The following is a 142731-nucleotide window of genomic DNA, read 5'->3' on the forward strand; positions in this document are numbered from 1 at the left end:
GCAGATGCTAGTCTGAGCCCCAGATCAGGCCATAGAGCCATGACAGACACACGGGCACAGAGGACAAGACAGGCAACTGGTCCCTGCTATTCTACAAAGACAGTGCCCCATACGGCTAGGGTTGGGCGCTGGGAGTTCATGACCGCAAGGAAAGTACTTTAAGGTCTCCAAAATCAGCAGAGATGGGATGACAGAGTCAAAGACACAAAGAACTTGAGATAAAGATATAGGAAGGAAAGATGTTAACAGGCCTGTAAAGCGACCTAATTTAGGGCAGTGGAGAGAGGTCCCTGAGGTGTGGGGTGAAGAAAGGCCACTGCATCCAAGTACAGGCACAAAGTCTCCGGCTTTGATCGGGCTCCGCAAGCTTCCCAAGATATATGGTATCACAGCCTCTTCCCAGCTCTGTGGGGACTTAACCCTCAAAGTATTTCCCCCAACCTGGTGCAGAGGGGACTCACAAATGCAGACAGTTCTCCGCGGGTCCTAAGGCCCCATTCCCACCTCCCTCCTAGAATTAGAAAACCAGGAGAGCCCTGACCAGTTTGGCTCAGTGGATAGAGCGTCGGCCTGCAGACTCAGGGGTCCCAGGTTCAATTCTGGTCAGGGGCATGTGCCTTGGTTGTGGGCACATGCCCAGAAGGGGGTGTGCAGGAGGCAGCTGATCGATATTTCTAACTCTCTATCCCTCTCCCTTCCTCTCTGTAAAAAATCAATAAAATATTTTTTAAAGAAAAAGAAAACCAGGAGAATCAGCCGTTGACAGGGTTCATTTGTTTTATGGATTGATGGCCACTTCACTGGAGGCAGGTGACAGCCTCCAAGTCTCCCCAACTCAGTTGTCCTCTCCTGGGGCCTGGATGCCTGGGTTCCCAGGAGAGGAGCAGGGACAGGCTGGATGGGCTGATTTGCATCGCTTACTTGGGAAGCAATTATCGGAGGAGCTGTCAGCTCAGCGCAGCTCTCTCCTTGCTAATCGGATTTCACCAGAGCCTGGGGCTGGGGGGGCTGAGTAATTTGGCTTGATGCAGTGGTGGGAGATGTCGGGCCAGGAGGCCAGCCAATCTGTCTGAGTGGTGTTAGAGTTGTCCAGAGCAATTATCCTGAGCGGACCACACAGACCTCAGACAGACAGACAGCCAAGGGGTCCCCAAGTCCGGCAGCAGAAGGAAGAAAGTTACACGTTTGGCAGAGGTAGGGAGGAGTATCTCCCACAGGTTGAGCCAAATTAAGCAACTGAGAAGAGGAGTCAAGATGGGTCTGGGAGGGGGAAGAGGAGCCAAGTGGGAAGAGGATCCAAGAATCCCAGCTTCCGGCCAACCCACCACCCAGGCCCTGCCTTGCCCTGCACTCCCAGGGAACCCGCAGCAGAACAGGGACTTGACCAAGGATGGCCTCCCTTGCCCCCTGCAGTGCTCCCAGGCCACGCTTCTCTGCCCCTGGCTCTGGCTCTGTCATTTGCCTTCTCTTGTCCCTTCCTTCCCACCCACACTGCCTCACCCTGTCCCTCCCCAGGTTTTGCAGCAGACTGCCGACCCCCTCCCTGCCTCTGTCCCCCATCCCGCACCTCTCGGAAGTGTGAGAAGGATGATGACAGCAATAGCTAACCCTCATGAGTGCTTCGCCTCCATCAGACAGCACCCTGGGTGCTTGATATAGACCCTCCCATTTAACCCTCATGCTAACGCTATGAGGGACCCTCTCTTCTACCCCATTTACTGATGAGGATGCTGCTGACCGACCCTCCTGAAGGAGGGACACATCTTATTTCCTCTTTATTCAGTTTATTGGGGTGACACTGCTTAACAAAATTATACGGGTTAAGGAGGGACAGACTCATCAGATCTTTGCATCCCGAGCTACTAGGGCAGCCCTGGCATGTGATTAGTGCACACTCTGTCTGTTTGCTGAATCAAAGATCAAATGAATGATTGACCCTCTTCTCTACTTCCGGCTGATCATCAGGTAACATTCACATCCCTGGCTGGGCCTCTCAACCTTCTCACATCCTGACACACACACACACCCTTAGCCTCTCAGCTCGACCTCCCTCACACCTCTCCACACACTCTGCTCCAACACACTGGGGTCTCCTGCCTTTGCACAATGGCCCACCTTGCCCCCCTCGCCTGGAACATTCTTCCCTTCTCATCTCTGCCACTGAATCCATTCTACCCACTCGCCAAGGCCCATATCAAGTGCCATTTCCCCTCAGAAACATTCCCTGACCTTCCCTTTGCTGGTGCCTCCCTGGTGACCCTCGTCCCTAACTGTGAAGTGTCTCACTAATTGCTAAAATGCCTGGTGGCCCCTACTAGACTGTTTTAAGAGGTCAGCACTCGGTCTCCTGAGCACAGGCCCTCTGCCTTGTATCCACTAGGTGCTCAATAAATGCCTGTTGTATTGACAGCATGATATGTCCTCTATGTTTTTGTTTACCTCATTCGGAGATGCTCCTATGGCGAGTTGAAGGGAGCAGTGAACCTTCAAGGAAACCTGGAATCGGGTCTGGCCCTCACCAGCGGTGTGACTGAGGAAGATCATTGCTCTCTGAACCTTGGGCTGATCTTTTCCTTCTTCACCTGTAAGAGAGAATGCCAAGGCCCACCTCACAGAACGTGCGACACATCCTTGTCTCATCTGATCGGACCTGTCTCCCCCCCTCAATTCAGGCACGGAGCCCAGGAGTCCTGCCACTGGGCTCCCTCACGCTCACTCAGGTATGTCAGTTTCCTGATGCTCCCTTTCCCAGGGGTGGCCTCTCCCTTTCCCCGGGGGCCAGAGCCCCAGAAAAAGTCAAACCTTCAGTTCTCCCTCTTAAAAAGTCAAACCTTCATTTATTACATTGATTGCGGTGTTTATTTATTTATTACATTGATACAGGTTTCAGGTATGGATTTTTATGTTACAAGAAGAAAATATTAATAATAAAGAAACAAGGCAGTGGGCATGGAACTGGATGCAAATTGGCCCCAATTCTCAGTCCAAGAAAGAGAATGCCTGAGCTATGGACCCAGAGAAATCCTGTGCTCGTTTGCATGTCATTTGCATTATATTTACATGTGATCAATTTCATGTTCAAATGCACAATCCTCCCTCCCCAGTTTTTCTCCCCCAGGGTCCCCTCAGCTGCTGCCCCATCACTCCCCCAGCCCTTCTGCCCCCAGCCCCGCCCACAACCCTCTTTTCCCTTCTTCCCGCCAGGCTCCACAGCGCCCCCTCCCCTCCTCACTGGCAAGGGCCCACTTGCCCAAACCCAAAATAGATTCCTGGGGTCTTACCCCTAGTTCAGCAGGGACATCCTTGCCTGCCCCCTCCCGCCCTGAGCCGGGCAGGCGCAGCAGACAGCAAGCGCGCCTCTCAGCAAATCCCAGCCCCATTCAGCCTTGTGATTAATGGCGCTGCCCTCCCCATGAACCTGCCTTTAATACTGAGGAAGTTATGAAACCGCTATACATCAGCAGCTCCGGCCCCGCTGCCCCCGCCCGCCTCCTCCTCTCCTCCACCCCCCACCCTCCAGCTCCCTCTTCAAAATCTCATTTGGGCTCCTGCCGCCTGGGCCCACCCCTCCTCGGGCCTTTGCTGGGGGAGGGGGTGTCTGCCCCTGCTGCGGTCCCGGTGAGGACCCACATCTCATTTTCCCTTCCTCTCTCCCCCCTGCTCCGCCCTCTCTCCCTCCCACCCACCCCCCCACCGCTGCATCTCCGGACCCATTTAGAATTGCTGACATTTTATCTGCATTACATACATCACTCCGTCCCCAGCAGCCATCTCTCATGGATTGTCGGGGGGCGGGGTGGTCCTGAGCTTGGGAAGATGGTGGGGAAACGAGGTGGAGGTGGGGAGACAGCACTTCCTCCACACCCTTACCCCGGGCCTCTCCCAGCCACCGGGGAGGCTGCGCAGGTGGGACCCTCGGGCAGGTGCTGGCAGGAGCTGGTACCCGAGCCTTCTCATGCCCATCGCCGCCACCGCACATCAAAAGGCCTTTTCCTGTCAGGTTGCCCATCTCCCCGCGTACTCCCTCCCAGGGGGCTCCTCCACAGGAGGTTATGAAGGCGCTGCTTAGTCTCTTGTACCTGGCCTATTCTAATATTTCCCACACCTCCCTTTTGGGAAGTCCCCCTGAATGTCTAACCAGTGTGCCTCATGCTGCAGTCATTATTTTCTTCTTGCTTTGCCCTTAGAAGATTGAAATGCAGTATTGGCTCTCAAATGAATTAAATCCTTTGTTCCAATGCCTGAGCAATTCTAAATATAGTCACCTGCCCACAGTCCTGAGTCTTATCAATATGATAGGAGGCAGAGGGTGGGGCCACCCCTAAAAAGAGGAAATGGAGACTCAGATTCAGGAGGAGGAAAAACAAGAGCCTGTCGAAGATCAGGAGGTAGAGACCCATGGATACCGCAACCCCCAGGGGCAGTTTTCTCTCCCAGAGAGATGGCCAAGGCAGAGGGCAGCGACGGATAGAGAGGTCTGGACCAAAAGACAACAAACAGCAGGAGAGGGGAGGGAGCTGGGAGAGAGACAGGCAAACAAAGAGACAAACAAACAAAGAGCTAGACAGACAAAGGGACCGTCAGCCAGGGACAGGCCGACAAGCGAGAAGAAACGGACAGAGCGGCACTGGTCCTGTGCGTCCCAGGCGGGGCAGCGGGAGAAGGGCCCTGTCTGTCTCCGTCGGTCGGGGTCTCTGCTGGAATCTCAGGGTCTGGGGCTGCTGCTCACTGTGTCTGCATATCCATTTCCCGGGTATGTTTGTTCTCCATACCCTGGCCCTTCCCCGTCAGTCTCCCCGTCCGTCCCATCCCAGCTGCTCTTTCTATCTCAGGCCATCTTCCTGCCCTGCCCCTCAGGCTCCCTCTCAGGGAGATTCAGACTCTTCCTGTGGGCTTTGGGGGGTGACTACAGGAACTGGGCCAGTCCTCGGGGATGAACCGGAGGGACAGCTCCCAAGCCTGCAGAAAGGACAGGAAAGAGCAGTTGGGACTGTGTCTCCGGGGTCTCGCGAGGCTCAGCCAGTGAGGCAGGAGGAGCCCCAGCAGGGGAGGTGAGAGGACCCTCTGCCCCACCCTCCTGTGGCTCAACTTCAGACAAAACAGACCTCAAGCAGTGGGTCTAGCAGGGAGTGGCTAATTTACATGTTGTTTGCATCTCGTTTGCATGCCCCTGATTCCCAGTCAGCTCTTTCCAAGTCCAGGCTCCCTCCTAGCTCAGTCTGGCCCCTAGGGAGGTTGGGGTTGGGGGCGGGGACAGAGGGTGGGTAGGAGTGAGGTCGGTGGCCATGGGTCTTTCTCCCACACCTCCTGCCAGCATCAGTCACATCCCTGCCCTGCCATAGCCGCCTCATCTCCTGCCCTAAAGCCAGCCCCCAACGCCCCCGTGTGCCAGCTACACACTGACCTCCAGACGTGACTTTCACTGTCCTGCCTCTGACCTTTGTCCCCATGTTTCCCCCACCTCCCCCACCCCCCTCTGTTTAGCTCAATCACCATAGTTTAAGGCCAGGCACCAAGCCCTCCTCTTCCAGGAAGACCCCCTTGGTCATCCATCCCAGAATGACCATAACACTACAGTTCTCAATCCTGGAAGGCACCTCAAGAAACCACACCGTTTGTCTTACTTTGTCTTCAGGGAGATGATGCAACACTATCCCCATTTTGTAGATGAAACAACTGAGGCCCAGGGTCACTCAAGTAAGTTTCCCGGGACAGTATAGGCAACAAGACAGAGGAGGTGGGAGCCCAGGGCACTCTCCCTAATGTCCCCGGTCCTACCCTCTCCTTGTCATTCATTTGGCCAAGAGCAATGCACTGTTCTGGACCCCCTTGTCTGGCCAGTGAGCTAACCACCAGACACTGTTGTTTAGCTTTTTCTGGACTTGGATTTTAGTCTCCCACAGTTCCCTGGGCTCCGGCCACACAGAACTCCTGGCAGCTCCTGAATTCTCCTCGCCTTTTCTTAGCAGCATACATTTGCCCCTGGTGGTCCTTCTGGCAGGACTGCCTTTCTTCCCACACCGTTATGAACGGGGAATACTCCAGCTCATGCCTCAAAACCCAGCTCAACGCTCACCTCCTCGGTGAGGTCTTCCCTGATGTCCTCCCAGGCTCCCCAGCACTGTCACAAGGCTGCTGACAGCCCAGCCTCCCTCCTTCACCACAAGTCGTTCAAGGGCAAGAACCATCATGTCCTATTCAGTGCTGTCTCCGGAGCATACCTTGTTTAATTGGACCAGATCCCATTACCACCTTCCTTCCTCAACCTGGTCCATGGAACAGGGGCATCGACCTCCTGGGAAAGTCAAGAAGGAGGAGCAGAAGTTGGGGCAACATGCAAGAGAAGGCCCAGGAGAAAGGCCAGGGGGGCAGGATGTGCATTTCTTGATTTTTTAAGGAATCCCTTTTACCTAGCTTAATGCTGAATGAATGAATAAATGAATGAATGGATGAATGGAGGAAGATAGAGGAACAGAATGATGGGGAGAAGCAGGAGAAGGAAGAAAAGATGTGGGGTGAGGGGCAGAAGGGAGAAAAGTCAGAGAAGGGCAATGAAGAAAGAGGGAGGGAAGCAAAGAGAAGGAGGGAACCCAAACTTTTGATCTTCAAGCATGTCCAGCGGAGACCCAATCTTTGGGCCTTAGTAGCATTCCTGCCCCCATTTTCCTGTCTGGGAAATGGGCACATCTCCCCTTCTCCAAGAACAAGCGAGCCTGGGGAGGGGTGTGGAGGGTGGAAGCACCTGCCCTGCTCAGTGCCTTGGGGCCCATTCACACACACTGTTTCACAAAGCTCGCCTGAGAGGTAGGGGTTATTATTCCCACCCTATAGATGTAGAAACTAAGGCAGAGAGGTCTGCCATTTGCCTCCTTGAGGCGGGGTCTGACTCCAAAGCCCCTCTCTCCCCACAGCCCCAGGGCCCTCTCCGCACTGAAGACAGCCCAGAACGAGAGGCAGATGCCGTTTCACAACCCACTGGGGAAGTCGAGGGGCAGAGGGCAGAGGGGGCCAGTCACCGGCACGCCCGGTGGAGGATGTGAAGTCGTGGTGTCATCTCCCATTCCAGGAAGGACGCCCCGGCATCAGCTTAGTCTTTGCCTGGTAGGCTGATGATGTTCCAGCTAAGAATGTAATGACTTAACAGGGGCTCTGAAGAGACATTTAAATGGATGCAGAAAACTGCTCTGTCACCTCGCCCTGGCCTTCCCTCTGCCCGTGGGAGGGAGTGCTCAGGTGTTTTCCTTTGAAAAGCCCCACACAGATCTCTTCCATCTGAAGCCCAAGGATTCGGCGACATCCACGGTCCTCTGAGGCGTGGAGGTGCCCCGGGGCCGGGACCTGTGCCCAGCCCTCCTGTCTAACGCCCACGAGGGAAGGACAGGTGGCGGCTGTGGGTCACCGAGGACTCTCCCCAACTCACAGAACCAGAGCCCAGAGGAGCAGGTAACTTCCTGTGTTCAGCCTCCCTCGGATACCAAGCCCCGCAGCTCCTGTCCCTCTGTCAGGAAGTCCCTCTTCGTGTCTAGCTGACATTTCTCCTGCTGCTGCCTATCCAGTCCTCCGCTGTGATGGCAGAGCAAAGTCTGAGCTCTAAAGGCCGAGGAGAAGAAGTACTTCAGTTCAAGCCTAGGGGAAGGGGGGGAAGGGGGAGTATTCGTGCAAAAAAAAGGAAAGGAAGGAGAAGAGTGGCTCGTTCGGCCTGCTCCCTTCCCTAGAAATGGAGGGTAGACAGCTGGAAGGACTTCCCGAGAGAAGGGAGATACTCCTGGAATAGGATCCGGATAGGCAAAGGCTGCCTCCCGCTCCCGCGGCCTCCCCGCCTGGCAGAGACCCCTCCCTGGCAGCTGCAGGAGGATGGCCGGCACTTCCAGAAAAGCTGCGAGTTCTGGGGCTGCTGGGAATTCTTGCGGCTCCTGCGGAAAAGGAGAAAAACCTGGTCCCGGAGCCCCCTTGTGGCCACACGGCGGCAGGACAGGCAGCTCTGCCTCCCGCGGCCCCAGCGGTCAGAGCCTGGCCGGGGACGTAGCCCCCTGGTGCCCCACATTCAGACAGACCCAATCCGCAGCCCAGAGCTCAGCTGACCCCGTGGGCAGGGTGGGGACAGAGGCCAGAAGGGCCTGAGAAGGGGAGGAACAGTTGGAGTAGATAGCGAGGGCATGGGTGCCAGAGCAGGGACAATGGGCAAGGCCAGAGTGGCGGGGTGCCCCAGCCCATCCCTCAGCCTCAGGGGGGCCCGCCCACCCCTCCCCCGGCATCCATGCAGAGGTCAGAGGGCAGGGCGTGGCTGTGTGAAGAGGAGGAGCTGGGGGAGGAAGAGGATCCTCAGCCTCCTTTCGGGACTGCGCTCTTGGGCTGTTTGGAAGTTCTCCCAAGCATCTAGCCTCAATCCTTCCTGCTGGGATTGGAGAGGATTTCTCCCTGGAGATTACTCTGGCTTTCTGCCCCTGTTATAAGCCAAACAAATAATTCTGAAACATGAAGATAAAGAAGGAGAAGCAAAAATTGGCAAGAGATGAGAGGGAGAGAGCCAGAGCCAAGGGGCTGTCAGGTAAGACAGGTGTCAGTCAGAAACAGGCGATGTGTATAACCCGCTCTCCTCGCCACCTATGAGGAAGGAACAGGGACTAGGCACTCCCCTTGGAGGAGGGACAGGGGCAGATGACTGGGAGGACTTCCCCTACGAGGGTGAGGAGGCCATTCCCTGAGGATACGTTAGATTATTAGAAACTGGAGATGACAGGAAGAGAGAGGAAGGGAAGACGGCGGAGATAAGAAGGGAAGTGTCTTATCCACAAAGAGAGGAGAAGCCAACACAGAGAGAGTGGGGGGGAAGCCATCCACCTGAGGGGCGGGGATCTGTCACAGAAAAGATCGGTCCACACAACAGCTCTGGGCTTCAGTTTCCTGCCCACGATGGAGGTGACAGTGCCCGTCTGGGGTCTAAATGAATGCAGCTCCGTGCCTGGCACTGTCGAAAGTCAAGCACAGTGGCTTCCTCCCCATAGCAGTGGACGAGGACTTGGAGTAGGAGGCAGGAGGGACCCTAGGAGACCCTCCGGTCTTCCAGCACCACCGCCCATCACCTGGCTGTCCTTCAGAACCACGGAGGCCTAGAGAAGCGAAGCCAGGTCCTGACCCTGGAGCTCCAGGACCAGAGGGGCCCAGGAATCTGACTCTTACGCCCCCAAGTGATTCTGGGTCAGCACCTGCGAACTGCTGACTTAGCTTCCTGCTGCCATTTTCCAGGGCAGGGAAACTAGGCCCAGAGAAGCAGAGCCACCTGCCCAGGTCTCCATCTGCACACCAGCCCGCCCCTACCCCCGCCCCCATGTGCAAGCAGGGAGGGCTTCTCACTTCTCCATGTTTCCTCGGCACCCAACTCCAGGAAAGGTCTTCCCGGCCTCACCTCCCGGTTAGTTCTGAGGTGGCTGAGGCCTCCCTCCCATTCTCTGGCCCGTGTACGGACCCCTCCTCTTTCTTCACCAGGACCTGAGTTGGGCCTAAGCCTCTGATGTCCACCCCAGCCCCGAACTTATGGGAAGTGTGCAACAGGCATTTGTAGAATGAGCGACTCCGGGGGGGCAGGAACTTGCCTAGAGCCCCTGGGGAAAGGCCAGGAAGAGGGCTGCCTGCTCCTGTTCCCTCCAGTGAGAGTCCTGTAGAGAGCGGGGACCCAGATGCCTGGGCCCCAGCCCCTCCCCGCCAGCCCTCTGGGCTTCCTGGGCGAGCTGCTGGTTTCCTCATTTTCCAGGTAAGCACGTGAGGTCAGCAGACACCTTGGGAGGTCAGGCAGTGTCCGTGGCATGAAAAGACCAAAGGACATAGGTGCTCACTGCACCCCCAGTGGAAGGCCAGGAGAGAGATCAACCTAAGGCTGCTGCTGGGTACAGGGTGAGCTTCTGGGGGGCTCCAGCCAGCCTGGCTGAGACCCGCCTTCCTGCTGTAGGGCCTCTCAGACGGGCAGCCCCCCCCCCCCCCACTGTCAGCCTTGGGAGGTTCATCCACCCGCCCAAAAGTTCTCTGCAGAAGGCCAGGAGGCCCAGAGCATGGGAAGGTCAGATTGTGTGGGAGAAAGGGAGTGGAGCTGTCCATGCAAACTAGTCCGTGCCCTCCGAAGTGTCACACCTGTGACTGCACGCTGGCAGGCGGGGAACAAGGAGGAGAGAGTCAACCAGATTGGAACAGAGATGGGGTGAGATGCCAGGGCATAGAGAGTAGGCACAGCAAGAAACAAAGAAAGAAGGGGAGGAGAGAGAAACCAAGACAGACAGGATGGCTCCAAGGCAGGGAGGGCAATGGCTCCCAACCAGGACTGCATCACGCAGCCTCTTATGGGAGCCCCAGCCCTCACTGCCCAGGCCTGGCCTCCCTGGGGGTTCCTAGAGCACCCAAGGCCCTTCGGAAAGAGCCTTTGGCACCTGCCTGGAAGTCGGGAATATGGGTTCCAGTTCCACATCTGCCACAAATGTGCTCTGTGATTTTGAGATAGGACCCACCGCCACCAGAGTCCTAGTTGTCCCAGCTGGGGGCACACCAGGAGGTCCTTAAGACCTTCTGCCTGTTCTCCGTTCTCCACTCCGAGAGAGCAGGAAGCCAAGTGCTTAGAGAGGGTATCAGGCAGTGGTGGGGGGTGGAAAGAGCCTGAACTGAGAACCTGGACTCTAGGGATCCTCTTCTTTTACAGATGGGGACACTGAGGCCCAGAGAAAGCCCATGATGCCAGCACTGGAAGGAGCCACAGACCCTTCGTGTTCAAAGTATGACCTGTGCAGCAGCAGTATCGGGGACACCAGAAGTAGCTGATGGGAATGCAGTATCTCAGGCCCTGCCCAGACCTACTGGACCGGAACCTGCATTTTAACAAGATCCCCGGGGACGTAAAGCTTGAGCGCACCGGGCCAGATGGCTACGTGTATGGGTTTTACACGGAGCCTGGCTCCACTGCTTACTGAGCTTCCGCTCCCTCGTCTGCAAAGTGACGATAAAACCTATGTCACAGGCCACCCTGAGGAGCAGAGCCCATGTGGATAAGAAGTGTTTGGCACAGTGTGTGGCACGGGGTGAGCCCTCAGTAAGCCGTCAGAGTGGTTGCTGGGAAAGAGCCGCACCACTGCATGATACATTATGCTTAGTGCTTGGAGCTTCCCCGGGACAGCCTGGTTACCTGCTGGCTGTGTGATCTTGGGCAAGGCCCTTGAGCTCTCTGTGCCTCCCTTTCCTCGTGTGTAAATTAAGAAGAGTCAGAGTGCCTTCCTTGTAAGGTTGTTGAAGGTTTAAGTCATTAAGTGATCGGATCCATGTGGCAACAACCACTCTACACATGTTTCTACTGCTGTTATTATCAGAGCCCTGATCTCCAGAGACTTAGAATCTGGGGAAGAAGGCAATCTCCTCTCTGCAGCTGGGCCATGAGGAAGAGGCCAGGGCAGAGCCAGGGGAGCCAGGGGAGGGGAAGACAGGGCCACTTCCGGGGGCAGCCTCAGGGGCTGGGCACTGAGCAGGCACTTCTTGGGAAGCCCAAGCTCACGAATGGAGCAGCACCCACACGCCTAGATTGTGCTACACACAGACACGCACTCGGTAGAGCAACAAAACAGGAGCCTGGAAGCTCCGCAGCAAACTCGCTGCGCAAACCTCAACAAGCGGCTTGCCCTCTCTGGGCCTCAGCCTCCTCATGAAGAAAATCAGGCCGCTCGACAATTTCTGAGTCTCTTCTGGCTCTCACATGCACTCTGGTGGTTCTGGTACATTCTAAAACAGTCACCTGCCCTGTACATGTCACAACATGGGTCACCACAGGGCAGGACACCCCCTCACACATACAGAGACACAGGGGCAAGAGAAAGGCCCCGGGGAATCGGTGTGGCCTGACCACAGAGACACAACCACGGGCTACTCCTCCTTGTCCTTAGCGTCCTTAGCGCCTTCTCTCAGCAGGGCCAGGTGAGCTGGGGCACCCCCTCTCCTGCGCATCACAGTCCAGGCATCTGCTGCCCCCTGCTGGCTCGAAGAGGGATGGCTGCCTGGTCTGCAGAGCCAGGCCTAGGAGCCTGCTCTGGTGGCTATTCTGCATGGGCTCTGTCCTTAGACCCCTCCTCCCCCTCAGCCACTTCCCCTCCAGGATCCAGATGACGATTGTGAGAAGAAATGGGGGGAATAAGGCCCATGACTAACCCGGATTCCTCAGCAGAGAGAAGAAACAGGAATAAACAAATACACTGATATTTATTATATCAACAGACCATTAGATAGCACTTCATGTGAGCCAGGCACTGTCCTGAGTGCTTTACAAACATTACCTCATCTAGCCTTTGAGATAGGTACTAGCATGATTCCCCACCTTACAGAGGACAGGAGCAAAGCAATCCCCAAGTTACAGCCAACAGGCTCCCACGGGGGCTGTACCACCCCTCAGAGAGGAAGGGGCCGAGAGGGATCAAGTAGAGGTAGAGACACAACTACAGAAAGAGGGGGCAGGGGAGGGAAAAGAGAGAGCAGCAGGATGGCCAGGAGAGGGAGGGAGGGAGGCGGGCTCCCCTTTGACCCCCGGGGCCCAAAGATGCTATCAAGGCCAGACCCTGCCGGGAAATCCTTCCTGGATCCCTCCGCATTCCAGCCTCTGCTCCGAGGGTTTTACAGCCTGGGTGCAGCCGGACACTGTTTATGGCAGCCCCATTCTCCAGCCCTTGTCTCCAGGCCCCAAAGGCATCTGGCCAGGCGAAGGGAGGCTTGTGGGGGCAGGGGTCCCCCCCCCCCCCCCGCAGCCTCCCAACCCCTTCTTTGAACCCTGCTGGACTCCGGAAGGAGGGGGGGCGGTGGGCGCAGGGAGGCCCTCACTGAGTGTCTGGGAGGAAGAGGCAGACCCCCAGGCAGAGCCACCTCGTCATGACGACTGAATTCCACTCGGCCGGCCCCTGGCCGTGTGACCTTGGGCACAGGATTCCACATGACTGAACCTTCCCCGGTCTCGGTTTACCCTTCTGTAAAGTGAAAATAAAAGCACCTCGCGGTTATTTTGAGAAGTTGACATATCATATATAAAGTATCGGCCCCGAATGTAGCTGATAGTATTAGCTACCTTAGAGTGTGTAAATAAGGCAAAGAACTAGAGATTCCCACCCCCACCGAGTGACCCTAGAATGTTCCACTAATTCTTCCCCCAAATCACTACCTATGCTACAGGCTTCTGTTCCCCCTCTCACCAGGCACCCCAGACCCCTCAGCCTCCACACTCTTCTGCCTGGGCTTGTGTGTGTTGCCCTCTGCTGTCAGTGGGAAGAACTGCATCCTCCTCTGCCCTCTGGGGGCTAGAAATCTGAGCCTGGAAGGACAGGGCACCCAGGAAGGCGGGAGGTGTTCCTAGAATCTGGGGAAAGCTCTATGGAACCCATAAAGGGACCCAGAGCAATAGGGCCCAGGGCGGTTTGGGAGTGGGACAGGGACTGGACCACCTGTGTTCTAAGAAAAAGTTTGAGCACATGGAACTGATTGGAAGAGGACCTTGAAGAAGGCTTCCCAGCGAGGCAGAGAGGTCAGGGGAAGGGAGCTACAGGAAATAGTTACCTCCTTTCCAGCGACGCCCCAGCCTGACAAAGACGGAAAGACTGGGGACGGGTGCACACGGAGGAGGAGGAACACCTGTGATCCCCAGAGACACACGGAAGGGGGCCCCTGGGGGTGAGGGAGGGTGCCCCCACACGCCCCGAGGATGGGAAGAGGTGAATTGAGTCTGTCTTCAGGCAGAAAAAGGCTCTGGCAGGGCTAGAGCGGGTCCCCTGGAGTGTCTTCCTGAAAACGTTCAGAACCCGGCTGAAGATGAACAACTCCGGGCAGATCCCGGCCTCCTCTGCTCCCCATTCCGCTCCCCCCTCCCTCCCCACTCCCTCGGTCCCTTACAAAGACAGCAAGTCAGACAAGAGGAAGAACTGATAACCATGACCGAGATGGGCTGTATCCTCCCTGACTCTGCCTCCTGACCTCCCCAGATCTCCCCGCCTCTGCCCCCTACCCATGCCCACTGCTGAGTGATTTCATAAGCTGGCAGGTCAATCTCAGGGGCTTTAAATGCTAGACCTTTCCTCAAAATCATCGGCAACAAGTCCTAGAGCAACGTCAAGGGCTGAAGGGCTGTGGTCCCCTCTTTCTGCACCCTGAGACCCTGTAGTAGGTCTGCTCTCCCCCCTCCCCACAACCCCTTCCCTTTCCCACCAACTGCCCCCTCCGCAGCCCCCCTCCCTCAGTCAAGAATTCCAAACAAGAGGCCGGGTTCCAGGCCCCGTGTTTGTGTGTTTATCTCATGACAGGCTCTGTCTTGTCAGAAGCTGCCCCTGCGCCTGACCCCCTGCCCTGCCCCCAGGGCTCCGCTGAGAGGATACACTGAACAGGGATGCCCAGTGGACAGGCCCTGCGGAGGCCAGGCTGGGTGTGGGTGTCCATATTCTCAGGGCCTGGGCCTGGGAGGCCTCCTCCAGAAAGCCCTCCTCAGGAAGCAGGGGCCCCCTCCACCTCCCCCCCGCCCGCCACCTCAATCTCTAGGGATCCTGTGTTCAGCTTCCAGGCAAGCCCCTCCAGCCCATGTCTCCTCAACTGCAGGGCTCCGGTCCTCAGAACCAGGCCTTCCTGCCTGTGCCCCGCAGAGTGGGGTCTGGGGAAGGGCCTGCAAGAGGGCGCCAAGAGGAGAAATAAACACCAGCGCGTGAGAGAGGAACCGGAGATACCACATGAAACTGACCCCCAGCAGGTCATAAACAAAGCAGGACCTCTTGTAAATAAAGAGTGAAAGTCACTGTAAACAGACAGGGAACGGGCTGTAACAGAGGGACCAGGGTGGTCAGAATGATCACGGGACCCTCCCCCAGGGAGCAGCGAAGGGAAGGACCTGGGAGCACCTGGCCCGAGATGGGAAGGCCTGGGGACAGGGGCAACATAGGGGACAAGAGCCTGCTGCTGCTGAAGGGACACCACACAGGATATGAGTGATGGGATCTCCAGACAGCGAGACGGATGGAGGTGAGACCTACAGAGCGACTTCCTGGTGTCAAGGACAGTGTCATCTGCCATCACTTCACCTTCTCCTTTTATGCTCATACCTCCCCGCCCTCCAGCCCCACGGGACAGTGGGCGGATTCCCAAGAGTAGCCAAGGGGAAAGACTCAGAGGCTGCGGCCCACTCCAAACCCCCGAGGAGAGGAGGTCCTGAGTGGAGTGGAATGTATGGAAAAGAGGGCACCGAGGGAATCATCAGACATCCCAGCAAGACAACAATACAAAATCCTGGAGCCGGCAGGGCCCCAAATCCGAAGAGTCACGCCCATCCTTCCCTCCTTCCTCACTTTCCCCTTCCCCTCCGCCTCCTCTGGTTTCTACCTCCTCTAGTTCTCCTCTCCCGTGGCATCTGCACAGTCCCCAAGCATCAGGTCCAAAGGCAAAACTCCGAGTCAATCCCAGCATTGCTCTGACACATCAACTGATGGGTCAGACTGACATGGGGGGGAGCGGGGGGGGGGACATCTGGACATCCGGCTCTGCCTTTGTCTCTCCCCATTGGGTCCCCACTGTCTCACGCTGTACACACACACACACTCCCCAGTGAACGTTCCCTTCATTTTCCTCTCTCCTCTGTGTACATGTCTGGCCTCCACATCCTGCATCCGGCTAAACTCTGAGAGTCAGGAAGACAAGGATGAAAGTGGTGCTTGCCCTTCCAAAGGGATCAGGTGGGCCCCGTTCTGTTCCTAATCCCTAAGCATGGGGGGGGGGGGTGGAGGAGAGATGGGGCCTTCCCAAACCTGCCTAGGACCAGGAGCGGGTCCAGATGCTGCCAAACCTTGGAGCCATAACCTGCTTCACCCTGCTCCCCACCACCACCACTCAATTACTATTCATAGTGCACAGCTGGGTGATTAATGGCATGATTAATAATTACTCGGGCTAATAAAATAATTAATTAATTTGGCAAGCCATTATTTATCTGCTCATCCTCAGCCTGAAACTCTGCAACTAGGAATTTGGGAATCTCCCCTCCAGGCTCTTTCAAAAATGTGCTCATTAATGTGGGCAGGGAAGGGTGGGGGATGGGACTTCTCCATCCTGAGACCCTCGCAAGGTAGGAGAGGAGAGGAGAGGTCCTGAGGGCCTGAGGACAAGATAGGAAGGCGCTGACCAGGGAGGCCTGGGTGGGGGCTGGGGGGGAGCATAAGAGAGGGCTTGGGGGTAGCTGAGCACCCATGTTTGGGGAATTCGTGGATGTATTCTCTCTAGCCAATGATTGATTACACTATTTTCAACAAATGATCTTTATCTCACCTCTTGTCTCTCAAATTTATGATTCTGCCCCCAAGCCCCAGGCTAGACAAGCAAGGACCAGGATGGGGAGAGTTCTGGTGTGGGGGTGGGCTGACTTGGGGTGGGGGCCAAGAACCAGTGCCGGGTCTCCAGGACCCTGCAGGGAGAAGTCTCCCCTACCGTCTGTTTCTGGGCTCTCGAGAAATAAAGCTCTAACTGGAGTTAGATGTGGGTCTCCAGAACCTAGAGGTCTGCAGCACCTCCTCCTGCGGGTAGGGGAGCGAAAAGCAGGGAGAAAGAGCTGGTCCCCTGCAGTGGTCGGCAGACTCATTAGTCAACAGAGCCAAATATCAACAGTACGACGATTGAAATTTCTTTTGAGAGCCAAATTTTTTAAACTTAAACTATATAGGCAGGTACACTGTTATTAACTTAATTAGGGTACTCCTAAGGCTTAGGAAGAGCCACACTCAAGGGGCCAAAGAGCCGCATGTGGCTCGAGAGCCGCAGTTTGCCGACCACGGCCCCAGGGGGAGGGGCGGCAGAGGCCTGCCCTAGCGGAGAGCAAAGGAGAGACTGGCATGTCCAGTCAGTCTTTAAACAGGCCATGTTCCAGGCCCAGAGGCAGACACGAGAAAGTGGCTCTCCATGTCTGGGGCTAAGGTGCCAGTTGGTCAGTCATGGGACTGCCAGGATGTGCAAGGACAAATCAGAATCAGGCCTTGCCCTGAGGAACTCAAGTCCTTGTAGGGGGAAAAAACAGACTTATAAATAGTTAATGCCCTGACCTAAGTGCCACAAAATAGGCGTGTGTATACAGTCCCTGGCAGCACAGAAGCGATCCCAGAGGAAATAATCCCAGAGAGGGGACATTTGAACTGGGCCTTGAGGAATGCATAGGAGTTTGCCAAGTAAAGCCGGAACACTATGTGCAAAGACATGGAAGAGCAGGATGAGTCTGGAGAACTGTGGGTAGGGAGGCAGGGAGGCAACCTGGTGAGACAGGAGGCCACATCATAAAGGATGGAGCCTGGATCTGGACTTTTTCCTATGGGCAATGGGGAGCTACTAGAGTTTTAAGTAGGCGAGCGACCTGCGATTTAGAAAGAGACTCTGCAGAGGAGAGACAGTAGGTAGGGCGTCCAGGTAGGAGGCTGAAGCCTGAGCTGAGGATCCTGAAGGATCAAGGTTGGGCCCTGGCGGTGGCCAGAAGGCTGGGACCAGGCAGGTTGCCTTTCAGTCCTCCACTAGTGGGGACAGAGACTGCACAGGCGGCTGCTGAGATTTTCCTCACCACCCACCACCCCACCGCCCACCGCCCAGCGTGGGTGCGGAGATAGGTGGGAAACCTGGGCCTTTGACCCACCACCCTTCTGAGGGGTGGGGGGGCGGTGAACCCTACTCCACAGAACTGAGGGACAGGAAGAGTTGGAGCCAGTCCTGGCAGGAGGACTGGACGCCTGGGATCGGTCCGGCTTCCGCACGGGCGTGGTCAGAACAGACACCAGACACCGGCCCACAGAGTTGGCCACTGGGGAGGTGCCGGGCGGCGGTGCCCCAGGTGGCCAGCAGAGGGCGCGCGGAAGGCGGGCCGGCCTGGAGAGGGCCATCGCTAGGGCTGCGGCGAGGTGGCTACGCTGGCCTGGGCGCCCTCTGCTGGCCACAGTGGGGTCCCCATTCCGGGTTTCTGGAGTCCCGCAGGAAACGAAGGTCCCGCCTGGAGAATCGTACCCTAGGTCTGGCAGAGCCAGTTCTGGGGTCACCCATCGCATCCTTGGGCTCCCTCTCTAGTAGCTCTCCAGCTTTTGCTTCACCGGCCTCCGGGGATCGGGACGTGGCCCCTCCAAGAGCCTGAACATATCTGTGAGCGCACATATGCCTGCGCACGCGGGTGTCAGCGCGGCTCGAACTCCCACAGCTCAAATCTGCATAAGACAAAACGCTTTTACCTCCATTACTTCATGCCGAACAAGACACGAGAACAACCCCATTTCATAGATGAGGAAATGGAGGCTTCCAACCTGGGTCACATGGCTAGTGAATGCAAAACCTGAACCCAGGCCTCCACCACAAGGCTATATTGATGTCCCTACTGTGTGCTAATCACGCCGTGGTCCCTATTCTCAGATGAAGGGTCACCAGGGAAACTAAGCGAGCAAGCTTCCGCAAGGGTCGCGGGAAGACATTTCAGGAAGTGCCCTGGGTTCTCCAAAGTGGGGGGCTGCTGGCGACGTGCTGCGGTAGCCCATGAAGGATCTTCGAGGAGGTCTATGCCACCAGCGTGTGGTCTGGGAATCGGACGCATCCGGACACAGCTCGCCCCATCGGTTGGGCAGAGCCCTTACCCCCACCCCCCGCAAGCCCTGAGGGGGGGGGGCGGAGAGGTGGTGTCTAGGGGCCACCCAGGTGTCTGCCGGGTGGGCAGCCAGAGCAAGAGCACCTGGTCCGGGGCCGCCTACTCCTCAGACCCCGTAGGCGCTTCCGTGGAGGGAGGGCTGCCGCCTCTACCTACACTTCCGGCAACTGTCTAATCCTTAACTATATTGTCTCCCCCGCTCCCACCACCCCTGATGGGTTTCCATGGTAAGGGGGTTTCAGGTAATTCGTCCCCAGCTCCCGGGAACAACATCATCATCCCCTTACACCACCCCCTACCCCCACTCCAGATCGGACTCCAACGAGGAAGTCCTTCCTGGTGTCTGACCACCATTTTTCCTGCTGCAGCTTCAGCTAAACCTAACAAGGTCTGTTCTGTGCTCACGGGAGAAAGTGGTGGCTTTACCTTTCCTCCTTTACCTAAATCATCTCAACCCCCAGCCCCTTTCCATGCTGACATCCCATTTCCCCATCCTGACAAGACCTGCCTTTAGGGGTCCCCATCTTTCATTTCTCCCGCTTTGCAGTAAAGGTAATTCAAGATGGTCCAATTTCCCTAGTTACTACCGGACCTCTGCAGCTGTACCGACACCCAAATCCCACGCGCCTGGGCCCACGCGTGGCCTCAGTTTCCCTGGTGGAGAGTTGCACCCCCCAGTGGCGCCCTCCTTTTTGGGGGTGGGGACCCCGCTCCACCGTGTCTAGGTCATCTCGTCCTTCCCCCAGCTTCAGAACAGGACACTGCCACATGCTTTCTTCCATCTCAAAAACATTTCTTGAGCGCCTACTATGTGTCAGCTCCCAGTTCCTCTCCTCCACTCCCAGCCAGAGTGCTGCTCCCTAGGTTGAAGGAGCGGGCGGGCGATCGGGGAGTGCCGATCTCCAGTCCGGAGCTCTGGGTCCGAGAGCTGAAGGTCGTCCGCGACTGGGTGAAGCCACCGGGTAGGGCGGGTCTGGGTGCGCGGGGCCGCAGAGAGGACACTGCGCCAGGCGCCCAGCCTCCCTGCGCTGGAGCCTGACGCAGGACTTCCATTCCTAGCGCAAGGAAGACCCCTTGTGGCTGCTGTGGGAAGCGCCGGCCAGCGAAGGGATCAGAGCGGGGGAGGACAGTCCCCAGCCCAGACTCCCTTCTAGGTCCAGCCGGGGGGTAGGGACTTTCCCCCAGGGGGCTTTGCTGGCTAGCCGTGCCCAGAAATCCTTCACCCCATTCCCATACCCTCAAAACCCAACAAGAACTTCGGGAATAGAGTCTTCTCGCCAAACCACAAGGAAAAATAAAACCAACAGCAAGTGTGACTATGGTTAGACTTCTGGAAGGACTTCTTTAGAAGCGGATGGGAAGCAGGAGGACAGGTGGCAATGAAGGGGTAAGAGAAGACAGGCCTTCCGACCCTCCCCTTCCCGGGCGGTGGGGAGAGGGGATTCTCTCGGGCTGGGGCGCGCGTGGGATTATGAGACCCGGCCCTGGGGCTCCCTCCCGCTCAAGGGGCAGGACAGCAGCTCTCACCAGCAGCCGGAGCTCTGGTACAGTCGGCGCCTGGAGCCGTCCCTCTGCCTGCACCGTAGGTGGGAGCGGGGTGGGGGTGTACAGGCCCTTGGGAACAGGGAGGGGACCCCACGTTCCTCAGGATAGACTGTCATGGTCCCAAGGCGAGACCGTCGAGGCAGGAAAGACGCACCCCACACACTCCAGTCGGAACGTCTTTGGGGGAACGGAAGAGCACTAACAATGCTGCGCCCCTCCCCCACCCTTTCACACCGCTAGCGACGGATCCAAGGCCGAGGCAGCGCTGATTTGCATATATTTGCATACCCAGCTGCGCACAGCTGCATCCGGCTTTGGGCCATAAATTCGTGGCGGGCGGCTGCGGGCGCCGGGGCCACACGCTGGGTGGACGCTCTCTCCCGCGCCGCCGCGCTGGCTCGCGCCCCCCGTGCCGGCGGGTTCTCACGCCTCCCTGAGCAGCCTCCGGCGCTGCCCTGCCTGCCGGCGCTGCCCTGCCTGCCCCGCCTCCCGGGTTCGCGCCACCTTCCCGGCATCTGTCTACCTGAAACCCCACTTCCTCTTTCCTCTATCACTCTTGGGCTCCACCTGGGCAGTGTCTCAATGTATTCACCTTTCCCTGACGCCTCGGGCCTGGTTTCTGGCCGGAGTTTCCTGCCAAGACTAGTGTACCCCTTAAGGTGGCAGTCCTGCCTCCCAGGGTATCTTGCTAAAAAACATTCTCGCCCTGGCCGGTTGCTCAGTGGTTAGAGCGTCGGCTTGTGGACTGAAGGGTCGCAGGTTCGATTCCCGGTCAAGGGCGCGTGCAGGTTCCATCGCTGGCCCCGGTTGGGGGCGAGCGAGGCAACCAATCAATGTGTCTCTCTCTCCCTTCCACTCTCTAAAAAAATTTTTAAAAAAAGATCCTCGGGTGAAGATTTTTAAAAAACAAACAGGTCTAATCATGGTCAACAGCTTAAAACACTGTGGTCTTCTTAGGCATGAGAATAAAGCTTATGTTGTTTACTCCCATCAAGGAAAGCCCCTCACATCCTGCCGGCATCCTTCTTTTCTTGATCTTTTTTTTTTGTAATATATATGTATATATTTCAGAGAGGAAGGGAGAGGGAGAGAGAGATAGAAACATCAATGATAAGAGAGCATCATTGGTCAGCTGAGAGGGAGAGAGAGATAGAAACATCAATGATGAGAGAGCATCATTGGTCTTGACCAGAATGGATCGTGGGAATCAGTCCGCAGGCCGATGCTCTATCCACTGAGCCAAACCAGCTAGGGCCTTTTCTTGATCTTTAGACTTATCTCCATGCTCTATCCACTGAGCCAAACCAGCTATGGCCTTTTCTTGATCTTTAGACTTATCTCCAGCATCGTAGCCAGACCTGGGCACACCACAGCCTGTGCTTCAGTTACACAAAATTGCAGGAGATTCATTACATTCCCAAGCTCTCTCCCTCTGCCTGGCCTTTACCTGCACCTTGTTTCCACCTGGACTGTCCCTCCCGCTTGTCTGCTTGACAAACACTTTTTTTTTTTACCTGCCCTTGACCGGAATCAAACCCGGGACCCTTTGGTCCGCAGGCCGACGCTCTATCTATCCGCTGAGCCAAACCGGCTAGGACGATAAACACATTTTTTAATCAGTGCTAAAACATTCCTTCCTCTGGGGAGATCTCCTTAATTTCTCTCACCTCTGGCAATTGGTAATGATATCTATTAGCACTTACTGCACAAACGGTTGACAAGTTGCACCCACCAGATTGCGGAGTTTGCTCACTTAAGACAGGGACCATGTCTGTTGTTGTGTCCTAGTCCCCGGACACACAGTCTGGCACCAGGAGATGCTCAGAAATGATGAAAGCATGAAGGAATAAATGAAGCTGCGATTTTCCCAGGCATCTGGAAGATGACACACACAGAAGACACTCAGGGCTCTGCTGGTCCAAGCAGCCTTCACAAGGCATCTGTGACCCCGTAGGAGATCCCCCTCCTCCGTCCTTTTGGGTTCAAACTCTACTGCAGCATGACCTTGGGAAAACATGAACTTCCTCTCTCTCAGGCTGTTTCCTCAGCTGTAACATGGCAATGATACTGACTTCTTACTAGGGCCTTCACAGTGATTGAATGAAATAGTCCATGAAATGCTTACTATATGTCAAAAAGTGTGGGATTCTTTGAGGTTCCAGGCAGATGTGTGGATCCATCTTGCCCCTTCCCCCTGGAGAGGAAAGTACTTCCACTAACAATCTAAGCCAAGCAGCTTGAGAGACTGAGGTCTCCAGAGCCTCAGATTTCACCAATATGCATTCTGCAAGAACATGTGGGACAGCAAGTCACCCCTCCCTAGGGTGGAGGTCCTACTGCTTGTTCCCAGAGAATGGTTTTCACTGCTGTTCCCTCAATGGCTACCAGGGGGCAGCACAAACTCCCAAATCGCCTCCGGCTGCCTAAGGGCTTGAGGCAGGAGAGCCTTCTGAGCCATCCTGAGAGCTGAGTCCTGGTCCCTGCTTCCCCTCCCGGGCAGGTCTTGGTGTCCCATTCCTCTCCGCCACTTTCCCATGTCTCCTGTCTTTTCTGGTGACTTTGTGCTCCCTTAGCCAGCTTACAGCAGGCTCCCAGGCGCCTTAATTCCCCAGCCTGCCCTTGATTATGGCCAATCTTGCCCTACGTAGGCATCCCGGGAATGGGAGGGGCATACCAAAGCCTCTGGAAACAGAATATAGCAGGGAATTCTGGGGAAGACAGACCTGGGCTCCAATCAGCTGTGACACCTTGGGCAGATAAAGGCTTTCACTACCTGGAAAGCTCCACTTTGCTCTATGCTTGTTTTATTCAGGGATTTCTCCGACTGCCCAGGATTCAGCCTACCCTTGCTTAAGCCGGAGCCTCCCTCATACCTGCCCTATTTTCTGTCTACTCAGCTTCTTTGCACTGAGGCCAAGACCCATCATCCTTAACCCTGACATCCCCTTGGGTACACGCACCGAGTCCGATCCCACCAAGAGACGCAGTCTGGATCCAGCTTCACACCACACAGGGCTTGCGCCCAACACTAAGGGAAAAACATAGGGTCCCAGCACCCTCTTACTTATGGAGTCCCACCTGGCATCTTTTCTGGGTGAGACAACTAAAAACTCATTACCTTACAGGAGGCTGGTCTGTGTGGGTGTCAGGGGTTATGACATTCAAGAGGCTGGGCACCATTGGAAGTCCCTCTCCCCTCAGACGGAAGGATGTGAAGTTGTTCCTGCTGAGACTCTCATCACCTCCTTTCATGGTGATGGTGAGCAGGAGGTACAGGGGCGCAACTCAGGTGCCCCTCCCTCACGTGGTGAGTTTTCCCTCACTCCCTACCATACCTCCTCCTTCTCACCTTCCTTTTTATTCTTTCTCTCTCTTTTTAAAAAAATATAATTTTTTATTGATTCCAGAGAGGAAGGGAGAGGGAGAGAGAGACAGAAACATCAATGATGAGAGAGAATCATTGATCGGCTGCCTCCTGCATGCCCCACACTGGGGATCGAGCCCACAACCTGGGCATGTGCCCTTGACTGGAATCGAACCTGGGACCCTTCAGTCCACAGGCTGATGCTCTATTCACTGAGCCAAACCAGCTAGGGCTCTCTCTTTTTTTTAATCCTCACCCGAGGACATGGTTAGAGAGAGGAAGGGCAAGAGAGAAACATCCATGTGAGAAAGAAACATCGATTGGCTGCCCTCTGCCTACACCCCAAAGGGGAATAAAATCATTAAACTTTTGGTGCACAGAACGACATTCAACCAACTGAGCCAGTCTGCCTGGGACTATTCTCTTTTCTTTTCCTCTCCTTTTATACACCTACCCTTTCCACTCCCATTTCCCCTCTCCTCATTCTTCTGGGACTTAGTTTCCTGCCATCCTTCTATCCTCTAGATTCTAGAGTCTAGAAATCCTATCCTCTCTGCATCCCAAATGCTTTCCCTGCTCACCTAGGGGAGCTTCCCATCATCTCCCTTCAGTTCCCCTTTCTGTCCCATCCTGGACCTGAGACACCGCCAGGGCCCTAATGATGTATGACCCACTTTTTGGAGATCTCCAAGTAGGAAACCATCACCTCTGGGGCTTCCAGGGACATGATGTGCAACCTCACGGCTGGGACAGCCTCACTGATACGGGTATTGAGACCAAGACAGTCCCATGCAGAAAGCAGGAGGGCAGGAGGGAGATCTGTATGGCTGGGGCCAGAAGGGGCCGGACAGTCTGGGCAGTGAAGATCTTGCTAACAGTTGTTGGTGTTCTTGGTGAGTTTCCCACTTGTTGGTGATGATGGAGATAAATCCCACCTCCCTCGACGTCATCTCATTCTTTAAATTACTAGTATGTTCACATCCTTGTTCATTGTCCATCTGTCTATAACGACCATCCCCAACACCAGCTATGTCTCAGACTGTGAGATCCAGAGGCAGGGATGATATGTAACTCCTTTGGTCAAGCTCTTTGCCTGAGACGTCTCCAGGATACTCAGGAGGAGGCAGCAGAAGGCCAGTGGATACAGAGGAAACAGAGAACAGGTTTGGGGTTAATGAGCCTTGTTATAAGCAGTGGGTGAAGTTTGGAGAGTGGATGAGCTATCTCGGAAGAAGGAAACTGGGATGAAAACAAGAGCTGGGAGTGAAACACGGGAACCACCACTATTTCAAGGGTCCGAGGCTGAGCTGGAGGGCCAGTTGTTTCCCAGGGCCCCGTTGTTCTGGGCTGGTGCTGTGGCTAATTTGGGAGTGAGGTCAGTTGAGAGCTTATCTTGCTTCCTAACCTCTGTCCAAACTTCACCCTGCCACTCTTTATGCCCTGGGCCTTCCAATAGCATGCTGCCTCTGAGGCCCTCTGGCCTCCCTGCCTTTCCACCTGAAGAGACACATTGCCTGCAGTTTCCTGCTTCTGGTCGGTATGGCTGTCCTGGTGCAGATGTAAGAGCAGTTTTCCTTTGCCTCCATTAATGACTTCTTTCTCTTGACCCAGAGAAGCCCACAGGCACCTTCTAAAGTCCATCCTGAGTGCAACCCAAAGCACCGTTCAGTCATACTCATAAATGATTTGGGGATTATCTGCTGCCTTGAATGGCCTAGGCCAGTGGTCGGCAAACTGCGGCCCCTTGAGTGTGGCTCTTCCACAAAATACCACGTGCGGGCACACACGTACAGTGCGATTGAAACTTCGTGGCCACACTCAAGGGGCCAAAGAGCCGCATGTGGCTCGCAAGCCGCGGTTTGCCGACTACTGGCCTAGGCCATTGCTTCCCTTCCATTAGAGTAACTCAACATGGACTCAGAAGAACTTAATATATTCAAATGAGCACAAACATATATTCAGAGAGTTATATTCAAATTAATACATCCTTCCAACTCTCATACACAGACAAACTGGTCACTTCAATGCGGGGAAGAGGGAAGCTGTTTGCCCTGTCTTTTTCGGAGGCAACAATAGCTCTTCGGTTCTGCGAAATCTCTAATGTGCATTACGGTGCCCCTATCTGCAACCAGTGACACCTGCACTGCCCACCCCTCAATCTGTTCCCTATACACATTCCCTTCTCATACCCCACCTGGGGCCACCTGAAGCAGGCCTGGGGAATCAAGGGGAGAAAACATCAGGATTCCAGGCCCTCCGCCCCCCACCAGTGTGGAAATTGAAGTCATTGGGATGCAGAAGGGCCTCCTGAAGTAATCAGAAGTATTTTTTAGATTTTCAGGGCAGTCATCCAGTCCAGGGTGAAGACTATTCTAACTCAAAACACATGAAGGTAAGTGCTAAGTTGATTCATCGCCCAGAGCTCTTCAGAAGTGAAGTTCCAGCCATGAGTCCCTGGGTGAAGAAGACATTCTGCCTGGAGGCAGGAAAAGCAGCCTCAGGCCTTACAGGCCCCTGTGAGCATCCACATTCCATTCCTCGCACGTTTTGGCACATGTGTGTGTGAGTGCACACCCGTGCACACGCACACACACACACACACACACACACACACACCCTGCACATTTGTTTTTCCCAGGCTCTTATCTCCCATCGTTACTCATTTCATTCCAGTCTCCCAATTTTTCAGAGACAACCTTGTGCCTCCTCCTCTCTCCTTCACCTCCTGTATCCAAGTTTGCAACTTCAACCCCCACCACCCTTGACCCAGCTCCTTAAACCAAAACAGAAACCCTTCTCTCTGCTTTGAGTGAAAGAAGCAAGGGGGGAGTAAAGGGTTGGCATGAGAGCCAATCACCATTCCTCACCTCCCTTTATAGGCAGGGATGGGGAGGAAATCAGGAACATGGTTTCTACCTGCCCATGATCCCTTATGTTAATGAATGGAGCCACAGGAAACCCTCAAAGAGGGAAGTTGTTACTCCCATGCTGAAAGGTAGCAAAAAATTTGGATAGAAATAAGAATCTAATTGGTTTAGCTGGACACTAAAGAACAGTGATTTACAGTCTTCTTACAACATCCCAAATGACTCTAGTCATTTCAAGAATGGTTATAAAATTATCAAGTTATTATCTTAAAAATTTTTAACAGAGCCTGGCCAGTGTGGCGTGGTGGTTGAGCGTCAACCTATTGATGAGGAAATTAAGACATTTGGGGGGCTACCAGCCTGACTCTTTACCTAGTTAATCAGTATCCCTAATGCACATTCTTGTTAGCCTATAACAGTAGTTCCCAAACTTATTTGGCCTACCGCCCCCTTTCCAGAAAAAATATTACTCAGCCCCTGGAAATTAATTTTTTTAAAATTTTAATAGCAGTTACTCATCGCCCCCAAATGCACCTGTGGCCATCACCGCCCCCCTGGATCGCTGCAGCGCCCACCGGGGGGCGGTAGCGCCCACTTTGGGAATCACTGGCCTATAATCAAGTCACTGCCCCTTCCTTAATTATCTGGTCTTGCAAGACCTGTTTACCTAAATACTCACATTTTACAGAGGCCATAAACCATGAACAATACACAACCCCCGGAGGGGGTTATCAGTGCTGGCAGGCCAGGCCTTTAGGTATGGTCTCATGTCCACCATCCCAACACATGGGGCTTTAAAAAAAAACAGAAACATATTTTATTAATTTTTTAAAGAGAGGAAGGGAGAGGGATAGAGAGTTAGAAACATCGATCAGCTACCTCCTACTGGGGAGGTGCCTGCAACCAAGGTACATGCCCTTGATCGGAATCGAACTTAGGACCTTTCAGTCGGCAGGCCAACGCTCTATCCACTGAGCCAAACCGGTTAGGGCCCAACACATGGGGCTTTTTGCAAAGCCTGTGAAAGGTCTGGAAGTCTGATCCCTATTTGGGGGACAAAGAAACCATTGGGTATAAAGAGAAAGCTTCCTCCATATTGGCTTGCTCAGGATTTGGAAACAGGCTCCCCTGAGTCACAGTACTAATACATCTGGAAATAAATGGGTTTTTCCTGTGTCTCCGAGTACTACTCTGTATTTTTTGGTCGCCTGGTAAATTCTGTAACACTATGAACCAGGAGGTCACAATTCGATTCTGAGTCAGGGCATGTGCCCAGGTTGTGAGCTCGATCCCCAGTGGGGGGCGTGCAGGAGGCAGCCAATCGATTATTCTCTCTCATAATTGATGTTTCTATCTCTCTCTCCCTCTCTCTTCCTCTCAAATAAAAAAAAAGAAAAAGAAAAAAGGGTAAAGAGCCCTAGCCGGTTTGGCTCAGTGGATAGGGTGTTGGCCTGTGGACTGAAAGGTCCCGGGTTCGATTCCAGTCAAGGGCACATGCCCGGGTTGTGGGCTCAATCTCCAGTAGGGGGTCTCAATCCTCAGTAGGGGGTCGTGCAGGAGGCAGCCAATCAATGATTCTCTCTCATCATTGATGTTTCTATCTCTCCCTCTCCATTTATATCAATAAAAATATATAGCCCTGACTGGTTTGGCTCAGTGGGTAGAGCGTCGGCCTGTGGACTCAAGGTCCCAGGTTCGGTTCTGGTCAAGGGCATGTACCTTGGTTGCGAGCACACCCCCAGTAGGGAGTGTGCAGGAGGCAGCTGATTGATGTTTCCCTCTCATCGATGTTTCTAATTCTCTATCCCTCTCCCTTTCTCTCTGTAAAAAAATCAATAAAATATATTTTTTTAAAAATAAATAAAAATAAAAAATATACATATTTCTAAAGTTGCAAGTTTAAAAAAAAATAGAAGGGTAAAGAGCCCTGGCCGGTTTTCTTAGTGGTTAGAGCTTCAGTCCACAGACGGAAGTAATGGTGGGTTCAATTCCCAGTCAAGGGCAAGTACCCTGGCCCCATTCAGGGCTTGGGCAGGAGGCAGCTGATCTTTCTCCCATCGATGTTTCTCTTTCTCTCCCTCCTCCCTCCCTTCCACTCTCTCTAAAAAATATCCTCGGGTGAGGATTAAAAAAAAATGGTAGAGAAAACATAGGAAGAGGGTGCATCCTCTGTGTCCTGGGAGAGATGCGCCTGCACTCTCCAGGTGGCGCCATGGCAGCTCCATCCCCTCTACCTCTGGCTCCTTGCAGACCCAATCGGAATGGTGAAGCAGGAACCAGAGAGAAAGGGGGTACGTGACAGAGGACAAAGGAGCACAGCCAGGCCCGGTTCTCTGGGAGCGGACTCCCTGGCTCGTGTCAGGAATCACTGAAACATAAAGCAGCGAACCCAGCTGCAGAAGGGGGGGGGGGGGGGGGTGCTGCTTGCTATTTAAAAAAGCATGAAGAAATGGTCCATCCCATTCTTACATGGCATGGCTTTGGTTTATCTGCCCTCCTCCCCCAGCTGCAGATCTCACTCGGCCCCACCCCCACCCTTGCTGCAGATGTAGAAGCCGACTTTCATAAGCTGCAGTGGCCATGGCCAATACCACAGCTCCCCACCAGCTTTCTTCCCCAGAGGACAGCAGCAACAGGAAGGGGGAGAAAAAAAGCAGAGGGTGCAATAATAATCCCAAACCTTCTCATCTCAGCAGCCCCTCAGTTTATCAGCAAACTCAATTCTCAGCATCTCTTCCTGGCTCATAACCAAACGATCACACAAGGCTGTGCTGAGAAGAGGCATGAGGCTATTGGGCCAGCATTGCCTCTCTCCGTCTGGGAGGGGGCATCACATTATATACAGAAAGAGATGCACCTGTTTCCAGAGGTAGCATGGGGTAGAAAGAGCTCGTAAAGAGTCCCAGATTGTTGCAAAAAGACAATAATTTGAGGGGGGTGGAATTAAATATCCAAATTGAGGCTGTCTGTGGAATTTAACGGGGGTGGGGGTAGAGAGAACATGGGGTGGAGAGACCAGAAATGAGAAGAAAAAAGACAAAGAGAAAAACATACATAATATAGTAGACAAAAGGGAGAAACCATTAAAAAAAAATACAGAGGCACAAATACAGAAGCTGAGAGGAGGGAGCCAGCACCTGGAAAGCAAGATGTTCCAGCAGCAGAGGGGGGAGGGGAAGCAGGAGAGCAGAGTGGGAGGAGGAAACAAAGGCAAAAGAGCCAAGGACCGGAGGACAGACCCTTCCCTTCCTGTGCCGGCAGCTTGGCCGTGACTTTCAGCAGGTGAGTTCACGAGGCTTCTCACTCTGTTGGACTTCTTTCCGTCACCTCTGCTGGAGGAACAGCCCACGTCTGTGTGGCACGCTCACACACCAGTTGGCTCCAGCTTTTGCCTTGTCTGCCCCGCCTCCTCTGCCCCAGGTCACACTCAAGGTTTGAGTAGCAGCTTGGCATGTCCACAGGCTGAACTGCGCCCTCTGCACACACTCACATGCAGCAGCCAACACTAGGCTCTCCCCCAGCTCACACTTCCTCACAAAGGCAGAGGCTGCCTGGGGGCTGCTTACTCTCAGGCGATTCCAAGCTGTGTGCTCAGTGATCCCGCTAAGCACAGGCTCCCACACAGTGAGCCTCCATTTTCCCCAGCTGTCAGTGCTGCATCGATTTCCCTGGCTCTGCAGCCCTTTAGTGGAGACAAAAGGGGAGGCAGCACTGCCCAGCTCTGGGCTTCTCCAGAGCTCCGAGTGGCAAGATTCCTGGGAGAAGAGTTACGAGTGATGAAGAAGAGCTCATCTGAATGAGTGCCATGCAGGCAGACCCCGACATACTGGAGGGAAACAAAAACCAAGACAGCGTTGTTTAGGAGTGGCAGTGCGGGTGTCAAAACCCTGGTGTCTCGGATGGGCCCTAGACAGAGACAAAGTGGCGTGAGAGAACGGGAAAGAGATTGAAAGGGAAGGGGGCAAGCAGTCCCAGGCTTCAGAGTTAGGGAATAAATAATGTCCAGAAGGTCTGGCTCTCAAGTGGACCAAATGGCTCTCCTATCCCATGTTTATGGGTTCATGGACCATTAAACCAGCCAGTCTACAGATGTCTTCATAAGACTTTACGAGATTAGACCGAGGAGACCCTATAACTCAGCAGCAAGAAGGGAGAATTAGATAAGAGATGGTGGAAACAGGAGGGCTCAGCCCTTCGGAGTCACATCTCAGTGGGAGGATGTCTGGGTTCCGAGACCCCTGTCTTGCTCACTTTTGTCTTCTGCGAGTTTCTGCCCATCTCCATTCGTCACAACTGCACCAGGCTTATATTACCCAGTAAATTCTTGATTATCTACATACTCTTTCCCCCTCTAATCCAACTTCCACTTGCCCCCACCCCCACCATACTCCTGATCTACAATCACTTGGTCCTCAGAGAACAGTTTCTTTGGTATTTATGAAGTAAATCAGAAAGATAATAAAGTTATATTTACAAACACACATTTTGGGATTTTCAAACCTGATTTAGATTGTCAATATGGTTCCCCACAAATTCTAACCAGGGGCTGACTCTTTTAGGAGTCCCTGGATTCCTGGAGGGTAATGTTTATTCTTTGAGCCATTGGGAGCAGAGACAAGCAAGGACACCAGGAAGGCATACAACCTGAATTGGTTAAGTGAACAGAGTAAGGAACAGGATACATACATTCTTATTCCCTCAAACTTGCGCCACCCTGTGGCTATTTGCAGAAAGTCAGAGACCAACAATCCTTAGAAAAACGCCCTTGTTCTCCAAAACGCGCTGCTCTTTCAGAAAGACATGTGTGACTACTGGCTGACATCGCAGGACCCAAATTACGGAAGGGGTGTAAGACCCAGCTCTTCAAACCACCACTCAGGATCCATATTTGAAAAGCAACCATTTTATTAGAATCAATACAAGAATCAATACAAGAGTATGAAAAGAGGGAAAACAGGAGGGTAGAAGAGGGGGAGAGAATGAGGTCTGCATTGGATGTCAGTTGTGGAAACACATAAATTGCCTACTTTGGAACATTTACATTTAAAAGGTGAACATATATATATATATATCACTTATTCTAAAAAAAAAAATTAAAAATCAAAAGCAGACATGTTTGGCTGAAATAGAACCAAGGAACACAACCAATACTCCCCCACAAACCAAAAAGTCCAGAGAGAATTCAATTTTCCATTCAGAAATCTGGCTATAAAGTGTGATTTGATTTGCTACTCAGGATGGTATGGTGCTGAGAAACCCAGCCTCTTGAGTCTCTTAGATCCCATCTGTGGGAAGGCTGTGGGCCATGGGTGAGTCAACTCCTGGCTACTCGGCAGGATGTCAGACAGTGCTCTTCATCCTCCAGAACTCCACAGAACATCTGTTGCCGCCAGTGCTGGGTGAACAGAGGAGCAGAGTCCACAAAACACGGAGAACCGGAATGTGACTGCAGCAGGAGGCCAGGACCTTGTGCTTTTTCATGGGTTACACATCTAGGGCCAGGGAGGGGGAAAGGAGAAAGAGCCCTGTTGGGAAGAGGAGCTGGGTGAGCCCCTAAACTGAGATGGAGAGTAAGGCTCTTGAGCCCACACCTGGGCAAACAGAAAGTGTCCAAAATTCTCCCAAACTACAGGAAAAAGTCAGTCGGGTTCACTGTGGACACTGATGCTGAACGCAGTGAACTGGATGAAGCTTTAAAGCATAGCAATGCCCAATTCCGAGTATTAAACATGCCTCTAGAAAAAATTTCCTAGTGTGGCTCTTTTGGGGGGGCATGGGGTGGAGGAAGTGGTTGTTTTTCAAACCAGGTGGTTTCTGTGGGGAGGTGGAGGCTTGGGTACAGGTACCATGAAGGGCTGCAGTGTCCCAGTTGTCTGGGGGTCAGTTTGGGGAGTGATAAGCAACAATATAAATCAAACCCAATGTCTTTACTTTGCTTCTGAGACAGCTCGAGTCTGTTCCAAGTCCCTGGGGCATGGGACCTTAATTCCCAACCTGCAGAGAGAAACAAGCAGTAGCTCCCCTGCCTGGTGATCCCTGAATCCAATGCTCTTGGGTCTAAAACAGCCTCTCTGTGGATGCGAGATACAGAAAATACTAAGTGCCTTCCCCCTAAACATCCTAAGTCTGGACTATTAAGACTTCAACATTCACAAAAACACCGTCAACATCTGAACTAGCAGCTTTGATGAGGGGTGGGGGGCAGAAAACTTTCTGAGCTCCAACCATGGGACAGCTCAGTGAGGACTAAAGCCTATGTCAGGCCTGGACTTAGGCTCAAAGCATCCTCCATTGAGGACCCTAAAGTATTCTATCAACTTTTTTGATTTACAATGCCTCACAACACCCCTGTGAGGTAGGTCAGTATTATTACCCCCATTTGACAGATGGGGAACTGAGGCATTGAAAGGAGTGACTTGCCCAAGGTCAGCCATTATGAATCAGTTGAGGAGGTTGGCACACATAGTCAGCATCCACTCAATTCTTATTCCACTCCCCTGAGCATCTGATTTCTTAGAGTGCACTTGGGAGCCAAAGGAAGCCAGTTAAGTACACATCGCTCTGCAAACTAGATCAACTCAAGCAACCCACACGTATTAACTGAGGGCTATTATGTATCTAGCATATGTGAGGAACCTTGGAGAAACAAACTGCTTCTGAAAGCCATATGTTAATAGATGTTCTGAAAATAAAATTACATTTAAAACAATAAGGTGAAGGACTAAGTCACACTGATTTCCCAAAGTTCTGCACTGAGTAATCCAAATTCCTAAAATCCAGAATGAAGCAAGACCACACTCAACCAGAAAGATTAGAACCATCCCCCCAGCAGTGGTCTTGGTAGTGCTCTGAGCTGCAAGGTTGGTGGGGAAAGGCTAACAACAATGGTGACAGCAGCCACATCTCTACAGGCTAAACTAGGAGCAAAGGAACTCCAGCACCACCAACCTCCCTCCTGCAGCTTCTAGAAGACAATTCTAGAAGGCAGAATCTTACCAACCTTTCTAGACTCAGCTCAACTTCTGGAATTGCGGCATCTTTATAAACAGCTCAAGATTAAGGATATAAATGGTGACCCCCCTACTTTTCATTTCAGAGAGAGGGGATAAAGTATTCTCTATAACTAGTCATAAGACTCTTATAATATTCTTTCCTCCTGCCAGTAACACTTTAACAAAAAGTAAGCAAAAAACACTTTCCCCCGCTCGGTTGGATTTACAGTGGATTCTGGTAGAAATTATGACCCTCTTCCTAAAACTAGTGGGGAGTGGGGCGTTAGACTAAATCCACAGCCTGCCTTGGCTTAGAATCAAATACTAAACCCATACCTCCTTGCAGTGGCCAGAGCGGCAAGACCCTACATACATCAGAAGCTCAAAGAATGTATCAACACACACAGTATATATTCAGGGATACTCTACTTCCGGGAAGGACCAACCATTCCAAGACCTAAATATAAACCTTTTCTCATTGATTGCTGATCACACCAAGTCCAAATGATGAAGTTCAAGACCAATGAACAGTGGCAATGACAGTTCAGATTCAGTCTGTGTTTGGAACTCCTCAAAGTGTGACAAACTGGCCACTGGGGCCCGGATCAACTGTGAGGGTCACACCTGCCAATGCCAGGGGACATCACACACACAAAAACACAGAATGGCAAGATTAAAAGTTCATTGCATTCAATTTGACCTAATTTCTTGATAATAGTTTCCTATTAGACTTTCTGATTAATACTGATGGCTCTTACCTAGGCTGTGATAATTAGGTTTTGATCTATTGTGACATTAATGATCACAATCAGTTGACTTTGAAATTGTCTTAATTAATGGCTCTTCCCTTGTAGGCTGCCTCCAGTGCAGTTCTGTCCCGCCTCCCCCCAGCCCATCCACCCCACACCCCCCCTATTTTAACTCCTTCTCCTACTGATCTGAGACAAATAGCATTTGGAGAATCACTTTCTTCACATAAACCAAGATTTTAAAACATTTCTCTGAGAAGCAGTATGTTAAGTGAAATGAGGATTGGGATGAAAAGGCGAGAGAACATGCTGCCAATGAATAGGAAGAAATCCATCTTAAAAACAGCCAAAGTCAAGCATGTTAGAGGCAATGACAAGTCGAAGTAACTCTAGAAAGACAAGATGAGGTAGTTTAAAATTTAAGAAATCCAGCGCAAGCAAAAAGAAACTAAAATTGTTTTTATGAAACTATCCCAAAAACCTTCACACTTCAATTTTCCAGGAGTTATTCTAATTCTTGGGAATTCTGACTTCTAAATAGTAGCCAATTCTCAATTGTCAGGCAGAAAAAACTATCTTTTTTTTGTGGTCAGAACTAAAAAATTTCTCAAGGTCAGACTGTTACTCAGTAAGGCTAGGCCTCACCCAAACTGATTAAATAGAAAATTCCAGGATATGTATGTTCATGGGTTTCCACATAATTGAGACAAGTCTCTGCTTAGAAATCACCATTGCAGTGCTGAATAAAACTACACTGCCCAGAGTAGATGCCCAGGTGTCAACAGATGTGCCCAAGCCTTCTTTATAGTAAATCTCCTGTCACTGTCAAATATGTCCCTGTTTTAGGCTTAAAGCCAGCCTCATGTTTATTCCTCCAAAAGAAAAGAGAACATGAAGAAGGCGTGAGAAACTGATAAAATGTCCATGAGGAATAAATGTTACAGAACCCACAATAACATAGCAACACATAATTGGATCAGCAACACAGTTAGTATTCTCCACAATAAGAATTAACTATACCATTAATTACTTTGGCAAAGAGCCTATATTAGGGATCAAAATCTGGGGTTCTCAATCCCCACTCACCTGTTGTTCTCAGTAATAGCAGTATTTCTAACTAACCTTCAGTTCTTTTTATTATCTGGAATAAAACAAGCCCTTGTGGTCTATCTATGACCAGTTAACTCAGTTCATCCAAGGTCATAGGTCTTTTCCACATGTCAACCAATTGTTAGCCTCCTACTTTAGGGCCACAAACTGTATCAACAGCTGTCTCTGCCTCCAAATCAGAAATGTGTATCCACTTAAAGCATTTATTACACTGAACTATTAATAGTCAGTTTACCCCACACCAGTATGACAGTTCTTTGAAGTCAGGAAGTGCATCTTTTTGAACTTTGTATCCCCTGGGCCAAAAAATGTTGAATGAATGTTGATATACACTAGTGTAGCTGGATATGGATGGCTGAATACAAATCTGCCACTATTAATTGGGTAGAGGTACCCAATTCTTAGCATATGCTCTTGGATGCATGGCTTGGTAAAGTCTGTTTTTGAAAACATAACTTTTACAATTAGTGGAAAAGCCAACATGAAATTGGAATACTGGGTCCAGACCTTTCCTTTTTCTGCTTTGCTACAGGTATGCTTGCTTGGTGGTCTGATTACAAAGGTACAGACCTCAACACTATAATTTTTAGCCTAAAAATCTAAACCTAAAGAATGGAGTCATGGGTGCAAAATAAGCTTTTCCTTTGACCTAATTTGTGAGAAACAATTTCTACATTTTAAATCTAATGACATAACCCTTCCTGGGGCTCTCATGTCATTTTAGGCCTGTAATGTCAGATCCTAAGGGCAAAGACAATCACTCTCCAACCCAAAACAGATCCCTCTGTATGTTAGGTGAGCTGGCCTAAACACAGATCCAAAAAAATCACAGGAAGAAAATCCCAAGCACCTCCTCCAAGGCCCTATGATGTGATCTAGTAAATTGAAAGTAAATGGACGCCAGGGTGGCTACAGAACAGGAACAAAAAGTTAAGAATAACTGCCCAGGCTATGGGAACAGACCAACCTTTCATGAAAAAACAGAAGGTAACACACAGATATGGCTGGGGGGACAGCCAAGGACCATCCAGACTTTCGTGTTCGAGAGCACCACAGGTCCAAATGCTCCCCTGAGCAGACAAAAACTGCCTGCCTCTCTCCAGGTTAAAAATGGATGCTTCCATCAGGGCTGATGTTTCTAACAGTTGATCTTAATGTGAGGGTATCAGTCCTGCCCAGAGCTCAGAAAAGTGGCTACATTGACCTTGGTAGACTGCTGGGCAAAGCTTTACTCCATTCTGTGAAAGAGAGATCCTTGAATGCTGATCACTAAAGAAATTATTAGAAAAATGTTTTCAAAGAACTCAACACAGCAAAAACATACTGAGCATCTAAGACCTAGATGTTTGAGTGCTTAGCCCATGGCTATTAACTCTTCTAAGAGAAAACCCCATGAAAACAAGTTTCTGTTTGAGGTTGCAATTCTCCAAGGGCCAGGACAGCTTCTCAACATTAAGAAAAGCTTGAGGCCTAGGAGGGCACCTGGTTTCCTTTCTGCTGAGGGCTGAAAGCAGTACTGGCTTCTGGCTCCCTACATTCCTATAGAAGCAGCTGTGGACAGGCAGGAGAGGGAGAGAACAAAAGTTGTTTTGGTGGCACTCAGTATTAAGACCTTGATTCAATAAACTGTGGACAGAAAAAGGTGAGCAAAAAGTAAGGTAATGAATGTATAATACTGGGGTTGTTCAAAGAAAATCAGATTTTGATAAACGGCTACATGGTTAAGCAGTCATTTTCTCCACCTGCAAACTGAGAACCAGATCACTTCCTCAGGGGCTCTGGCCCACTCTAGTCCTATGCTTATCTACCCTAATTGATATCCCTGATTATCTGTATGACAAATCAATTTCCTGACCACCCTTTCTTGTGAATGCCCATCAGATTAGTAGTAACAACTGTCAATTACCTAGCACTTGATCTAGGCCTTTAATTCCTTCAGAGAGTAAAGGAAGATGGAGATAAAACCCCTACCTACTTGAGATATGGGTAAGTTCTTACCTAATCACATTACCATTCAGAAGGATTTTCCTGGATGACTTAAACCAAAATCTTCATTGTTCCAGTCTGTCATGTCACTGCATCAACAGCTGTCTTTTCAACTGTGCAGTATAATTTTTGACATAATTTATAGAAGCACACAGAATTCAATCAGCAGCTAAGCAGGGAAGCAATGTTAACAAATGCTATGAATGGGTATATGATTTGCATATTATTCAGCTCAGTTCATCTGTGGACTAGAAGCAATCTATTCATTCCCCTCATTACTCAAAATAACCTAGAAATGGTTGAATACTCCTGCCAGCTATGTTTTAAAAATCAAAGCAACAACAAAAACAACCTTGATGACTGGTGAACTCGAGTTAAGGCTATTTCAAGCATTTATTCTTATTCCCTCAGCTTTGGGCTAGGACAAGGATGCTCAAAACCCTACTATTTCCTTACTTTTAGTTTTGAATTTTTAGCCACACCCTCCCCCAAAAGAAAAAAAGAATAAAGAGAAGTAGGGCATTTCTTAGCAGATAGACAGGTTATCAGAAAAACAAACTCTCAATATAATGGCAAAACAGGAGGAAGCTAAAAGGAAAACGGTTGTGTCAACATGCTAATGCCAGGGCCTGTCATCTTCTGAGGCTATAGTCTTCCATGGAAACACATTTTTAAAAAGAAGATACAGAGTTTTAGGGTGGAAAAAGGAAGAGCACTGGGGACTCTTGGCAAATCCAGGAGTCAACAAAGCAGGACATTTATGACTATAAACACTATGAATATTTAAAACTGATAGTGTTGCCAATGGCTCCCCTCCAAGAATTCCTCACTGAAAATAATGGCATAGAGGGGAAACTGGTGTCCACTGAGAAGTGAGGGTCAGGTTCGAAGCCTCTTTGGTTAACAGGAATGCTTTGGGAGGCCACAGAAGTTGGCAGGGTTGGAGGGTGCCTAGCACCTTGGCACAAGCAAGCACCAGGCAGTCACTCACACCTACATAAATATATAGTCCAAACGTGAGGAACGGAAGGAAACAATACATATATACCATATGTAATAATAAAGACAACTGTATCCTACCCCATCAGCTTCATGTCCTAATAGCTAAAAAGCTCCACAGTTATTAATCTTGTCATTTTATGACAGACTACACCAACTTACAGAAGCAGAATCGGGGATTGCTAAGAAACAAAGCCACAAGTCCTGGGGCTAAAAGGAGTGCCTTGACAAATGTGAATGTAAAATTTCAAGTCCTCCAAGGATGGAGCTACTCTGGGAGGATGGGTGAAGATGAACAACAGAGGGTGGCCCAGAAGACCACACCAGAAACCCTGTATTCTCCTGGGTAGAGCTGAATGAGGTTGGGAAAGCCCCAACAGGTAGGCAGTTGCTATTGGCTATTTAAAAAGACGGGTAACATCTTTTCCATCCCAAGATCTCAAGCAAAGGCTAGCTGGTCATCAACATGTTTTAAGAACCAATTTTACCATCATTGTAACAAAATCCCCCAATCTAAAAGTGACCAACCCTGAAAAGATCAAGACTCTCAGGTGATTAAAAAGTTAAAACTCATCTTGAGGTCACAGGGGAGCAGAAGAAAGAGATCAGGGCAAAGGAAAAAATTGTGGGAATTTTACACACAGTATGCAAATGCCTGGTCTTCACAGAGAGACACTAATCATGAATCAGACCATCCGTTATGTTACAAGAAAACCAATACCAACATTTCTCCTGTGGAGCACAGTGATAAGCACATTTTTGTATGAATGTGTTTAGGATAGAAGGGGGTAGGTAGGAGGGAGAGGAGGCAGGGAGGTGAATGTATTATGTACAAAGAGAAATGACAGAGACCACCCCCTTCTTTAGCTCTTTGCTGTTTCTTTCTCTTTGTTTTCCGCATCCTCAGGATATGCATGCCACGTCAGTCTCTCTTCATAAAATGCTATCACAATCTGTGGACATTTTACATTAGCTTCTTTTGCAAGAACCAGGTCTGCTTCATCTGTGTCTTTCCTGGGGAGAAAGAACAGGAAGGAGACTTAAGAGAAGAGGAAGTAAGATTGAGTCTGTCCAAATATAGGTTCCTGTATTTGCTGTATTCAGTTAACTTGATTTCCTCTTCATCCTGATTTCAAAGTGAGAAGAACCCTACCAGTTCAACAATTTCTTTTTAAAATTTTTATTAAATTTATTGGGGTCTAATTCAGTATTTTCAAGGAGAAACTTAAGTAAATTAATAAAATGATGATAGTCCACCTCTTATTTGTGGTTTCACTTTCTGCAGTTGGTTACCCAAGGTCAACAGTGGTCCACAAAATATTAAATGGAAAATTACAGAAATAAATAATTCCTAAGTTTTAAATTGTGTGCCATTCTGAGTAGCATGATGAAATTTCGTGCCAGCCTGCCTGGGATTTAAAATCATCCCTTTGTCCAGTGTATCCACGCTATACATAAAGGTATCTTGAGCCCGGCCAGTGTGGCTAAGTGGTTGAGCATCGACCTATGAATCAGGAGGTCATGGTTCGATTCACAGTCAGGGCACATGCCCGGGTTCCGGGCTCAGTTCCCAGTTGAGGGGGAGAGAGGGAATGTGTGCAGGAGGCAGCCAATCAATGATTCTCTCTCATCATTAATGTTTCTAACTCTCTCTCCTTCTCCTTTCCTCTCTGAAATCAATAAAAATATCTTAGAAAGAGAGAGAGCACATAAATCTGATTACAGTAAACTGTTCTATTTTATCATAGATTATTGGTGGTTAACCTCTTATGGTGCCTAATTTATAAATGTAACTCTATCACAGGTATGTATGTATAGGAAAAAAACATTGTACATATAGGGTTCCATACTATTTGCAGTTTTCAGGCATCCAGTGGGCAAGAAGGGGGGAGAGGTTGGAATGTATCCACCACAGATAAGGGAGGATGACTGTATTACTAACTATTGCATTAGTGAATATCACTTAACTACTACATCAGACAAAAACAGCAATCTTCACAGCTAGAATTTAGTTGGGAAATAGCAGGTTTAATCAAAAGGCTGAAAATTATATAAATTCTGTTCCCATAATTTTTATTTGTATGTGTGAGCATGTGCACGAACACACAATCAAACCTACATTCACTCCTACTGATTATGCATAAAGTGATCAATCCAGTTTCTGGATCAAGTGAAAGCGTCCTAACCCTCCTCATCTGGTGTCCTTTTAAACATTCTTTATCCTTTTAGCCAGAACTGTGGGTTGGAACAATAAGAGAACAGAAATTTAAGTCAGCAACAGTACTTATAAAAGGGAGGAGAGTAGGAAAAATGTAAAATCTAGTACTAAAATGAAATGTAGGAATTAACTGCAAAGTTCAATTATCCAAGTTACATAGGCTCTACTATAATATATAACAAAAAATACAGCAAGTTTCTTAACCAGGATTCCAAATCAAGGAAAAAAATTTTTAATCAAAATTCCACTGAGATGTGAGTAAAGACAACTACGTCCTTGTCTAGAAAACGGAAATGTTTAATTCATAAAGGTAAGTATTATGAGTGAGAAAAGGAGGGGAAAATTCATGGCTTAGAGAAGATACTCAAATTTGGACAGTGGTGCAAAGAGCTAGTTAATATGTGACTATAAATCATAAGTAGCACACATGATGGAATGGGAAAAGCAGTCAACACAGCTCCTTACTTCTGAAAGAGTATAGTGACTCTCCAAAAAATAGGTTTTTGGGTAATTTACCAGCAAAATTTTGATCAAATAGCCCTAGCTGGTTTTTCTCAGTGGTCAGAGCATTGGCCCTCAGACTGAAAGGTCACGGGTTCAATTCTGGTCAAGGGCAGGCTTGATCCCCAGTGCTGTTTGGGGTGAGAGCAGGAGGCAACCAATCAATAGATCTCTCTCACATGGATGTTTTTCTCTCTCTCTGTCTCTCCCCCTCCCTTCTAAAAATCAATGAAGAAAATATCCCTGGGTGAGGATTAACAACAACAACAACAAAAATGGCCAAATTGCTGCTCAGAGAAAAGAAGAACCCAGGAACTTCGTAGGGGATCATCCCTGGCAGGCAGGCTGGCCCCACCCCAGGATCAAATAAAATGTTACACCTTTGGATTATACTTTTAAGATAATTAGCTTCCTAAGTGGCACTAGAGCATGAACCCTCTATTTAGAGACCAAACCTAAATCATAAGCTCAGAGCACTTGGATAGAGAAGGTACTGGGGGCCAGACCATAAAACACCCTGTCTTTTAGAAACCAAATTGAGGGGAAGTAACTACACTTTCCTCTAAGAGCCATTCCCTCCACCAGATGAAATTCTTGTGCTTTGGCCAGTATTATCCTTAATGCTTTTTGTTCAGATTATTTTTCTCTTTTAGACATTATTCAGTGGTCTTGGTCCTCAGTGATGGCAGAAAGCCCACTCGCTCCTATCCTATGGCCACAGGCTCATGGTCTAAGGCAGTGGTTCTCAACCTGTGGGTCGCGACCCCTTTGGCGGTCGAACAACCCTTTCACAGGGGTCGCCTAAGACCACCCTGCATACAGATATTTACATGACGATTCATAACAGTAGCAACATTACAGTTATGAAGTAGCAATGAAAATAATTTTATGGTTGGGTCACAACATGAGGAACTGTATTTAAAGGGCCAGAAGGTTGAGAACCACTGGTCTAACGGTAAATGATTCAGAACTGTGTAAAAAAAAAAAAGTGGTTAGGTCATGTTTATATGTTTCCCACCTCAAATCTACCCTTTTCTGGTATCTGGGCTAATATAATTTGGCTTAATACCAAAACTTGAGAATGTCTTGAATTCTTTAATTCATTCCAAACCATAATTCTCATTTAATACAGATAGTTGGTGTCAAATAAAGGTCCTTGACAATCAAAATATTTGGTTGGGAAATACTCAGTCTTCCCTCCCTATCTTCCATACAAATTCAAGCCACTGGCAAAAGAAACCCCACAATTGTAGAGTAATATCCAATCGCTCTCACCATTTCATTAGGAACATTAAATCGCCACAGGAATCTGTCGCCCCAATGATCTTTTCTGGTTCCAGTCCTCTCTCAAAGCCCCGAGCAATATCATTGCTTTGCTATAAACAGAAGATGAAGAAAAGTTACAGCTGGGTAAAAGTTAAAACCTATTTCTCAGCTTAGCAAAGCACAACCTAATTTAGTATCACCAGATACCATTTTTGTAATAAAATTCTTAAAATTTAAGAAATACAATACTGCATCACCCAGTGACAGTGATGCCAAAAGATATTTTTGCAAGAAGATGCAGTTGTCCCTCCAGTATTCCTTCAAGATTAGGAGTAGCCCCTAAAACTCTTTAATATCCCGGAGTCATCACCCAGGAACTCCTCTAATCCAATCTCCTTAATGATATCAATTGCTTCTGAGATGATAAACAAGTCCATGTTTACCCAAACTAGACCCTTTTTTATATTATAAACTTCAAGTATACCACATCTCTCAATCTTTACTTTTTTAGACTTTTAGTTTACCTTAACACTGACCAATATTTTTAATACTTCTTTTCACAAAGTCATCCATATTTATGAAAGAACAGAGGTACAAATGATTCAAGGAAGTACCATAAAACAACAAATTTCTTTCAGAGTTCACACAATGCATACCCATGCTCTTGGAGAAGAGGCCCTGGTCTGTGCCTATCCGCTCCTAATGTGGGTGAGTCATTAGCATTAGAGAACAGAACTGGAAGTGATTAAAAACAAACAAGCTGATTATTCTCTAGGAGAGTATTCAAATTTGGCCAGAATGCAATTGAGGTAAGGAGTACAGGGTCTGATTCAGGTCTGATGGCACTGGTGAGAACAAAATTTTATGCAAAGCAGGTAATTTTTAATTTTGTTCTTTGTTTGTTTCAGAGAGAAGGGGGAGAGGGAGAAACATCAATTGGTTGCCTCCTGCATGCACCCCGACTGGGATCAAACCCAAAACCTGGGTATGTGCCCTGACTGGGAATCGAACCTGACACTTTTTGGTGTGCAGAATGATGTTCCAACCAACTAAGTCACACCAGACAGGGCACAAAGCAGGTGATTTTAAAAACCTTATTATGGAAGATAAAGACTGCACAAATGAACTCACATCTGATGTCTGATTTTCATAAAATCTCTTTGATCTGATATTCACCTCCCTTGCTCTCTTCTGAGACATACAAACATTCAGGGTCCAGGCGGTCTCCAAAGATACCAGAACCCACACTGGGAAGGAAATTCCATGCATGGATCAAGGGAGACACTGACTGAAAAACATAGCCCTTTTGGGGAGCTCTTAAGGGGAGGAGGTTCCCAGATGTGCACACAGATGCTCACAGCTGGAATGCTGGCACATGAACTGAGTTGTAAATCATAGCTGGCAGCTGAAAACAGTTTGCCACATAAGGAGGGAGGGGAAGAAAAATGTTCAAGCTGCTGAATAGGTGACGAGGCGAGGAAAATGCAAAAATCATCACACAGGCAGTAATCTTAAATCAGGCATAATGCCAACTGACAAATTTCTTCTGCAGTGGTCAAAAGAAAGAAAGGCAATCCCCTCCTGTACCTTTAAAACTTACATCACCTATCTTCCTAGCTGCCTAGATGACAGCCACCAGCGCTGTTGAGAATGCTGTCGGGGCCCCAGATGAACATTACAATATGAGGGACGAGTGGGGACTGTTTTCAAGGTCGGCAGCATCAGAACCTGGCCTAGGAACAAAACTCTGCTTTGGCCAGTAGCTCTAAGCCAGACTGTTCCTTTTTAAAAAGACAGAAACCTTAGGTTGAGGATATAAACACTGTATGTCACAAATGGCTAGTTAAAGTCTTACGCTGTGTTGTTTTCGGTCTCTTTACTTAGCTGGAGAATGTCAAATGACAAAAGGCAGAATACAAAGGACTAATAAAAAAAAAAGAAGGTATTTTAAGTGTACACCTGAAACGTATATATTAACCAAGGTTACCCCAATAAATTTAAAAAAGAAAAAACCAAATCTTAGCTCCTTAGAGAAAGGCATTCTCAAATTCTTTATCAGCAGTTTATTATAATGATATAGTTTATCACAATGATATACACACCTCACCAGAATAGAGAAGTTTTAAAAATAAGGTAAAAATAAAATCAATGAGGGAAACAAGGAGACAGCCACAAACCCAGAGTCCTTTTTCACTTGCAGCCTCCAATCTTTCACTCTTATATCAATTCTTTTGGGAAAGCTGGTCTCCCATTTTCTCTATGGAGACCAGATCCAACCCACAGAAATTGAATTTAACTGGTCTGGGGTACATTTTTGGCTCTGGAGGTTTTTAAAAGCACACTCCCCACACCCCCGTGGTTCTAATGTACAGCCAGAGCTGAGAACTAATGCTCTAGAAAGACAGGTATCCAAGTAGAATGAAGATAAACAGGGATGCTTATGACAGTGATGCTAGAAGATTCAGAAGCAGACTTACACTTTTATTTTATTAAACTTTAAGGGTATGATACATCCTTCACCACAAAACGCTTCATGACCTTGAAATAAAGGAAAGGAGTGGAAGCTTGAAGGGGGTGTATATGTATATGTATCTGTGTGTGCACTGATGGAAAGATATAGATGAAAAAAGAGGCAATAACGCTGCTCATGCTGGTAACTTGAGGTCTAAAGCAGCTGAATAAAACCAAAATTTTATAAACAGACTTTCCAAACTGAACAATAAAAAGATTTCAAAAAGAGATGAAGCCCTGGCAAGTGTGGCTCAGTTGGCTGGAGCATCATATCGTGCAACAAAAGGTTGTGGGTTCAGTTCCCAGTTGGGGCACATAACTACATTTCGGGTTTGATCCCTGGCCCTAGTCAAGGCGCAGCCAGTCAATGTTTCTCTCTCATATTGATGTCTCTCTTTCTCTCTCTCCTTCCCCGCTTCTCCTTTCTCTCTCTCTAAAAAAAATGAACGTGTCCTTGTTCAGCCGATCAATGATTCTATCTCATCATTCAATTTAAAAAAAAAAGGATGAAATTACTTTCTTATGTAAAGTACATAAAAATAAGATCTAAAGAGAATATACATGTCAATGAACTATACACTTTAAAATGGTTAATTGTATACATGTGAATTTCATCTCAATGAAAAAAATGAAAGAATATAAAGGATCGAAAATAAGGGACTATCTTTGGAACAAAAGAAAAAAGAAAGTAAAACAGTAAATGTTTTAAAGCCCTTTTCTATCCTTAAAATTCACCAAAAACCATTCCTCTTTAAGACAGCTTAGCCTTGTTTGGAGAAGACAGACAGTGGCCGAATGTTTTACAGGGATTTAATTTTGCCACCTTAATATAATTCAGTGTACATATATTACATTTCTCATTCAGCCAGGAGGGGGCGCTATAGTTAATCAACATACCTCCCTGGAAGCTCTTTTGTTCAACTATTTTACCTTGAAGGCCATCCTTAGAACAGAAATAAACAAAATGAGGCTCTTTTTTGGGGGGGGGGGGGGGGGGGGGGGAAGCACGGGGAGGCAAAAGAATAGTTTGTGGGAAAAGGGGGAAAGAAAACTTACCTCTCTCTTTTTTTTGGATTTGATATCATCAGTACTGTTCGAGAAACTGGATTTCCTCTTATTAGTTTCTGACTTCTCCCTGGGTTTGTTATTTTCACCCTCCTTCATCTTCTTATATTTTTTCATAAACTCAGAAATTAGCTCAGGGCAATCCAAATTTTTCTCAGGTTCCCAAGTATTGTGCTCCCTGGACAAGAACAGAGAAAAGAATTAGGGGGGAGAGGGGAGAAATCTAATGCCTTAGTTTAAAAAGGACAAATAGACAAAAGGGAAAGAGACCCTACACTTAAAGGAACAAATTTAATCCTAGGAATCTATCCAAGAAAAAATGAAAAAAATTATATATCCACAAAAAAACTTGTACACAATTATTTATAACAGCATTTTAATAGCCAAAAGTTAAAAACAATTCAAATGTCCATGAACTGGTGAATGGATAAACAAAATCTGGTATATCTATACAATGAACTTCTATCCAACAGCAAAAAGGAACTCAATACTAATTAGTACACGCTACAACATGGAAGAACAAAACATCAAAAACATTATCTAAGTGAAAGAAACCAGACGCAAAAGTATATATTGTCTGATTCCATTTATATGAAATGTCTAGGAAAGACAACTTGAGACCTTTGAAAGAAAGCAGATCAGTGGTTCCCTGATGCTGGCGTCTGGGTCTTGGAATTAACTAGATATGGGCTCAAGGAAATTCGGAGAGGTTATGAAAATTTTCTAAAACTGAAGTGTGGTTACACAGCTTTATAAATTTACTTAATAAAAAATTCATGAATCATTTATTTTCAATGAATGACTTTTACAGACTGTAGATACCTCAATAAAGGTGTTAAAAACTCAAATATGAACTCTATAAGTGGCAAAATAATGTGATTTCACACATACAATCATCTATGCAAATTGTGAGAGGACAATCTAATAAATCATACACCCCCCCCCCCAGTTAAATATGTTACTTATATCTTGAAGAAATGTCAACAAAATTATTGGAGGATTGGAAATCGTTATTCAAAAAAAAAGGCAGTTTCAATCATAAGAAGACTCAGAAGTAGGAATTGGAGTGCATTAATTTAATGGTCTGGATTCAAGTCTACTGTTACTAATCATTCAAAAATATATTATTATATTAATAAGCAAAATAAATAAATAAACCCAAACTAAATAATTGGGTCTAATTAAACTTGGATCAAGGGAGTCCTATTGGGTTATATAGAAAGGACTAGTTTATATTAAGATACATCTGTAAACATATCAGAGAAGCAGTTCCTACAATACTTTCATTGACTTGGGAACATTATTTTATGTCCTATCCATTTTAGATATTTTACTGTTTTTAAAATAAGGTATTTTTAGGTAGGAATGGTTTGAACACATGACATAACTTGATTCAGGTAAGAAGCAGAATGATGAAAAAATTTGAGATATTTACTCTAGACTTAAAACAACTTTCTGCAGGCCAACTGGTGTGGCTGGATAGTTGAGTGTCGACCTATGAACCAGGAGGTCATGTTTCAATTCTCAGTCAGGGCCCATGCCTAGGTTTTGGGCTCGATCCCCAGTGTGGGGTGTTTAGGAGGTAGCTAATCAATGATTCTTTCCCATCACTGATGTTTCTATCTCTCTCTCCTTCTCCCTTCCTCTCTGAAATAAATAAAAAATATATATTTTAAAAAAGATATTTGCAACAACTTTAACATAACACAGAAATATCTGCGGCTGCTATTAATGACAAAGTCATGGGTATTTCTAATTTAAAAAAAAAAGAATGAGACAAAATTTACTTTTAAATCATTTGAGCTAGAACTAGAAAAGGCACTCGTTCATAGCCCCTTTTCAGCCAAAAAAGATTCTGTACACAATAGCCTTCCCCATACCCATAGACCATATAGTTTACTATCCCAGAAGAAATTAAGGTACCAAAATCAAGAGGCATGACAACACTAGATGTAGGGGTAGGAGAGTCTCTGTTCACAGCATGGAAGGCCAGTCCTATAATGGGATCATCCCTTTTCCTACCATATTGATAATGCTGTTTCTACATCAACCAAGGAAGAATCTGACCACTGCCTCGCAAGCAGTAGGTATTTAGTTGTAGACAATGCTGAAGGGGCAACATTCCAGTCTTTAATAAAATCCTGGGCATTTCTGACAAATGCTTAATCTGTCTTTTCCTTTTCTATCTTTCTTTAGAAATACGAAGGGTATATTCTGATTGTTGTGTTACCTACCTTTATAGCGCTCTATGTGATAGAGATGCTAAGCATCCTATAATGCACAAACTATCCCACTTAAAACAGTGCTCAAGATAAGAAAATTTGATTCATGTAATGAAATAACCTTATGTTCCAAAGGCTCCTGATTCATACCTTTGTCCAAAGATACGTCAAAACATTGAATCTTTTAGTATACTTAAGCCTTACACTTTAAAGCTGTGATGTTCAAATATGGTAGCTACTAGTCACATGTGACTCCTGAGCACTTGAAACGTGACTAATCTGAACTATGTGCTATAAAATGTAAAATATACATCAGATTTTGAAGACTTCATATGAATAATGTAAAACATCTCAACAATTTTAAAATTAATTATTGTTGAAATAGCATTTTAGTATGTTGTATTAAATAAAATACTAGTATATTATTAAAATTAATTTCACTTTTCTTTTATGTGGCCACCAAAATATTTAAAATTATACATGTGGTTTGCATTATATTTCTACTGGATATTACCACACTAAGGAGCCTAAACCATGTCCTATCAGTTCACTGGAGTTCTGAGAAATCTATTCTTTGTTATCAGTCATCCTGAGAAAAAAATTAACCAGCAATTGAGGCAAAATGCCTAATGATTACTAGCTTCACATATTTCACCTTTCAAGCTACTACTTCTATGCTTCAATGTATCTAGTTCTATTTATTCCAAAGAAAATAATAACCTACTTTAGTACTTCAGCATAAAACCAGTTACTGCCTAACAGGCATTCTGGCCATCACTTTAGTATCATCCTTAAAGCTGACTTAAAAAGAAGGTTTTTAACTGGGTATTTTTTTTTTTTAAATATATTTTTATTGATTTCAGAGAGGAAGGGAAAGGGAGAGAGAGATAGAAACATCAATGATGAGAATAACCATCAATCGGCTGCCTCTCCACGCCTCCCACTGGGGATTGAGCCTGCAACCTGGGCATGTGCCCCAAACCATGACCTCCTGGTTCATAGGTTGGCACTCAACCACTGAGCCATGCTGACTGGGCAAATGGGTATTTTTAAAAAGTAGAATGATAGGTAAAGGAATAGATGGATAGGTTACATTAAAATGTTTATTGTAGTTGCCCTGACTGGTTTGGCTCAGTGGATAGAGCGTCGGCCTGCGGACCGAAGGGTCCCAGGTTCTATTCTGGTCAGGGCACATGCCCAGGTTGTGGGCTCAATCCCCAGTGGGGGGCCATGCAGGAGGCAGCCGATCAATGATTCTATCTCATCATTGATGTTTCTATCTCTCTCTCCCTCTCCCTTCCTCTCTGAAATCAATAAAAAAAAACCACAACTTTATAAAAAATGTTATAGAAACTAGATGTTATGTATCTGAGTGTTCACTCAATTTCTTTGACCTCACTGTACATCTGAAAATTTCAAAAATAAATACTTGGGAGCAGGGGGTATGGTGAGGGGACAATCCACGGGACTGTGGCCTCATATTTAAGTATCATTGTGATAAGTGCTTTAGCTCAGTTGGTTAGAGCACCATCCCAATATGCCAAGGTTATAGGTGTAATCCCCAGTTAAGGCACATACAAAAGTCAACCAATGAATGCATAAATAAGTAGAATAACAAATAAATAAGTAGAATAACAAATCGGTGCCCCCCCCTTTCTCTCTCTAAAATCAATTTTTAAAAATCAAGTAACAATAGAACAGGAAGGAAGGAAGGAAGGAAGGAAGGAAGGAAGGAAGGAAGGAAGGAAGGAAGGAAGGAGCTTCATTTTAGGGCAGTTCTGAGATCCAGGGATCATTTTGGAAAGCTATGGGCTATAGAATCCATGATGATGACTATTTCTTTATCATCTTCTTCAACGTATGTATTTTAGCTTAGTTATATCCAAAAGAATAGTAAAAGTAACAGTTTCTACTTATGTGTCAGGCTCGGTATATCTACCCAACATCTCTATTACAAGTATTATTTCTTATCCCTATTTTACTGAGAAGAAAAAAAAAAGATTAAGGAACTTAACCAAGGTCACCCAGCTCACATCATCGTAAGTGGTGGCATAAGAATCTGAACCCAGGCATCCTGGCTCCCAAGTCCATGTTCCTAACCAATTCATTACACTGCCTCTCAAAAGCATTATCATTAGAATACCAGCTCCAAAGAAGGGGAAGACTTTGTTTAGTTTATTGCTGCGTCTTCTGACTCTTAGGAAAGGAGTGCAGGTGGGGAAAGAAAAAGACAAAATGGTGGTGGTTCATGGGGAAATAAATCAAAGGTGTCTACCTCCGCAGAGTCCTAAGGCCTAAGAGAAGGCACTTACTCAGAAAAGCCTTTCCACTTCAGTAGATATTCCACTTGCCCCTTAACCACACGCCTATCTAGCACCTTCTCCACGACGTATTCCTCCTCATCCTCTGAAGAAGAACTGTCAGCTGTTCGCTTGGTTTTCTTTCCCATGTCGCACGCTGTTCCACCTGAAGGACTAAGGCCACTAGGTTCCTGCAAATGGGAAGGACATAATGGTCAGAATCCATGTGAGGAGTTAAAATTTGTCTCTTCTTTTTTAAAATCCTCACCTGAGGATATGTTTATTGATTTTAGAGAGAGAGAGAAACAACAACTAGTTGCCAGGCCAGTGTGGCTCAGTTGTTAAGTGCCGACCCATGAACCAGGAGGTCACAGTTCGATTCCCCATTAGGACACATGCTCAGGGTTGCAGGCTCGATCCCCAGTAGGGGGCCTGGAGGAAGCAGCTGATCAAGGATTCTCTCTCATCATTGATGTTTCTATATCACTCTTCTTCTCCCTTCCTCTCTCTGAAATCAATAAAAACATTTTAAAAAACCAAAACATCAATATTTGATTGTTTCCTGTACCCTGCCCAGGGATCAAACCCACAACCTAGGTATGTGCCCTGACTGGGAATCGAGCCTGAAATATTTTTGGTGCACAGGACAATGCTCCACCTACTGCGTTACCCAGCCAGGTTTCTCATCCTTTAAAAGCCAGCCCTATCCTCAGGGAGGCCCTCCTAAACTGAGAGAGACCTGCTGTGCGTTGTGCTACACTCCCATTACAACTGAGCACAGGGGAGCAGAGAAAGCATAGGCCAGGACAAGTTTCTGTCTCTTCTTGATAAGATACAAAGGGTATAACACAACTGCCAGGTACCCTTCTCTCAGGCCTTGAAACATTCTACATATGAATCCTAAGAATTTAATGAAAAATGGGTCTATCCCCATTTTCCCAACCACAACTTTCTCTTTAACCAACAGGACCAAAATTAGATGGCACAACTGCCTAACTCCTCTAATTTCAGATTCCTAAAGTCAAGTAGTGTGATATGTCTCTCCTGGCTACTACTGTAATTGTTTACAAGCCAGAAACTAAAATAGAAATGTGGAAAACCTGCAGTTAAAAGAATCATGATAGATAGAACCTTTCCCTCTATAGTAAATAAGGTTCTTTATAAAACTGAAAAAAGAAAAGCCACCAAAATGTAACTTTCTGCTCTGAGCATCTTGACTGGTCAGTCTCTTAGCAGCACAAAAAAAAGGCCTGCACAGGCATCTTTTACCACATTTTCAGTGACTCGGTACATTTCCCTTAAACAAATTGAGCTTGTCTCTTCAGGGCATCCATCAGCTCACAATAGCAAGACATCTCAAACACACTGAGCCTCCTTTTTCATTTGGGGATGGGAGGGAGGCAGGGAGGAGAAAAAAAATTTTGTCCTAAAAATCAAAATTAGTCATTGGATTGCTCAGTAATTCTCAACGCTCAACTAATACAAATAGTTAAGGAGGTACCTCGCCTCTGAACTTGAGTTGGCTTCAGGCCAAAGAAAGAGGAGGAGGAAAGAGAAGTCTGGCCCCAGACTCACATCAACATGAAGCCTCAAAACACAGAGGAACCATTCATTGGCCCAAGGAAAGCTGAAGGCAACACAAATGGAAATTGAGTTAAGCTCAGAAATATGCACAACCAGGGGGTACTCAACAGAGAATCTAGTTTTTTTAAATTCCCACGTTGTTACCATAATCATTTTTAAGAATACTTCTTTAACCATGTTAAATGGTGCCTACAGTCTGGATTATAAATTAGCAGGAATTGTTTTCTTAGCTGAACTCCATATTTATCTTTAAAGATTTGTTTCAGCAATCTCTATAAAAATATTTCCATCTTGACCAGACCATTCCCAGAATTAGGGAAGGTCACTACTAATCTCAGAATTTTGTTCAGGCCAAGTAGCATAAAAAGTTGCATTTAATTTACTTCAAATAGCAAAATTTAAGGAATTATTCCAAGAGTAAATAGTTGGACACCGTATCTTCAGAACTTGCTAGCAATAGGTCTGCCCACCAAAAAAACTGTCTGTACCCATTACTGCCCTGTAATAAAACTAAGCTTTCATTAAAATACTTTATTTGGAAGAGGAGGTGGACGGGAGAATGTAAGTATGGGGCTTCAGAATAATTTTTCAGCTTCAAGAAAAAAAATATCTGATTTGATTTATTTAAAATTAAAATAGCCTCCGACCTCACCAGAGACAGGAAATGTCATATTCCAGGGAGAGCACCCCACCCCACCCCCACTCACCTTGGAATTTCCGGGAGCTGAGCAGTTTAGTTCAGAGCGCTGGGGTTAAAACCAGCCCTGGGTTAGATGCATGCAGTTAAGCATTGTGGCCATGGCCTCCCCAGCCTCACGAGGAAAAACAAGGATTTACATGTGTTCTTCAGTTTGAGGGAGAAAAGGGGAAAATCTCCCTTTACAAATTCATGCAGAAGGGGCTCCCCAAAGGGAGCAGATGAAGGGGGGTTCTCTCCTTTACCTACCGGATCGCCCCACTTCTTTCTTTCCCTCTGGGCTAACAGGAGGGCCTCCCCTCCCAGATCTGGGGCTTGGCGGGCAGGCAGCTCCCCCGCCCCCACCCAGCTGCCTGGGCGCCACTGCGCAGCTGTCCCAGTCCGTTGCCATGGCAACTGGCAGCAGTACTAGACTAAGAGGGGGAGAGGCAAACTGAAAAGTTAAAAGCCTTAACTTTCCTTTTCAGTGAAGACTGGGCGAAGAAGTTGGAAGGTACCTACCTTGGCCTCAAGAGCTCAAGGGAATTGGTTCTTGGGTTTTAAATCCAAAACTTGTGCTTATTCCTAAAACCACTGGAAATTAATCAATAGCATTTTAAGATCATCCAACAGGATTATAGCTCAACTGGAAGGGGGAAGGGAAAGGCTAGGTTCCTCTACAACAGAATCAGTGCAAACCACCCATCCCCTAATCCAGCCCACCAGAAGCACTTTACACAGGGCCTCTTCTACCATCTGTCACTGAACAGTTAATTAAAATTGCTTGGAGAGTATTTGGGATACGATATAACTGTCCTTCTTTAAGAGATTACCAGATACAGAAAAAGAACCCAGAGCCTTGAAGCACTACCGAAGAACTTTTCAACTGAAATTATAGATAGAAAAAAAAAATACTTAATCCTTAAGTACTTTTAAAAAAGCGTGGGGGGGGGGGGAGAAAAAACAAACCAATAAAAAACAAAAACAAAAAGCGTAGGGGAGAGCAGTCCAACCCCAACCATTACTATTAAAACGGCTTCTCACTAGTTGTTCTTGTAATGTTACATAGAAAATTTTAAAATAATTACTACCCATCCAAAATATATATAACTAAAAATTATATAGATATCAATAGTCCCTATACTTGAGAAAAGAAGGACTGAGACAAAGAAAAAATACCTAGAAACCTGCAGTCCCATAAATTTGCATTTCTCCTGGTCCTAAAGAACATTTTAGAGAGCTCCAAAACCCTGCTCTGCTTTATAGATACTTGTCTTTAGAGCTAGAAGTGGCTGCCGTAGGCCAGTAATAAAAAAGGGACACACAAAAAAAATCAACCTGAGGAAAAAGCAGAGAATGGTGATTATTTTGGTTATCAAACAGAAGAAATTATAGGGTATGGCAGCAAAGCAGACAAGTCTTCAACTACAGATTTTCTCAACTTTGAATGAATCCATCATGATATCTGAGTAAAAGTTGCTTTTTTTAACTTTTCCTAACTTTAACTTTGCAGCTAAGGGATGAGAAGAAAAATATTCCAAGATGTTCTAAATTAAAATTACAGCAACCAGAGTGAGAGAAAGAGAACAATAGTCTGGTAATAGCTGTGGACCAAGTCTGAGAAAAAACTTCTCACATTTCCTATGTATCCGTTGGAATTTAGTATTAATTTCCAGGTGGCTATTTCTGTGATTATCCAAAAGGGAAAAGCCAGGTGCAACAGAATCCCAGGAGACTTCGCATCTTATTTACACATGAATTTTCCAATCTACTGCCCACAGCTAATCACAAGAGGAGACATTTCTTCCTTAAGGACTCTACTTGTGCCATCCCAGAACCGGTCCTGTTTCACCTTCTCCCTTCCCCTTTGTCTAAAACTAACGTAAATCCTCAGAACAATTACATCTTTCTCCTCCCTGATGTATAAAAACGCTTGCAAAACTCTAGGACAACAGGCATGTAGTCTCTCCTACCTAGCCATGCTTCTGGTGGTTTAGACACCAGGCCCCAAGACCAGTCTTTTTTTTTTTTTGCTAGCAATGGCAAGATAAACCCATTAAAAAAAAAAAAAAAAAAAAGACTTGCTTTAGTGGAAACTAAATTTTTTTTGTTTAACTGGTATATGAAAATAATGCCAAGGAATTAGATCAGTGTTCTGATTCTGTGATTAACTTGCCAAGTGTGATCTTGAGTAAATAAATTTTCAATCTAATCCCAGAATCACTAAAATGGGCCAAATAAATCCCCACCACCTACCTCCTAGGGAAAGAGTGAGCTTATGTTGAAACCAAAGAGCTGTTCAGTCCCCTAAAGAGAAGCTTTTGTAAAAATATTATAGGGCCGAATACAACAGCAGCAGGAAATATGACCTTCCAAATTCCTAAGCCATTAAACCATATCACATATGCAGTAACTCCTGCAGCTCAACATGTTAGACAGCAAGAAAGGAGGAACAGTGTCCCTGTTAATTAGGCAATGGTAAACTAATAAACCTTCAGAGAATAGATAGGTATGTTCTCTCTCAAGGGTAAAATACTTATTCTTATGCTCTAAAACTCAAAAAAGCAAAGGAGATGGCAGAATGAAAAGACTAAATAGTAATTCTGTGAAGGGATAAAGGACAGGAAAGAAGATTAACACTTTAGCAACACTATCCTTTCAGGGGAAAAACAAGTGAATTCAAGGAGGAAAGGGACAAAAATATTCTGGAGTCCACCCTTCTCGCTAAAATAGCAAGGACTAAAGAGCCAGATCAATTTCCTCCTTCCCACTCTTAAGACCTGCCTAAAGGGCACACTGCTGAAGTCCCTTATTCTTTGGGAAATGGGTTTTGTAACAGCTGACAAATCAAATTGGGCCTGATGCCAGGAGTCAGAGTCCAACCATAATATTCTGTAAAGAATGGCATGCAATTGTCTTGTAAATCTCCTGGACAGTCACAGATCAGAAGCTGGCAAGGATGACGACATAGTTCTGATGGAATGTGTCTTATCTTAACCTTGAAGTTACAGATCTGCTCAGGAGCAGCAGTAAGAAATGAGAAATGCACCCTGACATCGGAGGGGACATAATTCTCCTTTAGACAGTGCGACCCAGTGTATTAGGGTCAAATGAAACACAAAGCCAGACAGACAATTTAAGGGCTAGAGCCTGGACCAGATAAAGCATCAGGACTGGTGGTTCAAGCTGAGCTTGGGAGGAGGGAGCGTTCCAGTATGAGAAATGAGACATGGCTGGCAGGATGATGGAGTGATTATAGTAGAACCCCAATACTACGCAGGAGGAAGAGAGGATAAGCCTCTGAATGCAACCTTATCCTTGTGGAAATCTCCATGGGAAGGGGTGAGTAGCTTCTCAAATTTCTAGTCTTTCAGGCATAACAGTTCTCACAGACCCTTTCTTGAATATACGCAGGAACTCTCTGTTAAAGATATCAACATCTATAGACAGACTCCGGCAACTTAACTGCCCATAAGGATACAAGAAAAGAGCAGGCCCCACCAACCCTTTATATCAATGATACAAGGCAAATTCACCTTACAGGCCTCTCGGTGTCAGGGAAAAGACACCTAAACCAGGGATCTAGTGAGAGTCAGCCTTGGAAAAACATCAAAGAGCACTAAAGTCAGGCACAGTCAGAATCCACATTCCAAATTGATAACAGAAGACATTTTTAACAGATGAATCTTCCAGGGGAAAAAAGGGGGCACTCGGGTTGGGGAGTGAGGAAGTGAGGCAGAAAGAGAGGAAACAAAAAACCCCACACATTACCAGGATAAAAGAAAAAATGTGTTAAAGCTGCCAACCCCCAGAAATTAAAGAGGAAAGCTAGGGAAATCCAGAACAGATAATGGTTAACATTTGCATTAACCAATCAATCCTGAAACCACAGAACCACCCACATTGGGTCTCTGATATGGGTCTGCTCTGTATTAATTCAGGCTCTCCTCTAGTCCCTCTTCAACACTACCTGTTTTGGCGGCTTTTCTTAGAGCTTGGTGTAGCAAATTTTATTTTCATCATTACTTACAAGCAAAGAAATATATATATATATAATAATTCTAAATCTTTCTCTAGGCTTTTTGTGTATTATTTAAAAAGTTATGAAAAATCACTGGTGCCCTTGCCGGTTTGGCTCAGTGGATACAGCATCGGCCTGCGGACTGAAGGGTCCCAGGTTCGATTCTGGTCAAGTGCACATGCCCAGGTTGTAGGCTCAATGCCCAGTAGGGGGTATGCAGGAGGCAGCTGATCAGTGATTCTCTCTCATTGATGTTTCTCTCTCTCTCTCTCCCTCTCCCTTCCTCTCTGAAATCAAAATATATATATATTTTTTTAAAAAATTAGAAGAAGAAAAAGAAAAAGCACTGGTAAGTTGCCTCACTGAACTACTCACTTAACTATTTGATGGTGGTAGTCAGATCAAATGTTAAAATGTATAATCATTGAGCTCTCTCTCTTCATTTTAGAGTTTCAATATAAATTCTGTAAGTCTAATAAGGCAAAATCCTCCAGGAAAAAAAAAAAGCCATTCTAAAGAGTAGAGTAGGTTGAGGGCATATGCAAAGCTCCCTCTCATATGTATTAATTAAATATGCCACTGATGGGTGACTTTACTAGGCCCAGCCTTAAGAAATTCCCATTTCCCCTCTAAGGCCCTTGGGGAAGACTAGTGGCCTAGGTAAAGATTATATTGTCAGCTACAATTTGTCTTCAAAGCGTCCTCTATCCAGTCTTATTGTGACAAAACAGATGAAAAGAAACCAAATTTATAAAACTATTTTAATCGGGTCATGTTCTTTGCTCTTTAGGACCTATAAGTACAAGTGGTTTTAGGTTTGTAACACATACTGCATAAAACTAAAATACCCTCTATAAAGATGTTTCCTTCCACTAGATTTATGATTTCCAAAGTATCAGCTATGTGGCATTTTGACAAAAACACAGCATATAGATGCACATTACAGCTGTCCTGGTGATCTCAGATTTTGTTAAATGGGCTGATAACTACCATTCCACCTCCACCAAAAGCCCCTGAGTTCCCAATTCAAAAGGAGTTAAAAGCTTTTTAAGAGACTGGATTAGAAAAGAGTTGAGAAAAGATTAACTGTCGTCATTAACACCCCTATCATTAACAAGTCACATATAGACAACACAAACTTTATTAATAGAGAGTGTAGGAGGAAATGTTCTCCCTTTGGCTAGCACAGGTCCAGTTTGCGATCCTTTAAAATCAGGCCAAGGCACTGCTTCAACAAGTCACAGAATGATTCTGAGGCCAAGCATTCTGCTTGTTGATTATCCAAGCATCATGTTCCACTGAGTAAGGGAATAAAGGGCCTTTTTCTTTCAGATTAAAACATATACATCACAAATGGAGATAAAGACTGCTTATAAATTCTATTTGGCTGCCCTGTCCTCCAAAATCTGAGTACCATTAAAAAATATAAATGAGTATGTACTACAGCAATGTCAAAACTGTTTGAGTTGTAAGTCTGGTTCACTGGTATATTTAGCAGTAGCACACAAATTCTTGATATCTCATTATCAGATCACATTCCCACAAAATAAAAATTTTATATGGGATTTGTTTCTTTCCTTTATTAAAATCTACTGAATTTCTTCTCTCAAATGTCAATCTTTGTTAAATTCAGTTAGGGTGCACTTAAACCATCACAAAGCAAGAGGTTAGATACCAAGATTTATGAGAAGGTAGAATTCAGCAGCACTATGGGCAAATGTCTTCCAGATGGTACTTTCCAACAACTCTATCCTTGGAATATACTGAACTCATCTCAAAGCACTATGGCCTCAGGTGGGTGTTAAATCTCACACCTACCCTCTCTTAATTAAATGTGATGATGCATGAACTAGATCCTGTTATCTTTTGTAAAGAACCTGGAGATTTCATCATAAACAAGTCTTAAGAAAAATGAGTAATAGCCATGTTTGAGTACATTACCATGAATCTTATAGCAGAACATGTTCACAAAATATGGAAGGGTTAAGAGAGAACTAAAGAGTCCACCCCCAAATAAAATTATGATCATAAAGCATTTTTCAAACAGCCATAAAATTAAGGCTTGGTACTTACCGCTCTCATTTGTATAGATTTTAGAATTCAGCAGCTTAAGGGTAAAAAGGCCCTTTCAGGTCATTTTAAACAAATCCTCATTTTAAGGAAGAGTTTCTACTATGTCAGACAATTTATATTCTCTCATAATCTAAGTTTAGTGAAGACATTCAAGAGATATAAAAATTAATTTGTATAACCATAACTAAAATTTCTAAAATACCTCTATTTCAACTGTTGAGATGGTATTAGAATTTAAATCAATATGCTAAAATCTGATTAATACATGCTAACAAAAAAGGGAGGTTTCATATAATTGGAATAAGAAAGATATCTCAGACTATAAAATTTCAGGGAGTAAAAGAGAGCATTCATTCAACATATGGGATAATTTTGTGCTTTGCCGTTACCTTGTATATTTGCAACATGAATTATATTGAAGTCACAGCCTACAATTTAGATAAATAAAATCAAGCCAGTATTGAACTTTTCCCCATCCCATACAATAGAATCCTTGGCAGCTCCTTGGCCATCTATTATGATCTTGACCAATTTCTCTCTGTGGCAATTTAAAAGCTATAAAAAAATACATAATGGGTGATGACAGGAGAAACAAACCCACACCAGAAATTATTGAACCTTGTAGGTCTTTGCAAGTATCTATATTGACATTTAAGTATGAGTTACTATGCCACAATATCATAAAAGTGTGCTCTACACCTCAGATATATTGATAGTTAAATGCAAAGGCAGGCCACCATCAGATAAACGACTACAGGGATGGCCAATCTCAGACCACCCAGCTCTTCCACCGAGTATTCTGATGTGTTACTTAAGACAAATAAGATGTTCCTAACTCTCTTTTTGTCCAGCTTCCAACTACAATCCTGACTCAAATCCTAAAGGGATGATTAACATAGTAATTCTGATCCTTGCTCTAAAATTGTTTGCTTGGTTATGGGATATTTATTGAGGGCTTATTAAGAGTCTAGCCCAGTCTTCAACTCAATGGCTGAGGATTCTAATAGTTTACCCTTGTTTAAGTCAGTGGTTAGCCTGTCTCCAAAGGTTGTTATAAAAAAACTACTAAAGAGGTAACTTGTTAACAATGGTAAGATTAGAGGTAGGGCCCTGGCTGGTGTGCTCACTTGATTGAAAGTCATCCTGTGCACCAAAAAGTCACCTGCTTGACCCTGGGTCAGTCTGTATGTATCTTTCTCTCTCTCCCTTTCCTTTCTTCTCTCTCTAAAATCAATAAAAACATATTTTTTTAAATATCAGGACTAGGAATAAGATGTGGGTCCTATTCCAACTAAATCACTGAAAGGTTGAACTGAACAGTTCGCTTAACCTTAAGGATATTAGTTATTTGCTCTACTTATCTCATAGGTCTGCTTTGTGAGAAAAATAAAACTAGAAAACACTTCAAAAATGTAAAGCAAAAGAATTTAAATGTCTGATAACAGATGAAGTTAAAAATAACAAATGCTTTGGTAAGTGTTCCCTCCTCTTACATTTTCCTGAAGACATTGTGTAGAATTGCGGGCACATCCCCAGTAGGGGGCGTGCAGGAGGCAGCTGATCGATGTTTCTAACTCTCTATCCCTCTCCCTTCCTCTCTGTAAAAAATCAATAAAAAATATTTAAAAAAAAAAAAAAAATGTAAAGCAAAAGAATTTAAATGTCTGATAACAGATGAAGTTAAAAATAACAAATGCTTTGGTAAGTGTTCCCTCCTCTTACATTTTCCTGAAGACATTGTGTAGAATTGATATTTCTTCCGTGTCTCTTAAAATTCACCAGTAAAGCCATCTGGACCTGGACTTTTCTCTGTGGGAAGGTGTTTAACTACAAATTCTATAGGGCTAGTGAAGTTCTGTATTCTGCAGTAAGCTTTAGTAGTTTGTCTTTCAAGGAGGTGATTCATTTCATCTCAGACACTGAATGTACTGACATAGTTTTTCATAACATTCCCTTACTGTTTTAATGTCTGAAGGATCAGTAATGATATGTCTTCTCTTATTCCTGATACTAGTAATTTATATTTTTTTTTTCCTAATCAGACTGGGTTTATTAACTTTATTGACCTTCTCAAAATACCCAATTTCTCTACTGTTTTTGTTTTATACTTCAATTCCTTACTGCTTCCTTTGGGTTTAATTTGCTCTTTTTCTTTTTTTTTTTTAAATATATTTTATTGATTTTTTACAGAGAGGAAGGGAGAGAGACAGAGAGCCAGAAACATCGATGAGAGAGAAACATCGACCAGCTGCCTCCTGCACATCTCCTACTGGGGATGTGCCCGCAACCCAGGTATATGCCCTTGACCGGAATCGAACCTGGGACCCTTCAGTCCGCAGGCCGACGCTCTATCCACTGAGCCAAACCGGTTTCGGCTTGCTCTTCTTTTTCTAGGTTCTTAAGACGGAAAAATAGGTCACTAACTGTAGACCTTTCTTCCTTTTTTTTTTTTTTTAATCCTCACCTAAAGATATTTTTCTATTGATTTTTAGAGAGAGTGGAAGAGAGAGGGAAAGACAGAAACATCAATGAGAGAGAAACACATCGATTGGTTGCCTCCTGCCTACACCCTGACGAGGTTCTGAGTCAGGGAAGAGCCTACAACAGAGGTACTTGCCCTTGACCGGAATCGAACCCAAGACCCTTCAGTCCACAGGCTGAGGCTCTATCCACTGAGCCAAACCGGCTAGGTTGACCTTTTTGCTTTAATTGAAGCACTTAATACTATAAATTTCTAAGCACTGTCTTAGTTACATCTCACAAATTTTGATATGTCATGTTATCGTTTTTATTCAGTTCAAAATATATTCTAATTTTCTCTGTAATCTCTTCTTTGACCCATGGGTTACTTAGAAGTATGCAATTGCAGATATACATATTTCAGGGGGTTCTATTGTTTTTTCTTTCATACTAGAGGCCCAGTACACGGAATCGTGCACTGGTGGGGTCCCTTGGCCTGGCTGCAGGGATCGAGCCGAAACCTGCTCTCCAACATCCCCCGAGGGATCCTGGATTGCGAGAGAGGGTGCAGGCCAGGCCGAGGGACCCTATGGGTGCACAGTCGAGGCTGGGGAGGAACCCCAGGAGGGCTCCAGGGTGTGTCTGGCCCATCTCACCCAGTCCCGATCAGCGGGAACCCAGCAACAAGCTAACCTACAGGTCAGAGCATCTGCCCCCTAGTGGTCAGTGCACGTCATAGTGACTGGTCAAACAGTCAGACACTTAGCATATTAGGCTTTTATTATATAGGATATTTTGAAGCTTTATTATTAGTTGTGCAAAATTTAGGATTGCCATGTCCTCTTGATGAATTGATCCCTTTATTATCTAACCTAGTGTTAGCTATGTCCCTTACTTACCTCATGCTGCTATGGAAAAAGAACAAGAAAACACTTTGGAAAATATACAGGAAACAGAAGGTAAAACGTTTGATGATAGAGGAAGTTAAAAATAACTTTAATGAATTTTCTGAACTATCTGTAAGTTTTATCTATGCTTGTCTCCAACTATTCATATAAATAAGGTTTGCTTATGTTTTATCAGATCCTTTGATATAATTTATTGCTGTAAAGTACTGAACAAATTAGCAGTATATTACACTCCACATCTCCATCTGAGGTGAGTCTTACTGATTTACTCCATGTGCCCTGATGAGAAACAAGGCACATGAAGTTCAAGTATTTGCCTCAGAAACCAAACTTAAGACAGAGTTCCCAACCTGTTGGTTGACCTCTTTAGCACAGGGCATTTTATTCCAACATAATTAAATTATGCCTGCTGGCTCAGATATAAATTTGCTTTATTCTAAGAAATGTAGATTATAATCAGAAAAATACTTGAATTTGGTTCCTCCTCTCCATGAAGAAATAGATGAATGTGTTATAAAACTTGATCTTGAAATAGTCCTTTCAGCAAATAATTCCATGATTTCTAGTGTCCTTCCTAGCAATGAAGCACAATGCAACAGGAACTGAGTGAGTTTGAAGAATCAGACTACATTTGAGAAATTCTAAAACTAGGCCCATGACCTAGTTTCAGGTAGAAAAATCTGTCAGTGTTTAATTTTGACAAACTACTCTTACTAGAAAGGAAATCCAGACTACAAAGTCCACAGCCCAGCTAGTCCACTATTCTCTTTTTAGAAAATCACACACAATTAACAAGTACAGGTTTGTTGCCCTGTGTTAATAATACCCCAGGGAGTTGACAACCAGCCAACAACTCAATCTTATGTCTCTCAAATCCTAGGCAAGACCACACCACCAAACTACATTGACCCAAAATATTAGATGAGTTTTTTATTTAAAATTATTGACTTCAAAAACAAACTCCTGGACATTTTAGGAGTCACTTCATGGAAGTGTTAGGTCTAGAAGGTTATTAGCTATCACCTACCCAAATTCTTCCATCCTATATAATAAAAGCGTAATATGCTAATTAGACCAGACGTCCTTCTAGACATCCTTCGGGACGAAGCTGAGGCAGCAGCGACCACCATGGTGGCAGGGGCCGAGCCCCTTGCAAGAATTTCGTGCATCAGGCCTCTAGTATAAGATAAAGACACTAAGGACAAAAGAGGACAAATGGCTCACCCAAGGTTACTATATCAATACTTAATGGCAGAAATAAGAACCCAGGTTTCCTGAGCCGTTTTTCCCATTTGCCTCTCTCATTTGCTTTAAAGTAACCTTTTCTTTCTTGAATTAGCTAAAATTTATCTGGATAGGAGTTAGAGACCCGGAGTGTACTGATCTGAATGACTCCAAAAAAAAGATATCCATGTCCTAATCCCTAGAACCTGTGAATATTACCTTATATGTGATTAAAAGATGGGAAAGGAGAATTTCTCTTGGATTATACAGGTGGGCCTTAAACACAGTCACATGTATCCATGTAAAAGAGGCAGAAGAAAATGGTAAGACAGAGCAAAGGGAGATGAGACCACAGGCTGAGGCTGAAAATCACCAGAAGCTGAAAAAGGAAAGAAGGGACTCTCCCCTAGAGCCTCCACAGGGGCTCAACACTTAATTACAGATTTCTGGCCTCCAGAATAAGTTCCTGTTATTTGAAGCCACTAAGTGTGTGGTAATTTGTTACAGCAGCCACAAGAAACTAACACCCAGGGAGACAAAAAAAAAAAAAAAAAAAAGAAAGAAAGAAAGAAATTAAATTAAAACAGGGGAAATAAAAACTTTAAAATCATAAACTGAATATATATAAAACCAATTACTGATACAAAAAAGAAATGTGCTTTAAGTGACCCAAAGATTGCCTAAAACCTCTAATCCCTCATTTCAAAGGGTAAATTGAGGCAATCACAGGATGCAATTTACCCAAAAATTTTGGCAGAATCTGAGTAGACAAAACCAGAAAGGTTTAGTATTTACACAGCTGCTAAGGAAAACAGTGCAGGCTTCCCCCCAACATGCTAGCTGGTAGAGCTCCTGGACAGACTAAACATAGGCAACAGTTGTCACTGCGGGTGTTCTGCCAACAGAAGTGTAAAGTTGTCATCAGAAATGAATATGTGGCTTCAAGTGGCTTACAGAAATCCAACAAATCTGCATCTTGGACTCTGCACAAGCCAAATCTTCTCAGGATGACCTGGACTCCTTCCCATTAGTACAATGATCAGCTAAAGCCATCCTCTATAAGGAGCGAAGGAAAATCAAAATTTACATCAGGAGAAAAAGATAATAGCCCAGAGTCCAAGTTCAGGAATAACAATATGTAAATAGCAGCCATAGTGACTGAGTCAGTTACAAGTGATATTTCACACTATAATTTATTACTTTCTAAAATCACAGCACAGCTTTAGGCCCAATTTCAGATAAGGTGAATGGAAATAAAAATAGAGCAAGTAAAAGAACAAAAAAGGAAAGAAATGCCTTACCAGGGGTTGTTAACCCGTGGTCGGCAAACTGCAGCTCACGAGCCACATGCGGCTCTTTGGCCCCTTGAGTGTGGCTCTTCCTAAGCCTTAGGAGTACCCTAATTAAGTTAATAACAATGTACCTACCTATATAGTTTAAGTTTAAAAAATTTGGCTCTCAAAAGAAATTTCAATCGTTGTACTGTTGATATTTGGCTCTGTTGACTAATGAGTTTGCCGACCACGGGCAATAAGATAAATAAATCATGCTGTGTGTTTAAATAAAATACTGTACCTCAATAAAGGCAAAGAGTACTTGTCTTCCTCAGAAGTCTTTGTATTCTGGACTCCAAAGGCAAGAAAAAAAGCTCTGGCTGGGTAGCTTAAATTGGTAAGAGCAGTGGTTCATCTTTTTTTTGGCCATGCCCCACCTAAGCAACTCTAAAATCCTGAGCTCCCCCCACCCCGTGCCATATAATTCTTATTATTCAAAAAGTGAGCTCCTATTCACATGGAGGAAGCCTAAAAGGTCATTAACTTGGTCTAAACAAGCTTCCAAAGAACATGGCATCCATGAAAGAGAAAAATAAAAGAACAAAAGGACAGTTGTATTGAGGAAGAAATCACTAAGAAATTGTTTAAAAAAATAATAATATGAAGTGATATGAAAAAATAGCAAATAAAGTTTCAAAACATAACAGAAATGCATAAATAGGTCACAATATATACTTATATACTGTATATGAAGCCCCTAGAACCACAAGAAATGCACAAATTTCACTGTTAATAACTCATTCTCGAACTGCCCCCCTTAAAAAACAAATTGCCCCCCTGTGGGGCGTGTGCCCCACATTGGGAACCACTGGGTGAGAGCATCCTCCCCATATGCCAATGCTGCGGGTTTGATCTCTGGTCAGGGCAAATACAAGCATCAACTGATAAATGCATAAGTAAGGGGAAAAACAACTAGATTTTCTTCTCTCTCCCTAAAATAAATAAATAAATAAATAAATAAATAAATAAATAAATAACTTTTGAAGGCAAGGGAAAAATAAAAGGCCTAACATTGGAATTTTCAATGTGATACTCTCAGAACATCAATGAAAAATTACGCACTGCCCTAGCCGGTTTGGCTCAGTGGATAGAGTGTCGGCCTGCGGACTGAAGGGTCCCAGGTTAGATTCCGGTCAAGGGCACATGCCCAGGTTGCATGCAGGAAGCAGCTGATCAATGATTCTCTCTCATCACTGATGTTTCTCTCTCTCCCTTTCTCTCTTAAATCAATAAAAATAAATAACATAAAATTATTTTTAAAAATTACCCACTAAAATTTCCCCATCAGAGAAATGTTCATCAGACCTAGTAACTATGACACTGTAAGAGAATTCTTAATAAGAAAAGCAATTTTTACTTGCACACCACAGTAAACCAAAAACTCCTATTCGAATCCTGAAATCTTTCAAATTAAAATATATAAGAAGCATCAAATAAGGGTTCACTGATTATTTTGTTTATAAATCTAAGTAACTTGGGCTAGAGATGGGAGGAATTCACTCAGAGAGTAATTTAAGGTGGCATAATTTGGTTACCTATTCTATAGATCAGTTGTTTTTCTTTCTCTAAACTGTAGATCAGTACACAGCTGTGAAATCAGTTCAGTAGAAAATGACCTACCTTTTTAAGAAAATGAAAGTGTACTGTAGATGCAAAAAATATCAGTGTTTGCACTTGTATTTGTACAGTGAAAATTGTTTCATTGTATGCACAGGGTCAGAATAAAATGTGTTTCTTATTGAGGATCAAGGTCAAAAAAGTTTGAAACGGATCCAAAAGAATCCCAGTAAAGAGGCTTAACTCACATGAAATGCAAGCAGCATCTAAAGCAAGTCTACCTCCTTAGAAAACATATTTGCCATTACTTTTGGAAGCCAAACATAAGATGCAATCAATGATAAAAAAAAAAAAAACTTCATGAAATTTTCCCTTTATCCAATGGAACAATGATCATATCTGAAGAGATAATCATTGGGATTTAGTGATCCATTTACCAAAGGCCACTTCCCAAACACTTCACCCATCTTCTCCCTCAATTTCTAATTGGTAAAAGACTTTGACAAGAAAATCAACTCTAGCATCTGCAATTTTATTTTTTTAATCGCCTGAGGATATGTTTTTATTGATTTGAGAGAGAGAAACTTCGATCCTTTGCCTCCCATACACACCTGGACCAGGGATCAAACCTGCAACCTGGGTATGTGCCCTGACCTAGAATCAACGCCAACCCCTCAGTGCAAGGGAGGGAGGATGCTCAACCAACTGACCTACCCGGACCAGGGCTAGCATTTGTCATTTTAGGTCAATAGTTTTCAACTGGTGGAGATTTTGCTCTAATACCCCCAAGACATCTGGCAATGCCTGGAGACATTTTGATGGACACAAAAGGGGGTAAGGAGAGGTGAGATGCATTCCTCCTACCAGAAAATGTCAACAGTACTGAGGTTGAGAAATCCTGTAGACCAAGATTGTAATCTTTTCAAATCTAAAGAAATCACGGAAAGATATCCTGAACCTATAGTCCTTTAGTTTTTATAAACTAAGCAGCTATATTATTAGCATACCTACAAATAGTTCATAACCGAATATGAAATAGGTTTGTCCTTTTCCAAGTGCCAGAGAACGTGGAAATCCCTCCTCTGTTCACTATAAGCTCAACTAAAATTATCTTTTATGTTAGAAAGGTCTCTAATCATAAGGGTACTTCATATGTAGCTAAACCTGTTACAGTATTTAAACATTTTTCCCTTGACCCTAAATAAATCAGTGACTAGAGCAGCATATATTCTGATATAGCCAAAATGTAATGAAAATTTCTATATTTTGCTAAAAATCTTAGAATAAGCAAAATGGGCATTACCAACAGGAGATGGACTACAAGTAAACACTTTGAAGGAAATATAATCAAAAGACAATAATCTAAGTGATGAATGAGTCCTCCTGCCACCAACAACCTAAATATCACCCTCCTCAAGCAGCTTCCTTCTTATCCAAATTCAGACAATCTCAGAGAAGGAGCAAAAAGAGAGGATTAGAAGCTCTTTAATGGTGTAAAGAGACATATGTGGTGGGAAAAGTTCCTCAAAGAAAAAGGCACTGGGAAAGATGAATATTTCTTGTAAAGGACTTAGCATGATGCCTAGCAGATACTAAGTACTCAAAAAGTTACTTTTTTATTTATATACTTTAGACCGAGAATGGCCTTAGATCCTAAGGGGAAAACAGCACTCTCACGGTGAAAGGAAAATGGTGGTGAGAGTACGCGATTATGAATGGAAACAAACAACAACAAAAACTTGACTTTTTAGCTTAATCTTTTTTTTTTAATTGATTTTTTACAGAGAGGAAGGGAGAGGGATAGAGAGTTAGAAACATCGATGAGAGAGAAACATCGATCAGCTGCCTCCTGCACACCCCCTACTGGGGATGTGTCCGCAACCAAGGTACATGCCCTTGACTGGATTCGAACCTGGGACCCTTCAGTCCACAGGCTGACGCTCCATCCGGAGCCAAACCGGTCAGGGCTTTAGCTTAACCTTAATCACAAATTCTTATAATCCCTGCAAAGATTTAAACATTAGAGATCCAACTTGCCCCGATCCCACTGTATCATGAAGCTTTCCAAAACTTTCTCTGTTTTTACAAATATTGAGTTGCCCGTGGAAATAGGCATCATGTAGTTTTTTTTCGGATGCCTTTCCACAATACATAGAGCTTTATCCCATTCATTTTAACACTTCAAGGAAGTCTTCCTGATGGAGCTAGTTCTCAAAGTCAAAAACCTCCCTTGGATGGTGGGAAGTACAGAGAAAATGGCAAACTCAAGGTATCCAGGAGCAAATGCAGTTTCCCTACCAGGGAGGTTTATAGGATGGAGGCCTAAAGGCTTCGTTAGAGAAGTCATTGTGGACAAAACACCCACCCCCGACGCGCCATCACAGGCATCGAATACCCTTCCTCGCCACCCCAAACCTAAGACCTCTGTCTTTTTGAGCGCTGATTGGACGACCAGCCGAGCGCTCTCCATAGGATGTTTTACTGGCTCCAGATTTGGTCCATCCATTTAACCGCCCGACTCCCTCATTCCCCATTGGAGTCAAACCGCTGCCTCTGGGAGGAGCCCAACCTACCGCGCGCTTCGTGCTCATTGGCTCAGTGAAATGCTGCTCAGGAGGAGAAAACCCGCCTCCCACATTCCGATGGCCCAAGGACCGATCAGTCTGCAGCTAAAGACAGACTCAATTGGTCTATACACATGCCAGTCAAATTCTTCGTGGGCAAAGCTCCACAGAACCTGCGGGGGTAAAACATCCGCCCCTGTCCTTCCATTGGTTGGCCAGACCCACCGCTCCCCCTTCACTAGCCCCCACCTCGCGATCCATTCATTTCACACAATAACGGGCTCAATTGGAGTCGGTTCGAGACCTCCCATCGGTAGGCAAGACTGTCCGCCACTTACCCGGGATCGAGACCGATCTCTCACGCAAATGTCTTCTCTGTTTCTCTGTGATGAGAGCCGGACCACAAGCCACCGCTGCCGCCGTCTTCTGCGCAACGCCAACCGCCCGCCAAAACGGATCCGTCCCTGCGCCTGCGCTACCAATCCTGGGACCAGACCTTTTCTCCGCCCATTACGCCTGCGCAAAACGAGGCACAACTCCCGCCATTACGCAGGCGCTGTAGGTTCGCCACCGTCTCCCGCCCGCCATTTCACGTGTTTCTTGAGCCAGGCGGAACTTCTTAATGCGCCTGCGTGAACTCGCCATTTTACTACACATGCGTTCTGCAGGCGGTTGTTGCAAAAAATAAAATTGTCACATTCTACTTTTTGATACATAGTATTAATCATGCTTTGACAACTGAGTACAATGTAACATTTGCAGCGTGGAAGGTTAGAATGTTATTTAAATACCCTAGGTATATTTAAATATGAATGATTGGTGGGGTAGCCAATCAGACGAGTTAAGAATAATATTACTCAGGAACCAATAGTCTCCGAGGGGTGGGCACTGCGTAGAACGCCCAAACGGATGACGTTACAGCAATGCCGCACCACACACCAATAGGAGCAGGAAGCTATGTCAGTTATCCTATCAGAGCTACCAAGGGGCGGAGTCTACCAATGCCGCAAGGGAGGAGGCGGGATAAAAAAGCGAGGCCGAAAGTAGGCTGGCAGATACGCTCCTTAGATCACTCCTTTCTGCTGGTGAACGCGGCGGAGTAAGCATCGTTGGAATTTCCCCTGTTGCAGTCATCATGTCTAAGTCTGAGGTGAGTTAGACGCTCTCTACAACTTAACTTTCTTCCTCGTCCCTTCCTGAGTTCTATGGGATGCAGTGTGGATGGGCTGCTTGCACCAGCCCATTCGGCAGTTCTTGGGTCGTGCCCAGGGCCTACCCCTCCCGAAGTTCAGGTCGCCATTTTGTCCTCGTCGTGGCCATGAGGCCGTCGTCCTGAAATCCTTAGTTATCAGCCGCTCGTTCCTCCCAGTAAGACTCTTAGACATTACACCGATTTTTTTTTTTTTGCTTTGTCTCAGAGGCGAATTTCTTAAAAGCAGCTGTAATCTCTTACTGGCAATGGATCCCTCCCACCTAGTCCTTTTGTTGCGCGTGCGTCGGGAAGTAGGGACGCATGCGCCCGCGGTTTCCCAGCCCCAACATAAGGTCTCCCCCACGGGGAGAAGCACGTGGCTTATTGGGACCCGCGGGAACAATATGAGTGCTAGCACGGGGCTGTCTAGTTCTGCTTCTCGTACGGGAAAGGTGTTTTGCGTTAAGCGCCCACTTAACGCTTCCCCTCTCCCCCCATTCCTAGTCTCCCAAGGAGCCCGAGCAGCTGCGGAAGCTCTTTATCGGAGGTTTGAGCTTTGAAACAACCGATGAGAGTCTGAGGAGCCATTTTGAGCAATGGGGAACGCTCACGGACTGTGTGGTAAGGCTTGGAAGAGACAAAAGGGCAGTAGAACCTGTCGATTTTCCTGGGCTTGTCTTGCTCTAGTTCCGTCTGAATGCTTGGGGAAATTAACAGGATTACAGTTGCAGATAACTTGGGCGGGAAGGTGTGGGCTTAAGTGATTAAAAGGCTTTTATTCCTAGATTTACACTAGGTGGGTAATGGGAGCTGCAGGGCTTTGTATAAAGGGCCGGTATAAAGTTTCCTGTTACCTTATTCGAGGTGGAAATGTCAGTGGCTTTGGGGATCTTACTGTGTATTAAATGAATTACATCTCAGGTGATGAGAGATCCAAACACCAAGCGCTCCAGAGGCTTTGGGTTTGTCACCTATGCCACTGTGGAGGAGGTGGACGCAGCCATGAACGCGAGGCCACACAAGGTGGACGGAAGAGTGGTGGAACCAAAGAGGGCTGTCTCGAGAGAAGTAAGAGATGCTTTTTCTTTCCCCTTGGAAGCGTGCCGTTAGGTACGCTAGGGATGGCAAGAAACTTCGATCCTAATTTTGGGATAGATCCTGCTCTAACTTAATTGGGGCCTTTTCCCTCTTAGGATTCTCAAAGACCTGGTGCCCACTTAACTGTGAAAAAGATTTTTGTCGGTGGTATTAAAGAAGACACTGAAGAACATCACCTAAGAGATTATTTTGAACAGTATGGGAAAATAGAAGTGATTGAAATCATGACTGACCGAGGCAGTGGCAAAAAGAGAGGCTTTGCTTTTGTAACCTTTGACGACCATGACTCTGTAGACAAGATTGTCAGTAAGTATCAGGTGACATTTTGCTGAGGGTTCTGAAGTCTGGGTTGTGTTCTGAACCCTGAGATACTGTGTTCTTTTTATCTTCAAATATAGTTCAGAAATACCATACTGTGAATGGCCACAACTGTGAAGTAAGGAAAGCTCTGTCTAAGCAAGAGATGGCTAGTGCTTCGTCCAGCCAAAGAGGTGGGTGTTTTTGCTTTTATTAAATAAACCTTAAAGCTCAATTCTAATTTGTATGGTTCAACACTTAAAACTTTTCTTGTTAAGGTCGAAGTGGTTCTGGAAACTTCGGAGGTGGTCGTGGAGGTGGTTTTGGTGGAAACGACAACTTTGGACGTGGAGGAAACTTCAGTGGTCGAGGTATTGGATTATGCTCCACTGTTACCAAGTAATAGTAAGCTTGTAATTTAGTTAACGGAGATAACTTGTCCTTTATGTAATCTGTGGCAGTATTGTAACAACATTTCCAAAGTTACATTTTATCCAAATGTTGTGACTTCTCACTAACCAGAAGTTAAAGACTCTGGTATGGAAATCATTGTTATAGTGCAGGAACTACTTCCTAGAGTTCATACTTACAAGGCTGGACTTTGTATGCAATTTATATACTTCAAACCTGCTTTAAAATTTTGCTCTCTTACAGGTGGCTTTGGTGGCAGCCGTGGTGGCGGTGGATATGGTGGCAGTGGGGATGGCTATAATGGATTTGGTAATGATGGTAAGTTTTGTTGTTTTAGGAATTAGACAAGTGAAAAGGTTTTTTGGCTGTCTACAGAATAGATGGGTAGAAACTAAAACTTCTAGTGCATCTAGTGCATGACAAGCTAAACTCTGACCATAACAGCATGATTCAAGCAGGCTGTTTCCCATTAGCCTTAAACAGATTTTGATTGTTGAATACTTTTGTCTTATTGAGAAGAATTGTATTCTTGTAGGTGGTTATGGAGGAGGTGGCCCTGGTTACTCTGGAGGAAGCAGAGGCTATGGAAGTGGTGGACAGGGTTATGGAAACCAGGGCAGTGGCTATGGCGGGAGTGGCAGCTATGACAGCTATAACAACGGAGGAGGCGGAGGCGGCTTTGGCGGTGGTAGTGGTAGGTATCCAGTGATCCAGGTACTTGGTGCAGTAGCTAGATTAGTCTTGTAGTTTATGCCCATGTGGGGATTAGATGCTCTTAAAAGCATTATGTGGTACACTGCATGGTACTTTTTAATGGGCTTGCTATGCTACCTCCTAGCTTTAAGCTGGGGCCGCCTCACTCCCAACTAGTTGAATAAGTGGATAGTGGCGTGTTCAGCTGGAACTAGATTAGCTGGAGTAGGATTTAGTGTTTTAACTTCTTTGGGACCATAGGCACTTAGTTGATGTATCCAGCATGTGTTTGCAGTGCCCCTGGATGGATAAAGGCCTTCAAGGCTAGAGAATATGCTCTGTTGTCATGGTGAGTTGGGTACATTTTTTTTTTTTTTGAATACTGGATTATTCAACTGAATGCCTTGTCCAGAAAATAGGAAATGCAAAGATAAACGTTGGAGCCATCCGAGTTTGGGAGAAAGGCAGGCAGGTTGTGCAACCTCGTTTTCCTCCCCCCCACACTCTGAACACTAAATAGATTCAGTACAGCCCTCTTTCCATTCCTAGGAAGCAATTTTGGAGGTGGTGGAAGCTACAATGATTTTGGCAATTACAACAATCAATCTTCAAATTTTGGGCCTATGAAAGGAGGAAACTTTGGAGGCAGAAGTTCTGGCCCTTATGGTGGTGGAGGTCAATACTTTGCCAAACCACGAAACCAAGGTATGGTGCATGTATATGTAGTATTAGAGGGCTAAGTGTATTTCTAACTGGTACTAGTAATAAAAAGCTGACAATTTAAAGCCTTCAAAATACTGAAGTGATTGGTAATTTGCAATTAAATTGAAAATATCTGAGCTTAACCTCAGATTTTAACTTTATTGCTTCAAACATAAACGCATTACTATTGATATTTCCAAAAGTTTAAAGGAACAACCCTTATTCTTAGGTGGCTATGGCGGTTCCAGCAGCAGCAGTAGCTATGGCAGTGGCAGAAGGTTTTAATTACTGCCAGGTAAGTAAACATCTTTTTGTATTTTGGCTTAGTTTTCATAATTGATAATGAACCCAGTAACCCTAATGTAGCTAAGCAGTGCAACATAGTTAACATTATAACTTCAGTAAAATTGTGGATATTAAGCTAATAATTCAGATCAGCAAAATTTGTGGGAAACAAAACTTGATATTGGATTGTAGCCTTTAAGTCTTAATATGTTTAGATTAACAACTTTATTCCATATTGTTCAACAGGAAACAAAGCTTAGCAGGAGAGGAGAGCCAGAGAAGTGACAGGGAAGCTACAGGTTACAACAGATTTGTGAACTCAGCCAAGCACAGTGGTGGCAGGGCCTAGCTGCTACAAAGAAGACATGTGTTAGACAATACTCATGTGAATGGGCAAAAAAAACTCGAGGACTGTATTTGTGACTAATTGTATAACAGGTTATTTTAGTTTCTGTTCTGTGGAAAGTGTAAAGCATTCCAACCAAGGGTTTTAATGTAGATTTTTTTTTTTTGCACCCATGCTGTTGATTGCTAAATGTAATAGTCTGATCATGACGCTGAATAAATGTGTCTTTTTTTAAATGTGCTGTGTAAAGTTAGTTTGCTCTGAAGCCATCTTGGTAAATTACCCCAACAGTGTGAAGCTAGAATTCCTTCAGGGTGATGCCAGGTTCCATTTGAAATTCATTAACAAACTGCTTGGGCACAGAAGCCATTGTCTTCAGAAACTTTGGTGTAGTTGAATTGACAGTTACTGTGTTGTGACCTGGAGATCACCATTAAAAGGGTCACCCAAGCAGAGTCATGGAGTTTATTTGGTTATTAATGATTGTTGGCACATCCTATGCAATATATCTAAATTGAATTATGGTACCAGATAAAATTATAGATGGATATGAAGCTTGTGTATCATCCATTATCATGTGTAATCAATAAACGATTTACTATCCTCTTGAATGACAACTGTATGGATTTGGGACTGGCAGAGCTTTGGACTTTCCCTACCCACCACCCCTGATAATGTTGAATACTTCTATCACAATTCAAGTTCAAAGCTTTGCCAGAGAATAGAAACCAGCTGCTGGCTAATGCCACCCCAAAAGTCAACAGATTTAGAGTACTTGGGAGATGTTTTTTAAAATTGGCCAGCACCAGTAAGAAATTCTTATTCCTACACAAAATAGGCTTACATTAAAGGAAAACTGCAGTTTCCTTTGTTCTGGTTGGGTGGGCCTTTATAGAGGTTTATAGATTTTAACCACACTAGTTGCCTATTTGGAAACAAAAATTATGGGCATGTTTAGGAACCATACTGCTTACAAACATGATAACTGCAGTTTTCCTTTAAACACGGCACAAGATCACACAACCATCCTAAAATGTTAATTGTATGGAAAATGATTTCTAAATCTTTTAAGTTACATACTATCCAGTCATTGTTATTTGTATATAGGTTCTTTTGAGCCCTCCCCTTTGATATTTTCAGTGCCATTGTACTTACCTAGTAGCATAGAGATTTGTTTTATCACTAGGACTGTATTTCATCCCATGGGTGTGTTACTTGGAAGTCTGGGGGCGGGGTGGTGATGGGTGGGAGGTGGAGTGGAGGCGGGTGGGAAAGCATGGATGGATGATACAGTTCCATGGGTTTGATATTGGCTGAGTTTGCAATGGCAGGTGGAACCTTAACTATTGAGGGAGTTTGCAGATACCTCAGGATTCCTGACAATGCCTTTAAAGATCCAGGAGAGATGTTCAGCTACTAGGAACTGCTAGCAAGCATAGCGCGAATGGCTCCGAGCTCAGACACTCTACAGCTGAGAGTAGACACTTGTGGTATGTGGAGTACAGATAAGCCAGGGGCAGGCCACGGCACGCTCCATGAAAGCTAGGAGGGAGTGAATTTTCAGTGACCATCGCAAGGAAGGAGGCAGACAAAAGTAAGGCACACCTGACTCTTAGGACTAGCAGTCAGAACCAGGAGGAAAGGTTTTATTGCTATGCTGGTAGGTAAGAACAGATTTTACTTACATCCATATAGTTATGTAAAATCCAGTTTTTTGTTATATTTCCTTAATATATTGAGCCAAAACTAGTCCAGTTAAGCTGAACTTGGTTTTTCTGGAGATGGATTGTTTTAAATTGACACCCTAGCCTTGGTGGATAACAATTGAAGGAAATGAGTGCTTTAACTGTATCTACTATGAATAATAAATTTTTGGCCCTTAATTTTATTTCCTACTTCTTTGACCCATTTCCTTAAAACAATGGCTCAAAGTAATGCATTAGACTCTTCCCCAAAGTGATGGTGGGAGGGCGGGTGGACCATTAATTGGGGGGTGGGGGACTTAGCCTGAGATGGGACTTTATCTCAGAAAAGCTAGTTCTAAAGGTTGTTTGCTTTTCTAGGGAGGAGTCTGGTACTACAGGCTTATCAACACGTCTTAAACAGAAACTCATCTGTCCAAGCTCATGGCTAAAAGGTAAATTTTTATAAAGCAATGGTAAGCAAATGATTGGTATTGCCAAAATAGAATGAATCTGCCTCAGAACCAAAGACTTGCTAATCTGATCTAATAGAAATCTGTTAATAAAGCAACTGGGTTCCCAGTAAAAAGAATGGGAATCTTTCATCTGCTTGTGTAAATACTTCATAACTTTTTTTTTCTTTTTGCAGGAACATCCTTATGAGGACGACCTTTATCTGAGCCAATGTGTACTTCATTTTCACTGCCATGCAGTTTTCGTGGGCTGTGTTGCAGCTTGAATTAATCATTCAGTTTTATGAATGGGCTTTTTAAATAAAATGCTTTTAACTTTGTTTCTTTCACTTTCTCCTTTTCGTGATACTTAGGGTAAACTTGACACTGCACCCCTCAAGTTTGAGAATGGGAACTAGAGGAGGTAATGATATACCAGGTGTCTGCTAAACCAGAAAACTTACTAGCAGGATCAATCTAAAGAAGCAGGGCCTCGTGTAAAAAGTCATTGCATTTTGAACCTAGCAGTTAAGGTAAATGTTTTAAATCACGGGCTGGTGTTCAGATTAACAAGGAAGGATTGGGTTGTGGGAACTGAAATCTGAGAGGCTGGGCTCTCACTGCAGGGCTGAATTGTGACCGGTAGAAGTAAGCTGGTAACTGTTGCTCCACTTGAGAACACATCTTTTTTTCTAGTTCTCCTGGCAAGAGAGAAGTTGTAAAAGCCAGAGCTGTCCCACTCCAGTCTCAGGAGAGCTATGCTTATCTGTTAAATTCTGGAGGGGCATAGTGGATGTCCTCTTTGGTGAACAAGTATGTATTGGCCAGGTATCTTAGGCAATTTTAGCAAAGGCTTAACATTTTTCCCTGCTATTTTTAGGAGGTCACCCTCCCTCAATTTTAATCAGCTAAGGCGGGGTGGGGTAGCAAGTACGTTATCTTGCTGCTTAATCTCCATTTGTGACTTAAAGTTGCTAGATGTGGTTTTTCACATGGTGGTTTGGTGGGATAGGACAACTCGGGCTACCAGAGTTTACTAAATACATTTTTATTTTTTTAATTTCCTGGGATGACTGGTTAATAAGAGCTAAAAGCATTCTTATTGAAGAACTTCAACCCTGTCCAGTGTGGCTTGGTTGGCTGTTGTCTCATACACCAAAAGGTGGTTAGATTCCATTCCCAGTCAAGGTACATGCCTGGGTTGCACACTCAGTCCCAGGTAGAGGGGCATGCAGGAAGCAGCCAATCAATGTTATACTCACATTGACATTTCTCTCCTAAAAATAAAAACAATTGTATTACATTCTGTGTACTTTGATGGATGCCTTACTGATACAAGTTAGAGGAAATAGACTCAAGGAAGATAATTACCCTGTGCTAGTTCTTCAAAATAGGCTCACAACCAGTTTACTCTCCAAAAGCCTGTTCCCCCTGCTTTAAGCACATACCAAACAATGTATATGATGGTCTTCGTGGTAATGTGTACATAAGCATGGCATTGTCCTCACTATGTGTCATTCTTTGAACCAGAGCTTATTAGGTGCTCAGTGAATTGCCTTTATGAGCTGGATTAGAATGAAAACTGATGTCCCTTAGGGCAGCCTGCAGTCGCCAACCAGTGGTCCATGGGGTCCGAAAGGTTTGCAACCACTGCCTTAGGGGAGTAATAAGTTTCTGAACAGTTGACCCCAGGCCCTGCCCTCTACAACTTGGTCCCACATGTTCAATTTTTTGAAAGAACAAAAGTTGACAAGTGTGGACTCTTCAGATCTATTAGGAATAGAGAGCTTTACTTTCAATTCCCTAAACTTGGACATGTTTTTCAGAATGTGCAGATACGAAGATTTCACATCTTTGACCACTTTTCTGCTTTTGTCTCACAACTGTAGTGTCACTATCAGAAACTGGAAGTAGCCCTTGCTGGTTTGGCTCAATAGACAGAGCATCGGCCTGCGGACTGAAGGGTCCCAGGTTCGATTCCAGTCAAGGGCATATGCCCAGGTTGCAGGCTCAATCCCCAGTGGGGGGCATGCAGGAGGCAGCTGATCAATGATTCTCATCAATGATGTTTCCCTTCCTCTCTGAAATCAATAAAAATATATTTTAAAAATTATAGAATCTGGAAGTAAGATTTCCCCATTGGAATGGAGCTAGTAAAGTTGAATAGAAGTATAAATAGAAGCAAAATGCCAAAATAAGTTTGTAATTCAGGGCCTGAGAAGATTGGGAACTACCCAACTCCAAGGAGGTGAAAGTGTCAGAACTTGGATATGACATCTGAAAATTACTGTTTCAAGAAAATTCTATTGAAAAAATACAAATAAAAGGCCCTTGGTCTTCAAGGATCTAGAAAAGGGTGGGGAACAAGAAAGTGTCTAACATAACTAGGGAGATAGAAAATTTCACAGGCCCTGGCTGGGTTAGGGGTTTAATCCCCAGTCAGGACACGTGCAGGAATTAACCAATAAATGCATGGGTTGGTGGAATGGTGGGTCGATGTTTCCTGTTCTAAAATCAATAAAAATTTTAAAGGAAAAGTTCACCAAAATGCATATGGTGCTCTACTGTGGAGCAGGTTTTACTCAGGCTTGGGTGTGAAATCCCCTAAAACTTAGACATCCAATCAAATTCTCATTCCAATCAAGAGTTGCTCACTCGTCGTCTTAGGGAGCTCTGGAATATTCCCCCGCCGGGCTGAGGGAGTCCTATGGAAATAGGCAGGAGGAGGGAAATAGAAAAAAGGCCTGTGGGTATTCTAGGCTCCTGTGTTCCAAAAATTGAGAAAGGGAAAGCCTAAATAAGCCTCAGGGACCTTGCATAGAAGGTCTAGCCAGCTTTGGCAGCAATCTCAGCTCTATAAATAGGGGGCCACCAGGGAGGGTGGAGTTCCTCAGATCATTCACGGCCCCTGGCTCTAAAAAGGATGAAGGTGGTAGATCGCATACTGCTAGAGCCAAAATTGTGCGTGCCACTCTTACACAGAGCTGTAGGGGAAAGAAAGGAGCTTGGCAGGATTTCCTCCCCCCAAAACCAAGAAATGAGCTCTGAGGAGAGCTCCGCTTCATCACCCTCCCTGGAGAAGGAAGACACAGTGGAAAACTATTTCTGTAGAGTGCTTTATAAACCAAAGCTCAAACAAGAGGTGGAGGTTGGAGACCCGGGGAGCTGAATCACAGAAAGATTCCAGCCTTCCCCTCACATACTTGTCTCACAGCAAGCCTCATTGAACACACCTTGGACCTAACATGTCAGGTTTTTCACTGTTGTCCTCTTCTGGGCCTCAGGGTCGGGGAGTTCCTTTATCAGAAGGGAATGAAGGGAATCTCCATCACCGGTCCCGCCAGTTGGGCCAGCTCAGTCTGAGGCTTCCATCTTGCTTCCCCGGGGCACAAGGAATATGGCCCCATCAGCAGCCTGTTGCAACGCATACTCTTCCGGGGAGTAGTTGTTGCCAGCTTCATCCCGAAGGTGCTGGAAAATGTCACGGTACAGCTCGGCCAGCTGTTGGCGCATCACCTCCTAGGGGTCTGTCGGCCTCCCCACGGGCCCTGAGCAACCGCTCCCGCTCACTGCCCAGCCGCTCCCGCGCCCGCTCCAGCTGCACGATGGTTTCCAGCTTTCTCTTGCGACAGTTCTGGGCAGCCACCTTATTCTTGCCCCGCCGTCGAATGTCCCGGACTAGTGCCAGCTGGCTTTCTGTCAGCGGGTACCGTGCCAACAGCTCATTAAAGTCATCTACCGGCAGGTTGACAATCTTGTCCGTAGGGAAGGGGATCTTCATGGCCAGGGCCCGACGCTCATCCCGACTCCCTGCCTCCCCCCGTGCAGTGGGTTTGGCTCGCACAGGGCCTGAAGAGGGCTCTACGGCTAAGGGGGTCTCAGCAGGTGGCAAGGCATAACTGGGGTGGGCCAAGGAGTTGGGCATAAGTGAGTAGGGGTACTCCACCGGATACATCTCTACATACTCGCTACGCCGCCGACCAGCCTCTGTCCCCTCCAGCTCAAGAGATTCAGCATCACTATAGTTAAGGGATAATCCTGAGTCGGATTCTGGGTCTTCTTGAGGCTTGGGTGGCTCCGCTGGCAGCCCAATATCCAGGAGGGCTAAGGGGTCTGGGAGGGGTTCACTGAGCAGGCCTGAGAGGCTCAGTGGCTTGGAGACTGGGATGGCCATGTTGCCATAAGAATATGGGGGGTCTGGGACATGAGTTGAGGATACTGGGAGCTCATAAGGTGGTGGAGGAAGGGGGAAGCCAGCATCTGGGTGGATTGAGCAAGGACAGTAAGTTGGGAGTGGTGGGGGCCCAGGGTATGGGGCTGGGGCTGGAGGCTCAAACGACGGCTCACTTGGAGCATTTAGACCCTGCAAGAAAAGACATAAAAAGAGATTTGGAGACAGGCTGAGGAAGAGAACCAGCTCTCTCAGGACCAAGCTCGGTCCTTCTGAAAGACCCAGTGAGATAACAACAAAGGAACAAAAAGGCACTAAAAATCATTGAAAGCGTCTTGTAAAGTTGCAATGCAAGTCTTCCAAGAGGAAAGCAGTTTAAACAGGAATGGATATCACTGAGGACGGACTTCAGAAAGAACTAACATATGGAATCTCCTCCTCAGGAATTCTTACTAGGTTGAAATGGCTCATGTTTCTTTATTTCTTTCAGGAAGACAAGGAGTTGTTATCCAAGATGACCCCTCAGAACGCTTTCCTGCTGTGGTTATCTAGGGTCAAAGGGTCAAGTTCAGGTCCTGGCCATGCCCTGGGTGCCCAGCAGAGGGAGCTGCTGTGTGGGAGCAGGGCTTAGGGCAGATCCCGGGGGCCCATGTGTAGTGGTAGGGGAGAGAAAGGGTCAGGCGCAGAGCCAGTTCCATCTCACCCAGCTCCGGAGTGGGCAGCTGTGTCACCCTGGGGGCTAAGAGGCACCTTGGGGAGCCCGCGCCAGCTCTACCCTCCACTCTTCAGTCCCTCTGCCCCTGCCCAGGTGCAGAGAGGAGGAGAGAACATGCTAGAAACAGGGCCCCCAAACCACGTTGGGGAGCCACCCTGCTCTAGCCCAGCTGGGGACAAAGACCTTATTGTTAGGCCAACAGATACCCCTTTGTCCACTAGCAGGAGGAGAGGACCCTGGCATAGACTGACCCCCCTTCCTGAGGCCCTTGAACTACTGCTCAGCTACCTGGGGGAAAGGGGCCCAGCTGCTGAGGGCAGGGGGAGAAAATGAAGGGAGAAGACGAGCAGGATTGGAGGAAAGAGAGGTCAGAATAAAAGAAGGTGAGGAAGGGAAGGCGGGGCCGGAGGTGGGGTAGAGAGATGTGTGCAGAGTGGCTGCTGAGAGCATACATTCCCCAGTCAAATCCTTCCTTCCCCACCACTCCTGTCCCCTGCTCTTCCACACCCCTTCCCCTTAATGTTCTGGTCTAACATCCAGATCTCCCTTCTACTTCAGCCCTTCCTTTTCCCGTGCCTGGAACATTTCCAGCTTGAGACCCTGAGCCCTGCTTGTTCCAGCCCCCTGTCTCAGTCCCAGCGAGACTCTTTGTTTTTTTATTTTTCCCGGCCCCCGGGCCCCCCCCCCCCCCCGCCCCCAGCTCCACTCACCTGAAGCTCAGTGATGGACATGATCTCTTGCCAAGTCAGTTCCATCTCACCCAGCTCCGGAGTGGGCAGCTGTGTCACCCTGTTCCTGCTCTGCTGGGGAGGACACGGGGGCATCCTACTGGGCCAGGGCCTGGTCCAGGGTCCCCCAAAACCCAAATGGCCCCAGCAACCTGTATCAAAGGAGAAATGGGGTTAGGGCTCTCCTACTAGGGGTCAGCAGTTTTATCCTGCCTGCCTCCAGAGAGAGGCTCCTTCCAATGTACCTGAGAGGAGAGACCTCACCTCCCCCCCCCCCCTCACGCTAGACTCATCAACCAGCTCCTCAAGCTAGAACGTCTTTCTCTGCAGGGTGACCTCCACCTCCTCTGCTATGGCTGTAGGCAGTTCCTTTGGGAGCACATTAGGTCTTTACCCTTTTTTTCAGACAAGATGCCTTCTCTTTACCCTATTTCTTTCTCCCCAAAACTGTATCACTGGCTGGGGCAGAAGTCATGTCTTCTGGATTTTTCCTCCTCATTTTCTGAGGCAACATCAGGGATCACTCCTGCTTTCCTCCTCTGTTCTCAGTTTTAGGATCTCAGCCTTTTCTTCCCAAGATGAGAGTGAGTGCTTGGGGATCCCCAAGGAGTGTGTTGTGGGAAGAACCACGCAGACAGTCCCTCCCCTTCTCTGAGATATGGCCCAGGCCTGGTGCCTGATAGCTGCCCTGCCCTCTCCTCCTATCCTGGCCCTGGACTCCCTTGCCTGGGCCAGATAAGAGGTTTATCAGCTGCAAACAGCAGAGGAGGAATGGTCTCTGGAGTCACTGGACCTCTGCCCTGTGTCCCTGCAGGGTCATCTTGTCCATACCCCAACCCACAGCCAGGGACCTTTCCTCTTCCAAGGTAACAAAGATGTATTAAGCATTTGTCAAGAACTGTACTAGTGTTTTACAAGCATTCGTTTATGAGGCTGATTTTCACCAAGATCCTATAAGGTCCATTCAGACACTGAAACCCAAGCTGGTAAATAGCAGAGTCAGGTCTGGCACCTCTACTGACTGAGTCTACTCACGGCTAGTCTAATAGCCTATATCGCCTTCTAGGTGCCTTCTCACCCTCTGTCTCCATACCCCAAGCCTTTAATAGTGGTCTACATCATCGATTCTTTCTGTGGGATCTCAGTCTCTTTTTTCCTCTTTTAGGGAATATCTCTTTAGAACAGCAGTTCTCAATCTGTGGGTCGCGACCCCTTTGGCGGTCGAATGACCCTTTCACAGGGGTCGCCTCAGACCATCCTGCCTATCAGATATTTACATTACGATTCATAACAGTAGCAACATTACAGTTATGAAGTAGCAACGAAAATAATTTTATGCTTGGATCACAACATGAGGAACGGTATTTAAAGGGCCAGAAGGTTGAGAACCACTGCTTTAGAGCCTTGAATACGTATTCCCCTCCAGCCCCTTTTCTTTTGATCTGGGCTCTAGCTGCAGGTCTGCCACAAAGTAGCTGTGTGATGTTGGGCAAGTCATCGCACTTCTCTGAGCCTCTTTCCTCATTTGTAAAACTAGAGTGTTGGACAAGTGGAACTTGGAGATCCCTTTCTGCTTGGACAGCTTAACTTTCTCAGCAAACCCTCACCTCTGCCTTCATCTTCTCTCTGTCAGTCTTCTCCTTATCCTACCTCCCTATTCCCTGTCACCCGTTTTCCCTGCATCTGTTCTCCCTGCCTTCGGCAAGAAATTCTGAGTAAATTTGGCAGGGACCTCCTGATCTCTTAAGGCCGGACACTACTCCCTACTCCTGTCATATAAGTAGAAGCAGTCAGGCTAGGGGGAGGGGAAACATAGAAGAACAGAGGATGGGACGGGATGGGACGGAATGACCTCAAATTGCATGACCTTAGATTACCACAAGGATGGCCTATTTGGTTATGGAGTCCACTCTTCGAATCCCACAACATAATTAGAGAGAGCTGCAAATTATTCTTCAGAAAGAGGACCTCCTCCAGCCCCTGCCCCTACCCCCTTGTTCTATTGCCGTCCCCAGAGCTGAGAGTTGGTATAGGCACAGGCCCCTGGCCATTGGGCAGAGTGGGTGGGGTGTTTATGTCTGTCCAGGATGCCATTTCAACACCGGAAATCCACCCTCCCCCACCCAGGTTCTGAAGGAAATTGCCCAAAGGCAAAGTGAATGGAGAAGGGGTTTATGGGGCAGGGACATTGGCTCTTGCCTCACAGTCCTTCACACACCCACCTACCCCCACCCTTTGTCTCTCCTTATATCTTCCTAGGCCTGAGGCTTAGGTGCAATACTAAGATTCTGCCCTAGGAGGCAGGAGAAAGGTTCTCTGGCCTTCCAGATGCATGACCTTGGGCAAATTGCTTCTCGTTCAGTCTCTTCCATTTAATGGAAACAGGATGAAGAACCTCCTTACTGTGAGAGGCAGTAGATTATTTCTAGCTCAGGCACCACATTACCTGGGTACTCGTAAAAACAGAATCCTGAAAGCCACCCCAGACCTACTGAATTGAATTCATCAGTGCGGGTACCCAGCAATCAGCATTTTAACAAGTGCCCTGGTGTTTTTGAGACACACTAAACTGGTCCAACTGGCAAGTGGTCTCCAGGCTTCTCCTAGCTTCCGATCTTTGGCCCGGGCAACACTGGGTTCTGACTGCCCCAATGGCTGAGACTAGATATCAGCCTCTTCTCATGAAGACCAGGAGCTCAATCTCCACCTCACCCTAGGACAGGGAAATGAGAACCAGAAGGGAGCAGAGAGAAGCAAGAAGTTGGGGAAGGGGGAGTTGAGAGAACCTCGGCATCAGCTCTCTGATACAGTGGCAAGTTTGCACCAGGCCAAAGGGGAGGAGTATGTTTTTCCCTAGACACTCAATGATGGGGTGGCCTATATACCAAGCATAGGCCCCTTGAGTCTTCGGAGCCTACTCTCCTGAGGATCAGCCAGGGTGTAGCAGCCAGTGATATAAACCGGGGAAGAGAGTACAGTGAGAATTGGATCCAAAGAACATCACACACACGCACACACACAAGAACATCACAGAGGGTGCAGAAACTAGAGAATGCTGGGAAATGGAGTGGGACTCCCTGTGTCCCTTTTCTTTTTGAATAATCAGTTTCCACTTCCCAGTTTAGTGGTCACACAGCCATCTTACTCCCCAACATTGTGTATCAGGTAGGACTGGAGCCATCTCCAGGGACTATAATCCACCCTCTTTATTCTCATCCTGATGGTCCTGATGGTCGTACCCAGAAAGCTCTCATCACAGTCCCTGAGTACTCACAGAATGACACGGGGCTTTTTGCTTAGGGATACAGGAGGACCAGTTAGGGAGGGATGCTGGGGAGAGGAAGACATTTGGCCTCAACTGCTGCCTGGAGCTCTAACTGCCTTAACAAGGCAGAGGGGGCGCTTGCCTCTAGGAGCCTCTTCTGAGGCTTACTAGGCCACTCTACCTTTCCAGGTGTCAACAGAAGCAGTGAAAGAATGAAGAGAGATCAGTGAAACTTGGGGTGTGGAGTAGCCAGTGAGCAACCTACTTGGAGAGATTAGGAAGAATCCCCGAAGAGGGAGAGGGACACATAGATGAGGGAGAAACAAAGGGAATGGAGGAAAAGGAGATGGAGTTGATCAGAACGAGATTCAATCTCCTGAGGACATACATAACTCAAACAGGTGAACGGGAACAAGGGGGAGAGGACCATCCTGTCACATGGTCCCTAGACCCCAAACTGCAGTCCTTTGGGGGCCAATGACTAGAGTCCCAGCCCCAGCCCCTCTCCCCTTCCACTGCTTCCCTGCCCACTCCCTTTCTGCTGCCATGACTTCCAGTTACAAGGAACTACACTGGGGATGGGATCCTTCCGCTCCCCTCCAGTCCAAGCTGATCTCTATTGCCCAGAGAAGAGAAGGGCAAAGGGAGGCAAGAACTAGCACCCCACCCTCCCACCAGCACATCTTGCTGCAACAACACTTCCAATGTCTCCAATTCCTCAGCCTCCACCAAACCGTCCCAGCCGGCTGGACAGGGCAGCATGATGAAATGGCGAGGAGAAAGAATGGTACTTTCTCCTGGGAGTCTACGATCTTCTCCAGGGCAACTAGCCTGCTGAAGGGTTACTCAGGGTCATTCTCCAGCCCCTCAGGGGTGCCTCAGCGGACCACCGTCTGGTCCCCATCCACAGCCATTCAACCCAAGAATCCCAGAACACTCCAGAGCCATCTAGGTCTTCTCCCGGAGGAGTTCCCAAAGATGTCAAATTCCTAAACCAGGGGCAGCTTGGGAAGGTCTGATATCTCTTAAGAACATGCCAAAAGTTGGGTATTTCCTCCCTCTTCCTCCTCCGCCCCCCCAGCCTGTCCCTGGATCCCACTAGAATCCCCCTCCCACCCTGCCCCTCAGGCACCTGTGGCAGGCTCCAAGTTGGGTGCAGAGAGAGATGAGGCTCCAGGTGCTGTCTCTGGGGAGGCTGGGCCTGGGCTGACACCTCCTTCGCGAGGATCCCTGCTACCTCTGAGAACCTGGGAGGTCTGTGCCCCGCCCCCTGGCCATTGCTGAGCGCTGAGTCTGCAGGCTGAGCACTGAGCACTGAGCAGGGGAAGCTGCTGGGCGGTGCACCAGCCTCCTCTATGAAGCCCTCGGCCGGAGTTCTCGGTCCTTCCTCCAACCCTCCCCTTTCCCTGTGGCCCTCCTCTTCTCCTGCCCCTTCTGGCCAAGGGAGGAAACTTGAGCCCGGTGTGGTTTCTGCCCACACCCCACCCCCACTCTGATCCCAGCCAGCAGGGGCACACATGGCTTCAAGCCTCTCCCAGCCCTCCTTCTGAGCCCAGGAGTCCAGCCAGGTCTGTGTTTCTCCCATGCACATGAGTTCCAAGCGGGTGTTCCGCTCCAAAGTGACCTCTAAATGTTATACAAGCTGTAACCTCCTTCCCTCTGCTCGCTTGACTCTCTCAGGGACAGGGAAACTGAGTCATAGCAAGGTGGAAGGGTGCTGAAGAAAAGGGCCAGGTCTCTCGGCTGTTTAGGCAGGTGGGCATTTAGGGCTCTGCTTTTATTTAAGGAACACCTGGGTTCTGGGAAAGGGGTAGGGGAGCTATTTTGGGGAGAGGCAGCGGCTGCTTTGATGTGTCCTTTCACCTGTAGCCTTCTCCCCTCCCCCTACAGCCTCAGATGTCTAGGACAAAGGCCTCTTTCTTGGCCAGGTTTGTTGTCAGTGTGAGGGGAATTGGTGTGTGTGTGTGTGTGTGTGTGTGTGTGTGTGTGTGTGACATATTCACCTCCCTTAAAGGGGACCCCAGGTGCCCTCTGTCCTCCTTTCTCCCAGGCAAGGCACCCCAACCACAAGGCAGCCACATACCCTGGGCAGGCCAAGGCATGTGTGTAGGATATCAGCTCTGTGTCAGGTTAGAAAGTACCCCTAGAAGTCACTCTTCATCCCTTTGCCTTCAACCCGCAACCCAAGTCCCAGGCCAAACATCTCTCTCCAGAGACTAGGAGAAAAGAACCTTGCTTCCTCCTAGCTCTTAGTGGCTTTCAGCTCTAAGGAAAGTCCTTCCTATGTCTACCTTCAGTCCTTACAGCTGCAACTTACCCTTTTCCTCTAATTCTTTTTTCATATGGTGCTCAAGTTAAATTGGAAACAGTTAAAGACTGGGGAGGCAGACAGATGCCACCCCAAAGCAGGTCTGGCATTCAGCCAGTATTCTCTGATAGGATTGTGTTCACTGTTAAAACAATGAAAATGTTCTGTCCCAGTTGATAAAGAATAGCTGCTGGGAACCCTCCAAATATTCCCCACCACCACATCAGCCACCCCAGTTCTCTCTCAGGGCCCCCCACAACCCAGCAATACAACTAAGCAATTCAAGAGGCAATGGAGGCAATACAATACCACCTCGTTTCAGCCTCCCTGCAGCCTGTGTGTGGAATGTATCAATGCTCATGCCAAACCTCTGGTTAAATGTTTTGAATTCCATCCTTATCCCAGGAAATTATGATTCTACATGTATGATCTATGTAGGACAGGAGGTGACCCAGGGCTTCATTGCATGTTACGTGTGGGTTCAGAATCTCTTGATGACTTGGACATGAATCTGGGTCACAAACTCGCACATTCAGATATAGCTCTCTCACTTGCATACTTATTTGGGCACCTCACAGGGGATTAGGAGTGGTGATAGTCACACTGATGGCTGATTAAATAATGATATCAGGCTATAGCTAGTCAACAAACATTTATTGAATGAAAACTACCAGTCGGGATACTGTGGCATTGTAGATACAACTATGGATACACAAACCTATTCATTTATTCATTCATTCAACAAATATTTATTGACTGTCTACTGTGGGTCACACTCCAGGAACACAAAGATGAGTAAGACAGTCCATGTCCTCATTCATACTCTAGCCGGGGAATTACACTAATAAAGTTCTGTAGCCCTAGCTGGTTTGGCTCAGTGGGTAGAGCGTCGGCCTGCAGACTGAAGGATCCCAGGTTCGATTCCAGTCAAGGGCACATGCCCAGGTTGTGGGCTCGATCCCCAGTGGGGGGAGTGCAGGAGGCAACTGATCAATGATTCTCTCTCATTATTGATGTTTCTCTCTCTCTCTCCCTCTCCCTTCCTCTCTGAAATCAATAAAATATATATTTTTAAAAATAAATAAAATTCTATAGAAAGTACTATGAAACTGAATTTCTGTTTGGTGAAATTCAAAGAAGACTTCACAGAGGGGGTGAAAATTAAGCTGAGCTGTGGAGAATGACTCGGGGTTCACCAGGCAGAGAAGGGGAGAAGGTTATTCCAAGCAAAGGTGTGAAGGCACAGAGGCATAAAACACAGCCTAGGACTTTGGGTGGGTGTAGGGGTAAGATGTAGTAGAAGATAAGCCTGGGAGGTTTGACTGGGGCTAGATTGTAAACGATCTTGAAAGTCAAGCTAGGGAGGTTGTATTTCATCCTGTAAGCAATAGGCATTCATAGAAGCATTTGAAGCAGTTTACTACTCATTAGGGGGACAGACATGGACAGGTAGGCTGAGCGAAGTGAATAAGCAGCCTTCACTCAGGCAACGAGTAGGGCGGAGGTGTCTCTCCTACCTTCCCCTCACTCCCCTCCTGTAAAAAGAGGCCGTTACTGCGGTTCCCAGGCTGTGTGCTGCCTCCAAACACCCTTTACAGCCCTTGGGGTGAGAATAGCTCCTTTAGCTCCCTCCTCTCAGATTTCTCGTGTCCAGAGTCAACCCCCTTCTACCTTAAGTCTCCTTTGCTTAATGTAAGATTAACAGGGGATTAGGAGCCTGAATGGGTTGGATAGTGCCTGTGGCTTGGCAAGGTACGATACCTAAGATTTTCTTATCCCTCAAGATTCCCCCTCTTCAGCAAAGGTAGCAGAGACAGAACATGGAGAAAAATGTGGCCACGTATCTTTACTACTATACCATTCCCCATCCCTGCTACTCACCCACCCTCCAAAGACTGACTTCTTGTCATACCCCTGCTCCATCCACCCCCACCCTCACTCAAAAGCGTGTGCACACCACCACCAGCATCAGGTCAAGCCACAAGCAATGTTGCCAAACACCCCAAGGGGTTATGCAACCAGCTTCCCGAGTAGGGTAGGGCGGGTAGAGGTGGAACCAGGGGAGGGCTTGGGTCCCAGAAGGAGCTGGCTGTCTTGCCTGCTTGCCTGCTGGTCTGACCGCAGTGGCCCCAGGGGGCGGGGGCAGGGCTGTCCCTTTATCAGTGCCCTGCAGTGTTGCACCCGCCACCCCCTGGCTTCCTCTCTCAACAGACGGAAAGAGGAGGCAGCCACAGGGCCTAGGGGAGGGGTGGGTGTTATCCTAGGCAGCAGAGCCTGGCGGTTACCCGGATGGCAGGAGTAGGTAGTGGAGGAGGTCTGGGACCAGGGAATAGTGAGGCCCCTCTTAAGGAAGTAAGTGGTGGGGGAAAGAGGGGATATAAACTGAGGCCCAGATGGTGGGGTCAGACCTCTTAAGCCATCCATTGTTTTCCCCTTGTGTTCTAGTTGGGTAAGGATAAGATAGAAAAGTCATTGAGGAAGTTCCTTTCCACAGATAAGAATTCTTAGAGGATTGACTCAGGAGTTGAGGGGACACTGAGCCCCACGCTCAGACCAAAACAGCTTGCTGTTGTCAAGAGTCCAGGGAGTTGTAGGATTGAGGTTCCCACACCTGGTATTTAAGACTTATGCCCTGCTAGCAGAGACCAGCACTGAACCTAAAATAGATGAAGGCTGATAGGTGAGTCCAGAATAACCCAGAAGAAATAACCCCTTAACTCTAAATCTGGAGAGAGGAGTTGGTTGCATGGCATATAGTAGAACGAGAGAGGACCAGATCTTGAGTTTTAAGACCTGAATTTGAATCCCTGTATTTATTAGTGATGTGGCTTTGAGCAACCCAACCTTTCTGAGTTGTTTCCTCACCTGAGAAATGGAGATAATGATGTTAACACCTATTTAGTGGAGTTGTTGCGAAGATAAAATGAAATCAATGAGAAAGTGACTCTAACCTGGCCGGTGCTGCTCAGTGGTTGAGCATCAAGCTATGAACCCCGAGGTTACCAGTTTGATTCCTGGTCAGGGCATATGCCTGGGTTGCGGGCTTTATCCCCAGTATGGGGCATGCAGGAGGCAGCCGACCAGTGATTCTCTCTCATCATTGATGTTTCTCTCTCCCTCTCTCCCTCTCCCTTCCTCCCTGAAATCAATAAACAAAAATATTTTTTTTAAAAAAAGAAAGTGACTCTGTTATGATTTAGATGGAGGCTTATAAACCTGGAGGCCAGGGTGCCTCAGGGGCTTGAGGAACTGAGAACAGTCTATCTGGAAGCCAGATTCTGATAGAAACATGCTTGGGACAGACAGAACTAAAGCCAGTGGGCAGCCAATTCTGGGAGAGAACCAGCACTAGAATGCAACAGTGTTGGGGGGCCATGGGGTAAGGACGGTAGCAAGACTTCCAGGAACCAGCCCGCAGGCCATGGTTCTCCCACCCCAGCAATATTGGGCAGGGCCGGTTTTAGCCACACAACGGGCACAGTGCCAGCCTTATGGGCTTCAGTCATCTTCCAGGAACCCCAGAACCCCTACCCTCACCCTATCCTGTTGCAATCCTCTGCAATGGGCAGAGCTGCCTAGGAAGTCCCGCCCTCTGCTCCATAGAGCATAGAAGGCTTGATGCCTGTTTATTTCCTCCTTTTCAAGGCATCCTATTTATTCCAGCCTATCTTTGCTCCTGCTGCTCCCTCCAGCAGAATACTCTCCTCGGCCCTATCTACCAACCTGAGGTCATATGGAGTGGAAGAGAGGTCTGGGTTGGAGTCTCAGCTCTCCACTTAGCAGTGTGGATTTGGGCAAATTATTTAACCTCTTTGAGCCTCAGTTTCCCCTTGGTTTCCATCACAGGTTCCTGTGAGGGATCAGATGAGACAATGTACATACTGTGCTTATTCAGGAAGTATGCTCATGTTGATTCCCTTCCTCTGATCCACTCTCCAAGGCCCAGTTCAGTTCAACTTTATCTTTGCAGCACTTTTACTGGCTACCTCAGGCCATACACATATTTCTCTTGTCTAACTCCTTTTGTAATTATTATATATACCAGAGAATTAATTACCTCATTTAAATATTTTCTTTTCTAATTGAACCATATTGTGTCTTATTATATCATCCTGTAATAGTGATAGTATAAACTGTATTGTACAAAATTTGTCTCAAATACTATAGTATAATGGTTAAGAGCATGAGTTTTATAGTCAGAAAGGCCTGAACTCAAATCTTGCTCACTTTGAGATGTCAAGTTCTTTAATATCTGAGGACTTATTTTTACCCATCTGTAATTTGGGGATAATAATAATAATAATAATAATAATAATAATAATACTTATCTTACATGTTATTGTGAGAAGTAAATGAGTTAAAAACTGGGTTTATATGTTTAATTCAGTGATTCAGGGCCTTGGATATAGTAAGCATTGTTAAATGGCACATACAGGGTGGAGCAAAGTAGGTTTACAGTTGTTTGTATGAAAAATAATATAATAATTAATAAATAATAATACAAGAATAACTCTGTGGCCCCAGCTGGTTTGGCTAAGTGGATAGAATGTTGGCCTGTGGACTGAAGCGTCCCAGGTTCAATTCCGGTCAAGGGCACATGCCTGGGTTGCAGGTTCAATCCCCAGTAGGGGGCATGCAGGAGGCAGCCGATCAGTGAATCTCATCATTGATGTTTCAATCTCTCTCTCCCTCTTCCTTCTTCTCTAAAATAATGAAAATATATTTTTTAGCCCTGGCTTGTTTTGCTCAGTGGATAGAGCGTCAGCCTGTGGTCTGAAGGGTCCCAGGTTCAATTCCGGTCAAGGGCACATGCCTGGGTTGCAGGCTTGATCCCCAGTGGGGGATGTGCAGAAGGTGGCCTATCAATGGTTCTCTCTCATCATTGATGTTCCTATCTCTCTCTCCCTCTTTCTTTTTTCTGAAATCAATAAAAATATTATTATATTATATATATATTTTAAAAAGAATAGACTCTGTGTTTTGTGTCCTTTCAACTGTAAACCTACTTTTGCCCCACCCTGTATATGGCACATTGCTATTAAATAATTAAATATATAGTAAATATATTAAATTAAATTGTTTAATAAACTTTTAAAAATATATTATTTTTATTGATTGCAGAGAGGCAAGGAGAGAGAGATAGAAACATCAATGATGAGAGAGAATCATTGATCGGTTGCCTCCTGCACGCTCCCCACAGGGGACCCAGCTGGAAACCCGGGCATATTCCCTTGGCTGGATCGAACCCAGGACCCTTCAGTCTGCAGGCAGATGCTTTATCCAATGAGCCAGACCAGGTAGGGCTTAATTTTATTTTTTAAATAATCCATCTACTTCCCTTCATGTCCAGAACTACAAACTTGCAAAAATTGTTAACTTACTTGCTTCCCCTCCATTGAATTTTCTTAGAAAAAAAACACACAAAACAATTTATGTTAAATCCAAAAATTTAGTTTCTCCACATCTATACCTGGGCAGCTAAATATTGATGGAGAAAAATCTCAGAATCTTGCCTGCAACCCTGGCATGTGCCCTTAATTGGAATTGCTGACTAGTATCACTTTTCAATTTATGCTACCAAAACTCAACATTTCCAAATAATTCTACATTTTCCTGGCAAATTCTCTTTTCTATTCTGCTCAATAACTATTTCACACCTTCTTTCTTCTAAAATTTTCAACACCTCCTCCACTTCTCTCTCAGCAGATGACCTTGTCTCATATTTCATTGATAGAATAGATGCAATTAGATGAGACTGCCTTATTTAATACCAAACCCATCAGCTTACTTGCATCTATTCCCACATGCTTGGCCTTCTACCTTATCAAGATGAAAGAAGTATCCCAAGCCCGGCTGGCATGGCTCAGTGGTTGAGCATCAACCTGTGAACTAGGAGGTAGAGGTTCAATTCCTGGTCAGGGCACATGCCCGGCTTGTGGGCTCAATCCCCAGTGTGGGATCAAGTGTGCAGGAGGCAGCTGATCGATGATTCTCTCTCATCATTTATATTTCTGTCTCTTTCTCCCTTCCTCTCTGAAATCAATATATATATACATGTGTTTTTAAAAGTATCCCTGTTCCTGAGTAAGGCCAAATCCTTTTAGCTCTGTAAAGAGGTGAGGAAATTAGATTCCTGTGAATGCATAGCTAACATTCAATTCCACACCACAGCAAGGTTGCTCTCTATACAGCTGACTAGGTGGGCTCAGTGCTGAGAAAGAGTGAGAAAATAATTCAGAGGTAGGACTGAATCACAAGGTGCAGTCTTAAGAGTTCATCCAGGTAGAACTCCCAACCCATTCCCTCAGATGGAAGCAGCAGCTATATACCTTAGGAAGCTTCCTTTTTGTGGTCTTAAGTTTCATTGTAGTCGTATGTTGGGGAGACACTTCTATACCTCAGAGATAAGGACAGATTGCTGCTAGGTCAAAAGATGCTACCTTCTTCTCTTTTCTCCTGAAGTCCTACTTCACTGTTAGCGACTGCCCCACTGAACACCCAAGACTTAAGATGTCCTCACCAATAGTCTCGTGGAGGACATGTGCCCACGTCTCCAGGCCAACAGCTGTAGTTGCCAATATTCTGCTGTCTGTGATTACCACTTTTTGTGCTGTTTCCCATTCAGTAATCAATGATTGCTTTAGCAAGAGGCAGAGCAAGCAGGGGGAGGGGTTAGGGTTGATCAGTGGTTAGCACCTAATCTAGGTGAACTGTATGTGGCCCTAGGTAACTTGAATCACTTCTGAGTCTCTGGTTTCACCCTAAAGTGGAAAAACAAAACAACATAAGCCTCCCTCACTATGTCTGTGGGTATCCTATCTAACAAAGAGGGAATATGCTAATTGACCGTCACACCCTCACAAGATGGCAGTGCCCACAGCTACAAGATGGCGGCACCCAGTCCCATTAGCCCTGCCTCATCCAGCCGGAGTCCCCCAGTCCCTTCAGCCCCGCAGGGAAAGACAGTTGGGGGTGATCAGGCCGGCAGGGGAGCAGTTAGGCATCAATCAGGCTGGCAGGGGAGCGATTAGCGTGTGATCAGGCTGGCAGGCAGGCGAGTAGTTTGGAGCCAGCAGTCCCAGATTGTGAGAGGGATGTCCGATTGCTGGTTTAGGCTGGATCCTGCAGTGGTCCCAGATTGGAGAGGGTGCAGGCTGGGCTAAGGGACCCCCCCACCCCCTCTGCCACCGTGCATGAATTTCATGCACCAGGCCTCCAGTATATGAAATAAGGCTCCTTCTACACCTGGGTTGATGGGTTGATGGGTTAATGTTAGGGTTAAGGTGACCAGAGATAGAAACGCTGATTTTTCTTCTTTTTAAAAAATCTTTAATTGTTGAAAGTATTACAGATGTCCATTCCCCCCTCCCCATTTGACCCCTTCTAGCCTGCACTGCCCTCCCCACCCCCCCAGGCCTTCACCACACTATTGTCTGTGTCCATGGGTTATGCATATATGCATATAAATTCTTTGGTTAATCTCTTTCCACCCTCCAACTCATTCACCTACCCCCACCTTCCCTCTGAGATTCTACAGTCTGTTCCATGTTTCTATGTTTCTGGGTCTATTTTGTTCATCGGTTTACTTTGTCCTTTAGATTCTGTAGTTTCCACTTAATCCGCCACCATTTCTGATTTTTCTTCTTTAAGAAGATCTGACTCTCAGCTTGAATGCTCAGAAGTTGATTTGGTCAAATAATTTATCTTGTGAGAAATCATTTATGCTGACCAAACTTGAAAGAGCATATGGTTGATTTACATAAAACTTCCAGTGGCCTAGACAATCCTGTTGGCTGATCAAAATATTTGACCATTTGGAAGTCAAATATAATAATTATATTATATTTAATTGGATATAATATAGGATTGTCTATATTATATTCAATATAATAGGATTGTCTATCAGACCATCAAACCTCAGAGGGAAGGCAGGGGAGGGTGGGGGGAAGGGGGAGAGATCAACCAAAGGACTTGTGTGCATGCATATAAGCATAACCAATGGACACAGACACTAGGTGGGTGAGGGCACGAGCGGGGAGTGCGGGGGGTGGGGGGGCGGGGTGGCAATAGGGGGATAAGGACACATATGTAATACCTTAATCAATAAAGAAAAAAATTTTTAAAATATATTTGACCATTTGGAAGTCAAATATAATAATGAAAAGGTTGTTTAGTGAACAATAGGAATTAGTTGGATTTTTTTAAAATCCTCACTTGATATTTTTTCATTTATTTTATTTTACTTTATTTTAAACTTAGCTTTACTTTTTTAAAAATATATTTTATTTTTAATATATTTTATTGATTTTTTACAGAGAGGAAGGGAGAGGGATAGAGAGTTAGAAACATCGATGAGAGAGAAACATCAATCAGCTGCCTCCTGCACACCCCCCACTGGGGAAGCACCCGCAACCAAGGCACATGCCCTTGACTGGAATTGAACCTGGGACCCTTGAGTCCGCAGGCTGATGCTCTATCCACTGAGCCAAGCCAATCAGGGCTTAGCTTTACTTTTTAAAAAAAATATATTTTTTTTTATTGATTTCAGAGAGGGAGAGAGAGAGAGAGACATCAATGATGAGCCAGAATCATTGATTGACTGTCTCCTGCATGCCCCCATACTGAGGATCGAGCCTGTAACCCAGACATGTGCTCTTGACTGGGGTCAAACCCGGGACCCTTCGGTCTGCAGGTTGATGCTCTATCCATTGAGCCAAATTGGCTAGGGCTAGTTGGATACTTTTAATGGCTAATAGAACTGCATCCACATATTTTATAAATATATAAAACTAGGGGCCCTGTGCATGAATTCGTGCACCTTGAAAAGAACTGTGGGCCATGAGGCTGTGGTGGGCACAGTGGCGGGTCTTGGCCCATCCTCCGTGCCCCCGCCTGGCCCTCCCACCATGTCCCCAGTCCCCTGTCTGCCAGCAGCCACGCTCCTGCCGCCATCCTCCCATGCACTGCCGGCACTGGCCCCACTCACACCTGCTGACAGCGCAGAGCAATTGGGGCTGGTGCCAGCAGCAGGGGCGAGTGGCAGTTGCTGCCCCGATCGCCCCTCAGGAGCAGGGGTAGGTGGAGAAGCCCTTAGGGGTGATCGGGGCCAGCAGCCACCACTTGCACATGCTGACAGCTCCAAGCGATCAGGGCTGGTGCTGGGTGCCAGCAGTGGGTACAAGCGGGCCCAGCACTGACAACAGGTGCAAGAGGCGGGTGGAACCGCGGCACGCGGGAGCAAAGAATTTGCAGTAACCACCAGAGGCTCCCCCTGATGGCAGTGACCAGTGCCCCACCTTGGTCTGGTGCTCCCGCTCACCTGCTCCATCATCCCACTGCAGTTGATGCCCACCATGTTCTGCGTGCACCCCCTAGTGGTCAGTGCACATCATAGCTAACAGTTGTTCGGTTGATCGGCTGTTTGGTCTATTTGCATATTAGCCTTTTATTATATAGGATATTCACTTGGGTTGGCCAAACAAGGAATCTTCTTTCTATAAATGTCATTAGAGAAATATTGACTTTTTTTTTTGGTTGGAGGGGGAATTCTATTCAGACAACCTCCCCCTTCTATGAAGACAAGGTACAATTCAACTGATTGGGTTTCAGCTCCAGCTTCAGCTCCAAGTTAATATAATTGATTCTGTTTATGTTCCCTCCAGCCATTTTATTTTAATTGATTGGATTAGAGTTTGATTGTGTTAGGGCTCCAGCCATTTTACTTTAGGTGATTACGTAGGCTACTAGAGCTTTAGATATACTGTATTGATAGAATTATGCTTTCCTGAAACTACACCAAGTCATTTACTACTTTCACATATGGCTGATCTCACCCATTACACTTTGACTTTTTCTAATTTCACTTGTACACAATCTTTTGGCTGTATTTTCCTACTGTTACTATTTTGTGTTCACTGCAACCTGAAGAATTGCAATGGCTTCCCAGGTGGTTTTTCTGCCTTCATCTCTCCTCGAATCCTCCTTTTTTTTTTTTTTTAAAAAAAAAAAAAGCAACACATATATATTTTTTTATTGATTTCAGGGAGGATGGTGAGGGAGAGAGAGATAGAAACATCAATGATGAGAGCGAATCATTGATTGGCTGCCTCCTGCACACCCCCACTGGGATCAAGCCTGAAACCTGGCCGAGAATTGAAACATGACCTCCTGGTTCACAGGTTGACGCTCAACCACTGAGCCACGCCGACTGGGCTCCTCTAATCCTTCTTGCACACAGTTGTCACACTAATCATCTTAAATTTTCTTCCATACAATCTACAAAATAGGAGAAAATACTTGCAATTCAGGTATCTGAAAAGGGTCTACTATCCAGACTATGTAAAGAACTCTCAAAAATACAAGCAAACTAACTTAAAAAAAAAAAGGATAAATAACCTGAGGAGATATTTCTCCAAAGAACATATACAAATCATTAGTTATTAGAGAAATGCGAATAAAAATCATAATGAAACACCATTTCACACCAACTAGGATAACCTTTTTAAAAATAGGAGAATAAGCCCTAACCGGTTTTGCTCAGTGGATAGAGCATTGGCCTGCGGACTGAAGAGTCCCAGGTTCGATTCCGGTCAAGGGCATGTACCTTGGTTGCGGGCACATCCCCAGGAGGGGGTGTGCAGGAGGCAGCTGATCGATGTTTCTCTCTCATTGATGTTTCTAACTCTCTATCCCTCTCCCTTCCTCTCTGTAAAAAATCAATAAAATATATTTTTAAAAAATAGGAAAATAAGTGTTAATGAGGCTGTGGAGCAATAAGAACCCTCATACCGCCGAAACCGGTTTGGCTCAGTGGATAGAGCGTCGGCCTGCGGACTGAAAGGTCCCAGGTTCGATTCCGGTCAAGGGCATGTACCTGGGTTGTGGGCACATCCCCAGTAGGAGATGTGCAGGAGGCAGCTGATTGATGTTTCTAACTCTCTATCTCTCTCCCTTCCTCTCTGTAAAAAATCAATAAAATATATTAAAAAAAAAAAAAAAAAAAAAAAAAAAAAAAAAAAAGAACCCTCATACCTTGGACTGTAAAATGGTACAGTTGCTGTGGGAAGTAGTTTGGTGGTTCCTCAAAGAGTTAAACATAGAATTACCATATGATCTACATATTTTAGTCCAAGTTATAGAGTCAAAAAAATTGAAAATTGGTCCTCAAATATTTGTTCTACAAATACTAATAGTAGCACTAGACACAATAGCCAGAAGATGGAAACACCTGAAATGTCCATCAATTGAATGTATAAACAAAACAGGATTTATTGAGCAATAGAACATTATATGGCCATGAAAGACATGAAATAATGATATATGCACCTTGAAAACATTATGCTAAGTGAAAGAAGTCAGATGCAAAAGATAAAATATGGTTTGGTTTTATTTATTTGTACTTTTCATAGATACAGAAAGCAAATTGTTGGTTGCCAGGGTCTTGCAGGAAGGGAAAATGGTAGCGGCTGCTTTATGGGCACCAGGATTTCTTTGGGGGTGATGAAAAAGTTTTGCAACTAGAGATGTTGGTTGCACATCATTGTGAATGTACTGACTGCCACTGAGTTGTACACTTTAAGACGGTTAAATTGTTATATTAATTTTGCTTCAATTAAAAAGAATGCTTCCATAATCTCATGCATCTGCTCAGAAGTGTTCACTGGTGTCCAATTACTTGTAAGATAATAAATAACAATAATAGAGCTTTTACCCAGCCAGATGTTATGTGGGTACCCTTCTCAGTTGTGGTGCTCTCTGCTGGGGGGCCCAGCTTGGGGTTTATAGAGTTCTCGGTGGCAACCCCCCAGAGTTGAGATATCTCTCTGGAACTTCAGTTGCTGTCTGTAGGCCCGTGGCCAGCCCTTTCACGCCTCTGCCCTTCCTACTAGTCTCTATGTCAGCGGTTCTCAACCTGTGGGTCTCGACCCCTTTGGCGGTCGAATGACCCTTTCACAGGGGTCGCCTAAGACTATCCTGCATATCAGTTATTTACATGACGATTCATAACAGTAGCAACATTACAGTTATGAAGTAGCAACGAAAATCATTTTATGGTTGGGTCACAACATGAGGAACTGTATTTAAAGGGCCAGAAGGTTGAGAACCACTGCGAGTCTATGTGGTCTCCATTTTCGGTCCTCAGTTATCAGGGTTCTCTCCTGCCAGTCTCCCGTTGATTATTCTGGAAGTTTTTCTGTATTTTAGTTGTAATTCCAATTTGTTCCTGGGAGCATGTCCGTGCAGCATCCACTTATTCTGGCACCATTTTTAACCTCTCCATACATCGATTTTAAACCTCAGGGTTCCTGCCTATTTCTCCCGCCCTGTGAGTTCAAACCTCCTTTCAAGTTTTTAATGAAATGTCCCCTTCTTAGTAAGGTCTTGACAAACCTACTGAACTTTCTCCCTGTTCTTCACTTCTCCACAAAGTATAGAATGCCAGTCCAAATTGTGCAACATAGTGTGATTGTTCTGAGCCTCCTTTTCTCCATGACACTTATCACCACCTAACCTCCTAAGCATTTCCTTCTTTGTTTGGTTATTGTCTGCTCCTGCTCCCCAACCATAATGCAAGGATTCCAAGAGCACAATGACATTTGTCTACATTGGTCACTGTTTTTTATTTTTTAAAAATGTATTTTTATTGATTTCAGAGAGGAAGGGAAGAGGGAGAGAGAGATAGAAACATCAATAATGAGAAAGAATCATTGATCACTGCCTCTTGCATACCCCACTCTGGGGATAGAGCTTGCAACCTGGGCATGTGACCTGATCAGGAATAGAACCATGACCTCCTGGTTCATAGGTAGACACTCAATCAATGAGCCACGCTGGCTGGGCTGTTCACTGTTTTTATATACTGGCTGGCCCATGGCCGGCATTCAATAAATATTTGTTGAATGCATGAATGAATAGAATAAAATAGAAACATTTCAAACATAGTTATTCATAATTAGCCTTACATTTTTTAATTAAAAAAAAAAGAAATTATACACCATAAATTCCTCTTTAACTTTTGTCAATTAACATTTCATTACCATTTCTCCAAGTTAATGCATATAGTTCTAACATACATTTTTCTTTTCTTTATTTTTAAAAATAAATATATGTGTTGTTGTTGTTTTTTAATTGATTTCAAAGAGGAAAGGAGAAGGAGAGAGATAGAAACATCGATGATGAGAGAGAATCATTGATTGGCTGCCTCCTGCACACCCCCCACTGGGGATTGAGCCCACAAACTAGGCATGTGCCCTTGACTGGAATCAAACCCGGGACCCTTGAGTCCACAGGCCGATGCTCTATCCACTTAGCCAAACCCGCCAGGGCACATTTTTCTTTTAAATAGTTATTGATTTCTAGAGAAACAGGAAGGAAGAGGGAGAGAGAGAGAAACATTGATTCAAGAGCACATCAGTTGACTGCCTCCTGCACATCCCTCACTGGGGATCAAGCCAAAATCCCGGCATGTGCCCTTGACCAGACTCAAACCAGCAACCTTCCAGTGCACAGGACAACAGCCAACCAACAAAGCCACACCATTCAGGACATAACATATATTTTTATTAATTGCATATGAATCTACACTCTGGATGTACTATAATTTATTCAATATTCTCCTATGGATAGACAATAATATCATTTTAAAAATATGTGTTTTTTAAATTTATTTCAGAGAAAGGGAGAGGGAGAGAGGGATAAAAACATCAATGATGAGAGAGAATCATCGATCTGCTGCCTCCTGCACACGCCCTACTTGGGATTGAGCCTGCAACCCAGGCATGTGCCCTGACTGGGAATCTAACCATGACTTCCTTTTCATTGGGTGGACATGCAATCACTGAGCAACTCAGGCTGGACACAATAATGTTATTTTTGCCATTATAAACAATGTTGCATGAGCATTCTTATATATATGTATCATTATGTATTAGGTTGTATTTGTAATTCATTAGGAGAGGATGTACCCATGTTTTGTTTTGTTTTTCCTCTTTAATATATTTTTATTAATTTCAGAGAGGAAGGGACGGAAAGAGAGATAGAAACATCAATGATGAGAGAGGATCACTGATCAGCTGCTTCCTGCATGCCCCCTACTGAGGTTCGAGCCCGCAACCCGCAACCCGGGCATATGCCGTTGACCGAAATCAAACCCAGGACCCTTCAGTCTGCAGGCCGACATTCTATCCGGCTGTACCCATGTTTAATTTTACAGGATATTACCATAATACTTCAAAAGAATGTAACAGTTCCAACTCCCACAATCATCTGGTCTCATTATAGCAGTTACCTAGGTTTGTATTAAAGGCATTACACCATCTGGCCACAAAGTACCTTTCCAGTTTCTTTGTTGTTGTTAATCCTCACCCAAAGATATTTTTCCATTGATTTTTAGAGAGTGTGGGAAGGAGGGGGAGAGACAGAAAGAGAGAAACATTGATGTGAGAGAGACACACTGATTGGTTACCCCCACATATGCCACGACCAGGGCTGGGATTGAGCCTGCAACTGAGGTGCATGCCCTTGACTGGAATTTAACCTGGGACCCCTCAGTCTGCAGGCCAATACTCTATCCACTGAGCCAAACTGACTAAGACAGTATCTTTCCAGTTTGAGCTCCATTCTCTTCCCTAGTTGAATCCTCTGTTTCATGAAATCAATCTCTCAAAGATTTCTTACACAACCCTGAAGACATTAAATTAAGTGAAATGAGCCAAATACAAAAGGACAAATATTATATGATTCCACTTATATGAGGTATTAGAATAGTCAAATTCATATAGACAGAAAGTAGAATAGTGGTTACCCAAATTCTAGGGAGAATGGGGAGTTATTGTTTAATGGGTACAGAGTTTCAGTTTGGGATAATGAAAAAGTTCTGGAGATCAATAGTGATGTTTACATAACATATATGAATATGCTTAATGCTACTGAACTGTACACTTAAAATTGTAAATTTTATGTTATGTATAAAATTTTTAAAAATTGCTTATGCATCCCAGCCTCCATACCTATATTCATACCAAACACTATTAGCCATTTCATCAATGCATGAATGAATCAAAACCTAACTTAACATCCTCTCTTCTCCTGGACCTTGACCCTCCTGCTCCCTAAACCCCCAGGGCTCACTCCCTTCTCAATTTCTGTGCCCCTTATTTGGCATTTAATCCTAAATTGTGCTTTAACACTGCTCATTTGTCTTTGTATCTTGCATTTTCATAAATATTTATTCTATTCAGTAAAAACTGAGTGGTTACCATTTGAGGGCTAGATACTAAGGAAATAAAATGAATGGGAGAAAGTATGCCTCAGATGGCAAGTCTGGTGCGTTAGAGTGATGTGTTAAAACATGGCTATGACCAGAGTCAATGATGGCAGCAAGAAGTGTCCAGTTCCACCCAGAGAAGATGTTGATTTTGTCTTTTTTTTAAAAAAGCTGATTTTTCTCCTTTTAAAATAGCACCCAGACATTTTATTTATTTTTTATTTTTTACTTTTATTGATTTCAGAGAGGAAGGAAGAGGGAGAGAGAGATAGAAACATCAATGGTGAGAGAGAATCATTGATCAGCTGCCTCCGGCAAGCCCCCCACTGGGATTGAGCCCACAACCCGGGCCTGTGCCCTTGACTGGAATCGAACCTGGGACCTTTCAGTTGGCTCTATTCACTGAGCCAAACCGGCTAGGGCACACCCAGACATTTTAGAACACCTAGAAAATATGAAAACATTTTTTAAAAGTCCTAGCACTTTAAAACAGCCATTGGTTCCTTTTTGGTATATTTCTTTCCAGTCTGTCTTTTCCTCTGCACATTTTCAGTAAATTGTTTGTAACCATATATACATGCTTTTAATATATATATTTACAGTTGACCCTTGAACAATGCAGGGGTTAGAGGTGCTGACACCCTGTGCAGTCAGAAATCCAGGTGTAATTCTTGACTCCCCCAAATTTAATGTTGACCGGAAGCCTTACCAATAACATAAACAGTTGATTAACATATTTTGTTTTCTATGTATTATATATATAATCTTATAATAAATAAGCTAGAGAAAAGAAAATGTTATTAAGAAAATCATAAGGAAAATAAAATACATTTCCAGTATTTATTGAAACACACGGAACTGCGCAGTTCAAACCCATGCTGTTTCAGGGTCAACTGTGTGTATAATATATATATATATATATATGGTGGGGAGAACATATGCATTTTCCATTTGATTGGTTCTTAAGGGTTTTCCATTTGAAGAGGGGATGGAAGCAAAAGGAACAAGAATGATCATAGGACTTTAATGCTAGGTTCCCATTTTCCAGAAGTGGCAGCTGTAATCCAGAGAGGGCACAAGGATTTGCCAGAATTCTCGCACTTATTAAGGCAAAGTCATGACAAGAACTAATGTCTCCCATCCAGTTAGTTGTCTTACCCCTACTCCACAGTTACCCAATAGGCTGAAGAGCTAAGAATCAGCCATCTACTAAAACAATGTCTGACTATTAAAATTTGTCAAGTTAAAAGAAAAGAAAAAAAAATTTGTCAAGTTATTTCACAATCAAAGAAAGAGGAGCCAATTCCCTCCCCAACCAACTAACATCGCACACGTTTCCTCTTCATGGTCTCTATAGATCATCTGGAACTGGTGTAGGGCACTTAAGATAGGCCCAGAACAGGCTATACCGCAATCAGAGGAATGGATTGTGGGTAAGAACATGGTTTTAGAACCAGACTCCTCGTGCTCAAATGTATGTATGGCTGCCAATTAATACTTGTATGGCCTTAATTAAATTATTTAACTGCTCCCAGCTCCACCATTCTCATGTACTTAGTAATGTATTAAGATTTATCATGTGCAGGACCCATAATAAGTGGTCAATAAATGTTAGTATTATCATTAGGCTGCTAAGACAAGGATAACCTTATGATGCCAGGCACAATGCTAAATGTTTGAATAACTCCCCAATCAGAATAGATGAAGGCTAAACCCTTGCTTCTTCCAGATAAAAGGCTTGTCCCCTTGGATTTTACCGGTACATCACATACACTCCTTCATAGCAAATGCTACCTCTGTAATTTGTTTTGTATTGCTCTATACTTTACTCTTAGGCCCTCTGACTCTACTCTGAAATTATTAGAAAAACTCCTGAGTAGGTTTGGAACTCCTCTTCTTCTTCTTTTTTTTTTTTTTTAATATATTTTATTGATTTTTTACAGAGAGGAAGGGAGAGGGATAGAGAGTTAGAAACATCGATTAGCTGCCTCCTGCACATCTCCTACTGGGGATGTGCCCGCAACCCAGGTACATGCCCTTGACCGAAATCGAACCCGGGACCTTTCAGTCCGCAGGCCGACACTCTATCCACTGAGCCAAACCGGTTCCGGCGGAACTCCTCTTCTTAGGGGAACTCCTAAAGACATAATTTCAGAGATGGGCGGATAGCTCTGGCGATATAGGAGGATGGGGGAAGTTGTGTGTGTGTGTGTGTGGTGTGTGTGTGTGTGTGTGACCAAGGAACAGAGGGGTAGGGGAAAGTTAAACTTTTTTAAAAAATATGTTTTTATTGATTTTTATTTACTTTGTTTTTCTTTTTTTTAATTGATTTTTAGAGAGAGGAAGGGAGAGAGATAGAAGCATCGATGAAAAAGAAACATCATTAATCGGGTGCCTCCTGCACACCCCACACTGGGGATTGGGCCCACAACCTGGGCAAGTGCCCTGATTGGGAATTGAACCCACGGCCTCTTAGTTCCTGAGTCGACGTTCAACCACTGAGCCATACTGGCCAGGCGAAAGTTAAACTTAAAAATTTTTTTTATCTTTATTGTTTAAAGTATTACAGATATCCCCCTTTTTTCCCCCATTGACCTCCCTCCTTCCCACTCCTGTCCTTCCCCAGCCTTCACCCTATTGTTTGTGTCCATGGGCTATGCATATATGCATATAAGTTCTTTGGTTGATCTCAAAACCCTTCCCTATTGTGAAATCCCTGCATTCGGTAAACTTCTCTTTTCTCATTTTGCAACGGCTTGTCCCTAATGGAGAACTGCAGACCCTACTCCCTAGCAGGGGTGGGCAAACTTTTTGACTCGAGGGCCACAATGGGTTCTTAAACTGGACCGGAGGGCCGGAACAAAAGCATGGATGGAGTGTTTGTGTGAACTAATATAAATTCAAAGTAAACATCATTACATAAAAGGGTACGGTCTTTTTTTTTGTTTGTTTTATTCATTTCAAACGGGCCGGATCCGGCCCGCGGGCCGTAGTTTGCCCATGGCTGCGAGCCTTCTTTATCCTGGACCCTTTACCCCTCGGTCCCTCCTACACTCTCCTCTCTGCTTTTCCAAAGCTCTAATAAAATAAAATTTGCTTTTACAAACTCTCTGGGTCCTTCCCTGGGTCTAGCACAGCTTGGCACTCCACTTTGGGGAGATTATTCCTGTTTCAATCAACTTTCTGGAGGCTTCGGTTTATCTAGTTAACACAAGGGCAACTCTTGGCTTTATTCTATGGCTGTGCAGCCTTTTTGTGAGGATGCTTAAGTGATCTGAGCGAATCTGAGGGAAGGGCAGCAGTGTTTGCCAAAGGAACCGTGGATATCAGGGACTTAATGGGAGCTCTTGGAATAGAGATTCGGGTAGGATTCTGACGGGAGCTGCCAGTTTTAAGGGCTAAGGAGACATAGCGCCCCCTAAGGGAAGTGCGTATTCAAGCGGCTAACTCAGGGGACGATATCACGTGCTCTTCGCCCTGCCAATTGAAAATTACTATTCGCTTCCTCTGTTCCCCATGGAAACAGCCCCGCCCCATGGACCTTCCGCCTCATTCAGTGATGAGGTTTTGGTATTTTATTGAGTGTTTCAGCTGACAATCAAATACCTGCGTCTTACGGTTGGACACCTTGCTTTCGCTAAGCAAACTAGTACATTTATTGGTCAATAAAGCAATAACTGGCACCCGGCCGTCCAATAATCCCCAGGCTAGGCGGGGTCTAATGAGGGCGTCGGGCCAATCAGCGGCGGCGTTGTTTTTGCGGCTCCACGTCGGCACCAGCTGCGGGGCAAGATGGAGGCGCTGATCTTGGTAGGAGCCGGGGCAGCTGAGATGCTGCGGTGTCCAGAGGGGTCGGGAGTCGGGGTTCAGCCTGATTGGGAAGGGTTAGAAAGGGGAGTTCCGGGTAACCCTCGGGGGCCGAAGGCGCGGCCAGCCCCTGAATAGCGTGTGGCCTAGAGCAGGAGCTAAAGCCTCGGTTTAAAGTGGGAAGCTCTGCCGGAGAGAAGGTAGAGTTGGTGGAAAGTTGCAGGGAGCACAGGGAGTCCTGAGGACGCAAAGGTTCATGAGCGAACTGAATTGGGATCTTTCAGGTTTCCCCGATTCTGAGCCTGGTGGATGATATCCTGATTTGAGTTTCCCCAAATCTCCAAACTCGCCCCGAATTGTAAGAATAGAGTGCAGGCTTCTTTTGTGAGTTGTCACAATCTGACACTCCTTTGGTAATTGCCTTTCACATTCCTTCCGAAAACTGTTTTCTTTTTACTTCGGTTTCCTGTTAATCCACTTTAGATAGATTTGTCATGCTAAAGAATCAGTCTTCCATCAAAGTTCTGGAATACCTGGTAGAGTTAGCATGGCTTGTGGAACGTTTTTCCAGACTCCTTATTCTGCTCTTCCTTTTCCTGCCCATTTAAACTTCAGGAATTATTCCTGTAGGATCTGGGATGCTAACTCTCTCTTAGATTATAGGGGAATCTCGGTGGTTTAAGGGGTGTATGTCCATATGCTCTTTTATGCTTGTTCAAACAAATAAAACACGATTACCTCTTCTTTTAAAATTGGACCAGAGAATTTCTCTCAAAAGTGCCCCATCTGTTTCGCAATTCGGAGGTGTGTATGGGAATTTAGCTCCCAGCTCCTTCCTCAATTGAGTTGAACTCTAGGCCTTTTTCTTGTCTTTTTTTCTTTCCTTCAGCTCTAATACATGTACACATTCAGATCTTCATCAGGTAAAAGAGAATAACAGTTTCAGTTATCTTTTTCAAAGTAGCAAAGATAGAGATAATTGGTCAAGTCTAGGTAAAAAGCTTAACATTTGAGTAGTTTGTATTTTTTTAATCTGAGTAGTTTTTAATGAGCTATTGTCTGTCCCAAGCAGGTAATCACTGTTACCAGTTAACAGGTGTGGGATAAGTTCTAGGGAATTGGTTTCTTGGGAAGTTCTTAGAAATTTTTAGACTTTCCTACATGTGTTTAGAAGGGAGCCTGTTTATAGGTAAATGAGTGAGGGAGATGACACTTGGGGAGCTGTGTGTAATGGTCAGTTGAAGGACTTATATGTAAAATCTCTTACATTTCCTCTTACCTCCGTTCTCTGTCTCTGCTTCCTCAGTGAAGTAGATTTCAACCTGCTTCTTTCTTATATTTATTACCTAAGATGCCCCATTCACAGATCCCTGATAACCTGGTCAGGTACCCCACCCCTGAACTTTGCTTTAGAAACCGTACTGATTTTCCCAGCTGGTGTGGCTTAGTGGTTGAGTGTCGACCTATGAAGCAGGAGGTCACAGTTCGATTCCCAGTCAGGGCACATCACATGCCCAGGTTGCCACTGCATTCCCAGTCGGGGGCGTGCAGGAGGCAGCCAGTCAGTGAGTCTCATCATTGATGTTTCCATCTCTCCCTCTCCCTTCCTCTCTGAAATCAATAAAAATATAAAAACAAAACAAAACCCCTACTGATTCTCTGTCATGATGAACCTATATAGTGGGGTTAGGAGAAACCAAGGTATAGGGAAAAGGGCTTGCTCAAATAAGTACATTGTCAAAACTAGATTAGATTTTGATTCCCAATCCCAGACTAATTCTCTAACATTACCTCATCATCAGCTTCCACCTCTTCAATATACAAAATTGTACTTTGACCATCAGTTATGTAAAGTACCAACTGGTATCAATTCTTGTGCTGATCTCCAGAGTTCTTAGGATATTAAACTAGTATTTTCCTTTATCTGTATCAGCTCTTTCCAACCTTCTTTTTTTTTTTCCTCTTTACAATTTCAATGTATTTTGGGCTCCCAATGAATAATTTATATACCTTTCTCACCATTCTAGCCCTTCTCAATTGGAGTTCCAGGAGAAAATTAAGCCCTAATAACCTGAGGCATTGTATGTAATGAATCAACTTCTCTTTATCACAATGGCACTAGTTCTGTAACATGCTTCAGAGAAGTGAGAAAATAGTCATGGAAATAATTTTCAGCATTCAGTGGTTCAGATGAGGAACGCTTGTTGGGATTTAGGTGATATTTCCTAAGTTTTTCATTCTCTTCTCACTACCCTCACATACTGGCCCACAAAATTTAGCTCCATCTGATTCAGAATCACCCTTCCTCATTGCTCCTTTTATTCTCTTCCCCTCTTCTGTCTACTCAGCAGTATCTCCTGATTCTTAGGTCACCATCTTCATTATGAAAAATATGAAGAATCCTTGGATCTGAACTTAGCTTTCTTCTGAACTAAAGAGTTTACTGTAACTGCATAGTATTTAACAAGCCACTCCTTAGAAAGGGAGACAACTTCTAAAGTTTCTTTACGCTTCCTCCTTTCACTTAAAAAATTATTTTTTATTGATTTTTAGAGAGAGAAACATCAATGTGAGAGAGAAGCTTCGTTAGGCTGTCTCCTGCATGCCCCTTATTGGGGATCGAGCCTGAAACCCAGGCATGTGCGCCAACCAGGAATCGAACACTGAACTCCTGGTCCATAGGTCAATGCTCAATCACTGAGCCATGTTAGCCGGGCTCCTTTCACATTTTTATTACCTGGTTTGGCTGAACCTCTTCAGAAATCTGATCAAAGCTATTCTATCCTCACCTCTGCAAGCACATACCTGTAGAATATTGAGAAGAAAGGAAGGGTAAGCTAGAGGAGATCAAGAAGAACCATCAATTGAAATTTGATCTGATTATGAGTATATCTAAATATCACTAGGTTCTCTTCATTTAAGGATTTTACAATGGGTCACATTTCTTTTTGTTTTGTTTTAATTTTTTAAAAATTTTCTTGTTTGTTAATCCTCGCCAGAGGATATTTTTCCATTGATCTTTTAGAGAGTGGAAGAGAGAGGGAGAGACAGAGAGAGACATTGATGTGGGAGAAACACATCGATTGGTTGCCTCCTGCATGAGCCCCGACCAGGGCCCAGGGCCCAGGGCCCGGCCGAGGGGGAGCCTACAACCAAGGCACATGCCCTTGACCGGAATCGAACCTGGGACTCCTCAGTCTGCAGGCCGACGCTCTATCCACTGAGCCAAACTGGCCAGGGCACTTTTCTTTCTTTAATTAAATAATCCAGCCCTAGCTCTCAAGCACATTCATCTGATCTTTCTCAGCTCTCCTTGCAGTCTCTAAGGAAACAACATTTCATCGCCTTCTGTTCCTAGTACTTAGTAATGATGCTCCCAGCCTTCATCTGTGGACTTAGCTTTCTCTCTCCTGCTGTTTTCTTTTTTTTTTTTTTTTTTATTTAATATATTTTATTGATTTTTTACAGAGAAGAATGGAGAGGGACAGAGAGTTAGAAACATGGATGAGAGAGAAACATTGATCAGCTGCCTCCTGCACACCCCCTACTGGGTATGTGCCCACAACCAAGGTACATGCCCCTGACCGGAATTGAACCTGGGACCCTTGAGTCCGCAGGCCGACGCTCTATCCACTGAGCCAAACCGGTTAGGGCTCTCCTGCTGTTTTCTGCTGGTTATCCCTTCCTTGTGAATGGAGAGGGATCCCTTCAGGTCACCATTCTCCTTTAATAACCTATGGAATCTTAAAGATAAAGGCTTATCCCCTTCCTTCCTTGGTTTACCTTTTTTCTCAAAATGAATTATTCTAGCAGACTAGATCCTTAAATCTTCCTTCATATATTTCATTTCTCAGTCCTCTTTGGATTCACTTTCAGAGTGCTTTTCCAGTGCTTTATGGACCAGACTTCTTGTTTGAATCTTTTTCTCTCCCCTTAATAACTTTTTTGTCCTAAAAAAAAATGACCAAATCCCGAATTGTAAACCTCATTCAAACACCAGGGCATCCAAAGTGCACAAGAGTATGCACATATGGAGGAGGAAACTATGCAGAATACATCAGTGAGAATTAAAGGTTGATATTGCTCTGTTGCCTTCGCTCCCTGAATCATCTTAATGGGGCTTTTGTTAAATTCCTTTGGCACTAACAGTAGAGGTACTTGGCCTGAATGTCCCCTCCTCCTGCTCTGGGCAAAGGTATCAATTACATTAAGCCCCCAAAGCACTCCCATCTCCTTCCTGGCAGTCCCCTGTGCCCCTCTCCCAGCTGTGTCCTTGCTGGTGCCTGGCCCCTCCATTTCGTTAGGAGAAACAATCTCCTCGTTCCTGCACTGTGGAGATATATTTCTCAGCTAGGGCGCGAGCAGTGCCAGCACTGCCCCCGGTGAGGTCCCTGGCAGCCATAAAAATTTTTATTGTGATTATGTTGGTGTCGGGGTGTCCATCTGGGTTATTGCACACCTAGTTTAATTGATTGAAGTTTAATTTATTGACACTTCAAATTAAATGATCAGAATAAACTGTGCTGTTACTCTGGCCGGCTTGTTTTAATGGTTGATTGCTGGAAGCAGACCTCGGCTTGAACTAAAACCCCTAAAGAGCAATTGACGCTGCTTCTAACTCTCCCCATGTCTTGCCCTCCAAGAAGACCTCGTTATAGATTTCCGACGTATTTATATATATTTTTTCCCTCTCCTTCATAGTGGTGGGAAAGAGTTGGTCCCTGGCAAGGTATAAATTACATCAAAGGTCTAGGGGAGCTGTCACGGTCAAAAGAGGAGGAGGGGTCTCCACATGAAGAGAGCCAGACCCTTGAGAAGCCAGATCTTCCCTGGGAGGTAGAGGATGAATGCAATTATCCAAATATTTGAAGGAGCATAGTGGCAGATTTAAAGTCTTTCTCATCTAGATACTTGCTACTGTTTTTTACTTTACTCCACCAACATGACTTGCTTAGACAGGATATTGACAAGCAAACTAGTTATGGAAAAGGGAACTAAAGAAGCAAATAAAGGATAGAACAGGAATAAAGAACCAGTGCCTAACTACCCATCTATGTTAGAGCAATTAGAAAGACAAAGGCAGAGTGCCCATGGGCAGCCGATGAAGATGGATTGGGAGGTTAAGTCCATGAACATTTTAAGATGCCCGCCCACTTTCTGCCTCTCCTGATTCTGCACAGAATAGGCTTTCTCCCAGATCAGAGTTCTCTGGTCTTTAGATTCCCTAGCCTGGTCACCTCTTCTGGTGTTTGACCACATCTCTTCAGGAAATCTTTCAAGGAAATCTTGTGTGCTGCAGATGAAGCCTAGGTCTTATTTGACTGTTTTTTTAAAAAAATATATATTTTTATTGATTTCAGAGAGGAAGGGAGATGGAGAGAGAGATAAAAACATCAATGATGAGAGAGAATCATTGATCGGCTGCCTCCTGCACACACCTCACTGGGAATCGAGCCCACAACCCGGGCATGTGCCCTGACCAGGAGTCGAACCGTGACCTCCTGGTTCATAGGTCGATGCTCAATCACTGAGCCACCAAGGCTGGGCCTTATTTGACTTTTTAACTTTCCCATTATCAAGGCAGATAATCCCCATTTATAGCCAGTTGGCCTGGAAAGCTCTGTCTACCAATTTTCTCCCTCCTTTTCTCTTGTGTAGTTTTTAGAAGAAGACTGAAACTGAGGGAGAGGCTAGCAATTCTGCCTCCAGGGTTGATTTGGGGGAGCAAATAGATTGAAAGATGAACACAGAGGCTATCAATTCAGTCTTTTTAAGACTAGCTTTTTGGTGCTCACTTCAACAGCCCATATACTAAAATCGGAATGATACAGAGATTACATGCACGGCCCCTGCACAAGGATGACACACAAATTCATGAAGTACTCCATATTAAAAAAAAAAAAAGACCAGCTTTTTGTTTTCAGGAGCAGATGGAGGGGAGGGGAGAGTTGGGAATAAATTAGGATACCGATCATGATCAAGGACTCATCAGAAATGGATCTATCCCCATTTGATTTTTCCCTTTGCTGAGTGATATTTAAATGAGGGCTCCTGAATTACCAAACTGGGAAAGCAGAATGTTCTAATGTTGCCCCCAAGCCTCAGGTGGAGAGTACTCTGATTTCTGCTGGTTCAATTCATTTCTCTTCCTAGTAAGTACTGCTTGCTTTGTCCCACATTGCTGTAATTGTTTCACTTCCATAATAGTTTAAGAATTAGGGACTGTGTGACCTCTGGGCATAAAATTCTCTAGCAGACTGGCTTTCTGAATTTTAATACAGGAACAGCTTAGTTATCCTTGTCCTGCCTGCCTCAGAGCCACCAAATTTAGTCTTCAAAAGCTGCAGGGTGTGGTGCTGATCTTTGCTCCCCTTGCTGGCTGTGTTAGTTTTATAAATCATTTATTAATTTATGAAGGTCACACACATATATTTTTTCGTGTTTTTAAAAATATAAATATTTTTTATTGATTTCAGAGAGGAAGGGAGAGGGAGAGAGCAATAGAAACAACAGTGATGAGAGAGAATCATTGGTCGGCTGCCTCCTGCACACCCCCTACTGGGGATCAAGCCAGAAACCCGGGCATGTGCCCTGACTGGGAATTGAACTGTGACCTGGTTCATAGGTAGATGCTCACCCACTGAGCCACGTTTGGCCATATACATGTTTATTGAAGTCACTAATTGGTGCCAGGCAGAGGAAAAGGAGTGATTTATCAAAGTATCACTCATTTCCCTCTTTTTTCATTCCCTCCCCACACCTTATTCAGAGAGAATTTCATTTAATTCTAAACTTAGGTCTATGAACTCCTTCAAATCATAACAATTTGTGAATGTGTATTTTCCTGGTAACAAGGTCCAAAAATTTCATAAGCTTATCAGAGGGGTCTGCTCTACTTCAAAAAAGGTATTAACATGAACTGATCTAGCTCAGGCCTCTCATTTCTCCAGTGAGGAAGCTGAGTCCTAGAGAAATGTAGAACTTGACGTAATGGATGGCTGATCCAGGCTATAATACAAGGATTTCTTTGGAGTTTAGAGACATTTTCTCCTGTAGTGTCAGAATTCTTGGTAACTGAGCATTCACGTTTTGTATCTATTTTCAGACAGGAAGATTCTTTCCAGGTATCTCTTCTGCTGTCAGTTCTTCCTTCCCATGACATGTTCAGTGTCCTGTATAACCAGTATTTGGTCTTGTGTCATCCAGTTCTGTGGTACCTGTGGCTCCTGAGCATTCTTTCCTGAGCTGTGCTTCTTGAATCTAAGGAACCCTTGGGCAGTATATGAAAACTGCTCTTCCCTGTCAAAGCATTCACCTAATTCTTTTCATTTGAAGTCCCTAGGCTTGTGGCTGGCAAATTGGAGCCCTCAACCCCAGGGGAGCTTTTCATTTTCAAGAAGTCGGCACAGAGTCAGGGAGCAAATACCTGCTTAGGCCATGTAGAGCTGGGATTGGTATCTAGGAATTTGTCCTTCTAGTGTTTACTGTCTTGGCTTTACTTTATAAATAGGATTGAAGGAAGAGCATCTTGTTTCTAGTTGATAAAGATCTGTTACCAAGCCAGAGTACTACTTTTTGGCATGACCATAAAGATTTCTTTATAAGTGGGGAATGAAGAACTTTCTAGGAATCTCAGCCAGATTCTTGCTTGTGCCCTTTCAGCTCGTGGATAGCATCCTCTAACTTCTCCAAGGCTTCTTGGTCCCCCTCCTCCAAGTGAATCAAATAAAGTAATTAGAGCCCCCAAATAGCCTGTCTGCTCCAAACACTCCCCCAGTCATCTTCTGATGGCATATCTATGACCTTACCCCAAAGTGTTCTTTTACTGTATACATTGTGAACACAACTTAGTGCATTTTTAAAAATAAAGAACACAACAAATATATTTTTATATGTTTAATTGATTTCAGAGAGAGGAAGGGAGAGGGAGAGAGACAGAAACATCAATGATGAGAAAGAATCATTAATCGGCTGCCTCTTGCACACCCCACACTGGCGATGAAGCCCGCAATCCAGGCATATGCCCTGACCGGGAATTGAACCGTGATCTCCTGGTTCATGGGTCGAAGCTCAACCACTGAGCAACTCTGGCCAGGCCAATGTAGTGCTTTTTCCAGAGTCCATCTCTCCTAGTTTGGCTTACAAGACACACAAATAGCTCTTATACAGAGCTGCCCTTTTAAAATACTTTTGCTAATGATTATAATCCTTAGGAAACTGCAGGTCATCGGAAGGCCCACAGGGGGCAGCACTAGGAATGACTCGTCCCCTCTAGTCCTTTGTGCTGGGAGAGGGAATACTGGGAGATGTTGATTTTTTACCCCACCTGGCTTCAGAATCCCCTTGTTGAGGTCCAAGTCTCTTTTGCACCAGTCTGTTTGCTTGCTCAGTGTTGTTTTAGCTCTCCTGAGGAATCCAGTCTCGGTTTTTTTTCTCTTTTTTTTTTCCCAGTCTCGGTTTTTCTTGGTAATAAAAAGCAACATAAAAATCTATCTGAGCCACCCAACCTCCTACTACAAATTAATCTGCCTACACATCATTTCCAGGCACCATTAGCATTTGAGGTGAAGTTCTGTTATACACTTAGGCTGTGGCTCTCTGAAAGTCAGTGCATCACAGAACTTTGTCTCGAAAGCTTTCTAGCAGCTACCCATTTGGGTGTGGGAGGGAAGAATAGACCTTTTAAATCCCTTGAACATGGTCCTAAGCTTGTAGGGTCTTTCTCAATAATCAGCATTTAATGTGTTACAAGGTCAAGCCTAGTCCACTGTTGAGGAAGCCCATTTCTCAATAGCTGGGTGTTATTTATAAACTTGCCCTTTGCTAAAACTTAAAAGTGAAATTACATTATCAGTAATGGCTTCTGGGGCCTTTAAACTGGCTGGTTTTATGGTGTGAGAGGAATTCCTGGCCCTCCCTACTCCTGAGATGTAAAGGCCTCGGGCTGAAGTGTAACCAGCTGCAGTCAGGAGGTGGCAGGAGAAGTAAAGGAGAAGCTGCTGGCTCCAGCTGTAGCAGAATAGAGAATTAAAGCAGCATTTAAGCTCTTGCCTAAATTCTCAGCCTGATTTCGTGTTGTTAGTCCTTTGGAAGTTTGAAATGACCAGCCTCTTCTCTCGTGCCTTCTTACCCCTTTCAGAGCTGTAAAATAAGTCCTATCTGGTCTTCTCCTTGACTTCCTTTGCCTGTCTTTTATCTTTCCCAGGAAGATCCAGTATTTTTATTTGGGGGTTTCCTTGATAGCATCTTCTAAAAAACTCATGAAAAGATCCAGAAATCTGTTTCTCTTTTTCTGCAGGCTGTTTTAGGTGCTCATACTTCGTTGGCCACAAAGGACATTGTCTGACTCTCCTAGTTGGCAGGTGGCCATAAGGGTTTTTCTTTTCTTTGGGATCCCATTCTTTCTAGGGATGCCAGACTCTATGGCTGCAAGAACTGGTTACCTATGCCAGCTCAATGCCCAGTTTAGACCATTAGGAAGCTCTCTAGGGTTGCTGTGAATGCAGATGGAGGAACAGAGCCAAACATTTCCAGGGAAAAGATTGTAGGGAAAAATATTTCTTCTAAATTTCCTTCCTTGTGGACTTCTTTTCCTCTCTTAAGGAAACCGATTCCCAATGGTGTCTTTCTTTTGGTGAATTGAGAATCCACGTTGCTATAGAACTGAGCCTGCTTTTTGGGAAGATCTTTCTGTGGGGAATTAGGAAACTGCTTTTATTTCTGACCTATTAAATGAGAATCTAGAGTCTTCCCTCTGCTAAACACAGAGTTCCTTTGGTTGACAGAGGAGTTCTTCATGCCTCATTTTCCAGAGTAATCTATATAGGGTGGGCATCTTTAAGGAGTACTTATCAGAGGAGAGATAAGTTGGTAGTAATATCTCCCAAAATGGCCACACTAGATAAGCTACCTATATCTGGAAGTATAATTATAAGAGGATCCCCTAGATTTATACTACATCAAAAAATTTTTACTTTATTCTGAAACTTTAGTCTCATAATCATTCAAAAAATATTGAGAGTTTAGTATGGGTCAGGCATTGTTTTGGACACTTGAACAAAACACAAAAATTCCTATCCTCAAAAACTGAAGTGGGGAAAGCTTACCTTCTTCACCTTGCTGTTAAAAGACTGGGTTGCCTTTCCTCTCATTCTTAACTCCCTGAGCCAGGGGTGGTTCATTGCACGGAACCATAAACCTCCTGGAGCCTCATGGGACAGTTTACCTTTATAGACGCAGTTTCTGGGTCCTTGGCAGTGATTCTTTCCTCCTCTCTCTTGGGTCTTTGTTAAACACATGCTTGGGGAGTATATTTGGCCCCTTTGAGGACTGTGGTTTTCCTAAGTAAGCCAGGAAAGGGAGATAGCAAAGCAACAGCCTTGCCTTACTGCACAGGGAACAGATATCAGTGGTTAAGTAATATTGATTAGAAAGTCAAGGAGTGTGAGCCTGTAAACACCTATACACATATCACTGCCTTCCCTCCATTCTCTTTCTTCCTCTCCTGGTTAGCAGGTTCTCTAGAAGTTGCAAGAGTAGAGGAGCTTTTTGCAAAGTGACACGCTTTGCAGTTATTTGAGTTTTGGTGTGACCATTGAGGTTGAGGCTGTGATTTCTTTAAGAGAGCCAGTGTACTCCAAGTTTGATTCCTGGTAGTGAAGAAACACCCCCTCCTGCTCTTTATCTCCAGTCCCCAGAGTGTTTCTTAGACGGATCCTATTCTCATTGCTTCTTAACTTCCCCAGAATTCAGATTAGTTTTTGTCCTGGCAAGTTAAGTGGTGGTGGTCTGAGTATAGTAGAAGAATTGGGATCATAGGGGAGGTCTTGGGAGATGGATGACTCACTGGGCTGCATTCAGAGTTGGGGTGTGTGTGTGTATGTGTGTGTTCGTGCGCTGACATTTCCCTCTGTTCAGTGTGTGGGTGTTTAGGGAAGGCTTGCTTTATGCCTCTGCATTGCTACTGCATTGGGACTGCGGAAACTTCCAAGTACATCAGGGCATTCAGCCCTGTTTTCAAATAGCCTTGTGCAGTGCCTATTAATTAATCTGGTCACATTCCACACTCACCTGTGAGGGAGGGTAATTTGGAAACAAGTGTAGCATAATATTTGGAAATAACAGCATGACCTACCTTGATTAAGCACTCTGTAGGTCTGGCTCAGAGAAACTTTATCTGATGCTGCTTTGGAGTCCTTTGTTAAAATGCCCCCTCTCTCAATTCACTTCATTCACCACTTGGTCATGCTCAGTGGGAAATGTCAATATCTAATCAGGTTGGGATAGGAGACACACAGAGGTACCCAGTGGGACTAGGAGAAGGTATCTGGTTTGCCAGTGGTGTCAGGAGCCTTCAGGACTGAAGGTATGTTCCTATCTCTTCAGGAACCCTCCCTGTATACTGTCAAAGCCATCCTGATTCTGGACAATGATGGTGATCGACTGTTTGCCAAGGTAAGATTCCCTTTCAAATTAGTTTAGGAGCAAGACAAAGACTTACTCTGAGATTTGAATCTTGGAACTGGCCCTATTAACTGATATTCCTTGAAACTAATTTTTAAAATTCTTCCATCTTTTCCATGTCTACTCCAGATGAAACCTAAACTGCTTCTGTCCCTTAGTTGCCCTGTTTCTCTGCTTGCTAGCCTCAGACTTTGACCTCCTTTGTTATCAGCATCTGAGCGGTGAAGAACTTTGCAACCTTGGTTTCTGAACAAAGCAGTGTCTAGATGTGAGAAGTAGCCTGCCCATGCCATCACTCCAGTCCCTTTCCCTTCTACTTTTCACCTGCCTGGATTTTTCCAGGGAAATTTCTTATAGTTCTAGGGTTCCAGCCCTAGGCCTGCAGTTACCACCAAGCTTGTTGCCTTCTGGCTTTCCCATTGTGATATTTCTAACTTTGGATCTATTAAAAAAGAAGAGAAAGGACACCCCTCTGCTCTCCTCTATGTTCTCCCCCCTCCTGTAGACATTTTTTCTGTCCCTGGTGTATTAACTCCGGGCAAGCATAGCATAAATCAATCAGCAGGTAGAGATTAGTTTAGAATTCACCAGCTGTTCCTCCCTGTAATTGGATGTAACTATGCAGGACACCTTTTGAAACAGTTATCCAGTTACTAAATGCCAGACCTGTCATAGGTCTTCAGCTGACTGCGACGGATTAGCCCCTAAAGAGCAGAGCGATTTAGCAGCCTGCATCTCCGCCTCCTTGCCAGGGAGAGCTTGGGAGTGGGCTCAACAATGTGCTAGATTGCCTCCTGCTTCTTTCAGTTTGCAGACAAGAAAGCTAAGATATGAGAGCACATAGGGTAGGGGTTGCCTTTCTTTAGAGGAGATTTTTGTAGCCTTTCCCTATTCCTCAACTTCATACAGTGAATGAGGGTCTGCAAGAAGTGTTGTGTGCTTTTAGGGCCGTTTGTGTTCTCTAGCACTGCTCCCTGACCTGCAGTAGCTTCTGGGAAGCACTTGAAGAGAGTGGCCTCAGGACTGCTCTCCTAGGAAACAGAGAGGGGCAGAACCTCATCATAGGACTCGGAGGCCTCTGCCCTTACAGTCTTAGAAATGTGAGGTGAGGGTGTTTAGAGCAGGGTCCTTAAAAAATTATTTTTGTATCTGATTACTTGCTGCCCATTCCCTGCCTCTGTATTTCTTCCTTCTTCTTCTTTTTTTAATATATATTTTTATTGCTTTCAGAGAGGAAGGGAGAGGGAGAAAGAGATAGAAACATCAATGATGAGAGAGAATCATTGATCAGCTGCCTCCTACACACCCCACTGGGGATTGAGCTGGGACCCTTCAGTACACAAGCTCTATCCACTGAGCCAAACCGGCTAGAGCAGTTCTTCCTTTTTTATGTCAGTATTTCTCCCTTACCCCATGCCTTAAAAGAGAGAAATCCAAGATCCAGGGCAAAACACAGTCACTAATCATTCTGGGCTCAGCTCTAATGACCCAACCCTTCTCCTTTCCCTCTGGCCAGTACTATGACGACACCTACCCCAGTGTCAAGGAGCAGAAGGCCTTTGAGAAGAACATTTTCAACAAGACTCATCGGACTGACAGTAGGTCATTTTCCTTTTCACTACTCCCTGTGTTGGGGGAACCATGGTGGGAAGGGGGTGGCAGCAGGACTGCGGAGAAAGGATAAAATGACTCTGCCTCCTTTTTCTCTTTTTTCCTCCTCCCCTCATATAATAAACTCTTCAGAAATGTAATGGGGAGGTGAGTGTACCTCACGCGGGAATACCGTGCTGGAAGGTTGGCTGTTAGCTACCTGTCTAGTCTCTGGATTTATGAGCCTCACTTGACAAATTTAACTGCAGCTCTGCTTATTGTACCGCATCCATTAGGGCAGGTAAATGGAAGTCTGTAAAGGTGACCGCTCTGCATTTTCACCTCCGAAGGATCGACTAGTATCCTGTCTCTTATACAAGAAGGGAAATGAGAGTAGTGGGGGAGGGGTTAGAGGAGAAGATACATTTACTGGTAGACTTCCCCAAATTTATACTTCCTTCTGCTACCACCTATAAATAAAAAGCAGATCAACTTTGGGGGTCATTCGACCTGCATTATCTCAGCCCAAAACAATTGGATACCAGGAGTTCATGGTAATTCCTTCTGTCCCACTTTCTTGTCTCAGGCCACCTACTGTTTCCATCTTTCCCCCCCAGGTGAAATCGCCCTCTTGGAAGGCCTAACAGTAGTCTACAAAAGCAGTATTGATCTCTATTTCTATGTGATTGGCAGCTCCTATGAAAATGAGGTGAGAATCCCCACCCCTTTGCTATCTCTGATCCTACTTCCTAAACCACAGGCAGGACATAGTTACTGCTTCTGGGCCTTAAGGAATACCACATCCCTCTGGCTTCTGACTGGGCTAATGAAGTTTTTAGAGATTCCTGCTGGCTTCGCAAACGAATCAACCTAGAATAGGAGTTTTCCCAGATCTTTTTCCCAACACATGTAGGAGATGTGTTGGTTTTTTAAAATAATTTTTTAAATATATTTTTATTGATTTCAGAGAGGAAGGAAGAGGGAGAGAGAGATAGAAACATCAATGATGAGAATCATTGATCGGCTGCCTCCTGCAAGCCCCCCATTGGGGATCGAGCCCACAACCCTGGCATGTGCCCTTGACCAAATTGAACCTGGGACCTTTCAGTTTGCAGGTCGACGTTCTATCCACTGAGCCAAACTGGCTAGGGCTAAAATAATTTTTAAAAATTGATTTCAGAGAGGGAGGGAGAGGGAGAGAGAGATAGAAACATCAATGATGAGAGAGAACCATTGGCTGCCTCCCGCACATCCCTTACTGGGGAGTAAGCCTGCAACCTGGGAATCAAACCAGTAACCTTTTGTTTCATGGGTTGATGCTCAACCACTGAGCCAAACCAGCTGGGCTGGATAGATAATGTCTTTTAAGATGGATTTCTGAGATATGGTCAAGGTTGGGGGGATGCTTGCTCCTCCTATAAAGATTCCATACCTGACTTGAGTTTGGATCAATTAGCCAACATTTTGGGTCATGTTGAAGCTATACATTCTGAATGGGTATAGTCCTTGAGACTTGAGACTTGTACACTTGAGAAGATTGGGTGTAGTCCTAACCTGCTTCCTCTGCTCAGGAAAAACTACCTCAGGTAAACAAGTTCTAGGAAGGAGAATAGATAAGTAAAAATAAGCACATAATTTGAGGCAAAATTAGAATTTTGAGAGATTCAACTCTTACTGAGCTCTTGTTGCTATAAGTACTTTGTAAAGTACATTGTTATTGAAACCTTACAGCACTTCTTTGAGTTGTAGGCATTGGTGCCCTTGTTTTGTACATGAAGAACCATATGAAATTACTAGTATTTAACCACTGTTGAACTACAAAAGTGGCAGTTTCATGTGGTTCAACCTAATTTTCCCAGGGTTACACATCTAGAAAATGGCTCAGCTGGAATTTAATCCCAGATCTGTCTGACTTCAAAGCCCATGCTCTTTTGACCAACTTTCTGATGTCAGCTATTGCTTGGTTAATGATTTCTCTATCTAAGATATTAGATAACATATATCGTTTGTAAATACATGCAGAGCAAGCATGTCAAACTCATGGCCAGTGGGTTTCGAATTTGACTTGCTTGATGTAGAGGATTATGACAGGAAAGTTCTATTTAAACAGTCTGGTCAAAGAGAGACATCAAATTGTAAGATCATGTGGCAGAATTTATTTCTGGGAGAAACCACAGGTCCTCTTTCTGTTTTGCTCTCACTTCCACCTTATGCTTTTGATCCTTGTGAAAGCCTGTGTCTTTTGATGCTTAACCAATTTGAGGGTTTTATTTTCAAGTAGCAGCTTTCAGTCTCAAACCTTATCCTTCTGCTTCTTCTGTCTCCCAACAGCTGATGCTCATGGCTGTTCTGAACTGCCTCTTTGACTCATTGAGCCAGATGCTGAGGTGAGCAGTCCATTCTTGACATGTGTTTGGGAGAGAACGTAACTATTCTTCAGGCCCCGGGATTTGTGGGGAATCAGCAGAGGCTCCAGAGAGCTGATTTACCTTCAGAAGTTGGGCTTATTATTTCAGAGTAACTCACACTGATGGGGAAGACTGGATGAATGGAGAGTATGTCCCTCTGGAATAATTCTCCTAAGAAAAAGGGGATTGGAAGGGAGCTGAATCGTCCCCTCTGTGACTACTCTGTTCCCCAGTGGCTCTGTCAGAGTTCTAAGCACCCTCAAAATGCTCTCCTGGACTTCATTCTTTACATTAGAGATCGGAAAGGGGCAAGCATAGGGAAATGTCTCAGATAAAACATCTCAGTACCTTGGGAATGGAGTCAGCGCTCCCAATTTTTCACTTTAGCCCTTAGTTTTTTCCCTTCTGTAGAACAGGAAGAATGTGTCAATTACCCTCTCCTCCCCTTCCATCACTCCACCAGTCCTCTGTTCCCCATGTAGTTGGGCAGTAGATGTAAGATACTCTCCCTGAAAATATACAGGGCTCTGAATTTCATTCCCCCAGCGGCTCCCAAGTGAACCCAGCACAGACAGCCATCCGGAGCAGAACAGCAGGCATTCTCAGCCTCACAAAATCAGCAGGGTGAATGGCTCAGATTTCCTCAGGAAGGGGATGATTTATTTCTTAGCCAGGTGAATGAAAGACTTCATTTCGGGTAATCTAGTGAAAGAGTCAAACTGACGGATGTGACTGGCCACAAGCACTAACCACCGGATCTGAGGCTGGTGGATGCTGTGGGCCTTGACTGTTCCCAACCCCTTGTTGGGCTTCTTTTCAAGACCTGAGCAGAGCTGTGGGGGGGAGCGGGGGGAGGAAAAGCAGCAGAGAGAGGCTTAGAAGGTTTGTCAGAGCTTGAGTGCACTCAACCCCTCCCCACCTCCTGCCACCACTAGATTGAGTTTTAGCTCTGTTTATTTCCTTTTTTCCACCCACTGATGTCAGCATTTATGACTAATGTTGAGCAGCATCATGGCAGGTAGGAAAGAAACAATAGCTCTGGATAATCAACCCTTGAATAGTCAGAAATTAACTGTATTTTTTGAATCTCTTTCCTGACATTCCTGATCCTTTCTCAGCAAACAAGAGTAGGAAGGGGTTTAGAGTGGATTAGCTAAAAAGTTCTTATTTACCTTATTTCTTTGTGTGGTTGGTGGAGACATTTATTGGTCTAGTGTAAGATCCCAACTAGGACAATGTTCTAGGATTCCTTTCACACATGGGCTCGTTTTTCTTTTTTCTTGGGGACTCAGGAAAAATGTAGAGAAGCGACTCTGCTGGAGAACATGGAGGGGCTCTTCTTGGCAGTGGATGAAATCGTAGATGGAGGGTGAGTTCTCTGACTTCCCTGGACCTCCCTGGATCTAGGGTGTGTGTGTGTGGGGGGTGGGCGGGGGGGGGGGGGGGTAACTGCCCTATCCTAAGGCAAGTGGGCTGAGTGGCCAAAGTATCTCCACAGTGAGTTGGTCCTTCAGGAGAGAGTGAACGATGGTCTCTTTGTCTTTGTAGGGTGATCCTAGAGAGCGATCCCCAGCAAGTGGTACACCGGGTGGCATTAAGGGTAAGCAGGAGTGTTCCTCTATATTCCTCCTCTACTCACTTTCCAGGGCCAGATTTGCTGAGTGTATCTAAGGGTCTGGGCTTGTAGAATATATACAGTCTTCTGCTTTTTCAAGTTCTCACTGTCCCAAAGAAGGGAAGCAGAGGAATGTTATTTCTGCCCCTAACCTAGTATCTAGCACCTCATATGGTCTTTGCATAGAGTGCACATTTAATACATACTCATTGAATCAATGATGAAATAAAGAGATTTTAATATTGCTGGTCCTGAAACTATAAAGGAACTTGAAGTTGGTTTATTCTTCCTTTGGGGATGGATCACAGTCATTTGAAGAGAGTCTTCCCTGTCTTTTAAGGTCTTATAAAATGAGGATAACACCTCTTCATCAGGAAGTACTTATTTGCTAGAACCTCAGTCCCCTTTGGTGTAGTGATAGCAGAAAGGGGTGTCTGAGTTAACCATAGAAGGCTCCAGGTCTGCTGGGGAGATCATGATGGGTGCAGAGAGAGTCCACTAGCAAATTGTGGGGGTGCAGAGATGTCTGAACAAAACAAATCTCCCCATTCACAGAATGTCCCATCTCTGACCTCCACAGAGTGAAGGCTGACAGTGCTGGGTAATGGGAAATCTTTTCCCTTAACTGCCGAGGGCTCCATTTGCATAGTTTAATCTTCTCCTCTAACATATGTCTCTATGTGGCAAGAGAGAGGGGCCCCCCTACCAACTCCCTCCTTCCCCTTCTCAGGCTGCTGTTGCAGCAGTTTATTTCTTCAAATTAACATGCTGTCGTTACCCATCGGGCCTTGCAGGATCCATTAAACTATCCCTGGCTCCCCCTCATCCTTTCCCTAGTGATATTGATATTCAGGGAAGGTCTTCTCTGACTAGGGAATCAGGTCCTCCTAAGTTGTGGATCACATAACCTGCTGATTACTTGGAATTGAATAAATCTTTTAAGAAGTCCTCCTGCCTTAAAATAGAGGATGGAGGAAATGACCATTTTTTGCTCACAGTCCCTCTGGCCAAGTAAAATCGTGACTGTACTAGTCCCTAGGAAGGACTGTGAAATTTAAGGTATCTGCCCTTTGCTTCAGTTTAAAGGACCATCTCTTCCTTGTCCACTACCAAACGTCAATCGGGTCTTGCTCCAGCTTTCTCTCACACTCAGTGCTGTTTCCTCTGTGTTGTAGGGTGAAGATGTCCCCCTCACAGAGCAGACCGTGTCTCAGGTATGACTTTCCTTTCTTCCACTGGACTGGATCACTAAAGAGGCTAGCATAGCATTCCACAAAGTCTGAATGAAAGATTGAAGGCGCATCTTCCTGGACTCCCTCTTATTCTAGAGAATTGGGATTCATACAGCCAAATTCTCCTACCCCACCCCAACTTCCACCCCAGATTCCTGTGAGCAGTGGCTATCAGCCTTGGCGTGTACCCTTCAAACCCTCCCTGCCGGATGCTTCATTCAGTGATTGATTCCTCAGCAGAGGCTTGCCTTAAGCAGATGGTCGGTGTGTGTACACACACACAATCTCTCTCTCTTATTATTCAAATGAGGGCTAAGTTGGAAATGCATATTCTAGAATATGCAAGTTTTACAGATCCATCCTGCTACTTTGCAAATAGATTTGTCTACCTGATGGGGGGAGCAAGGGAGAGATTCGGTTTTCTAGCCATTTGGAATTCTCACTAAGAAGTCCATCTGGGTGTGGTAACACACACACAACCCTTTGAACATATGCCCAGTAACCCCCAGTTTTTTTCTTTCCTCCCAGGTATACCTCTTCTCTCTTCATCCTCCTAATGGATTTGAAATTTTTTGCCATTTCCCAAACTGACAATCTTCTAGGGCCTTAGAGAGCTTCTTCCCATTCTTCTACCTTTGGGGATTTTCTACTTGCCATTCTTCTAAGGACAGGGAAGGCAAGTGAGGGCAAAGAAAGCCCCCATCCCCATCCCCACCCTCTCCCCCAGCAAGCCCCTCAATGCTGCCCTTGTCCCTGCAGGTGCTGCAGTCAGCCAAAGAACAGATCAAGTGGTCACTTCTTCGGTGAAGACCCCACTGTTCCTGGCTCCTCACCCCCTCAAAAAATCCACATGTCTGCCGTGACTTCTCATCCAGTCCCCCAACTGATGCTCTCAGGATCATCTCGGGGATCACAAGGGATCCTTAAATCACCATCCTGTCTGTGGTTGCTGTCCCCAAACCCCTAGGCGCTTCTCATTCCTTCTTTCTTTCTTTCTTTCTTTCTTTCTTTCTTTCTTTCTTTCTTTCTTTCTTTCTTTCTCTCTCTCTCTCTCTCTCTCTCTCTCTCTCTCTCTCTCTCTCTCTCTCTCTCTGCAGTTCTGGGAATTAAGCTCCCAGGAGATGTGGATGCAGGGCAGGGGAAGCACCTCTTCCTTTCTAGACTGGATTTATGCTCCCATGTCCTCCTATCCCACATATTTTCTTCTTCACTTCTGTGCCCTTTGCTGCAGCTACACGTCAGATCAAAGCAGGAGAAAGAATGTGCTGAGTGTTTATCTCCCTTTAGTTTTATCCAGCCTTCATCCCAACAGTCCATATGTCCAGCAAGGGGAGGGAGAGGGAGAATTCTTTTCTATAGAATGAGTGGGGGTGGGGTGGGGATAGGTATATCTAGTCTCAGCCACCGCCCCCCCTTCTAGCCTCAGCATTTTCTCCCATTCCTTCTTACTGCCCCATCTTCCAGTCTTGGAAAAAAGATTGGAACAGCTCAAAGGCAGGGGACAGAGTGGAAGAAGTTATTTAAATTTTACTGGATAGGGCTTATAAAATTCTGCATTTCAGTCACAGCTGCATTCTTTACCCTGGTTCTGGCTTATAGCTTCAGAACTGCTGTGGTCTGTGTGTTCATTGTGGGAGTGTCCATTTCTTGGTCCCATACCTTAACTCTACCTTCACTCCCCTGGGATGTTTGCCTGGCTTGTCCTCTCTGTACCCTGGAGGAAAGCTAGTCCCTGAACTAAAACTCTATTCTAGTCTTGGGAGGAAGAGTTTCTGCTCAGAACTAGGGAGGGGGTGGAATTTATGACTTGGGCCTCTGGGCTCTCTCAGTCCTGTTTGCTCCCCCACATGCTTTTCACTCCCCTGCCTTGGGCCTGCAGTCTCTGCCGCTTAACCCTATCCTCTCTCCACCTCAGCCTTATATCCAGGCAGTAGGTCTGGGCTCTTTCCCTCTCTAGGTCGCTGCGAGAGAGATACCTTTCTTCAGAAAACCTTCAGAATGTGGATTTCCCCATGGAGATGGAGGATGGAATGCCCACTCTTGAGTCTAATCTTTCCTCTTGACCCAAAACTTCCCAGAAAAATGTCTCAAAAAACCTTCCTGAGACTTAGGATTCTGTCTCACCCACTAACTGCTAATTCTCCAAGACTGAAGCGGGTGCACAACTGGGCATATTTGAGGGGGCATTTTTTGTGTAAGAGATGTCTGGAGTCAGGGGATAGCCACCTTCATATACTGCTCTGTGCGAAGTGGAATAAAACAGATTTCTTTTTCCAAACTGCCTTTGTGTGATGTTTCTGTTCCTCTTCCTCTCTTTTTGGCAGCTGCTCCTATTCCTCTAGCATTCCCCCTCACTCCCCATCTTATAATATTTCTTCCCTCTTACCTCAGAGACTCCCCAGCATTCTCCCCCACCATCGCTGCCATCCCTAATTTACTGGCCTGTTTGCCTCCTTGGCATCTCTCAGTCCCCTTGCCTGGAAATTGGCGCCAGGGGTGGGGTGAGATGGTATTTTCTCAGTGGGAGTCCCAGGGAACAGTTCTCCTCCACCCCCCAAAGCCAGCTGCCTGCTCCCGCCTCAGCCATTAGTAACCCGGAGACGCGCACCTGCGTGGGGGCTCTCCTCCAGACCCTGCTCCCTTCCTGCACCTCCCACTCCTGCTCTGAAATGGCGCTGAGCGGGTTATTTATCGGAGCCAGCGCTGCTCCAGAAGGTCAGGACGGTGGTGTAAATAACCTCTTCTCGCCATTTCCCCGTCCCTCCAGAGCCTGCTCCCCTCCCCCTCCTCCACCTTTATTCTCACAAATGAATGTGGCTGGGCTGGCGCAGAGCCTGGCCCTGCATCTTAATGGGGCAGTGAGCTCACAAGATGGATTTAGCTGGGGGTTTTATGGTTGCCGCGGCGACAAGAGAATGCTTTGGTTTTCTTTCCCCCTTCCTCTGCAGGATTTTAAGGAGGGGAAAGTGTGGGGAAGTCTCCTCTGCACTGCTGTTTGAAGGGTCTCCTTCTCAGTCACCTCTACTGCTCATAAAATGGGCCTGCAATTCCAGAATTCAGTAAGAGAAACTGCATTTAGGACCTCAGATAGGAAAGTGTGAGGGAAAGAAGGTAACGAGTGGAAGAGCATCTCCAGCTTCAAGACATGAAACCTAGCGTTGTCCAGTCTTGCCTGCTCTTCCGTGAGAACCTGGCGATTAAGCTGAGCAGCTATGGGGCACCTATGCGTGGGGTCCCCCTCAGCAGATAGAAAAATGCTTGGAAATGCCATCCCTGCAGTCCTGCATTGAAAATTGGGATATAGGGGCTGGATGAGGGCTAGGTACGTGTCTGCCTGTCCGCAGTGGGGAAGAGCATCACCCTCCTGTTCTTCCTGCTCATCACTCAGCATTGACCCTGGCAGGAGGCATGTCAGTGAGAATCGGTAGGTGCTGATCATTGACAGTGTGGAGAATGGAGTTCTATCCAGTTCCCAAATGGGAAATTTTTCAGAGCTTGTTTTCCCAGCCTAGCCTGGCTTGAACTTTTCCTGCTTTCTGTTTCCCACTAGGAATGGAACTCTGGTTCCCTGACCTACCCAGTCCTCTGGCCAACAATTTTCTTTCAAGACTATGAGCAAATCATCCCCAGCACTGACTAAGCAGAGACTGGGGAGCAGGGCCTGATTATCTCCCTCCTTTGGTCCCTTTCTGTCTGATTTGGGGCCTCTTGTCTGTGTTTATGAGCCTCTCCCTCTTCCCCAGGGGATCCTGGGAAGCCCCTCCTCCCCTCACCCCCTTCCTCCTCTTTGGCTGGGAAAGTGACTGCAGCCTGAACAGTGCCAGACACCTGCCTGCCAGATGTGGCGATTCCTCATTCTTCTCTTCCCCCTCCCCAAGTGTCTATCCTTCCCCCACCCCACTGAGCTCCGGCAGAGAGAGCCCCCCCACAGGGTGATTTAGTGCTACAGCCCCTCTTCCTCAAGTGCCCCCTCCAGTTCCTCTTCCTCCCCCTGGGGCCCATGCCCCCCCCCCCCCCTCTTTTCCACCAAGTCCTGCAGAGGCTTTTCTGGTACTGCCTCCTCCCACTCCCACTCCGAGGACCCGGCTGTGGAAGCCCCAGCTCCTGGACTGGAGAATGAATGGGTGGGGCGGAGGTGACTGGCCTCTGTTTCACCCATGGGAGAGTACACAGCAGGGCTGAGGACAGTGGCAGCCAGAGCTGATGTCATTCTCACTGGTGGGGAGGGGAGGCGGTCAGGGAGGAGGAGGTGAGTGGGGAGGGAACCAGAGGAGAAAGAGGTCTCAGATCTTCCCAGGTAGGCAAGGGAGCTCAGAATCGTGGCTGCCTGGTAGACATCATATCTTTGTTTCTCTGGCTGGTTTCCAGATCTTGTCTCTGGATCTGTGTCTCAATATGACTCAGTAGATGCCCCTCAGCTCCTCCTCTCTAGACCTAAAACACACACTTAAAGGGGACTCTTAGTCCTTTTCCTCTCTATTTTGTGTCTTTATAAATCTCTCTTCCCTCCCATTTCACCCCTTCTCCCTTAGTTGAGCTATCTTGGTCACCTGCTCCCCCCCTCCCACTTTCATCCCATATCATAACACAATATGATCCCAGACTGCCCACCAAGGCAGGGACTCATTCAGAGCCTCTTTTCTCTTCCCCATCCCTCCTTGAAATCCGACTGTCCCCCTGGGCCAGAGGTCTCTGGGGTGGCAGGAGGTAGGGGAATGGCTGGGCCTAAGAGGGCAGACACAGGACAGATGGAGAGTCCAGTGAAGTAGGAGAAGGACAGGAAGATCAAAAGAGAAACACAGTGAGAGTGAAAAAGTGACTGGGAGACAAAGGGGCAGAGGCTAAGAGTTAGCAGAAAGCCAGCATAACAAACTGGGAGAGTGAGAGAAACACAAAGAGAGCAGCGAGACTGGGCGCAGAGAAAAAGAAAAAGAAAAAGAATGGAGAGAGAAGGACGGGAAAGTCACAGCTAGAGAAGGCAGCTGGGGAGGGGCTGGCATGGGTCAGGCTGGCTCTCCTGGGCTCGCTCCCTCCTCCTGATGGGCCATACATCTGTGTGTGCGCACACTTGTGTCTGTCTATCCATCTATGTGCATGCACGCACTGCACATGTGTGCAGGGGTTGGTGGTGGGCAGAGGGATGATTCCCACATATCCTCATTCTCATTTGTTTCAGGAGTCTCCCTCCTTGAGGCGCCCCACACCAACCCCTCATTTCCCAGCATTCCTGATGCTCCAGGGGCCATTCCCAAGGTATTTCCACATCTCAGGAATCCTGGCTTTCTCACTTGGAATGCAGACCTGCTGGAATGTGCAGTCAGAATCTATAGAATCAGGAGGCCCCATCCCCTCACTGCCCACCCCCATGCCTGCTCACCAGCTGCTCCTGTCCATCTTCTCCTCCCACTCCTTGTAGCTCTCCCTCCTCCTCAGTGACCCTCCCCCCAGCCTCTTACCCCTAGCTGGCTGGGGCCCAGGTTGGAGGGGAGACAAAGACAGGATTTATCACCGGGATAGAGAAGCAGCCAGAGACCAGGGCGAGGGCAATGGCTGACCTCCCTGGGATGGGAGGGAGTGCTTCACCAGATGCCGGGAGGCTGGAAGCCTGGGTTCCAATGGCGCTTGCTATCAACCCCCACCTTTTCCCATTCCAGCCTTGTTCTCTTCCTTGTCCCTGGAAACTTAGGAAACAGAGAGAGGATGGCCTCCAGATGATTTTAGGCCTCTGAAGGAAAACCTGGGAGGAGATCGATGCCTTAGGGTTATTCTCGATGTCTTAGGGTTATTCTCTTACGGATACTGTAGGATTTGGAAACCAGGGAGCAATCAGGCAACGATTATTTCCAAGACTAGAAGAGTTCAGGTTTAGCACTGCAACAGATGAGATGGAGAGGGACTTCCTCTAAAATAGAGGAACTTCTCTCAAGAACAGGCCCTGATTACCAGGAGAGAGAGAGAAAGGTGATTCTTGGTCCAGAAAGATGGGAGATGGGGTCTCACCTGGAAGAAAAGGAAGAAATGGGTTACTAGCTCCAGTCCCTCTGAGGCAGCCTTCCTTCCTGAGATCCCCCACCTGCCTCCTGAGAGGTATGAGGAGTCGCTGGACCCTGCCTTTACAGTAAATAGACGATTGGCCTGAAATTTTCTCTACTCAGCAGGCAGGGCGTGTGCGCAGAGAGGGAAGGAACGGTATGATCCAGGAGTTTCCGAGAAACCAGACGATATATCTTCTAGCAGACAGCTCCTGTAGCTCTCCTAGCTGTCCTTGGAGGCCCACCAGCCCCTCCAACAGCTCCGTGTATCCGAAGCCTCCACAAACCCAACTCTGAAGCTCTCACACCCCTCTCAGCTCCTAGCACCCAACGCCCTGCTTCTTGCCTTCACCCTCCTGTCCTGGGAGGAAGCTGCCAGAGTTCCCTCCAACTGAGAAGAGGGTGGAGGGAAGAGAAACTGAGGTGACCGAGAGCTTCCAGCCTACCAGTCTCACCACAATCCCACCAACCCGTTCCCATCCGGGCCTGGTAAGGGAGACTTCTGAGGTTTCCTTCTAAATGCTTCGCAAGCTGGGACCATTCCTTCGGGTCCCGATGGAAAGCCAAAATTTGGACATTTCAGTGGGAAGGGGTTATAAAGTGGGGGGAAGAGACTGAGAGAGCACAAAAGAAGTGGGGGGAGGGGTGGCGCAGGGTAAGGATAAAATAGGAAAAAAGAAAAGATTCTCATTTTTTCCCTACTCCCCCTCCCCCCAATTGAGAAGGCAGATTTACAGCCACGGTTTGGGGAGGGGGTGGCGAGCATAAGGAAGACAGATCTGCAGTTCTGCCCTCTGAGTGTCTGGGTACTTAGCTTTAACTCCCCCATTAGCATCAATCCCCATCTTGCTGCCCATCCGTCTTCTGACATCAGCTCCTTCCCCTTTCTGTAGCCCAGGCTTTCTGACCCTAAGTGGCTCTTAAAGGGCCAGTCTAGACCCTGCTCTCCTTCCCTTCTCCCGCTAGAAGCAGCACAGCCTGGGGCGTGTATGTGCACGGACGTGCCTGTAGACGCACAGGCTCACTGGTGTGTGCTTTGGGGGGAGAGCTCCTCCCTAGCTCTCTCTGTTCTCTTTAGGCCCCCCTCCCCTTATATCAGGGACCCCGTTTTTGTTCACTACCTACCCAAGCCCAGAGCAGGCCCTCTGCCTGGGCTGGGGGTCACAGCACATGGCTGTTGGAGCCGAGCGCTGGGGAAGGCACGTGGACCCCTGGACAGATCCTCTTTCCTCCCTCATTTCCTGGAGGCCCAGGGCCAGGGTTTTTTCATCCTCCGCCAGCGGTGGGGGTGGACTGGTCGGGGGCTGAGACTCCTAGGAGATGCCCCAGCCCCCCCATTCCCAGCCTCCTTTCCCAGGGACCCAGGCTGGGATGTGTGGGGGTGGGGGTGGGAGATTTCAAATCTTTGTCCCTGTGCGGGAGGTGACTTGCCAAAGAAACCTGCCTCTGCATTTCCTGGCCATTTTTCTATTCCTCAGCAGCCGAGCTTAGGGCAGCAGAGGGGAAACTGGCTTCTCCCGATTTCTCTCTATCTTCTGCAGAAATGCTGTAACTGCACTCCAGGGGCTATGTGAATGCCGGATGCTTGGAAAGTTCCTCTCCCATCTGCCTTCCATCCTTTCTGCTGCAAAGATCTGTGGTCCTCCGAGGGGCTCTCCAGGAGTCAACCCCCTGCCCGATCTGTGAAACTCATTCTCCACCGCCCTCAGGGCCCCCTTCTCTGGCTCAGGATGAGAGGGAGATGCTGGGTGGGGGCCTGGGGAGAGCGGCCACGCTAAAAATAGGGGCTCCCAACGGCACCCCCCAGCCCCTTATTTATCACCTTCCAAACCCCTCTCTCAAAGAAGCATAAATACGCATTCCTAATCCTGAAGGCCAGCCCCGAGCTCATAAATTTGACTGGGGAGATGGGCACGGGGGAGGCGCGGGGTGCGCGGGATGGGGAGCCCACTGCGACCCTGGGGAAGCTGACCGTCTCGGGCAGGAGGCGCCGCCGTCCCGGCCAGCGCCCGGGGCTCTGAGGGGAGGGACGGTGTCTCCCTCGGTAGTTACTCTGGGGGGAGGCTTTTCTCACTACCCCCCCCCAACAAATAAAAGCCCTTGGCGCTGTCTTCTCCATCAGTGCTCATCCTCCTCCCTCCCTCTCTTGGCGATTGCCTCCTAGCCCTGTCCTGCTCCTCTCTCGCCTCTATATTGAGCTTGTCTCTATGTCTCTGCTCCTCTCATGCTCGCCCTTTCATTGTCTGAAGAGCACATTTTCCGTCTTATTCAATCTGGGCAGTGCTGCTCGAAAAGTCTCAGTTCCCGCTTCAGCCATTTGCCGCCTTCAGTGCCCTTCCTTTCCAACCTCCTTCCTCCCCTCACCTCACCTCCCTTTTCCCTCCCTCAGTCTGTGCTCCTCAGCCTTCCTTTTTTTTTTTTAAATCACCCCTTTGCCCCTTTGGCCTCCTCAGTTTCCCCTCAGCGCTTCAGCACAGAATCCTCTCTCCCTCTTCAATCGTCTCTCCTCTCCCCCCACTCCCACCCCTCAGACTCCTCGGCCCATGGGTACCCCCTCCGACCCCCTGGTTCCCCTCCGGCCGGTGAAGGGAAGGGGGGAGGGGGCTTGAGGCGCAGGTAGAGGGAGCGCGGGGCCTGGAGGGAGGGAGAGACAGGAGAAAAGGGGGAGCGGGGGCGGAAGCGGGGGCGAGGGGAGGGGCATCTCACTCCCCGGCGGCGCCCCCCTTCCCCGCAGTCACTGAGCCGTAAATCAGGGCCGAGGCAGTTTGGCCAATGGTAGAGCGACTCGTAAATCGGCCTGTCAAGCTCAGCCAATGAGAGGTGGCGTTAAATCAAGTCCTGTCAGCGCTCGGCCAATGAAAGGCCCTGGGTTGACCATAAATCTGCCTGAAGGAGACAGCGACGGAGAGAGAGTGTGCGGGCGAGCGAGAGCGGCGGGGGCGGGGGCGGGGGCGGGGGGCGGGGGAGCTGAGTGCGGGGAAGGCGGGGAGCGGGAGGGGGGAGAGAGGAGCCTATGCGCAAGAAGGCGATAACATAGGTACTAAGAGGTGAAGACAGCCGCAGGACAGACGGACAGATGGAGAGAGACAAAGAGAAGCCTTGAGAGACAGCGTCAGAAAGTCCGGGACGGAGCGCGGGCTCGGGCGGGAGAAGGACACTGACGCACACTCAGGAGGGCCCCCCAGTGCACATACTCCCCCAGACACGCGTGGGCTCCGCATCGTGAGGGACTTAGGGCTGGACTCGCGCACAGTGTGCACCCGCAAGAGAGAGAAAGCCTGAGAGGGCATCTTCTGCCTCTTTTCCCTCAGCTCTAATGGAGATTAGGAGGGGTGGGGGGTGGATGTGTGAACTGTGGAGGGTGAGGGACGAGGGCCTTGCTTCTTGCTAAGATCTGTCCTCTCGGTCTCAGGCTCCAGGGTGCCTTTCTGTGTCCCTTTGAGTCATTTTCCAGCGACTGATAATTGGGAAGTCCCTCCTGAGGTCTAACCTCAATCCCTATTGCTGTTCATTTCTACTAACTAACACTTTTAAATTGCTTTAATGGAATATGAAAACGGAACACTTTACAAACCTTCAGAGAACTGTCAACTTTCAGAATCTTAGAAGGTCTGAGCAGGAAAGACATTTAGGGATCAATTGGTCACTTGATTTTAGTTTTATTGTTTTGTTGTTTTTATTTTATAAATATATTTTATTGATTTTTTTACAGAGAGAAAGGGAGAGGGATAGAGAGTTAGAAACATCGATGAGAGAGAAACATCGATCAGCTGCCTCCTGCACACTCCCCACTGGGGATGTGCCCGCAACCAAGGTACATGCCCTTGACCGGAATCAAACCTGGGATCCTTCAGTCCGCAGGCCGACGCTCTATCCACTGAGCCAAACCGGCTAGGGCTGTTGTTGTTTTTAAATATATATTTTTTATTTCAGAGAGGAAGGGAGAGGAAAAGAGAGATAGAAACATCATTGACGAGAGAGAATCATTGATTGGCTGCCTCCTGCTCACCCTACACTGGGGATTGAGCCCGCAACCCAGGCATGTGCCCTGACTGAGAATCAACCAGGGACTCTTCAGTCCACAGGCTGACGTTCTACCCACTGAGCCAAACCAGCTAGGGCTTGTTGTTGTTTTTTAATCCTCACCTGAGGATATTTTTCCATTGATTTTTTAGAGAGAGTGGAAGGGAGGGGGAGAGACAGAGAGAAACATTGATGTGAAAGAGACACAGTGATTGGTTGGCTCTCCCACACCCCCAACCAGGGCCGAGGATCGAGCCTGCAACTGAAGTGCATGCCCTTGACCTGAATGGAACCTGGGACCCTTCAGTCCGAGGGCTGACGTTCTATCTGAGCCAAACTGGCTAAGGTGATTCTAGTTTTAGAAAGGCTGCTGTTCGACACCTGGGCTGGTACTGACTGAGCTCAGACTCTCTGCCCTCAACTCATGGTCATACCACTTAATAGCCTTTTGACTTTGGACAAATTGCTTAACCCAAATTGTGTTTCTTTCTATTTTTCATTTGTAAAAAAGATATTATAATAGATACCTTATGGTCAATTTTGTGGGGATTACACAAAATATATTTACAGGATTTAGGACAGTCCCGGGGCACATAAAAGAGGGCACTCCTCCCTCATTGTTATACAGATAATAAAGCCTGAGGCCCAGAATGGTCAAGGGTCCTGCCCGGGTTCACAGAACTAATTATCAGAGAACCTCGACTGAAACCTGGTCTTTACACTCCTGGGCACGTGTTGTTTTTGGTCCTTGTTATTGTTCACCCCGCCTGCCTGGGCCCCTGCCCTGCCTCAGTAGCTTGAACGCCTGAACTCGATTCCGTTTAGGCTGCTGTGATTTTTGTGAAAGAGGATACTTCAGAAGCACATGTTCCAGATCAGGAGGCAGGATTCCTGGGCCCTTGGAGTGTTAAATGTGAGAGTCCACCCCACTCTGAATCTCTCTGGACTTGACTTTGTTCTCTCAGTCCATGGACTTGGGGCCAGGGAGGGAACAGCACGCAGCCAGAGCAGTGTTGCTGTCAACATGACTCACCTTCCATCCCCAATGCCCACCCTGATCCACCACCCTAACCAAGTACTGTGCACAGTAAACATCTCATGAATAATACATGTATAATTAATTCTTTACTTTTCTCCCTAAGTTTGAGGAAGAGCGAGGGATGCAGATACCTGGGTCTCCACCCCTGCTGGCTGAGAGGGGAGCGGGTATCTCTGGACTCCCGGTCCCTCTGACACCGTGTGTCCTCCACAGGGAAGCCAGAAAGAAAACGCAGAGAACCAGCGTCACCTGGTGGTGACAGGTGCTTTAAGTTCGAGAGTGAGCCTGCAGAAGGTTGACAGGATGCTGGGCAGTCTGGAGGAAGGGGATGGTATGATTTCCCCTCAGCCTGGCCCCTGAGCCCTCTTAACTAGAGTCTCTGTTCTGCTTTCATAACCCAGGCAGACAAGAGCAAGTCTGGGGGAAGTGCGAGGTCAGGTGAATTAGCTCCAACCAGTGTGGCCCTGCTAGGGCAACTGGAACTGTCATTGCTTCTGCTAAGCCAGTGGTTCTCAACCTTGGCTGCACATTAGAATCAACTGGGAATCTTTTTAAAATCCTGATTTCTGGGCCTCATCCTTCGGAAATTGTTTGTTACTAATGTTGTGGCCCCACCCCATAACAAAGAAACAATTTCCGGAGGATGAGGCCCAGAAATCAGGATTTTAAAAAGATCCCCAGGTGATTTTAATGTGCAGCCAAGGTTGAGAACCACTGTGCTAAGCTCAGTTTTATTTCCACAGAGCGTGAGTCCTCTCCCAGGACCATTCTCTTTGGATAAGTCAAGAGTCAGGGGGCTAGCCTCACTTGAAGTGGTTATCAAAGCTGAATTTAAAAAAAATATTTTTTTAAACTGAAAAACATCTGTTTGCAGGGATGAGGGGGATCCTGGCAGCAGTAGTTAGGGGTAGGAACCATTTCTGAGAAGTTAAAAAAAGGCAGGCTAATCCTCTTAAACCAAACTCACATGTTTTTTTTTTTACCTGGAAACTCCTCAGCTGAAGGTGATGTCCGGACCTAGGCCCACTGCTTCCTGCTCCTGCTCTGACCTGGGTCCCCCCCCAAACCCTCCATTATTAAGTTCCAGCTGCAAACCAACACTGGCTTATTTCCTTTTTCTCCAAAGACCACACCTGAACATTAAAAGGATGGAATTCATTTATTAATAATTAATAATGCACCTTGGGCAGCCTGGGGCTGAAACACTGAGCAAGGGATAGAGATGTCTGGTTTGGGGGTCAAGGGGAGGTTGTCCGTGAAAATGCCCACAGGTTTTACTCTCATCTACTGCATACCAGCTGGCCACTCTAGTTCTGGATGAAACAGTCTCAGATTCTGGTGCCGAACACAGTTCTAACGGAGCTTACGGAAACTCCAGAGCCTACGGAAACTGTGGGGTCCTCGTTGTAGGAGGGAGACATACGCTTGGCGGAACTGGCGGTTCATGGCTGCATAGAGCACAGGGTTGATGCAAGCATTGAGCCAGGTGAAGTTGGCAGCAAGCATGTGGACAACCCGGGGAGCCCGGACCTTGGCATCCAGGATGTTGAGCAGCAAGAAAGGGATGTAGCTCACGGTAAAGCAGATGAACACAGCAAAACACATCCGAGTCACCTTCCCAGACTCTGATGGAGAGTCCTGAGCTTTATGGGCTCCTTTAGTTGGCCTGGTCTTGGCAGGTGCCTCTGGAGGGCTTTTCTCTGCCATGTGCTGAGCGACCTTGCTGCTGCTCTGGTCCCCCACTTCTGATGAGTCTCCTTCCAAGGTCTGGGTGGTGGCAGCACTGGCTGGCTCAGATGAAATCCCCTCACTGGGCCTTCCTGATGCCACCCCGCTGTCCAGCTCCTGGAAATGACCCGGCACAGCTTCATCTGTCCCAGCCACATAGTGGGAGCGGACATCCGTCTGGTGCAGCTTGTACTGAACCAGCGCCTGTGCTGCTCGCTTCACCTGGCGGTGGATGAGGCAATAGAACACGCCGACACTGCTGAGCCCAAGCACAAAGTAGATGCCCAAGAGGATGGTGGTGTAGGGTCGGCCTCGGATGCGGTCAAAGCTGCAGGTGCAGACTACCGGCACCAAGATATAGACATTCCAGAGCGGGGCAAAGCTGGCCACACCTAGCACCCAGGTGCCCACCAGAGCCAGCACTATCCCCTTGGCACTGAACACTTGGGGAAAGAGGTTAGGGTGGGCAATGAGGAGGTAGCGTCCCAGGGCGATGAGGCAGAGGGTGAGGATGGAGACAGAGTTGGACGTAAAGAGGAGGAACCCAAACACCCTGCAGAAAGTGGCGCCCGTTCTCCAGTGCAGGTGGAGGTAGGTGTCCACGGAGAAGGGCTGGAGGAGGGTGCAGTAGAGCAGATCGGCTACCGTGAGGTTGGCGATGAGCAGGTTGAAGTGGGTACGGAGCTTGGGCTGGATGGCCAAGGCCAGCAGGGTGAGCACGTTGCCCACAGTGCCCGTCACAGCTACCACCACCCCCCAGATAACTGCCACATAACGATAGCCCACCACAGACTCGTGGTAGCAGGAAAAGTTGGCATCAGAGGTGTTCCACATGATGGAGGCTGAAGGGAGTGAGTAGAAGAGGAAGAGGGAGTCAGAGCTTGACTGTGAATTTGGATCTCTTGAACTACTCTGCTCCCTTGGACACCTGAACTGCTCTGGGAGCTCACCCGCCTCCTGAGCCATTCCCGGGCCTCTTCATCTCAAGATTCCCAACCCTCTTAGTCCTTTCCCATTCTCAATGATTCTCCCAAATTCTTATCTAAATATCTTAATCTCTGTACACTTCAAACTCCAGGCCTTATTCAATATCTATCCACATACTCGTAGTAACCCCAGTGCCCTCCAACATTTTTAATTCCTCCCCTGTCCTCTAAGACCACCCAGGAGTCCCCTGTCTGTACCCAGGAGACTGTCATACTCCTCTCTGCTGTGCTTTGCTACACACACATGCTGGCCTCAGTGTTTTGTTTTGTGTGTGTGTGTTTTTCTGTTTTTACCACCTCTGAGATGCAGAGACAGAGAAAGAAAAGTACACCCACCACAAAATTACTCACCTGAGTCTCCCAGCCTTCAATGCTCTCTCCGATGGGAGAAGAAATCCAACTCACTCAAAGAGCAGTCCCTTCCAGTGGGCAGTCAGGCTTCACACAGGAGGAACCCTGCTCAGGTCTCTTTATACGAGGCTGAAAGAATAAGAAACTCCTCACTTACCCAACCTGAGCCACTTCCTTCCTCGTCGCTGGTTCTACTTGTTCTGCTTTGGCTAGTGAAATCTGGGCTTCTCTGTTGAAATTCCCCTGCTACTTACCCCAAAGCCATATCAATTCCTTCCTTTCTCCTTTCTGAGGCCCACACTATGTTTCCTTCCTCTCTTTGCATAGCAGAACACCCGGAAGATCATCGCCAAGAATTGTTGAGGCATGGAGACAGAGCACCAGGACATCTGGGCCACTTCTCAAGGGGCCGACAGACAAGACCAAGTTCCAGGAGCAATTCTGGGTACCCCAGAGGCCTTGACTTTGTTTTGGGGGAGTACTACCTTCCCTCTCTCCAGGACTTGGTGATGGTTCAAGTCAGAATCCCATGTGCTATCCTAGCACATGTAGGGCATTTGAGACAAAGGGCACGGGGTGCATAGAGTCACAGAGGCTTACGTGGAGGTGAACAAAAAGTGTGAGGTAAGAAGCAACAGAGAAGATCCTGGAGAGGCGAGCAAGGCTGAGATTAAGAAAGGCCTTGTGGCCCTAACCGGTTTGGCTCAGTGGATAGAGCCTTGGCCTGCGGACTCAAGGGTCCCAGGTTCGATTCGGTCAGGGGCATGTGCCTTGGTTGCGGGCACATCCCCAGTGGGGGGTGTGCAGGAGGCAGCTGATCGATGTTTCTGACTCTCTGTCCCTCTTCCTTCCTCTCTGTAAAAACCAATAAAATATATTTAAATTAAAAAAACAAACAAAAAACAAAAACAAGAAAGGCCTTGTGTATCATGCTGAGGAGCTGGGCGTTTTTTTTCTTTTCTTTTGGTTGTTGTTTTTAATGTTTTTCTTGAATTTAGAGAGAGAGGGAGGAGAGAAACATCAATCAACTGTCCTCCACTCGCCCCTCATCGAGCCTGCAAACCAAGCATGTGCCCTGACTGGGAATCCAACCGGCAACCTCTCAGTGCCTGGGATGATGCTCAACCAACTGAGCCACACCAGTCAGGGCAGCAGCTGGGCACTATCCAAAGGTGCTGCAGAGACTGGCACTAAGAGAGCTGCGAGGAAGAAGTGAAAGCTTGAGTTCCGGCAGAGAGCGCAGTGAGAAGCGCTCAAGATTCCCAACCCTCTTAGTCCTCCTCTCCTCCGGGCCCCTCCAGGCCCTCCGGCCCCGGCCAGGCGGGTGCACTGGGGGCCCGGGGACGGGCAGCAGGCTCTGTCCTGCAGACCCGGAGCCCTCCCTGTGGGTGCCCACTGCCCAGGCCCAAGCTCGGAAGCGGCAGCGAATCTCTCTCTCCACCCCCACCTCCACCTCCGCGACCTGATGGCGGTGGCCTCCCCCAGGTGCAGCCTGTGCACCGCAGGATCTCCAGCCTGACCGCCCTGGGCCTAAGCGGAGCCCCCCGCCACAAGCCCCTGGACAAGACCAGGCAGGGGCTGAGGTCGCGCTGCCTTGAGCCACGGGCATGGCGGGGCGAGAAGAATGGCCGCCGCTGGAATGCGCAGGGGGAGGACCCCTAGGGCCTCGGAGGCCCAGAGGCGGGTCTGCGTGGACACAGCTCGCCCCCCCTCAGGGCTGGAAGCGGCTCGGATGGGCGCCTGGGGTGACTCCTCTGTCCCAGTGGGAGGAGACCTCACCTCGTCTGGACCCCGATGGACAAAGGCCTTCACGGGCCGAAGGTGAGCGGAGCCCCAGGGCCTTCGGGCGGTTGGTCTTCGTTCTACTATAAACCTTGATTTCGGAAGAGAAATGGCAGAAGAACATGCCACATTTGGCTACTAGGAAGGGCCCGCCACCCTTTGCGAAGATTTACTGGCCCTTTATAGGCGCCTGTGTATATAATACGAAAAAGCTGCTCTCAACGTTCCCCCTAACCTTTCAAGAGAATTTTGCTACATCTAGGCCTTCTAGATGTAAAGAGGTTGCCAACGTATGATAAAGTAGTTAGAAAATCACACGTCTTGCAAACGCCCATTTTAAAAAAATACATCAAAAGAAATGTCTTCTGGAAATGACTTTGAGATGGAATTGTCAGACGACCTCTAGAAACGGCACGCGACATCCAGAGCGACACAGCCACGTTCGCCCCGTGGGTGAGAGGACCTGGAGAGAAGACCTTGAGGAGGAAGAAAAGAAGGTTCTATGCCAGACTGGTCATATTTAGAAGACATTTTCATATTATAACCATTGTTTTATGTGTGCAGTTTATTCCTCACTACTGTATAATAGTTGACAATGCCAAGTACTTTTTTGAAATACCTATCTTTCTATATGCTCTGAAGTGCCTGATAAAAGTAGAGGTAGTAAAAAAAAAAAAGACATTTTAATAAATACCTTGTTAAAATTCATATCAAATACTCTTATTTTGGGAAATGGCCAAACCACCTCTTTGACAGTACACATTTGTGCACTGGTTCAAGGGAGAAGGAAGGGCAACGAGCTGGATGCCAGTGTGTTTCAAAATGAGGCAGATTAACCATTGTCCTTTATGTTCATGCATTTAGTTTTCCTTAGCTGTGTATATAGTGTATATAATGGACAAATGAGTCCTAATTTACAACATCTAGTCTTTCTAGATGTTAAAGAGGTTGCCAGTGTATGACAAGAGTTAGTTAACTAATGCATTTTGTACATTTGTGCTAAAATTTCTAGGAAAGATTGTCTTCTGAATATTTGAGCATTATAGCCTACATGGTTGGTGGAGGAGGGCAAGAAGGGAAAGATAGTCTTAGACTACAATGTTCGTATTTCAAAGACACTTTTGGATTATAACTGTTAAATGTGCAGTTTATTCAAAACTGCTGTGTATATAGTGGATAAATTAAGTCCTTTTTTGAAACATCTAGTCCATCTAGATGTTTAGAAGTGCCCAACGTATGTTAAATGTAGAGGTAGTAAAATATCACTTTTGTAAATATCTTTTTACTAAAATTCATAGGAAATACTATCTTTTGGGAATGGAATTGTTAAACCACCTCTGTGAGCAATATACTATAGTTGATATTTGTTCAGTAGTTTGGGAGGTGGGAGGAAAAGAATTGCAAAAGGTAATATGCTGGTGTATTCATATTTGGATATTTTCAGATAAAGCCATTTTTATATGTTATGTGCATTTTGTTTTGCTGTGTATATAGTGGACAAATAAGTCCTAAAATTGCAATAGCTAGTCTTTAGATGTTAAAGAGGTTGCCAGTATATGACAAAATAGTAAAATTATTGTATTTTGTACACTTTGTGTTGAAATTCATAGGAAAGCTTGTCTTGTGTAAATGACTTTTGGATATGAATTTGTTCAACCACCTCTAAATATTACACACACCTGTACTTGTCCACTGGATTTGTGGTGAAGAGAAGGGAGTGAGAGGGAATGGTTCAGGCCAACATGGTCATATTTCGTAGATACCTCGGATTATAACCATTGTTAGTATGTGCAATTTTAACAGTGCTGTGCACATAGTGGGCAAGTAAGAATTATATGAAATATCTAGTCTTTCTAGACATTTAGAAGTGCTAGATGTACTTAAAAGTAGAAATAGCAGAATAATGCTTCTTGTAAATAGCTTTTAAAACCTGATAGAAAATACTGTCTTTAGAAATGGAATTGTTAAATCACCTCTCTGAACAGTGTACTCTATGTACTTGTTCACTACTAGGTTGAGGGAGGTGGGAGGGAAGAAATTGCAAAAAGATGTTTTGCTAGTGTGTAATAGAAAATTTTAGCTTATCCTTTGCCGCTCTATATGTTACATGCATTTCATTTACCTTTACTGTATATATTGTGAATATACTGGACAAATAGGTCCTAATTTTATAATATCTAGTCTCTAGATATTAAAGAGGTTGCCAATGTATGACAAAAGTAGAGTTAGTAAACGAACACATTTTGTACACTTTGTGTTAAAATTCATAGAAAGGCTGTCTTCTGAAAAGGACTTTGGAAATCAAATTGTGAAATCTACCTGTAAGTGA

General features: G+C 46.2%; 5 protein-coding genes and 2 non-coding genes across 12 annotated transcripts; 3 read left to right on the top strand and 4 right to left on the bottom strand.

Moving 5' to 3' along the window:
• Positions 1–31337: 31337 nt before the first annotated feature.
• Positions 31338–69248, bottom strand: CBX5 (chromobox 5). 3 transcript variants are annotated; one of them, XM_006095791.3, is made up of 5 exons: positions 69075–69248; positions 50348–50526; positions 45805–45991; positions 42247–42347; positions 31338–39266 (listed from the first exon to the last, which is right to left on the bottom strand). In XM_006095791.3, the coding sequence occupies exons 2-5, from the start codon at positions 50482–50484 to the stop codon at positions 39116–39118; spliced, it is 576 nt and encodes a 191-aa protein (XP_006095853.1). In that variant the 5' UTR covers positions 50485–50526; positions 69075–69248; the 3' UTR covers positions 31338–39115. The 3 variants fall into 3 exon arrangements, with proteins under 3 accessions (XP_006095853.1, XP_006095855.1, XP_006095854.1); XM_006095793.3 differs by lacking the exon at positions 69075–69248 and adding an exon at positions 52866–52930; XM_006095792.3 differs by lacking the exon at positions 69075–69248 and adding an exon at positions 52627–52854.
• Positions 51010–51145, bottom strand: LOC111827413. The gene has a single exon (XR_002830967.1).
• A 508-nt stretch (positions 69249–69756) lies between the features above and the next one.
• On the top strand, positions 69757–76235 carry HNRNPA1 (heterogeneous nuclear ribonucleoprotein A1). 4 transcript variants are annotated; one of them, XR_001349602.2, is made up of 12 exons: positions 69757–69886; positions 70433–70549; positions 70850–70996; positions 71122–71332; positions 71425–71517; positions 71602–71694; positions 71978–72052; positions 72270–72428; positions 72977–73132; positions 73359–73424; positions 75824–75897; positions 76092–76235. XR_001349602.2 is itself a non-coding variant. In XM_023759664.1 (11 exons), the coding sequence occupies exons 1-10, from the start codon at positions 69872–69874 to the stop codon at positions 73412–73414; spliced, it is 1122 nt and encodes a 373-aa protein (XP_023615432.1). In that variant the 5' UTR covers positions 69757–69871; the 3' UTR covers positions 73415–73424; positions 75824–76235. The 4 variants fall into 4 exon arrangements, 3 of the variants coding, with proteins under 3 accessions (XP_023615432.1, XP_006095857.1, XP_006095858.1); XM_023759664.1 differs by having other exon boundaries at positions 75824–76235; XM_006095795.3 differs by lacking the exons at positions 75824–75897; positions 76092–76235 and adding an exon at positions 73661–74371.
• Positions 76236–78994: 2759 nt separating this feature from the next.
• On the bottom strand, positions 78995–86147 carry NFE2 (nuclear factor, erythroid 2). The gene is given in 4 exon segments (XM_023759694.1): positions 78995–79413; positions 79415–80257; positions 81491–81660; positions 85906–86147. Coding segments are annotated over 3 exon segments (1122 nt in total). The 5' UTR covers positions 81605–81660; positions 85906–86147; the 3' UTR covers positions 78995–79248.
• A 19921-nt stretch (positions 86148–106068) lies between these two features.
• On the top strand, positions 106069–125306 carry COPZ1 (coatomer protein complex subunit zeta 1). Its single transcript, XM_006095798.3, is given in 10 exon segments — positions 106069–106156; positions 117539–117607; positions 119133–119214; positions 119824–119915; positions 121538–121593; positions 122907–122923; positions 122926–122983; positions 123163–123214; positions 124405–124443; positions 125221–125306. Coding segments are annotated over 10 exon segments (531 nt in total). The 5' UTR covers positions 106069–106138; the 3' UTR covers positions 125269–125306.
• LOC111827419 lies at positions 111941–112047 on the top strand. The gene has a single exon (XR_002830972.1). It is a non-coding gene; the product is annotated as a U6 spliceosomal RNA (small nuclear RNA).
• Positions 125307–136695: 11389 nt separating the features above from the next.
• On the bottom strand, positions 136696–138912 carry GPR84 (G protein-coupled receptor 84). Its single transcript, XM_006095800.3, has 2 exons — positions 138621–138912; positions 136696–138125 (listed from the first exon to the last, which is right to left on the bottom strand). The coding sequence occupies exon 2, from the start codon at positions 138115–138117 to the stop codon at positions 136909–136911; it is 1209 nt and encodes a 402-aa protein (XP_006095862.1). The 5' UTR covers positions 138118–138125; positions 138621–138912; the 3' UTR covers positions 136696–136908.
• Between the last annotated feature and the right edge of the window lie 3819 nt (positions 138913–142731).

This window comes from Myotis lucifugus, unplaced genomic scaffold (genome assembly GCF_000147115.1).
Source record: "Myotis lucifugus unplaced genomic scaffold, Myoluc2.0 scaffold_160, whole genome shotgun sequence".
Lineage (NCBI taxonomy): Eukaryota > Metazoa > Chordata > Mammalia > Chiroptera > Vespertilionidae > Myotis > Myotis lucifugus.

What these genes read in the sequence shown, in the direction of transcription:
- CBX5 (XM_006095791.3), bottom strand. Translation starts at nt 50,484, where the DNA reads ATGGGAAAGAAAACCAAGCGAACAGCTGACAGTTCTTCTTCAGAGGAT. An exon ending in AAGTGGAAAGGCTTTTCTGA is followed by an intron (nt 45,992 to 50,347) that starts GTAAGTGCCTTC and finishes GTTCTTGTCCAG; the next exon opens with GGAGCACAATACTTGGGAAC. An exon ending in AATCCAAAAAAAAGAGAGAG is followed by an intron (nt 42,348 to 45,804) that starts GTAAGTTTTCTT and finishes TTCTGTTTATAG; the next exon opens with CAAAGCAATGATATTGCTCG.
- HNRNPA1 (XM_023759664.1), top strand. An exon ending in GAACGCTCACGGACTGTGTG is followed by an intron (nt 70,550 to 70,849) that starts GTAAGGCTTGGA and finishes ATTACATCTCAG; the next exon opens with GTGATGAGAGATCCAAACAC. An exon ending in TGCCAAACCACGAAACCAAG is followed by an intron (nt 73,133 to 73,358) that starts GTATGGTGCATG and finishes CCTTATTCTTAG; the next exon opens with GTGGCTATGGCGGTTCCAGC.
- GPR84 (XM_006095800.3), bottom strand. Translation starts at nt 138,117, where the DNA reads ATGTGGAACACCTCTGATGCCAACTTTTCCTGCTACCACGAGTCTGTG.